The following is a 129,836-nucleotide window of genomic DNA, read 5'->3' as shown; positions in this document are numbered from 1 at the left end:
AACTTAAATAAGATTGCATTTTATAAATGGATTTTGAATTTGCAGATGAAACTGATTGTTTGTTGGGTCAAGGTGGTTAGAAGCCAACGAACTATGCATCGGGTCAGATTAAGACCAAAATTAAGCTAAGAGTAAGATAAACAACGGCGACTTCTGCAAGTCCTTTAACACATTAGCAACGGACAGGAAAAAATGCGCTCCTTGCGTATTCCCGAAAAACATTAGCAACGGACAGGAACTAGGATTGAAGTCTGAATGTTTGGCAGCTTGTAAATGCAAAAGGAAGCAGTGCATTTCGTCATGCATGCATATTCAATTATTCATCATTATATGTTGCGCAGTTCACAACTTTGCATGTATCTAGCCATGTAGTGAATCATGGAAATCCGAAGATTTGAGAGGAAGTGTACATATCGAGAATCCCAGTATATGTCACGCTTGATATAACGTCTCTAAATGACTGAACCTACACTGGAAGCTTTTGTCTCTGAGACTGAAAATGACTTGGAAAAAAGAATTAATGGACCCTGAATCTGAAAAAGAACGAGCTGGAAAACCCCTACCGTGTAGTCGCCGTAGCGTATGTGGACGTAGTATTCCCAAATCCTGATTTTTGTATACACGCATATGATTCCGTCTCTTTAACTGTGTGTTAGGGACACATTCGTGGATGTTTGAACGTGATATACGTGTGCGGTGATGTGTACGCGTGTGCGTCTTTTGTGTAATCGGAAAGAGAAAAAATACAGTATACTTACGTACACTCGATGTACAGTAAGCACCGGTGTCTGCATATGTTTACACGCACGCGTAGCCCTGACCCAGAAGATCGGTTGACACAGCCACATCAACCTGCAGGTCCAGCGCTCGATCGGACGAGCAACAATGGATCCCCTCGCCTCGCCCGCACAGTGCGCGCGGTGCCGGTGAGTCGCTGAGCCGTCGCCGTCCTCTCGTGGATGCGAGCAGCCGAAGCAGGCAAACGAAACGAGCAGCATCTGCCCTGCACTGCACAAGATCGAAGCTTTCGTACATGGCTCTGCCTGCGTGCAGCGACTCTGCTCTTTATCGTTTGAAGAGGTTAAAATTTCAAGAAGCAACTAATTAGTACTACATCCGTTTTACATTCGTTTTAAATTAGTGGTCGTTTTAATTTTTTCTTACAACGTTTGACCATTCATCTTATTTAAAAAATTAGTGCAAATATAAAAAATTGATAAGTCGCACTTAAGATACTTTTGATAATAAAGCAAGTCATAAATAAAAAAAATAAAAATTCTATATTTTTTAATAAGACGAATGATCAAAAGTTACAAATAAAAACTCAAAGCAACAAGTATTTTAGGATGGAGATAGTAGCTAGCTTCAGAGATTCTGGAAAAAGTGGGTTTCCTAGATTCTGGCTTCTAGTTTATTTTCAGGATTCTATAACTATAGTTTCTAAGTATCTGTACCAAAAGCTGAACTGTTTGGAAGAGCTTCTAGTTCTGGAAGAAGCTGTATTGGCTAGAAGCTCTTCAAAATATGCCTAGTTGTGTTCGTTGATTTGAATTGGAAACCCATCTCCTGTGCACAGAAAACGGAGCGACCCATTATCGCGTAATTAGTTAAGTATTAGCCTTTTTTTTAAAAAAATAGATCAATATGATTTTTTAAGCAATTTTTGTATAGAAACTTTTTACAAAAAATGTACCATTTAGCAGTTAAAAAAGCGTGCGTGTGAAAAATGAGAGAGGTGAGTTGGAAAAACTGGGGAAAGAACTCGGCCTAATCCATTCCGGCTTGCTAGTGGTAGCAGCGAATAGTGTAGTCCCATGTACTATTTGGCTCCTGGCGGATGCTTGCAGCTGATCGCGACTCTGACTTTGGAACGGAATGTCTTGGATGTATAGCCGCCGGCCTGTCGCCGGTCGGACCGTTAGTGCGTTTGCGTCAACACTGCTGGCTGCTACGCTCGCTAGCTAGCACTGATCCAACAATTAGCACAATCAAAATGTGACTCGTGACAGTGCAGAGACCACGCAATTCTGTATTCGCAGCGACTGCAGGGGAGAATTTCAGGACATATAGCTAGTATTTTTTAAAAATGTCAGTATAGCTAGCGGAATGGATTCTAATCCCTCCAGAAATTATCCTCTCGTAACCCTTTATATACTTTTTTTCTCTAAATTTAATGTAAATAATTGTAAAAGATGACAATATAAAGTATGATGGCATCTACCTCTCTGCTAAAAAAAATCAAGTTCAAATTCAACCTACACATGGAGAGAAAAAAAAGATAAATCTGGTGTGTACCGCTGTTATACATGTTGAATTTATGATTTTTATATCCCGATGGGTGGGTTAATTTTCAACTTAAGATTCTATAAAACAATTATAAATATTGTTAATTTTTTAAAGAATTTTCTAAAACTATTTGAATGGTGTTTTAATAAATAAGGAACACTTTCGCGAAAAATAAATAGGAGACACCCCTCGAGGATCAAAATGGTTCCCCTTCTATCGGTGTAGTGGTTCGCATGTCCTTGATCGATCCTATAGACTTCCACGAGATCTCATCCATGTATGGACGATGGACCATATGCATAGAGATCTGGATGATTCAGAGATCAGTTCAGACTTCAGACTTCAAAGTCTTGAGATCGACAACTGTGCATACTTGTAGGATGGATGTATACGTACGTACCAACCGGCCGTCGTATTCAGTTCAGCATGCGTGTTGATGTCTTATACTAGTATTTATACGGTGTCCTGGACGGTATACCAAATACGTCTGGTTTTATTATGCTTGCATTGCATGCTCTGAGAGATGAATTTGAATACCTACATTATAATCTCGTTTTCTTTTTTCAGAGGATAACGCAAGCTCTTGTTGTTTTTATGAAGTTCTGATACTACTCCCCAACAACCAGGCTAGCTACCAAGTGTATTTTTGTAAGTATGTATCATGTTGATTACATCATTTTTTTTAATCTGGTAATTGTTGAGACTGAACGTGAATTAACTGTTTATTACTGATGTGTAAGCGGAACTGCTGGTGACCAAAGAATGATGCATTAATTATTGTTTATACTCCAGAAGATAGCAATGTATTTAAGTTCTCTCAATGGTTCCAACAGACATGCAACGGCTGTTAATTATTTTGATGTTGAATTAATAAACATATAAAAATGTTTGCTGTACACAAGTATATTAGTATTTTTTTTTGAAGTGACTTTATTTAGAGTTGTAATGAAGTCAAATGTGCCAAGTAGTACATGGCAACTTGTATTGCACAAACTTATAATCTTTCGTAGTGGAGTAATCCTTCCGTTTCACAATGTAAGCCATTCTAGTATTTTCCACATTCATATTAACAATGTTAATAAATATGAAAAATGCTAAAATGACTTACATTGTAAAACGGAGAAAGTAGTATATAACACAAACGTACGAAGCATTTCACTTAATTAGACAATACACCAATTAATTAGCACTACTTATCAAGCCACTTTTCATAGGACATTAGGACACAAACATATACTATTACGGTGGCATGCAGCAATCGACTGTTGCAGATGATACATCAAGAGAGTTATTGCACTGGATTGTTCTGAGGTGCCAAGACAACGCCGTGAGTCTAATTGTTTTTGGATATCACACTCACATGTTTAGTCTTTTTCTTTCATTTCATCTCTCGGGGACAGCTTAACAACCTTCATCGCCTCTGTCTAATATAAGAGGAAAAAGCTGACTTCTATCTATAGGGAGTTAGGAGTTAGGACCAACAACATCACTGCAGCAATAGAACGCCCAATGCAAGGAGAAAAATGAAGTAACTGACTAAAAATAATTCATGACTAAAAACATTTATATTTGTATTATTACTTATTAGTGATTTAAAACTCAAAACTGTACACTATTCCCTTCGTTCTTAAAATACCTTGTTTTTAAGCTAATCTTGACATATTAGTATGAATGTGAAAAGACAAACATACCCTACATTAAGACATACTTTTTATAGGCTTAGTGGCTTTTTCTAGACTTTAAAGTCGGTTTTGGCTGAGAAGCCACCAAGCAGACGATCACAATGAGATAATTCATGAGCTGACATTGATGGACATGTGTAGCAGTGGAGGAGGCAGTGAGGACCCAAAAAGGATTGCCAAAATGCTCGGTATATACCATCCGTTTTAAAATATAAGGTATTTTGGATGAATGTGACAAATATATTTTGAGATGGAGGAAGTAATACATAAGAGCACGATGTTAATTACTCCATTGAATCATAAATCATTCGATGGAGAAAGCTTGAATCATATAACTAAAATCTCCATGACATCTTAGAGTACTCCATTGATCATTCGATCCATTTTCTTCATTCGTTTGGTTTATGCCGCTGCCCGTTTGTTCTGTTGAACTGTCACCTAGTATGAGACTGTCAGAACCCTTATCGTCAAATTCCTGGCTCCATCACTGGCCTATGCATGTCCAGGCCAGTAATTGCAGACCTTAAATCTGAACATTAAGTTAGCTGCTGCAAGTGTGCAGTCGTATTCAGTTAAATTAAACGAAATCAGTGGGCACGGAGCAAAAGGAAATCAATCTGAATAAAGAGCAACGGCCGGTCGGCCGGCTCGTCGATCATATCTGAACCTGACGTTCGTACTATCTCAGTCTTCAGAGTTCAGAGTTCAGAGTTCAGACAGGATCGTGAACTTAACAAGCAGCAGAGCACACACACACGTCTGGTCCATCCATTGCATATACTCCTATTTGCATTGCCTCCTGTGATCCTGTCTCGCTCGCCGTCGCCGTCGACTGACAGACGACGTCGAATCCGATCGACATATCGTCGGATGGATATGCATGCGTGCCGATCGAATTCCCCGGCGAGCGTGATGCCTGACTGACCAACAAGCACGCATGCTGCATTGCTGCTCATGTACAGTTGAACAGTACAGAGGGCGATGCTGACACCATCTTCAGAAGAGAAGAGAAGAAGATGTAAAGCGAGTATAGTTAACGATCGATAGTACACTGTATGCTGGAACACTCGCGGTTCGTACGTGCGCATCAACAGACAACGGCAGGCGACTTGCAGTTCATCCGTGGCCCTCTTGACGAGCTAGAGATTCAGAGAATTAGTACACGATGACTAGCTAGTAAGAACTTAGGAAATTTGGGTTTCTTGGTTTCTTGCTGTTAGTTCATTTTCTAAATTACTAATTTTTAAAATATAGGTAAGAATTTGAATTGCTCAGAGAACTTATAGCTGCCAGAAGCTTTCATAAACAAGGGCTTATTTCTCGCTCTTGATCTCGATGGATGTAGCTCTGAACTTCGAACAGCTATGAACTCTGATGAAGAGGAAGGAGCAGTGAGGCTGAGCAATCAACCGGGCTGGGCCGGTGAACGCAACGATAAGCCCAACCAACTAACCACCTGGGCTTAAGACTCCCAATGTGAATTAGGATTGGGCCATCGATTATGACGGGCCGTGTCGGCCCAACGCTGCACCACAAGTCCATCGTAGTATGCATGAAAAGTGGGCCGGTCCAGTTGAGCTTAAAGACAGTATGGCCCATTTTCCAATCAGAGCCAGCCACGTGTTGGCCGGCCTTAATAAATCCTAGCCGGTAAAACGGGTCGCCGCACTGTCCGAGGGATCATCCGCGCCGTACAAGTACAAGTACAGCTACAGTCACAAAGGGAATGAAGGATACAGTAATTATACTCCAGTAAGGCATTCAGGGAAAAAAAAAGGCAATAACTAAGACTGTCTTTTTCTTAATTTTCTTATAGAAGTCGAATAGAAGATACCCTACTACGTCTTTTTTTTTTGTCAAAAGTAAAGATTTTTTTTTTAAAACGGCCAAACAGATTGTTTGGCGTTATATTGGTAGAAGGGGTTTAAGTACAAAACAAGAGCTGAAAGAAAAGGAAAAACAATACATTTCTGGTTGCAAACATGCTTGCACTCTCAGCCCACCTTATTTCTCATGGCAACTATCTCGCTATGTGATTTACGCCAATCAAGCTCTAACAACCCAACTCGTCCTGAATTCGATTGATTATTCGATGGGTTGTCGCTTATTTTCCTCTGAAGATTCTCGCATTTCTTTCTTTCCAGATTTCCTAAGCAATTAGCAAGAAGACTGGTTTGAGTCATTTGTATGTTGTTGCTTCTGAATTGCTTATACCTGTGTCCATCAGTCTAGCAGATTCTATGGGTGCTCTCAGGATGATATGCCCTTGCCGTAGCCATTGAAGCACACCAAGTTAGATTTGCTTTGAGATTGGGCATTCAAACAACGAGTGGTCGATGGTTTTTCAAGATTTCCGAAGGCTAAAATAGTTGTTTGGCCACCCCCTGGTTTGCGACCTATTTGCTGTCCATGCTCGATTTTATATTGCAAGTCAACTGAAGATCCTCGAATTGGAAATGGTAGACAGGCTTTGCACTATATTCTCCACTTACCGTCCATCTCCAAGTGATAAAAAAAAGTAAGAACACTAAGACAGTCTTTATAGATGGTTGAACATATTAGGTCTCTCCTAGCCTCGTCTGCTTATTTTCCTTATCAATTGTAGCTAACTTAAATTTTAAAACTTGATTTATAGAGTTGATTTAAAAAAATCATCATGATTTATTTTCCAAAGAACATATGTATATAAAATTGCCCATAAATTATTTTTGGTGCCATAGATCAAGCGAACAGAGCTTATGAACAATTGCTTATAGGGTTGAACTAAATATTGTATATTATAGAATAATAAATACGGAGTAGTTTAGAACAAGTTCTCTAGTAATTTAGAAAATGTGATAAGAAGAAATTGTAGCTTATGAACTGTGATGCACATGATCCATAGACAGAACGGTAACTAGACTCTAGCTAGAGTTGATATACCGGTATGCAGGAGTATCGATTAATTTACCACGTACACACGTAATGATATAGAAGTACCCAGTACAGAACATAAAATACGGCCTTAATAATAATTAAGATCGACGATACGGAGTAACTAATTTACTACCAGTGGTTGAAATGAGACATGCATGTACTCCATCTACTAATTAACTTCAACAGTTAATGATTCATGGCTACCTACCTAACTTGGCACCATTACTGTATATGGCTGCAACAGTTAACTGCAGCCTACCACTCCAGCTAGCTACAGTATTATCCAAATAACATTCCCCTAATGGTAGGTAGTGTAATTACACGATATTATGCATATATACACCACGTTAGTTAACCTCATTATACAAGCATATACATAGTAGAGTAGTAGGGCGGCATGGCATGGATTATCACTGGAAACAGCTCTCCAAGTGCATCCTAATTAGCATTAATTTAACAGTGCTAGACAAACTTAATGCGTGCTTCATTGCTGCCTGCATTAAGACATACTCCATTAGTCCATAGGCCAACTGTATCAGTACTGTCTATAGCTTGTCTATAAAGAGTAGTGTGGCCATGATTAAGATATATCAGTTCCCATTAATTCCCCAACATCACTGTCATCAGAGCATTATATGTACATTAGGGATCTCGTGAGACAGTGACACCCTATCAACCTCGACTTAGTTGCATTTGGAGAGTGTAGTATCCATCATCAAATGATTAATTTGCCGTGGTTGGATCGCCCTGAAGATGACATGTATTAAGAACAAAAGCATCGATCGAGAAGCATCGCTGTAGCCATCATATCTGCAGATCCCCATCAACAGCAAAGCGCATTGATTAGAGTCGCATGAGATCAAATACACTCCAAGCTAGAGCTCCACCTTGTTCTCTTGATTAAAAACAGCGGAGTTCGTTTGCGTATCAAGGAGAAAGATGACTTCAGACACCTCTTCATGAAAAATATGGCATCAATTCGTCAGTCGAATCATGTTAGTACATGCAAAAAAATGGAGTTTTGAAAATGCATTCATGTTACTACACATAAGTGTTCATAAATATCAATGTGTACTAGAACAGTAAATAATGGAGATTTGATGAGCAGGTGCAAGATACTGCCTATCTGCAGGTTTTATCAGCAGTAAAAACCAGGACAGGTAGATTGACTGCAAGAATCACAGTCACTGTACTTTGCTTAACCGGTTCACTCCAGCAACCGAAGCATGTGAAGTCAAAATTTCTGTACTTTAACTAGCCTCCTAGCTTAGATCTCATCCTACTGGCTTTTGCCCCATGTCAATCTGTTTTCATCCTCCTGTCCAGGGAACATCAGAATTCAATGGCCTCCAGAAGGAGGTGAGTCTGGTTATGTTATTATGCAGCCAGGTCATTCCTAATGTTAGAGTAGTTCTATGTCTCCCACTTGTTAAAACAAGGGAACAACAATGACCACACCACATTTTCTTTTGTTTGTTTTTCCGATGTTTAAATCAAACGGTAGAGACATTTTCTTTTGTTTGTTTTTCAGAACCTACAGTGTTTGTAACTTGGCAGTTTTCACCAATGCAAACATATTTTACATGTATGTATTTTCCCACGTATTCTTTTTTTATTTTCCTGAACCAACAGTGCTTGTAGCTTACCCCTCTCCAAAAAAAAAATCCAATCTTAGCAATGAACCTGGACAGGATCGGTTTTTTTTTGGACGGAGTATTGACGGAGTATTTCCAGACACTATAGTTACTAGCTGAGTACTTCATCTGAACTATGAGAAAGGCAAACTATAAGTAGTGAATCTTCATGATGGTACCATCTAGATTTTACCATGCGCAATCACAGGAAAGAAGATGCTCGATCATGTACCTGAATTCAGAAATAAATGCGGCCCGCGGTTGAGGGTTGGCAAGGGTCCCCTCTTACTGCTTGGGCAGATCCAATTTCATTTCATTCTGGATTATATTTTCCTTTACTGTTTACTGAAGATGGTACAGATCCTGAGATAGATATTCAGCAGAAATTGCCAGGTTAAACTGTACATAGAGTATATTCAATAGGTAGAGAATGTACACATGGATGCTGGAGTGTAAACATGAAAAAGTATCCATAAACAGAATATAATTGCAGCTTGTTAGTAGTAGCTTATCTGAACAAAGGTGGTAGGCAGCAGCAGTACGGCTAAAACAAAGAGGACACATAATATATGTAATAGCTTTTTTTTTAAAAAAAAATGCAGGAACAGCATAAGCTTTGTGTATATCTATCTATTATATTATTAAAACAGCTTTGAAAGGAGACACCACGTTCGCTGTGGGTGCTAGAAATTCCCACGTTAATCGGAGAAAAAAGAAAAATCTAGACCGTTAGATTATACTGGGACTAGAATTTGATGGTGTAGATTAACTTTGATAATAGAAGTCTGAATAGAAAACAACTGCTAGATCAAACGGACGACACTGAGCAAGTACTAGAATACAAGTCCAAATAGGTGGACGTACTCCTGCTTTGATTCTTTCCTTATCCTAGATGGATACTAAGGATCAATCAACAAATCAGGTGATTAGGATTCAAACACAGTGCGTGCATATATATTTTGGAGCCGGTATAATTAGAATTAAAATGTGATTTTTTTTACCTATGGATGAAAAAAAGAGTAAATAGACCAGAAAACTTATGCATTGGTAGAGATACATCTCTCCGTCCAACTCGCTAAGGCGTGTTCAAATTTAGTACGGTCTTAAAAACTAAACTTTAACTTTAAATTTTTCATTGTAGCAACAAAATCATAATCATATAAAATTAAATTTAAATGAATATCCAATGATATTATTTTTAACAACTAAAATTTAATTTATAATAAAATACAGCTTTGAAAGAAGGCACCACGTTCGCTGTAGAGGCTAGAAATTCCCACATTAATTGGAGAAAAAGAAAAAAAAAGAAAAAAAAGAGTCCAAGTAGAAATACAATCTAAAAATAGCTGAAATTCGGAATTAAAAATAAGCAATATTGAAAGAAGTTTCCATATAAGAACCCAATACAAGATTAATCAAAATTCAAAATAAAAATAAAATAAAATCCAAAATTAGAAAGAAAAAAAGAGACCCAATAGAAATACAATTTTAAAATAGCTGACATTCGAAATTAAAAATAAGCAATATTGAAAGAAGTTTCCATATAATAACCCAATACGAGATTAATCAAAATTCAAAATAAAAATAAAATAAAATAAAATTAGAAAATAAAAGGATAGTCCAAGTAGGAATACAATTTTAAAATAGCTGAAAATCGGAATTAAAATAAGGAATATTAAAAAAAGAGTCCATATAAGAACCCAATTACGAGATTAATTAAAATTAGGAATAAAAAAATAAAGTCCGAAATTAGCAAAAAAAAAAAGAAGAGTTCAAGTAGGAATACAATTTAAAATTAGCTAAAATTTGGAATTAAAAATAAGCAATATTGAAATAAGAATCCATATAAGAACCCAATACGAGATTAATTAAAATTCAGAATAAAAAATAAAATAATATTCAAAATTAGAAAAACTAAAAGAGAGTTCAAGTAGGAATACAATTTTGAAACAACTGAAATTGAAAATAAAAAATAAAAATACTAAAATAACACAATACGATATTAATTAAAATTTGAAAAAAATAAATTCTGAAATTAGAAAAAGAAAAATAAGATTTCAATTAGGAATACAATTTATAAATAACTAAAATTTGTGATAAAAATAAAGACTATTGAAAGAAAGACCATCTAAAACACATGACGAGATAAATTAAGTAAGAGACCTATAAAGGAGTAGAGTGGTGGCGGTTGATACGACATATAAAAACTGTTAATAAAACACCAAATAGAATCGTAATGACGATTAAAAGGAGGGACGATAGGCAGGCCGTGAAGCAAACGAGCAATGTGATTGCCGGGACTACTAGAAAGTAAAAAAAAAAACCCCATTGATAATCATATTCAATTTTTAAAATCTCAATGACAATAAAAAGGAGAAGCAGTGGGCGGGGTGTATAGTAGTATAGTTTCAGAGCCGGTGATGTTTGACGTGACTTCTAGAAAATAAAAAATGGATTGCAACGATAGTTGTGCTCAATTTTTAGAATCACAATGATAATAAAGAAAGAGTAGGCGGCGGACGGGCCATAAAGGAGCATAGTGGCATTGTTTGACGAGACTTCTAAAAATTATAAAAAATGAAACCCAACAAGACAATAAACTCTAAAAACTACAAGGTTCAATTTTTAAAGGTTCCGAACTTCGAAAAAGTAAAAAAAAACAATGATAATCATGTTCGATTTTAAAATCTCAATGACAATAAAGAAGGGACTCAGCGGGCGAGCCGTAAAGAAGTACAATGGCAAAGCCGCTGACGGTTTGGCGGGATTTCTAGAAAGTAAAAATGAACCGAAACGATAATTATGTTCGATTTTTAAAATCTTAATGACAATAAAGAAAAGAGACAGTGGACGGGCCATAGAGGAGTATAATGGCAACGTTTGACGGGACGTCTAGAAATTATAAAAATGAAACCCAACGTGACAATAAACTCTAAAAACTATAAGATCCAATTTTTAAAGGTTTCAAGGAGAATGAATAGAAATAGTAGTATATCAAGCAAGCAAATAAAGAAGGAGATGTCATAAGGGTAGCAACTGGTGTGACTTTTAAAAAAAATATAATTAGAAACACGGGGATGATAAGGTTTAATCTTTCAAACTCTTAAGACATGAGATAGCTATTAAATAAATTTTAAGTAAAATCATACTAAAAATATATGATTTTATTTGGGTGTTAGCCGCGTAATTGCGCGGGCTACCCAGCTAGTTTGTATTATGCAAAGGGTATGTAGCGACTTGTATCAGGTCATAAAAATGAGAGCTGAAAATAAAGAAGAAAGGTTAAAGGATACAGTTTTTCTGCAATGAATAAACTCACTTGCTGTCAGAGGTGGTCTATTGTAATGTGCTACACTACACACTTGCATCTTTTTTGAGGTGGCACTGAATCACTGATTGAATTGTACGTATGATCACACTGCAGGGAAAAGAAAACAGCTGCAGTGGGTTGCTGATGCATACTACTCAAACCCCAGATCTTGTTACTGCTGACCGTCAATGTTAGAGCTAGTTATGTACTACAGCTCATCTAAATCCAGGCATCGTTGCATAGATGATAGATCCAGCTGCCCTCTTGAATACAATGTACTAATCACTGTGGCAAAGCATTACCATCGAGTAAGAACTGTCAAGTTAAAAAAAACATCATGGTCAAATCCAGTCAAGGGAACAGATTGACCAATCGTTCACACCAGTGCAGTTAACCACCTAACTGATCAAACTCATTCATGTCACTCGCCAACGAAGCAAGAACACCAGAAGCTGCAAAAAGAAATCCAAATGTACACATCTCAATAGAGATTAATCCGAGTGAAAGAAACAAAATTTACCAGAGAAATGCAACACACGGACAGTAGTACGGGCGATCCATAAACGCTAATCACCCCCAGCGACGCGAGCACGCGCTATAAAAGGCAGCAGCAGCATGGCGAGGAGCAAATCAGTGAGAGAGCAACAGGCGTTTATTGAGTCTCACGTACTTACGTAGTGTATAGTGATAGCAGTAGTAGCATTCATGGCGTCGTCGTCGTCGTCATGGCTCGTGCTGCTCTCAGCCGCGCTCTGCATCGGCGCGCTCCCGGAGTCGCACGCCGCCCGCGCCTTCTTCGTCTTCGGCGACTCCCTCGTCGACAACGGCAACAACAACTACCTCATCACGTCGGCCCGCGCCGACTCGCCGCCGTACGGCATTGACACCCCCGACCACCGCGCCACCGGGAGGTTCTCCAATGGCAAGAACATGCCTGATATTATCAGTTAAGCAGCATGCAGCCAATATATAAACTCTAGTACTAATCAACTAAGCTAATTCACAATTAGAACAAGATTGTTAGCTATAATGTGGATGGATTCATGGATGCAGGTGAGAACCTGGGAGCTGAGCCGGTGTTGCCGTACCTGAGCCCGGAGCTGGACGGCGACAGGCTGCTCGTCGGCGCGAACTTCGCGTCGGCCGGCATCGGCATCCTGAACGACACCGGCGTGCAGTTCGCGAACATCATCCACATCGAGAAGCAGATCAGGTACTTCGAGCAGTACCAGGACCGGCTGCGCGCGGTGGTCGGCGACGAGCAGGCGAAGAAGGTGGTCGCCGGGTCGCTGGTGCTCATCACGCTGGGCGGCAACGACTTCGTGAACAACTACTACCTCATCCCGTACTCGCCGCGGTCGCGGGAGTTCTCGCTGCCGGACTACATCCGGTACATCCTCTCGGAGTACAAGCAGGTGCTCCGGCACATCCACGCGCTGGGGGCGCGGCGGGTGCTGGTCACCGGCGTCGGGCCGATCGGGTGCGTGCCGGCGGAGCTCGCGCTGCACAGCCTCGACGGCGGGTGCGACGCCGAGCTGCAGCGCGCGGCGGACGCGTACAACCCGCAGCTGGTGGCGATGCTGAAGGAGCTCAACGCGGAGGTCGGCGGGGACGTGTTCGTCGGCGTGAACACCAAGCGCGCCCACGACGACTTCATCGAGGACCCCAGGGCGCACGGGTTCGAGACCTCCACGGAGGCGTGCTGCGGGCAGGGCAGGTTCAACGGCATGGGCCTCTGCACCCTCGTCTCCAACCTCTGCGCCGACCGCGACTCGTACGTCTTCTGGGACGCCTTCCACCCCACCGAGCGCGCCAACCGCCTCATCGTACAGCAGTTCATGCACGGCTCGCTCGACTACATCACCCCCATGAACCTCAGCACCATCCTCAAGCTCGACCAACAAGCTCAACTCCGCAACTGATCAATATCTCGCCACCATGATTACAACCTGCATGCATTATTGCAATCAATCAGAATGATCGTCAGATCGATGGATTGATCTCTCTCCGTAATTTACTGTCATCTGCCCGTGCTGTCCATTTGGATTTTTCAAGTGTTCGACGTACGTACTCTACGTACGTCCGTGATTAGTTTTAGTTTTTGCTAGATATATAGCGTCCACATAAACCATATTTGAGCTTAGCTCGATCATCATCCGGTCAGATCGATTGCTCATCAGCTAGTGTGTTTAATTACTCCTACATATGTACTGTGTTGTGTATGTACGTGGTGTTCTTGTTTTGAATCACATATCATTATTGATAGGCTTTTAATTAATCTTTCAGAATTAAGGCATTTTTTTCTGCTTAACTGTCAGTCGCAGAAATGCAAAATTCACACATACATTTCCTATTACTGATACTGAATTTACTAGCATATTGAGACAGACCGAATTAATTAAAAACAGTACATGCCATGCTGAAGAATTCATTCAGTAGCCTCCGAAAAGAGGTATAGTAAAATGAAACCAACCCCAATCACTCATGCAGTACTCATCTCCTTCATTATGCAGTAAAAAAGAACAGAGGAGCGAATTAAATGTCCTTCATTATGCAGTAAAAAAGAACAGAGGAGCGAATTAAATGAACTGTAAGTCTGCAACCAACCAGTTCTTCAGAACCAACCGAAAATGAATCCGCGGCGTTGTTAGCATTTGCAATGCAGGTACAGAGTTGGCACTGGAAATTAATCATCGGCTTGTTCATCTCCACTGATGATTTTACACTTGTGTACTCGATAAACAGCATGCATGAATTGGACCCCATGGATCTGAAAGCCAGAGAGTTGCAGTGAGCCAGTGACGATGTATATATGTACCTTCGTTACAGTAGCAGAGGATGCAGTTCTAGTTCAGCAAGCTCGTCCTCAGTAACCAACAAATTCCATGAGGTAGATAATTAGGTCTTGAAATGGATCGGCAGCGGTAGAGAAGACGCCGGCAGAGGCGGATCGTACGGCCGCCGCCGTTGGCCCGCCGGGAAGATTAGTGCTGGAGAGCGCCGGAGTTGGAGGAGAGGTGCAGGGATAGGATCTACTTGGAGAATCGGAGACTTGGAGAGGAAGGATTCGAGCTTCGCGTTGTCGGATGCGGCGGCCGCCATGGCCGCGCGAGAGGGAGAGCTTCGCATCGCGTCTGCACTTTTTGCAGGAACAACCCTGTTCGCAACGGTTTTAGTATATAACCCCTCATAGGGTCTTACCGCAAAAAGTCATCATCAGAATATTCCCAATATTTTGCAAATAGGCCCTTATATTTTGCAAATTAGCCCCCTAAGAGGCGGACTGGGCTCGAGTCCCCAACCACCACCACCACACACACGGGCCACACACCGCGGAGGAATCCAATCCAGCGGCTGAGATCGCGCCACGTATGCTCCCCCGCTTGCTCCTCGCCCACCGCCTCCTCGCCGGCGCCGCCGCTCCTCTCCCCCGCCGCCGGACGGCCGCCGCCATGTCCGCCGCGGCGCCGGGGACGCGGCTGCTGCGCGGCGTGGTGTTCGACATGGACGGGACCCTGACGGTGCCCGTCATCGACTTCCCGGCCATGTACCGCGAGGTGCTCGGCGGGGACGAGGCCTACGCGGCGGCGCGCGCGGCGGGCGGGGGCTCCGTCGACATACTCCACTGCATCGAGGGCTGGGCGCCCGACGAGCAGCGCCGCGCCTACGAGGTCATCGCGCGGTTCGAGCAGGATGGCCTCGACTGCCTCCAGATCATGCCCGGTAAGCCTCTTGGCATGCGTTCGATGGCGATTTCTAATGCCAAGGCTGTGCAGTGCTATCTTGGTTTCTCAACCTACTGAGGACTACTGAGGTCGCAATTTGGGTGGATGTTGCAGGTGCCTCTGAGCTCTGCGGGTTCCTGGACGCAAAGCAGATCAGGTGAGCGTTCTTGGCTTATTGGGCCCCGTCTGGTAGAGCCACCGGTTCTGATACTTTGGTTCAGAAATGTAGCTCAATGTGCTTCTTTATCTTCGTCAAGATGCTTAGTTCAAATGAATTGATCTTGCTTAGTAAGAATGATTTTTTGCAAGAAGCTAGTTCTGGATAAACTACAAACTGTACAATTGCTGATGCACTTGCCTGTATCATCTGGTAGTCGGTAGAGCTCCCAGTTTTTATTCCCAGTTCTTATTCTTAAATGGCTAAATGTATCTATGCACTATACACTCCATCCAGTTTGAGCTGAATTAATCTTGCTTCTTAAGATTGATTTTGTGCAAGAAACCAATTCTGGAGACCGGACAAACTATACAAATTGTACATTTGCTGCTGCACCTGGTAGATAAGTTGTTTGAATTAAAGCGGTGCTTCCTGAAATTTGAAGAGATGATAAATATGCAAGCTATATGTCAGAATAATTGACAAATAGTTATGGAGCTATTGGTCATTGGTTGACTGCAGTGTAGGTGGGAAACTGTATGGCTGTAAAGTTCAATATACTACTGCCCTCTGTTTTTTTGCTGTTTAATTGATACACAGTTTATCTCTGTTCATCATCTTCCTTTTCTCTTGCAATAAGGGAATTTTCTTGTTCTCACAATGCTGAGCTCATGTGCTCTATCAACCTCAAATATGCATACATCGCAATTTAATGACTTCTAGGATCAATAAATATCAATACACCATGTATCAAAATGTTGTGTTTTGATTTGTGACTAGGTTTTAACTAGATCATAAATCATGTGGCTATTTTTGTTGTGCCTCTATTCTTGGATTGATCTGAAACAGCCTCCTTGTAGTGCCTATGCATGCTTGTTTAGTATGCGCTGTTATCATCCTGTAAAACAGCGGAATTATTTATGCACCACACATAAATAACAACAATAATTAACTGTATTCTCTGTTATTACCTCATTATATTAGCAACCCTTATGATATCAGTGCGGCACTGAGACCTACCCTCTATATTTTTCAGAAGAGGTTTAATCACCCGCAATGTGAAGACCGCAGTTGATTTGTTTCACCAAAGGTTTGGTGTAAGTTGCTGCACTTGTATTATTCTGATCTTCTATTGTTCATGCATGTCTGATAGTTTCCACTGCTCTGACCTATTGAATATTGTTTATACTTGGGTACACATTACGGAATGCATGTTTTTTTATTGGATATGTTTGTCAAGCCTTCCCTGTGTTTTGCTGAATTCAAGAGATTATATAATGTTCTGAGTTGAATTTTCTGGATAACTGTCTTCTAATGTTCTCATACACTCAATCGACCTGGTTCATTGCTAGTTATCAGCCAAAGGTTGCAGTTATGCATTTATCTTCAATATGCTAACTATGGACATCTGAACTCTTCTGCAGATGATGTTTTCTCCAGCCTTAAGTAGAGAATTCCGCCCCTATAAGCCAGATCCAGCTCCCCTGCTTCATATTTGCTCCACTTGGAATATTCCACCAAATGAGGTGGTCATGGTTGGTGATAGCCTCAAGGATGATGTAAGAATTCTTTATAAATTGTTTCTAAATAGTTTGCTTTGTCCCATGGTTTTAATTTCAGTCTGCAGTTGAGCTAAATTGTTCTAGTGTTGTTTTTTTATATGCCCCTTAACTGTAATACTTGCATAAGCTAAGTTACTAGGGTATTGGACAATGCCCTTTTAGCTCACAATTCACAGTTTTCTGAACTCAGAAAGATGCTTCAGTAGCTTATGGACGCTAATATGTTGTTTCTGAAATAGTTTTCACTGAAAACATGTGCAGGTCGTTTGTGGTAAGAGAGCAGGAGCTTTTACTTGCTTGCTTGACGAAACAGGACGATACGGTCCCCATGATTCTTTGCCTGAAGATGTTCGACCTGACTTCAAGGTTTCTTCGCTTTCCGAAGTATTCTCTGTGCTGGAAGAGCATTTTGATTTGGCACCGGTGGTTTCAGAGAGTAGAATCTGACAGGAAAGTATTAGTTATCTGTGATCTAACATGGAACCCAGCTCCTGTGTCTTAATACTATGAACCTCCATCAGTGGTGTTTCAAGTACCAGAAACCCTTACGGCCTATCAAGATTATGCTCTCCACCAAAGTGGATTGTAGTTTGATTTTGCCACTTGCCCTCAAAATGATTCATCGTTCATTGTCAGCCGGTTTGATGTATATCACTATGTCCACTATACCTGTTAGTATTCTGTGGCACGGACAGTGCGTTCTGTTATAGACAAAAATCAACCCTCGCGATGACTGGCAGAATTTGCCGTAGTATTTGGGTGATTCAGAATCTTTTATCTGTGGCCATCTTTCATATTCATTCATTTGTTCATCTCTGTGAATTCGTGTTCGCTCACCTAGCACAATGGTTTGATCAAATTTCAGAATGTGCCCTGCTCTTACGTTACGTGTGCATATATGAACCAATTAGATATGAGCCATCCATCATCACTAAAAAATCTAACTCTCATCAAAATTCATCCTGACTAAACAAGAAATTGAGGATGGGGATAAAAATCAAAGAGAGAAAACTCCCACGACTAATTAGACCCTGGTTTAGATGATAGAGTTTTCCCTATATCTAAACCAGGGTTTCCCTTACCGTCGGAGAATGCAGGTCACCGCACGTTGACGATAAGCACGGTAACCGTAACAAACCGTATAAAATTTATCAAAAATTTAAATTATTTTATAAATTTATTTAAATTTAACTGGGTACCACGGTTTTATCTTTATCGTACCCGGCAGTAAGCACGATAACCACACAGTTACCCCTGGTTTTGTGAACCCTGAACTAAACTCGTAGTCCCGTTCTCCAAAGTTGCCCAACGTGTTGGGGAGCAAACCCATTGTTTTACTTATGATTATATTTATAAGTCAAATTTAAATTTTAAAACTTAAATTTGAAGTTAATTTTGTGAACTTTTTATCGTTTTATTTATTTTACAGCATTTACTTTTTACCAGATTGTTATTTTTTTTTACTAATAAACCGTACGTGTAAACGTAGTGAAATGATAGGACGGCTTGTAAAACTTACAAATTATGGGCTGCCGCCGAGAGCAAGCTGCCCCCGAATCACTCGGCCCAGCCCAACAAATGATGAAAGCCCTAGCTAGTCCTCTTCGTTTCCTCGCCGGCGACCGCTCGACCGGATGAACGGTGTTCTCCGGCATTGAGATGCGGCGGTGTGGGGATGAACTGCGCGTGGGGAAGCACACGTCCGAGCAGTACAAACTCCCCCATAAACTGATGACTCTAGTACTCTTTCTTCATCTGTTCATCTATGGTGAATTCGGGCTTGATCAAAATTTTTGTTTTGATGTTATAAAATTTTGATAGGGTAACAAACTAAACAAACTCTTGCCATTGCCATTTTACCAAATTTGATACAAACACTACTACCAAATTTTGATAATGCAACAAACTGAATACATCCAATGTTATCAAAATTTGGCAATGCTAAAATATGTTTTTTAAGTTTAGCATTGTCAAGTTTTGATAATGTTAATTTCAGCAAGAAACTGAACAAGCCCTCAGTTCGTTCACTTAGCACAAATGACTCAATACATTTTTTTTTCAGATTGTGCCCTGCTTCTACATGAGCCAAACAGGAGAAAACAAATTGGATCTTTGTTGTTTCATGGCATGCAGCATGCCTACCCACTCCAGGTCAGACAGAAGCCAAGCCGTTTGAACGCAGGTAGCCGTCTGCCAACCATGGTCGCGGGTCGCCTCTTGCTGTGGTCCTCATCTTCAGTCAGAAGAGCACGCAGCTCCATCTTCCAATGGTACAAAGTGAAACCAAACCAAACATGTGGCACATCCAAGACAAGAAGAAACTTTGAACAAAAAAGGTACTAGCAGAACTAGACATTCTCCTAACCTTTTTTCCTTTGCTTTAATCGCTTCAAAAGACGAAATGAACATAAAATTATTCAGTATGCAGACAAGCAGTAGAAGCAACGGCCCACGAGCGTGCTCATTCTTGCATCATGCAGCAGCTCACTGCACAACGTCGATTGAACCAATCAGACAAATAACAAAAACACTTGTTTAGACTTGAAACCGGGAACAATCCCTTCTTCCAATATTTTGAGCCCTGCAGCCACATGGGAACAGAATGGAGACAAAACAAAAACAAAAGGAACAAGAGCTTTGGTCTGAACTCTAACCACAAAAGCCACACGCACATCGGCACATGTGAGAAGCACCACCACCATCATAGAGTTGTTTAAGAACACAAGTACTAATAGTAAAACCAATTAAACATCTACTACTGGTACTAGTACTGAGCCACAATGCACTCCTGACAGTTGCATCCCAGAACATGATACAGAGGTAAATAGCCTCCTGACAAGTTCAAATATCAACTTGATTAATTCATCATCACCACATTACACATTACCATCACAACTAGCCTTTTTGCACAGCTGGAACTGAAAGGCACAAGAACAAGTCTGCAACTGCTATAAGTTGCATCATAGAGAAGCATACATTACCTAAAAGCATTAAACTAAGCAAGCAAGCAACCTGAACCTACTGCAAGTTTGTTTCTTCCTAGATTCCTTTGAAGCATCTCCTTCGGGCCAAAATCACCTATCAGACCACAAGGTTAGCTACCTTGTCAACAACAGCTGCACAACAATGAGGATCAGAGAAGGCTGTCAGCCTTGGATGGCAGCCTCCTGAAGAAGTTCATCAGCGGAGATGGCATCCTGCTGCGGAATCTTGGCGGACGCATAGCATACAGGCCCCAGAGCCCAACCAGCACCTTCATCGGAATGGTATATGCAATGACCGCAGCAAGGACACAGGCGATTGAGAAAAGCACTGTTGCCCTCGGGTCACGCCAGCTGAGAAGGGCCTGCATTCGCTCACCCTGTGTTGCTATGTCGCCAACCACTGTCTGCACCCTCCCAGCAACGCTGCGAAGGCGGTCATACCTGAAGCGCACAACATCTCCCCTGCTCGAAGGGAATGTGTCAAACTCCTCATCTAGCTCATCCACAGTGGCTGCGTCTGCATGAGACAACCTCATCTCCATGTGGGGCGGGTGCCTTGAGCGGACACGGTACCTCCATAACCCAGTGAATGCCATTGCCAAGAATGCCGTCGGAAGAATCAGCTCCGGCATTGTGACAAACACCAGGAATGTGAATACAGCAAGGCATGAATGCACCGGGCGATTCCAAGAGCGGACAAGTTCAAACCATCTGCCAATAGTGATCGGTCCAGAGAGTACAGTGACAAGGCGGAAAAAGTTTGCTTTGCTGCGTCTCATACTCCATAGATGTGAACGGTGGTCTAGCATGTACTCAACAACCTCTCTGCCAAGTGGTGGCTCAGCACGGCCAAGGCGAGCTGCTACAACATTGGTAGCCTGAAAGCGGAGGCTCTCAACCTGGCGCACAAGCAGTGGCTCAATATAGTGCATCTTTGGAAGAAGCGGACGCACATAGGCATGGAACATGTTGCCAGCATTGCCACAGCAGAAGCGCACAGCTAAGTGAAGCTCTCCCATCTTCTTGACCCCTGATGGATGCAGCATGAGAAGTGGGTAGGCATGTGTATACACCCTATCAGTCTCCAATGTTGAAAGCCGGATACGTACTTTGCCAATGCAATTATCACGGACAGCCAATGTGGTATTCCCAGAAGCTGGCTTGTCAACATGGCAATTGTCAAACACACCAACCGTGATGACAGTGCAAGGGTCAAACACCTCCCATGTGTACTGCTCATTCCACCGAGGGCATACAGAGTCGATGACAGTACGAGTGCGGATCCACTTCTGGCCATACTTCGCAACACAGTATGCATCCGAGGTTGCACCTCTGCCATCACGGGCCTTCATCGGTATCAATCCAGTCGCACCAAGCACACCGAGCTCAAGCACCCCAACATGTGGCTGCCACAGCTGCTTTCCAGTAGGCCGGAGATCGCTGCTGTAAGCAGTAGCCTCATCCAGAACATGGTATCCCCCATCAAGACTTAAGCGGAGATGCACACGGCTCCCAAACCTATTTGTATTGCCACTTGCAACATTGCCACCACCAGTGCCACGATCCAGCCCAAACCACCTGGAGACAACAAGCTTCTCATCCCAGCGCCTCTCAATGGAGGATACTGGAACAACAAGACGGCCAAGCACATCATCCCTTCCTGGTGACACATGATCCTCCAGAGACAACACCAAGAACTCCTCAAATGGCTCAGCAACCACAAACATCAGGTCTTCATTCCAGAACGGGCTTGATGGTCCTCGATTCGCCGCCACTGGCGCAGGCCGTGTGCGCAGCATTTGACTCCCAACCTGCGCACGCACAAAGAGCTCCGGATACCGGCCAATCACCATTGGTCCCTTGTCCATAGGGATCAAGTCCTGCGCCTCAATGACGGACACACGAAGGTACCACAGCTTGGGGGCAACGTACACCTTGGACTTGATGGAGCCCAATGGTCCGTAGCCATGGACGCCGGCCGCCTTAGAATGCCAGGCCTCGGCGAAGGCCTCGTCGGCCTGGGTGCCGAACCAGACGGCGATCATCACCTCCGCGGCGCCGCGCTCGCCCTTGCGGTCCTCCATGATGTGCCACTGCGGCGCGAGCGTGCTGTCCGGTGGAGCTCGGCGCGGCACCTCGGAGAGGTCGAACCAGACGCGGCCGACGTGGTCGTCGCTGCCGCGCGCGCGCACGAACACCTCGACGAACGAGGACTGGATGGTCTCCTTGGAGAAGGCGAACACCTGGTCCCAGTGGTGCGCGGCGGTGGCGGGCGTCACGCCGCGGTAGTTGCCCAGCTTCACCTCCGCGACGGTCTCGCCCACCGCCGCCACGCCGCGCGCGCGCACCACGCGCACGTACAGGTACTGCATCTGCTCGACCAGGTCGTAGGTCGCGCTCGCCTTGTCGGCCGTCGTGCCGCCGCCGAGGCGGGGCCGCGTCTCCTTGAGAGAGAAGTCGCCGGGGCCGGAGAACACGGCCGAGGCGGGGTAGGGGTCGGCGAGCATTACCGGCTTCATGAGCACCGGGGCCGGGGGCGGCAGGATGTCCATGGGCGCCTCCGGCTGCGGAGGCGGCGGCTGCACGGCCACCACCGGCTGCTGCTGCTGCTGCTGCTTCTTGGGCCCGGTGACCGGCGGCGCGGCCACCACCTCCGGGCCCGACACCACCGCCTTCACCGGCTTCTCCGGCTTGGACTTGACGACAACCTCCCCGGAGTTGGTGCGATAAATCTTCAAGGTGATCTCGCCGCGGATGTGGGAGAACAGGCTGCGCTTCTCAAGCGTGAAGAGCTGCGGCACCACCTCCTCCCCGGGGGCCGGCACGCCGGCGGCCGGGACGCGGACCTTGCCGAGGAAGTTGCGGCCGTGCGGCGCCGCCCCGCCGCCGCCGGCGACCCCCCCGGACGCGGCGCGGTCGTTGTAGACGCCGACGTCGATGGCGCGGTAGGGGAGGTCGTCGGGGTCGGCGACGGCGAAGACGAGGCGCTCGTTCCAGACGGGGTTGAGCTCCTTGGGCCTGGCACGCGTCCGCCGCCTCTGGTGCTCGAACTCCACCTCCACGTACGCCGACGAGGACCCCTGCCCGTCCTTGGGCATGAGGTTGTGCGCCGCCACCACCTCCACCACCAGCTTCTCCGCCACCTTCGCCATCCCAATCGATTTTCCTCCCAAAGATTCACAAAAAAACTTGCTCAAGATTTCAAACAGAGGATGGTGGCTTGAGGGGTTTTGGGAAAAGGGTTTATGGGGAGACGAAGAGCTAGGCAGGCGCGCGTGGAGGAATCTCCATCATCGCAATCGATGGGAGGTGAGGTCAGGGAGGAGGAGAGGTGGGCTCGCTGCTCGCAGGCGCAGCAGCGCTCAAGCTCTCAGACGCGGTGGTGGAAATGGCGGTGGCGCTCTGCTGCTTCGCTTCGCGTTGGTTTTGGCTTTGGAGGCTTGGACTGACAGCTCTCTTCCGTTTCCGTTGTGCTGGCTGGTACAGTACAGAACAGAACAGTTGCGCACAGGGCTGTGCATTGGGCGGTCAAACGAACGGAGGGATCGAGCAGTGTATTCCAATGCAGTGAATGCAGTGAGCTGGAGTGGTGATCTTTTTTGCTTGGGATCAATATCCAATTCTCAACAAGGTGTTTAATTAATTAATTACAGGGGAGGGATTAATACAGTGGTAAATGAATGCACAGTGGGGAACGGAAAAACGGCAGCTTCAGAAAACAGCTTTGCTGCCAGGCTGCTCTGCTACTGTGGAAATTTGGCTGCTCTGGAGTAACCGGTTACTACACTACACTTTATCACAGCTAAATGACCGCCTTAAGTTAGATAAGTTTAAAAAAAATACTTCAGACCTCATAATTTCGTTTATACTTATACTTATCAATCAAAATTTGAATTTTCAACTTTAAATTTAAAGTTGTTTTAAGATTATTTTTTCATCGAAATTTATTTTTCAATATTTACTTTTAAATCGCTAAGAACACATATATAAAAGCTTTATTCATAAATTCCTTTTTATTTGCAAATATGACATTTCACTTATTCCGCGAATAAGCAAGACAATGGCTCCCTACAAAGTACCAGCTATAATAGTGACCATAAATCAAACACATATCTAACAAACTACAATAGCCAAAAGTGTGGTGTGATAAACCAAATACATCTGTTTTTCTAGATAATGCCAAATACATCTGATAGCTAACCAAACACATATAGCTAACAAAACTATGATAATCAAAAGTGTGGCGTGATAAAATTTAACAATAAATCAAATATGAGTACTGCTATAGGTACAACTCAGTTGTACTCCCTCCGTCCCAAAATAAGTGTAGTTTTACAATATTCATCTTCAACATTTGACCGTTCGTCTTTTGTGAAAAAAATTTATGATTATTATTTTTATTGTTATTAGATGATAAAATATGAATAGTACTTCATGTGTGACTATTTTTTAAAAAAAAATCATAAAATTTTTAAATAAGACGGACGGTCAAATGTTGGACACGGATTTCCACGGCTACACCTATTTTGAGATGGAGGTATTATAACTCGTAGATAACTAGAGATATGCAATCATACAGTATCATTTAAAGAAGAACATGTTTATATGTAGTTGTTTATATCAGTTGATTAAATTCAGTTTATACGTGATTCGAACGGTTGGAACGTGAATACATTTGAGAAAAGCAAAATGGAAGCTTGGCGCGAAGCGAAAAGCGAGAAGTGGATAAGCCTGCCGGTGTACGGCAAGCATGTCCGGCCGCGAAAAGCGAGAAGGGGCCATTGGAAGCGGGTCCGGCCGCGGAAAGCACGCGACCGTTCGATCGCCGGCGGCCGGCCGGGGCTTCGTGCCGTCGTGCGCCCTCTGTTTACAACAGCGTCGCTACAGCTGCCTGCCTACAATACACAGTGGAGTATATACATCAGTCACACACGCATTGTCACCTCGAGGGCAGTGGGAGAACACGTGTGAGACCCATCTGTCATTTGCTGTGTGTACGGCGTAGGAGTTTTAATCCGCTACCGGCTTGGGATTAGCGGCGTGGTTTCAGTATTTTGCGGTAGGCAAAGCCACCGCGAACCTCGGGCCGACGAATGTTTTTGCGTTATCCACACCCGCAGGCCTTGTTACCTCTACTTCTCACCCACTTCGTGCACTGACACCGGGGCCCCACATTGGTAGGGCCAGCAAGTAAGCGTCTTGGTAGCTACCCAGCCTAGTTGCGAGCCACACGAGGGAGAAGCGGGAGGCGCCGGAAGAACGGTGGGGATAGCGCCGAGATTCGTGCGAGAGTGGGCTGGGGGAAGGGGGAGGTGGGGTCCACGCAACGGTCAAGCTATAGAAAGGCTAGGCGAGGTCGGGCCGGGCGTGAAAAGGTACGTCGTGTCCGGTGCGTTGCGTTGCGGCCTCGTGAGCAGCGAGACGTGCCTCCCTCCCGCATCTGCACGCTGCACCCGCGCCGTGTCCCTGCGACTGCGTGCGTCTCCCGGAGAAGTACTTTGTATTTGTACTTTTTATTTCTTCTACTACTATCGCAGAAGTGCCATATTCTGTTTACAATAGTTTTGTGACTAAACGCGTTTCTGTTAACGGCTGTACTCCCTCCATTTAAAAAAAACAACCTAAATACTGACGGATATATAAATTACATAGTATAACGAATCGACGTGACATGTTTAAATTCGTTGTACTGCATCCATCCACAAAAGTTACATCTATTTCACATTTGAGTTTTTTCAAATAAATTGTTCCTACTTATAGTGTTTATACATTCAAGACTTAAATGAAGAGATAAATTAAATGTTTTATTAGAAGTCATCTAAATACTCATTGGTTGCATGCTTGCATTCACTCATTGATTTTGTAACATCCAAAATGATTTAATTTCTCCTTAATATTGGTGACAAAAGTAATATGTGTAACTTTTTATAGATGGAGGGAGTACTATGTAACATCCCAGTATAGTCAAATATTAGCTCCAATTCATCTATGCCAATATAATAGTTCATTCAGACAATAGTTACATACTACACTATTAATACCTGGTCCTACCTATCATACATACACTGTGTCTTGGAATTCGTGCTACAGCTGACTACAATATGTAGCCCGCTGCTCTTCTCTCTCCTTATTTATCTCCTTAAAATATGTTTACAGCTGTTTTATAGCCTGCTATTAAACCTGCTCTTAGTTTGGTTTTTTTTGATGGGGGAGTATGTTCTAGTCCTACGAAAAAAATATTCCTCTCCTCGACGGATGGCACGGAATCAGTTCATATAAAGATTATATAACCAAACATCGTACAAATGGTGATTTTTATTTGTATCTGTACTCCTTGTTATCGTAGAAATATACTACTACTAGTATTTTGTACTAGTATTTGTACGAAGGGTATAAGCGCCTTTTGCCTGCTGCGAGTTCTGACTCGCAACAAGACTGACGATCCAGCAGGACCAGCAGCAATGCGTCGGAGGGAGGTAACGGATGGCGTGTGGGAAAAAAAGATGGTCTGGTTCCGGGCTTGGCGGCCTGCGACGATTTGATGACCAGCACGAGTACACATACATATGTACACGACACGACACAATATTTGTGTACCACGTTCACAGTACGGCGTAATGAAATGCAATGCGTGCATCTCGTACATAGTACTAGGTGCGTATACGTACCGCGTGTCAGATTGTCCACGCATGCCATTGCCAGGATGGCAGCATCAGATTGTCCATGGCAAACCATCAGACTTATCATCAGAATTCAGAGGCGAGGGTCCCCAGCTTTGGTTGCCTTTTTTTGCTTGCCCTGGGCGTGCCGATGCACACGATCGAGTACACTACACTACACTACCGGGTGGACCTTTTGCGCCGCTGCTGCTTGTCGCCGTCACCCTTGCTACTGCGTCTGACTACAGTTCTGATACTGGCAGCGCTGCACTGCAGCCTGCAGCGCCACGACGAGATTGCCACTCCAAGCACCTTTGGATAGGGAAGGAGGGAGATTTGGACGCTTGTAGTAGGATTAGGAGTACTACACGCTGTCACTTGCCAGTGATCAATTTCTCTGGGCATTTTGGGCCACAGTAGTTGCTGATACTCAAATGCAAGCCCATGTTACTACTACGACTGCCTCTGTCGTTCTGGCCCAAAAAAAATCACATGGGCCTCATTTGTCCTGGGATTTGAAACCTCGAGATAGAAATTTCAAGTGGGCTGGATCTTCTCAAAACGAGAGACACAGAGAGACGCATCCGAACAGCTTCTCTCTCTCTCTCTCTATCTCTGCACGTACGACTGCACTGCATATCTGCATACCGTCATGCCGTGATGACAAGCTAGCCACGCAGGTCTAGTACTACACAGGGCAGAAGAAGACGCTCTGCTTTTGACACAACAAAAGTCGTCAATGTGCATACGCGTTCTGACGCTGCTGCATGCATGCAGGCTCTCTCTACCCGGCCGGACCTTTTCTTGCACGATTCCGCATGTACCCATCTGTCTACTGTACTACTGTTCCACTGCTGAACCGGATAGCCGTCTCACCGTCACCGCCCGGCCTCTTCCGGAAGGCGTCAAGTTCATACAGAAACCAGCTCCAACCTCAAACCGCCGTTCTTTGGTCCTCAAACCTCAGCACGTTGAAAGGTTAATGCTTAAAGCTTTTTTAATGTATAAAAAATATAAGTTATACTTAAAAGATTTTTTAATGATTAAACAAGTCATCAAAAAATAAACGACACTCATATGATTCTTTTAAGTAAAACGAATGATCAAACGTGGTACCAAAAGCTAACGACGTCATATGTTGAAAAATAGAGGGAGTAATCTATAATTTTTGGTCCACCTTAATACAACAAAATAACTCCCATCTCCACTAGGGAAAGGTAACATTTTAATTATTAACACCAAAAAACATATGATACCATTTAAATTTTCCATGGAATACAACTTCATCTATTCTCCAATATTGCTACAACAACCATGGACATCCCTTGCATATACATATCAATATACTTTCCCTAAAAAGTTGACGATAATGTTAAAAATGTCAGGTCTTTATAGCCAGGGCATAACCATATGCACACAGGATTACCCTCGACTTTTGCCTGAAGAACCCCTACCCTCAATATCCCATTGGCTTGCAACAACCCAACACTAAGGTAGCTACCTCGTCCGAGCCATCAAGTCCTTGCATTTCATCGTCGCTCGTTTGTCCTCTTGTTTGTTGCAATAGTCACACGCTAATGCCTTTGTGCAGTCGTTCCACTCATGTGCCCCGCTGGTCAGCCTTCTATCCCTAATCACCCCATCTCCAGTGACCAGTATCGCACTGCCATGTTCTAGACATAGCGATTGGAAGTCAAAGCAGTGAACCACATAGCCATAGGTCACGATGCCGATGAGATTGTAAAGGTCCGAACAAGCTCTCCTAATCCACGATGGGCACCGTCCCTATGTGACTAGGACCTAATTCAGGGGCCCTCACGCTTAGTATAAAATCAAACGCTCCTTTTGCATGTGGTCGTCTATAATTATTATATTGAATTTACTCCATTCGCCATCCAAAGATTTTAGCATTTAGATAGCTAATTAGATTTTGCATGATAATTAAAATATTTATATTGTTTTTAATATATATTTAATCTGATTTATTTATGACTATTATGGTATTATCGCTATGTTTTTATGGTAATTTTAGAAACGTTTATATGCATATATTGGATCAAGTTGTTATAAAACGCCTACCATGAAGTAGCCACGCTTGACAAAAAATTTTGGCCACACCACTTTTTATGGCCAGCCGCAATTACACAATTCTATATTTGTTTTATATGTGCATTGAAAGTATGCTAACAATCTATATTTCAATGGAAAAAGAAACTTGGTAAAAAAAAAGAAACCCTAAGAAAAAAAAAGCATGTCACCAATTAATGCCCTAGGTTTCCCGCTAAAATCCATGCCTCGTCCCTTTGTTAACATCTTCTTTTACGTTGATGAATACCATTCAAGGTAAAGAAACCAAACGCCTTGATTGAAACCATCGATATACATATGTAACTCATCTATTATTAATCTTTTATTGTAGAAGGTCGAAACGAACACCATCATCTTTGGGCTTGTTCGGTAGGAGCGTATGCCGACTTGCTGCGACAGCAGTGACAGCCAGGCAAGGTACAAACACACTCTTGTTAGCTTGCAACCGTAATAAAATAGCTACGAATGTGCTCCATAAACAACCTATGCATATCTAAGTTTCCTAGTTAAACCCAGTTGTAATATAACCTACTCTAATAAATTATAGGAAGAGACACTAAAAAGAACATACCCTCACAACATAGGCCGATCAAAAACCTCACTAGTCACTAGCTAGAAAACCCATACCGAAGAGACCATCCATACCACACACTCCACAGTGAACCAACAACACATCCACTACTGTGGAAGTAGTGTAATGCAGGGGGGGCAGCAAGCGGCAGTGCTGGCAGGAACAGTGAACCCCAGCCAGTGGGCGCTGGCCCCCTACCTGGCTACCTCCCCGTCCTTCCTCCCCTCCCTCGCGCCTCCTCCCACCGGTAAACTTTTTCTTGCGTTGCTTTGCTTTGCTTTTCTTCTTTCTCCGGATTCGAATCATTCCTCTCTATCTATCTCATCCAACCCACCCCCCTTAACCCCGCGATTAGCAGCTCATTAATTCCACTCCAAATTTAATGCATCCATCCATCAATAATCCCCCATCACAAGCCCGAAGCGAAGCGCAGCCACCACAACCAACGCGAGCAGCCGCGGATGCGCTCCAATTTATTGCTGCTATTCCCCCACACATCCCCCCTCCTCCTCTCCTCTTCGCTCCTCCCATCGCGTAGCGTAGAGTAGAGTAGCCCCGCGCCGATCCGCCCGCTTCCAGAAGCTTCCAGATCCGCGCCGCTTCCTGCAATGGTGTAGCGCGGCGTGACGGGGCCGGGCGAGATGGGCGGCGGCGGCGGCGGCGGCGGGGGATTCTTCGTCCTGCTCATGCTCGGCGCGGTCTACACGCTCCATGGTATACCATCTCCCTCCTCGCTCGCTACTACTTTTGGGGAAACACCTCTCGCTTTCTGCTGCCGTTGGTGGGGAGGCGGGGTTGGTGGCTTGCTCTAGGTTCTAGGCGGGCTGGGTTTTCGGGCGAGGGGATTGCGCTGCATTTTGTTAGGAGATCTGTGGCGAAGCCGCGATGTTGCCGTCACGGACTCGGGTCCGCGGAATTCTGCGGTCGCGGTCGTGTGCGAGAGGTGTGAGGGGTGCTGTTTTTGTGCCGTGATGCGGAATTCTGCTGTTAGCGGCACGTTCTCTGGGGAGAAATGGTAGATTTTGGCGTGATCGATGGTTTTGGCCAGAGGATTATCTACTAATGGGCTCTGATGCTTGCCATGGTGTCGGTGAGTTAGGTTTATGCGTCTGGAGATGTGCGTATGGTCTGGGATTCCACCTGCAAGGCTACCCACGTGAGAATCTGGGGTGGGGGGGGGGGGGGTGTGGAGTCTTAGAAGCTGACAGTGAGCCAGCATGCTTGGATTCCACCTGACTATGGGAATGCCGGTTTGCGCCATTCCGCTACGTCATGGGAATTTAATTTGTATTTGCAGCACATGTGCCATCTACGCGACAAAACCAGCCAATAGAGTTCTGCATGAGATCTTAAATTAGGAATGCGGAATAGCGCTAAAGTAGTACAAATCTGACCTTTTAGGTTGTACTTGTACATGAATCGTAACGGTCGTCTGTGTCTTTTCTTAACACATAAATGTAGGACGCCACGTTCCCGCGCATTTCGAATAAAAACAAAAGTGTAAACCTGTCTCCCACTCCTCTAGCATCATTATCGACAATATGCCCTCCCTTGATTGTTTTTTTGGTTGTGAATTGTTAACACCGGTACCTTCTGAAACATGTAATGAATTTGATATCTATTTCTCTGCTCATTTGCTTACCATAAACCAAATGCAGCTCACCATATTGAACGAGGATGTTAGATTTAACAACCAACTTTCTAGTCATCTCTAGACATATGAACTGTCACGTAAACTTCCATATTTTGCAGGGGCACTAATCGTATCAACAATTGAAAAGTAGTAGCATCAAAAGGTTATTTCACGTTTTCTTTCCATTTTAGTGAAAACAGTTCAGTTAATGTCTTGTTTTTGTTATCTCTTTTGAGAGGTAAAAGTAGGATGCACATGACTTGCACACACCCAACCCATGCCACAACACGCACATGCTCGCATACACACCTGTAACATATCTCTGGTGCTCTGGTATGCACAGTCCTACTACAAATACATTTGTATTTGTACCTACATCCTACCAATTTAATTCAAGTAGAAAGGCAAACACCAGTGTCGAACCTAGGGTTTGAGCGCTTGTGGGAATCCTGCACCACCTGAGCTAGTGCTTGATCTCCAGTTAATGTGCTGTGTCGTAGCAAGATAACAAGTGTAACATGCATTATGATAACATATGCAAAACCTCCAGCATTTTCAGAATCTAAACCAATGATCTGATGTTTTATCTTTTCCACTTTATATACTCTTGTTTTAGAAACATAAACTGCCAATGACCAATGCCTATGTAGGTCCCAAGTACAATGGCCTGAGCCTGCTTTAAGTAATATTTTGGAAGTACATATACTGTTACTCTTAACATGATGCTAGCCATATGATGGGTAGAGTATTTTCTCCCATTGCCTCAATTTTTTTCCCCTGAACTTCAAACCTAATACCTTGATTTTCCAGCTACGGCACTGCCTAGTCCAGCTCCACATCCATCAGGTTCCCCTGATACAAGAATTTTAGGGCCCCGAATTTCTCCAGCATTTTCTCCAAGGGCAATGTCTCCAGAATCCACTGGTATGTATCTTTGAGAACTTCTATGCTACAGGATCCATCATATAATGTCCAACTTTATATTTCCCATCAGCTGTTTAATATCTGCTTATTTTTTACAGGCGGTCCGGTGCACCCTCCTTCACACAAGCACCACAGAAGACCATATCATCCTCATTCGCCATCCCCATCTCCCCTTCCACAAGGTTTGTTATGCTCTAATCTTTTCATGAATCCTAGAGGAAGTTTCTTATTCTCTGGGAGCATCTAAATTTGGGTGTTTTCAATGCAATTTAAAACTTTTGAAAAGTTATGATTATTTTTGGCAACATAGTTAATGCTGTCATCTGTCATTCCACACACATGACTTGTGTACAAAGCAGAAAAAAAGTTCAGCAACAGTTTGTTTTTTGTTTCAGAGCAGCAGAATTTGTTTTTTCTTGATGTTTAGATCAGATTTAGATTAGGGTTTTTTTTTGGGTGTGGTTGATGGCACCATTATCTGCGATATCAAACTATTGAATTTTCTTATTGAAAGGTTTAAATTTAGGTGCTCCTGAGGCTCAGGAAACTTCCTCATGCATCCTTGTACTGCTACACCAAAAACTTTGATATTATTCTTTTCGTTAGTTGTATATGTATCGTTGTGCTGTTATCTTCCAATAAGTATAGGTGTCTTATGCAAACCTGTAGCCCTATTGCATATACTTTGCTTGATTGTGATCTAAGGTCCATTTCTTCAACATGGTATTGTGAGCCCATTCTGTGGATAATTCTTTATATGAAGTGTTGCTATTCACAACGAGTATTTTTGGAACTAAATTATGCTTGCATCGTTGCATGCTTTCTCATATTATTTTACTAATAGTTCCTTGTATCTTTGGCAGGTTGTACTGATAACTGCTCTGATCCAATGACTACAACACCGATTGGCTCCCCCTGTGGTTGTGTGCTGCCTATTTGTGTTATTGTTGATCTGGATGTAGCTCCATATTTGCTATTCATGCGCATAGCAGAACTAGAAGTTGAAGTTGCAGCTGGGACGTTTCTTAAACAAAGCCAGGTGAAGATCATGGCTGCAATTCCAAGTATCCAGGATGACCAGAAGACCAGGGTTACCATTTATTTGGTGCCACTAAGAGAACAGTTTGATGGCTATACTGCCTCCCTGATATCTGATAGGTTCTGGAATAATAAGATTCAGATCAATTCATCTATTTTTGGAGATTATGAAGTTATAAATGTTACCTATCCAGGTAAATCCTATACAATGAATATTTGCTTCTTAAGCCTGCCTTTTGTCTGTCTGGGCGCCTCAAGTTATATGTTTCACTAATTCATCATTGTCACTACAGGCTTGCGATCTCCGCCACCATCTCTGCCTGAGACATCTCATGGATCTGATCCAACAGGAACCGGAGAAGATCCAATAACCGCTGATGTGCACCATGGGAAGAACAAGAAATTAGATTCATGGATCATTGTGGTAGTTGCAGGGTCTTCTATCACACTTATAGCAGCATGCATTGGGCTTGGGGTTTTACTATTAAAATGGTATAAACTTAGACAGCTTCAGGAGGCTGTGAGCCCTGCAACTACCCCAGCAGTTAATAGAAGATATGGTATGACAATGTTCCTAATTCCTTCTGTAGTTACTATGCTATTTGTTTAGTATTGCTTCTATTGTTCTTTGCTCCCCCCCCCCCCCCCCCCCCCCCGCCCGCCCGCCCACCCACACACACACCCTCTCAAAAGTATCCCTATTTCTCGTAGTTTTTCCATGCTAATTCAGTTTAATGATGCACCCTATTTCAAAGCCTATTGAAGTATAATGCACTTTTTCAGTGTGTTTGGGCAGAGTGGGAATTTAAACACTAAATTGTTTGTATAGTATTGTCCACCGCAACTGATTCTGTTACCGCTTAATGGATGAAAATCTAAATTGCACCATACAGAAAGTCTGTATGTGTTGCAAGAGGTCTGCATGACAAAATATTCTACTCCGATTTTTTTATCATTAATTGCTGTGCTCATAGACCATGTGTTGCATGTAGGTCTGCATGGGAAGTACCATTTAATGATTTCTCAGAGTCATTTCCTCTTGTAAGAAAAGAATTTCTTGCATGCATGCCAGCTAAATATGATCATGTACATCTAGATTGAGCATTTCCATTGATAAACTAAAATATTTATACTCAGGTTGCAATAAGAAGTATGTTTGACTACACACACTATTTAGAATAATATGAGAAATGGCTTCAGACAGTCTTCTCACGGCCTTTATATGTCTATGTGCTTTTGCTTCACTTTTTGGTCAACAAATTTGAAAATTTTCACTTTTCAGTACACTAAACTGTTGCAATGTAAACTCTCCAGCTATAATAAACAGCTTTTATGTGTAATGTAGGTGGCAGATCAACTTTGTCTGTTAGCAGGGTGAGCTCTGCATCGGCGTCAATGCTCTCAACAGTGGCAACTTGCACAACATCAGTAAAGACATTTTCACTTTCCCAGCTTGAAAAGGCCACTGATGGTTTTGATTCAAAAAGAGTGTTGGGTCAAGGTGGGTTTGGACGCGTCTACCATGGGACCATGGATGGCGGAGACGAGATTGCTGTTAAATTGCTCACAAGAGAAGACAGGAGTGGCGATCGAGAGTTCATTGCGGAGGTTGAAATGCTCAGTCGACTACATCACCGTAATCTTGTCAAATTGATTGGCATTTGCATTGAGCACAACAAAAGGTGTCTTGTTTATGAGCTTATACGCAATGGAAGTGTTGAATCTCACCTTCATGGTATGTTCTAAATATTTGTTACTCTGAGCCATGCCAACAAAGTGCTTTGTGCTAACCGATTCTCTTTTTTTAAAAGGTGCTGATAAGGCTAAGGGCATGCTGAACTGGGATGTTAGGATGAAAATTGCTCTGGGTGCAGCTAGAGGCTTAGCATATCTACATGAAGACTCAAACCCTCATGTTATACATCGTGACTTCAAGGGCAGCAATATATTGTTGGAGGAAGATTTCACTCCTAAGGTTACTGATTTTGGTTTAGCAAGGGAGGCAACTAATGGAATTCAACCCATTTCTACTAGGGTAATGGGTACTTTTGGGTAAGGCACATTTTGCTTATATCCATCTGCTATGATGATGTCATTAATTGTTATTTCAATGGATAAAAGTGATACGCAATCTTCATTCTTTTGTATTTGGTGAAATCATGCCCCTTTTGTGGTTATTACTAATCTTCCTTCCTAATTTCATTCTTTTTTGTTGCTGTTGTAAATAGACTTAGAATTTTGTTGATTATTTCCAAATTCCAAGTATGGTTCTTCATGCTATTTTAATGTCAAAACAATACCAGTCTCTTGCAGAGTTTTTGACAAACCACACCTTTCTAGGATAGACAAAATGTAACTTGCTGCTGAATTTCATTTAATTACTCCCTGTCCCATAGAAGTTAATTTATTATTTGATCGAACAGGTACGTTGCTCCAGAATATGCCATGACCGGGCATCTTCTTGTGAAGAGTGATGTCTACAGTTATGGTGTTGTCTTGCTGGAGCTTTTATCAGGAAGGAAGCCCGTATGCATGTCTGATACCAATGGTCCTCAGAACCTTGTGACTTGGGCTCGTCCTCTGCTATGCCATAAGGAGGGTTTGGAGAGGTTGATCGACCCTTCTCTGAATGGCAATTTCAACTTTGATGATGTAGCTAAAGTAGCATCCATCGCTTCCATGTGTGTTCACAATGATCCGTCACAGAGGCCATTCATGGGTGAAGTAGTGCAGGCACTGAAGCTTATTTACAATGATGCGGAGGCGGCTTGCGATGATTCTTACAGCCACAGGGACTCATCGTGTGACCAGTACGATGACTACCATGGGGCCCTGGCCCTTGACAGCGGTAGTGGTAGCTGGTGGAATAGAAGCTCAAATCCTTCTGGGTTTTTTGACAACCGGAACCCCCTACCAGTTATTACCATGGAATACAGCTCTGGCAGGATCGAAGGAGCGCGTGACCCCCGCTTTGCATTGTCAACAGGTGGTCATGCACAATCACCAGCCCTGCAGAATAGATCAGGACCCATCCGGATGAAGAAAAAGCTTGCCTCATTTTACCGGTCTAGAGGTAGCTTCAGCGAGCATGGCCAGCTGCCTCGCCATTGATTAATAATCTAGTGTTAGACTGTTAGCTTCAGTTGACTTGGGATTGAGGCTGTGGGGGGATTTCTTTTACCTCTCGTTGATTCTTGCCTCCGGTTAGTGTACAGTTTTCCCGACAATCCCGGTGACCGCCAGTATAGATGATGTTTTCATTTGCCTTAATTTCTGCCTCCCCAAAGAAGCAAATGAGGATATGGGGTTGGCAGGTGCTCTCTAATTTTGCGATTTGCGGTTCATTCCTCATGCATCTCTGATTTGTGTAATCTGGGTAGGAAAATTTCTTGCCAGAATTCTGGGCATCATGTTGTAATGGGTTGTTAAAGAATTCGATTATTTGACCCTCCCCTCGTTGCCGAGGCTGTACATGTCAGGTGTTACCGTGTTAGCATTCCTTCCGAGTAATTGCTTGCGTATTGGAGATTCTATGATCTCTCCCATGCTTGGGATTTGTGTTTGTGCTTGAGCCCATGGCACAAACTCCATTCATTCATCCTTATATTCACAATCACTTTTTCTTTTGTCACATCTTTATAATATTGCCCATGGCACATACTCCATTCATTCATCCTAAAATATAAGTCACAATCATTTTTTTTCATATCTTATTATATTTTTTTATATCTTATAATATATAAGGTGTGCATACATGCATACATTAGTTAACATCTTTTTCTCCTTAAAATTGGTTTTGTTTTAAATCCTCTACCATCAAATCTCTAATCATATTACTTGCATGCATCGAGGTGATATAACTGAGGAGGTGATTATATTTTTCTCTCGGTCTTTACATTATTGGTGATTGTCTTATATTTTGGGATAGATGAGATATTTATTTCTCTCTCCAAAAGCCAGGTAAGAGAAATTAAAATTATTGGGATTTTGGATTTAATCTTGTCTTTTCACCCCATGAGCTCCTTTGAATCCCATGAATTTTATACAGAGTTTCACACAAAGGGGGTGTTTAGATCCAGGGGTGTAAAGTTTTGGCGTGTTACATCGGGTATCATATATGGTGTCGTATGGAGTGTTCGGGTATTAATAAAAAAACTAGTTACATAATCCGTAAGTAAACCGTAAGACGAATTTATTAAGCCTAATTAATCCGTTACTAGTAAATGTTTAATGTAGCACCACATTGTCAAATCATGGAGCAATTAGGCTTAAAAGATTCGTATCGCAAATTAGTCGCAATCTGTGTAATTAGTTATTTTTTTAAACCTATATTTAATATTTTATACAGATGTTCAAACGTTTGATGTGATAGGATAAAAAATTTTGAGATGAGATCTAATCAGGGCCAAATTTGTTCAGTTCCCGTGAAATTTTCGCAAATTTTGTCATTACGAAGACAACATACAAGGCCCGTGGTTCAAAAGGCTTTTAGGCCCAATTTTCTGATCGAATCCCAAGCCGAAACCCTCCTCTCCTCTCCTCTTCCCCCGCTTCTCCCCTCTTCCCCCAACCAAATTCCAATGGCGGCCACGGCGATGGACCACGACGGCGGCGAGGTGGTCACTCCTGGGGAGCTCCTCGGCAACTCGTCCCTCCTAGCGGGGCTCGGCGCCTACGCCGACGGCCGCTGCGTGCGCGCGTCCATCACTGGCCATCGCCGCCTCGTGCCGCCTCCTCCCGGCTCCACCGATCAGGTAGGGTTCAGCTAGGGTTTTGGATTTGGTGGCGCCTCGGATTCCTCTTCTGATGGTCTGCGTGGTTGGTTGGTTCGATTTTGGCTGCAGAGGTCCACGGTGGAGGTGGTCGGGCACAAGGCCCATGGAGCTGTGCCGCAGCCGGGAAGCGTCGTCATTGCGCGTGTAAGATCTATCTCTGAGCAAACCGTTGGTTTGACTCGTGTGACCTGTGAAATTGTTAGCTTATTGTTGTATACCCTGTTGATTTTGTGTGGATGCGACGATGCGTGTAGCCATCAAATGCCATGATTTTTGAAACCGAGCCAGCAAATAGCTAGTCAAATGCCATGATTGCAATAATGTGGATTCTGGCATCCTTGTGGCATAGGTGGTATGCGGTTCACTTGATTTTTTCAAAACCCAGCACGCTGCATGTCACAGCCATCCTTTGTGTGAGTGTACCAACACCCAGATGGACCACACACCTTGTGGTGATGTATATATTTGGGGTCACAGTGTAGGTTTCATAATGTCATTTCAGTGTAGGTTTCGTAATGTCATCTTGAACTTGAGACGCCATATTGACTTCAAATTGTCTTACAGGTTTGTGATGTCCAGCTTATCCTCAAGATGTATTGAGCACTTTCCTTCATTTTATAAGTTGAGCTAGACAACATCTAGTATTGTTTCATGGATTGGTCATAACATTCTGCTTGTAACATCTCTTTATTGACCTTTTCTACAAACTAAATGCGTGAGAGATCTTGCAGAAGCACGCTTCAAGCACCTCCACTTTTTTCTTGTTGAGTTGAGGATCTATGATGATGTTAGTGTCACATTTTCCCTATCATTGTTTTCTTAGCGTATACACTGTTTTGGTTAGTGGCACTGGTCAATTGTCTGCTGTTTAGGGATTATCTGAGATACTTTTGCATGTAACTGCTCATAATTTTGCATGTGCTGGCTGACATTGCAGGTGACGAAGGTTATGGCTAGGATGGCTTCTGCAGATATAATGTGTGTTGACGCAAAGGCTGTCAAGGAAAAGTTCACTGGCATGATAAGGTACGGGTTCTGTTTTCTTTGCTGATATGCTTCCATTTAAACCTTTTTCAGGGATCTCTTGTATTGCTTCGCTTTGAGTCAGTTACCAAACACATTTACAATCCAATGCTCCTGCTTGCCATATGTTCCTTTTAGACTATCACAACAAAGTTCTTCATGGTTCAGCTATGCTCCTCTGTTTGTAGGCAGCAAGATGTTCGTGCAACTGAAATCGACAAGGTGGATATGTTTCAGTCATACCGACCTGGTGATATTGTCAGAGCCCTGGTTGTATCCTTAAGGGGAAAATATGGTGCCCCTATTTGATTAATCTTGGTTATGAACTGATGTACATTTGTATGTTTTAAGCCACTTTATTTTATAAGTATTTTGTCTGCATGTGATTATTTACATATCAACTTCTAGTCTTGACAAGCTACTTGATAATTTTGATTGGCTTGGCATCCTTAAATCATCTTAAAGCTCTCTCTTGGTGATGCAAGGGCATATTACCTTTCCACTGCCCAGAATGAACTCGGAGTTGTTTCTGCACAAAGTATAACTGGTAGGTGTTTTCTAATATTGGAGTGCCAAATTACTCACTATTGATTTTTAGCTGAAGGATACATCATGCAATGTGTGTGTGTGAAATAGTTTCAATTGTTCCCAGTAGTGTTCTGTAATGTGGCTGCTTTGTGTTGCTCCAGGTGGTACACTAGTCCCGATCAGTTGGACTGAGATGCAATGCGAATTGACGGGCCAAATAGAGCAAAGGAAAGTTGCAAAAGTGGAATAGATTTGGTGACTTTGCTAACAGAAAAGGTAAAATTACTGAGTTTTCTCCCCTGGGTCCAAACAAGGATATCTTACGCACATTGTCTAATATCTATAATGGATTGAAATCCTATACAATTAATTTATTGGAACTTGTAAGACAACTAAAACTCATACCAGTGTTTGAATAACCTTGGAAGTAGTTTTGAATTCACTCTTTTTCTTCGCATGCTGATGAAACCATTTGATTTGCGTACCACCTCTCTATTGATCGGCTGTACTAGTTTGCTGTGTTGTCTATTTTGTCAATCCTCTATACATTTATCTGCATCATTTTGTTACAGTGATTCATGACTGTTGTTCTAATCACAATTATCTTACGATCTATAGGTTCATGATGGCCTACAATGTGTTGACCAACAAAGATGGTCCTCATGCGTGTATCAAAAGCTTGCGACGCTCAAGCTCACGTCGCCACTGGATTTAGAGTTTTGGGTTAGCGATGGTCCATTAGGATTCTAAATGATGTAGGTCAAGGTTTTGCTCTGTGTTGCTGAGGCTTCGGTACAACTGAAGGTTTTGGACTGCATTGTTGGGATCGTTGTTGTTCTTACATATGGGGGGTTCAGAATTTTCTCGATCAATACTGTAAAATTCCCAGTGTATCTGTGTTCCCAAGTGTTAAGCGGGGGAAAAAATGATTTACAGTTAAACATGATTTACAGTGACATTTAACTGCATGATTCCACCAGGAAGCTACAATTGGGATTCTAGATAAACGTTAAACAAAACAAATAAACAATTAACATGGTTTGATGGAACTCGGTCAGTCCAAACTGCGAAAAATTTTTTTGGCCAAATTGAGCCTTTCTCTAGCCCTGGCGTCGTCATCTTGTGAACAGCTGAGCAGCGTTAAGATTGCAGGCAGAGTTGGAGTCCCTGAGGCAGCTGCAGAAGCCGTCTTCATCCGTGGGGAATGACGCCGGCAGCGGGCGGTCCGGGATCACGCCGACCTACAAAAGTAAAGCGTTTACAGGATCAAGCAACTGGAGTTAAAAAAGGGTTCGTTTTCCTTGATCACACTTGCCTTCCTGACGAAAATTTTCGCCATTGACATGCTGCTATTGCGCAATGCTCACCTTGTCTATGTCAGTATGCGCGGGAGTTTCATAGCGCGCAACGGTCACAGCTAAGCCAGAGCCATCAGATAACGCAAACACCGATTGGATCTTCCTGGAGATTGGCAAGCAAGTAGAGTGAGATACCGAGACAGACAGAGAAAACTACAGAGATACTATATCAGAAGTTCAAAACAAAAGAAGGGCAGTACCCTTTGCCGTATGTTGGTTCCCCATATATCACTGCCCTTTTATTGTCTTTCAGTGCTCCAGCAAGGATCTCACTTGCGCTTGCGGTCCCTTTATTTACCTAACGTATTCAGAAGGTGACATCCTAATGTCATGTAAGGTATGTTATATATATTCATCCCTGATCGTATTGTGGGGAATAGTAAAGGTACAACACAGGAATAAGTAACAGACAAGACCATCACCTCAGATAAATTAGTTAAACTCATCTCCCATTGTCTAATTGAGCAGTAACAGAACATACCAGCACGACCAAAGGTTCCGATGCAGCAACCGTACTAATTCCATCTGCCTCGTAAATGTCACGAACACCCTGGCTATCACATATGTATACAATAACACCCTTGTCCATCCTGACAAACCACGAGCAACATATTGATGCTTCAATATAACTAGGAAAATCAGGAACCAAAAAAAGAAGTGTAGGAAGACAGCTTATGGATGAAAATACGAGGTGAACAAGCTTACCAAATCTTTGCAATTTCGATTCCTTCAGGAAAAAGGCCACCGCTGCGTGAAACATAACAATGTTGAGATTTCCATAAAACGAGGTGTAACACAGTCCTGTTTCTGCAAGTCCGAACCTGTTATTCCGCAGATCCAACACAAAAGACTTCACATTGTTCTCCCTTAATTTCTGAAGTGCTTCCTTAACAGATCCTGGGAGAAGACAATCAATTAATATGATCAGCAGGACATAACATCTGGAAATATATGGTGTTTTATAAAGGCATTAGAACCACTCAAAGTCACTAACCTGCGGCGTTTTGGTTGAAAGTTGTCAATTTAATGTAACCAACCTTTGAATTGTCTTTTGCACCTGGAATCTCACACATCCTCGACCTTACCGGATTTAAAGTGACAGTTTGTCGCCTATGATAAATCAAACAATGCAATGACCAATGAAGTAAAAGTAACTGTTTGCTTTCAAGATCTACAAGGGGATCATGGGAAGGAACTTACTTCAGAACAACATGCCTGGTATTGGACCCACTACGAATATCCAAATCCACTGAGCTTCCTTCAGGACCCCTAGCAAAGATGTAAGGGAATAACTTACTCAAGTAGCACTGGAATGCAAAAAAAAAAAAGAAAAAAAAAGAAGGAAAATCTAAGACAGACAACTTCGCACTTCAGATGCAGTTCAGACACTGATCATGATAGTTAGTAGTTGGTCTTACTGTAAGCGTTGTGCTGCATCATATATATCCATATCTTCCGTGCTTCTGTTGTCAATTGCCAATATTACATCTCCAGGAAGAATACCAGAATTTTCTGCAGGACCTCCTGGGGTTGCTGACATAACAGAAAGCCCTGAAGGAGATCCATTTAGCGCCATTGGGTAGCTAATTGATAAACCTACACCTGTGAGTGTTCCTTGCGAGCCAGACTTCCTTCAAAAAAGATAATGGTATGAATTAAAAAGCGGTTTATGACACACAGCTATGATTTCTCTGACAATCAAAGACTGAGTTTCATACCCGCAAACTCTTGAATTTCTCGGGTTCCAAGAAACGAGTGAATGGGTCATCCAATGTTGAAAGCATTTTCTTTATTGCAGCATCTGAAATGCAGTTGTGCTCAAGTAAACTGACTGAACGGCATCAAAATTCAAACAAGTTCTCATTTCTCACATATTTATGACATATTTAAGTTAGATTTTCTGATCTCTGAAATTAGTTTTAACCTAAAGTGCTACCTACTCCCTAGCCCATTTTGATGCTGGACCCCTCCAGCCTTGGCCCACCTAACTCGACCAGCCTAGTGTCTGTCAGAACTCAACACCATATAATATGTAAACTTGGAGCCTTATAGAAAAAAGCCTCTGGAAGAACTCTTTATATCCTCACTGACAGGCGCACTTTGAATCGTTACTTAATAACTGTTTGACATGTTTATACTTTTTCCACAAAATAAAATGATCTATGATGTATCAGAAGTACCCTAAAGCTTCAGCTTGGCACATAAAAGTAATTTTTGTCACAGAGATTATTGAAGGGCAATAGAAAATGTTAACCAAGAAAGAGAAAGAAAAGCATTAAAAAAATCATACATGTTTCTTCCCGTGTATTCATTGGTTCATTGCGGAGAGCATTTTCACGGTATCTAAACCAACTCTGCCCATTGAAAGATTTGTCGTAATATGCACGATCAACTGCACGCCAAGCCTCCAGAAAAAGCAAATTTTCCTCCGTGAGTGCCGATGCTTGGATATCCAACAACAAATTTTAGACACAAGTGTCAGTAGAAGTAGGACATAGAGCAAGAATGAAAGCTACATATTGAACCAAAGCTGAGAACTCACATGAAGGTGCTGTATAGGTGGCTGCAGATACAGACATGACGAGCACCATCCCCAAAACCACACGGCCAAAGCCAATTGACAGGAAGGGCTTGGCTGCCTTGTAGCCTCGAGCAAGATTACCACCCAGGCTGGTGAGCAGGGAGGGATAACTTGACAGTATTCTCTTTATTGCCCGCGGCAATGCGGAGATAGGATGTCCAGTAGTTAAACCACCACTGGACCTCCTCGTTGCCTTACAGCAGAGGCTCATGTGAGCACGCAGATGACGACGAGGTTCCCATATCGAGACAATTGCCACCTAAAGTTCAGGAACGAAAAAAGAATGGCTTAAATTGCTGATGACTGGTACAATGAATAAACATAAACAGAAGCAAAAGGTGCAGAGCTTATAGGTTGATTGGGGAGTGAAGCAGAAGCACATCATATCCATCTGAAGCAAGCAAATAGTTGATGATTATATATGACATTAGTTGATTAATTTGTCTGAAGCGTCTTGTATTTGTGACTAGAGGTAGTACTAATTAGGAGCCACTTATGGAAGAATCGCCTATTGCTCCATGAATCACTCACTGAAAATGACTGCAACCTAACGAGATATGCATCTAGATGGCATAATTTGACCAGCAGCAATTGCAGGCTGCAACCTCCACACACCCGCTCATACTACAAGCTAGGTAATCAATCAAAAAACAGCGGAAGCACGAAACAACCAGTTCCTTCCCACGTCGCACACTCGCACCCATCCACATAAAAACACTACACGGATCGGCAATTCCGCGTCCAAATGTTTACGAACAAAAAGAAAAAAAAAAGTAGCAGCGGCCATAGCAGGAGCGACAGAGATGGAGGATGGGCGAGAGCGAGCAGTTACCGCGTGCAGGCGTACGAGAGGAGCGCCCCGACGGCTTGCGGCCGGCGACGGCGAGGCGGCGGCGGCGGAAGCGGGGACGAAGAGTGGGCGGGAGCACGTCGCCATCGATCTCCCCTTCTCCGCACCCGATGAGCTCTCCTCTCCAATGGCGATGAAGCAAACTGGAGGCCTCCGTTTTTCTCCCGGCTCACAAGTCGACTAGAAATTGTAAAATCAAATTAAAATTCTTTTTTGGAAAATTTTGAGAAATTTTGGGGCTGAGAGATGAATGGATAATGGCCGCGGAGTTGGCCTCCCTTCCACGTGGCCTGCACTTTTTTCGGCTGAGTGGATGTGTGGTTAGCCACGCAACTTTCCCTGGATCGAAAGCGATGGGCCGTTGGATTGGGCCCCAGCGCGAAGCGGACGGCGATCGCGGACCGCGTGGGCTTTTTGCCTTCCTGGGCTTTCTGCCCACGTGTCCGGCCCAATTAATTTCGTGAACCTTTGATACCCTCTCTTCTCTCCTTCTGGAGAAGCAAACCCTCGCGCCGCCGCCGCCGCCGCCGCCGCCGCCATGGACGCCGGCGAGACCTCCACCTCGGACTCGCTGGTACTTGCCACGGGCGCCGCGCAGGGACCAAAGAGGAAGCCGCCCCCGAAGCGCTTCGTCCACACGCCCATCCCGCCCTCCATCCTCTCCGACCCAACCCTCGCCGCCGCCGCCACCGGCCTCCTCCCGGCGGCGTACAACTTCGAGCTCCCCAAGACGGCGCACCGCATCCGCTCCTCCGGCGCCCGCCGCGCCGCGCTGCAGCTTCCGGAGGGTTTGCTCCTCTTCTCCCTCCCGCTTTCCCACCTCCTCGCGCCCTTCCTCGAGCCGGACCCCTCCAACGACGTCCTCATCCTCGCCGATCCCACCTACGGCGCGTGCTGCCTCGCCGACCGCCCCGCCAAGGCGCTCGCCGCCGACGTGCTCGTCCACTACGGCCATTCCTGCCTCGTCCCCGTCACCTCCTCCCTCCTCCCCGTGCTCTACGTCTTCGTCGAGATCCGTGTCGACGCCCAACGCCTCGCCGACGCTGTCCGCGCCGCCTTCCCGGACCCCGCCGATGCGCCCCGCCTCGCCATCGCCGGCACCGTGCAGTTCATTTCGGCAGTTCACGCGGCGCGTGAGATCCTCAGTCACGATGGTTACCAGGGCATCGTCGTGCCACAGGCAAAGCCGCTGTCCGCCGGTGAGGTTCTTGGGTGCACAGCACCTGCCCTGAAAAGGTCCGAGGGGGTCGGAGCGGTGGTGTTCGTCGCAGACGGGAGATTCCACCTCGAGGCATTCATGATTGCCAATCCCGGGGTCAAGGCCTACCGCTTTGATCCATTCCTGGGTGTGCTTGTGCTGGAGGAGTATGACCATGTCGGGATGAAGCAAGCGAGGAAGGAGGCGGTGCTGGCAGCAAGGAAGGCCAAGAGTTGGGGAGTTATACTAGGCACCCTTGGGCGGCAGGGAAGCGTAAAAGTTCTCGACAGGGTGGTGGAGCATTTGGAGGAGAAAGGGCTGGAACACACAGTAGTGCTCATGTCGGAGCTGTCCCCGGCAAGGATGGAGCTGTTTGGGGATTCGGTGGATGCGTGGGTGCAGATTGCATGCCCACGTTTGTCGATTGACTGGGGTGAAGGATTCAAGAAGCCAATGCTGACGACATTCGAGTTTGATGTTGCACTGGGCTATGTTCCTGGATGGTGGGAGAAGGGGAGTAGGGAATGTGGCAGTGGAGATGCCACCGGTTGTTGTTCAGGATCAGGAACTTCCACAGATTGTGGTTGCAGCAATGGTGGTTGTGCTGACAAGGACTTTGGGGGGGAGTACCCAATGGATTACTATTCTCAGGATGGAGGTGATTGGAACAGCTGCTACATGAAGAAGAAGCCCTCTACTGGAGAGAGAAAGCTGCGAGTTCGGATTGGTAATTATTCAAATTCATAGTAGTTTACATGTGGCCTTTTTGTCTGTCCTTTTTCCCCTGTATACTGGGGCGAAATGCTTGTGTAACTCTTACATTCTGAATTTTTCAATATTACCGGCATATCTATATGTTTTGTCAATCATTTTAAATCAACAAGGAAATCCTTGTTATGTTAGTGGGTGTTATAATTCTCTGCTTAATTGCAACATGGTGATTTTTTTTTTCAATGTGAAATGTCCTTAGCATAAAGGCAGAATCAATTCTTTTTTTTTTCAGAACTATTATAGAACTTCAGGATATATTCTTTGATGACCAAGATTGGAGTGATTTTTTTTTTACGATAGAGCATACCTTAATGCAAGAAAGTTATCTATTGAATTTGTTAATTTATTGCACTTGGTAATTTACTATAGACTAGAGAGATAAGAAAGGACTATTAGTTAAGCTCTGAATAATACACCTGAACTATGTGGATTTGGACATAGTGAGCATCTTTCTTGTGACAATCGGTAGTGCAAGAGTTATCCACTGGTGGCTATCTACTGTGTTTGTAAACTCCTGCCATCATGGTCAATGTGTATGGTTTGGTCAAAATCGCACTCGTCAGTTAATTTGATTGATACTCCATAGCAACTATTGCATGGTAATGTGCTATTCACCTTTTTTTTTTTGGCTGCCATTTGTTAGATTTTGACGTGATTTATGTTTACCATTATGTGAGCAGGCAGCAAAGTTCAAGTTGAGGATAAGCAACAAAGCTAATATCGTTGAAACGAGATATCAAGAGCAGCTTCATGTTTCTTCAGAAGTTTTGACACCAGAGTTGAATAGTATTTTTGATCTTAGCACTGCCGTTACGAGTGCTGTGAAATCTGTATCTGTACACAGATGTAAACTACTCGATCCTGCGCCACACTGTAATGCTGTGATGTTGTCTTCCCATAAAGGTGAAATGATTCTAAGTTTATGGAGCACAATTTTGCATTCTCGATTTTGCCTACTGAATCTTGATTATCTTATTGCCGGCTCTACTGTTTTAGATAAATCCTAGGATTTGAACTTGAGATATAAAAGGGAACAACGTCCATGGCTCTACTAGGCGTACATAATCATGTAATGTGAATCGTCTAGACGTCAACCTTTGGCTAGTGTTGTTGTGCTGTTCTTCCTCGGTCCTAACATTTGAATCTGGACACTATAGAGCTCCATCGTTTGGCCGGTATATTTGTAAACAAAAAATAATTTGTTAATAAATTTTTTATATACATGTTCTTAGCGATTTAAAAGCAAAGACTGAAAAATAAACTTCGTGTGGCTGATAAGCATAAGCATAAACTCTAAATTTAAGGTTGAAAATTTAAATTGTAGCTGATAAGTATAAGCATAAGCGAAAAACTGATGTGTACAAAAATATAACGGTGGGAGTAGGTCTAATGGTAATAGTGCAGAACTTCTACTGTAGAAAACATGACAAAGAGGCGCTTATTCAACAAAATCACGGCAATGTTCTAACAGCAATCATCCCCAAAGATCCAAACAGCACATATATTATTATAGCAGAGTGGTGTCACAGTTCAAAGTGCTTCTAAGCGAAACGAGCAGAATAATTCAATTTCCAAGGCTGGTAGATCTGGATTACAATTTGGCGTGACACAGCTCAGAAGCACAGCCAAAAGCAGATGAACCATCATCGGTTCATTTATCAGTTGCCAGAACACACCGCAGGCAGCCGCCTTCATGCAGCAGGTCAAACGCCTTGTTGATGTCAGTCAGGTTCATGCTGTGAGTAACGTACTCGTCCACCTTGATTTCCTGTGCGGATTACATGAGAATTCTGGTCAGATGAATCACTACAGATTGACGAAACTTCTGCAGGTTTAGAGTTTAGACTCTGATGATTTGTTACCTTGTTCAAGTACTTCTCAACGAGCCATGGAACTTGGCTTCGGCTCTTGAAACCGCCGAAAGCTGTTCCCTTCCAGACACGGCCAGTGACGAGCTGGAATGGTCGTGTAGAGATTTCTTGCCCAGAAGCAGCTACACCAACGATGACAGAGGTTCCCCAGCCCTACAGTAATACCCGCAGAAATTTAACAGTTGAAAGCGAAAATATTTTACTTTGTGATGGGTGGAAAACAGTATGATTGATCTATAAATGGAAATATAAAAACAGATACGCTGTATTTCAAATAAAAGCAGTTTATCCAAATGACAATGCAACACAGTTAAGATATGATTCAGATCAAATGTCATTAATTCATTTAGAAATAGACATTACCACACCAAATGATTCAACTCAATTTATTAATTCTTTTGAAGTTTGTCATTAATTTGTACCAGGCGACAAAATTCACAAAGATGTCAGAATAAAAGCTGCAGCCGTAGCTTACCTTGTGGCAGCACTCCAATGCAGACCTCATAACAGAAACATTTCCAATGCATTCAAAGCTGTAGTCCACACCACCGTCTGTAAGGTCAACTATGACCTGTTGGATTGGTTTGTCATGGTCCTTTGGGTTCACAAATTCTGTAACCCCAAAGTTCTTTGCTGCAAACAATAACAGCAGAAAAAGAGTTGGAAAATAAGCTATGTTTGATTTGCAGACAATTTTTATGAAATAACTCATGCAATGTAATACATTCTTTATCATTCAATAACACATACAAAGCATCCAATTTGTAAGAACACATTTGTGGTGCATATGGGCGGAAATAAACAAATAATAATAAGTTTGATCTCTGGACCTGATGCCGAAAAGCAATGTGATGATTAATAAGAGCAAGGTGCATGCAAGCAAAAGAGGATAAATGGTAATAACAAGTTAACAATGGATCACAGATCAAAATCTTCCTATCACAACTCAGACAAATACAATGGTGGCAAATTCAGGAATTGTTGATGGTGCTTCACTGCCTTTGCAAGTCAAAAACGAATTACTATAAAGGGATAGTAAGCCTTTGGAATTTATTCTAGTATTTGTTGATAATCAAACAATACGTAGATTTGCACTTTCAGGTTCGATTCAAGATAGAAAGGTCTATTAGCAAGTTGCACCACCAGACATGGATTGCCTGCTTTCACCAGATATACTTAAGAGAGTGGAATATGCCCTTTACTCTACCAACCAAAAGGTGCAATAAACAGAAAAATGGAAATTATGAAACATACCGACATCAAACTTTTTGCTATCAATGTCGATGCCAATAATCCGAGAAGCACCAGCTGATTTTGCCCCCTCAGCAACCTAAAATGAAAATCTTAGATGTCAAAGCTCTCTTTCCAGACTAACATGTTAAATGTGCATGGACATATTTTGACTTACTGCAAGTCCAACTGTGCCAAGTCCAAAAATAGCAACGATGGAACCTGCTTCAACCTTTGCGGTATTCCATACTGCTCCGAGGCCTAACAATAGTAATTTGTGAGATACACATACGAATATATCATAATTATCTAGAAGAGAATAACAAGAATGTGCGAGGCAATGGTATGTAATATTGTATCCAGTGTACCAAAAGAAAAGTAAGAATTGGAAATTTGGAGGTATCATTGACACAGATATAGTGAGGCTTTCCATATTTATGAAATATGGTAAAAAAAATCAAGCACAATGCATTCAAACAACCCAACGAGCTCTGCATGTAAGGTTTGTAAAGCTACAAAATGATAGTAGGTACAAAAGGAACTATAATTGGTGAATAAAAGTTTGGCCTCCAATGAAGAACCTACCAGTAGAAACACCGCAGCCAAGCAGGCAAACTTTGTCTAGAGGTGCCTGTGGGTTTATCTTTGCGACACTGACATCGTGCACAACAGTATACTGGCTGAATGTAGATGTTCCCATGAAATGATAAATGGGTTTTCCATTTATTGAGAAACGGCTCTTGCGATCATTCATCATGACACCGACCCCTGTGGCAGCACGAACTTTGCCACAGAGGTTGGTCTTTCCACTCTTGCAAAACTTGCATTCTCTGCATTCTGCTTGGTAACAAGGAATGACATGGTCCCCAGGCTGCACCTCAGTTACTCCTTCCCCAACACTTTCAACAATTCTATAAACATAAACAGAAGAAACATATCGATGCTCAATTATCTTAGCTGTGCATGATCATATATGTAATTAGCACATCTATATGCTTACCCAGCAGCTTCATGACCAAGAATGCAAGGAAATAGACCCTCAGGATCCTGCATGCAACGTAAATCACTTGATAAGGGCCTGTTTGGTTGGTATATAATAATGTTGCCAACATTTGCCACAAGGTACAGTAATCTACTGGCGGTAGAATATTGTATTATACTAGTAGAACTCAAGTCAACGGTTTAGATGCTACTACTGACGAGAATACTGATGGTCTACTGCCTGCCAGTAGAGACCACTGTAGAAATACTCAACACTTCCAGGTTTCTGCCAGTAATTTTGATTTCCTACAGATGATTGCCATCAATCTACACCCATTTTGCAGTCAAGGAAAATAAAAATATAGGACGAACTCATGCAACGCTAGCTAGAAGCCTAGAAGAAACCCAGAGTCCTCTAGTACAAAATTGTTTAATCTTCCCATTCATAATAATCTGAAGAAACACCTAAATCCTTGAAACAATAACATAACGATGTTACTTGACAATTTAATACTAATCCACTAATTAAACAAAAAAATGAATCGGGTTCCATCCAGTGCGGTCACCAACTACCATCACCAGATACGTGGTTGGAAAGAGTATACTACCCTACTACCAGTGTAAATGGCGAGTTCGAGAAATCTAGATTTCGAAGAAACACGGCGAGTAAGAGTCGGTGGGACAGAGAGAGAGAAACCTTGCCGCTCCAGGTGTAGTGGTCGGTGTGGCAGAGCGCGGTGAAGAGGATCTTGACACGGACCTCGCCGGCCTGCGGCGGCGCCACCTGCACGTCCTCGATCGTCATCGGCTTGTTGGCCTCCCATGCCACCGCCGCTGCACCCACCACCACACCGGGGATCCCCCACTCCAGATCAAACCAAGAACACTCCAAGAAACAGCAACCATACATCCAACTCTAGCACACTAGCAAATCTACCACCACGAATCCACGATACTAAGAGAGGGGAACCAAGAGGTTACCTTTGCAGGTGATGACCTGGCCCTGGGTCGAGGAAGCCATTTTCACCCCCCCTCCTTGCACGCTCGGTGGTAGATGCGATGGAGAAGAGAAGGGAAGAGGATGTGATTGCGAGGTGAGAGGAGAGGATAGGGAGGGGGAGAAGAGCAGCCGAGAAGGGGAGAGGAGGTGGGCGTGGGTTTTGGTTGGGTTAATTGGGCCGGGTCCACTTTGGATATTGGAATATTGCATTTCCAAATTATTAGGGCTAGCCAGCTTGGCAGATCAGCATGTGATGCTCGTTTTGTTCCTAGGCCCTGTTTAGATCCCACCCTAAAATTTTTCACCATGTTTGAATATCTGTATGGAATATTAAATATAGGCTAAAAAAATAACTAATTGCACAGATTGCGACTAATTTGCGAGACGAATCTTTTAAGCCTAATTGCTCCATGATTTGATAATGTGGTGCTACAGTAAACATTTGCTAATAACGGATTAATTAGGCTTAAAAAATGTCTCGCAGTTTACTGACAAATTCTGTAATTAATTTTTTTTTATTAGTGCCTGAACACCCCATACGACACCCTATATAATACCCGATGTGACACAAAAAACTTTACACCCCTGGATTTAAACACCCCCTTAACCATGTAGTAGTAGCAGGGCTGTTTGGCAGAGCTCCAACTCCTAAATTTAGTTCTAGGAGTCGGGTCTAGAATGTAGTTGTGAAGCAGCCTAAATCCAGCTCCACCTCTCTAGTTCATTTTGTAAGAGAGTTCCACCCAACTTCGCTCTCATTTTAGGTGGAGTTGAAACTGTTTGGCTGAGCTTCAGCTCCAGGAGAGGTGAGTTGTGCCAAACAAGCCCGCAGTAGTAACAAATTTAAGCTTTTCAGCATGTATAAATATTAATCAATTTGTTCTTAATAATCTAGTTGATGTGATATTTTTAGGATCTCATCCCAAAACCACTGAAGAACTAACTGTTAGTGCCCAAGAGAAATGAATAATTCACATCCTCTGAAGTTGTAACTGTAAGTCTGTAGTCAGTCAGTCCTGAGCTGCTTCAACCTTTCAATTCAAGATCTTGAGAAGTCACTGACGAACAATGTGAACTTAAAATTCTTGTACAGAAACATTCCGTAATTTATACACAGATTATCCAGTTGCGTTGCTAATTACACTGGTACAACAGAACGCTATGAATGTGTCATGAAATCATGATCCACTGATTAGAGCACACACAATGGCACATCGACAGTTTCAGACAACTGGTAGGCAGCTACTCCGTTTTGTCATCAGAGTTGATCTGCTGCGCCAGCAACAGCAGCCCGATTGATGCGAAAACAGAGAGGGCAGTAGATGTGTAGCCAAGAACAAGCAGTGAGACCTTGAGTGACTGCATTGGATGGAAGAGCATAGCAGGGGTTAGCAGGATGCAGAAATCACATGGAACTTACTACACAATCTTCAGGTGTTTATGATGCTTTGTTACCTTGGCCATCTGCAACGCGTTGCCGTTTGCGTACTGCATTGAGCCGTCTGGAATGTTTTGTATACCACGTGCTAGTTGCCATGAGAGAAATCTGTTTTACAAGAAGAATTTGAGATGCTGTAAGTCTTGAATTCACCTCCAAATATATATGGTAGATGTACTGAACCTCAGGAGACATATGATAAACCAGCTACTGCCTCCATCTTTTTATATTTGACGACATCATCTAATTAAAAATGGAGGGAGTATTTGACTATTCGAGTGCAGCACTTTCTTCAGAGAGAACCAATAAAGAATTAACTTAGTATGGAATGGGTATGTCTGAACTATTAAATATGACCATCCATCTGTTGGTATAAACTAACAGCCCCCAGGGTGTTTGACGCTGGGAAAACAAATCTGTCAGCATGGAACCGTATCACTGACATCAGATTTGTCCCCCCTAGTAAGTATCATAGGGTGAATTCTTTAACATATATGCATGGGCAAGCGTTGACGATATCAAATCCACAGACCTGTGGATGATATTTCACAGTTTCAATAGAAGGAATGCCAAGTGAGTCAGCTCTTACCCGAAAACAAGTCCAACTGCAGCTCCAATATTTGCCTTTTCTGCTGTCAACTCAAACTCAAGTTCTAAAAACTGGCAAAGTAGGGGAATGAGAACTATATCATTCAGAATAATTCCCTTAACCATTATTTAACTGCAGAGAGGCTCTTACCTTCAATTTCCTTTTTACTTTCATAGCCTCTACTTCAGATTGAACTACTGGACGTTTTGATAGCAGCTTACCGGTTTTGCTCATTGTTTCAGCAATCTACAGAGATATAACAAAAAGAAGTGTTACATTTGCACACATACCTATGTGGTCATACCTTTTGACAATTCAGTAAATCAATGCAGAGGGGATTTTCCGATAGTGACTACAGAGTTGTAACGTAATTTAGCGATGAGAGAACCATGACACAATGAATTTCACAGGTTTTCTTCTGCCTCCATAGGTAGGATTTTTGCCATTAATTCACCCACATTACAGATGTTTCCATCGAACTGGAACCAGTTTTACCTACATATCGAACTGGAACCAGTTTTACCTACATGCTCAATGGAAGCAACATTCCTACTGCCCTGAATCGCAACATACTAACCTCTACATGATTTATGTTTGAACATATGATCAAATGATTAGTGACCAATAAGCAAATGTACCGAAACAAATTCAACAAAACAACAGCATGGATAGAATGTGGATAGGGTCAGTGCCTAAACCTTCTTCAGCTCTCCCTTGCCGTATTGTCCCATGGACGTAAACCTCCTTCCAGCTGACATCAGCCGCTTGCCAAATGCTACACTATGTAATGCAAACAGCAAGGGACACATCCTTCAATCAAGAAACTATGCTACATAAAACACAACTGTTGAAGAAATATGAATCCAATCCATGCCTGATTTGGCACTGCCGGTCAAGTAGGGTTCCATTGAAGGAAGTTGCTTGACAAGGTTGTTTGATGTCGATGTGTCAGCCATCTCCCATGCCTTTGCAAGGTTGAGCAGCAGATCACCTACCTCTTGGCCACACTATCTCTCCACAGAGAAAAACGAAAACTTCTTGATACAAAGAATAGGCCTTCATAGATCTAATAATCATCGAGTTCTTGCTTGAAAAGGACATCGAATTCATTAGTACCTACGGACCTACCTCGTCAAGAACAGGCCCATTGGAGAGATCAAATGCCGCATCATTGAGCTTCAACAAACAACGACATAAACCTTTGTTAACCCAAAATAGAATTTCTCGTGTTCACAAGTTACACTTTAAACTTTGTATCACTGCATCATTGCTGCTATTCGAGAGTGCTAAGTTTGAAATAAAAAAGTAGCCAAATCGTATCACTAGAAAACATAGGCATGAATTCAACGGAGATAGGGCAATCGCTGCTTACATCGAGGCGAAGGTCGCGGGGAAGCTGGGACAGGAATTTGGGCGGGAGAACCAAGCAATCCTACAAAGAGAAAACGCCCGCGAATTCAAAACTTTCGAATCCAAACATAGATTTGGGCCACTAGAGTGCTCACCGCGAGTTCTTGCAAGAGGGGAAGGACAGGCTCCTCGTCGGGGTTGTCACCGCCGGTAGAAGAGGAGGTAACCGGCTTTGGGGAGTCGGAGGAGACGGCGAATACAGGGGGTGGGTATCTACATCGCCGGAGATGGAAGCGGGAGGGGCGGAAGGAGGAGGAGGTGGAGGAGGCGGCGGCGGCGGCGGCGAGGAGTGGGCGGCGGAGGACGGCCGTGGCCATTCGAAAACGCTCTGCTTTTTTTTCACCTCTTTTTTTCCCCTCAATTTTCGTTCTAATTTTACATGTTGAGATTTTTGTTTTGGAAACCGAAACATCTGGGCTTGGAGTGGTGGAAGGGCCCACGCTATCTCTTTGCTTCCAATGGAATTTGTCCAAAATCAAATTTCTCATCTTTTTTTCTAAAATGAACCAAAGTACTGACAGAAACACGTGTATAGTCTGTACTGTACATCATGCCACCATGATGTGCAAAATTGCAAACAAAATCGGGTTTTCATTTTGAGTGCATCAAAGCCATACAAAGCATGCAGCGATCAGCCATGTAATTTCGCTGAAAAATTCTGTAGAATTTATCTGAAGTAATAGTACATTTCAAGCAGTTTGACTGGTCGAGTCTCTTGTGTTCAAAATACAATAAAATCTTATTTATCTGGAGTAATACATAGCATTTCCCAGTGTAAATGTACATCACAAAACGTAGGGAATTTCGATATGAACTGCAATACAGTTTCGCCATTACAAATTTGCAAGGCCAGTTCCCCGCAAAAAAATAAAAATAAAAAAATAAAAATTGCAAGGCCAGTTTAAACATGAACACCACCATGATCCATCACTCTATGACAATTAATTTACACCCACAGAGTCATCAGCAGATAATCACATCCAGTTAAGCTCTTCACTGAAAGTCTGAAACCATCCATGGCCTAAACTACAGAGCACTACGCATGCAGCAGCAGAGTGATCTCTCTCTCTCTAGGATTCAGGCCTCAGGATGCCATTGACGACGGAGAGGCCCACCACGACGCCGAGCGCCTCGGTGGCGGCGACCGCCCCGGCCTGCACGAGCCCGTCTCCGGCGAGCTCCGCGCCGGCCACCAGCTGCACCCCTTCCCCGGCGACCTCCGCTGCCTCCTTCTCCGCTGCCTTCACCGCCTCCCCACCCACCTCCGCGGCCTCCACCGCCGCCTCCTCCACCTCCCGCACCGCCTCCGCCGCCGCCTCCTCCGCCCGCTCCAGCTTCTTCCTGATGCCGAAGAGCCCGATGCCAGCGGCGTTGGCGGGGGAGGGGGACGCCACCGTCGGCGCCGCACCCGCCGCCGCGGACAGGAGCAGGAGCGCCGCGGAGCGCCGGTCGAACCGCACGGCGGAGGCGGCCACGCGGCGGCGGCGGGTGGTGGTGGTGGATGGCGCGGCGCGGAGGACGAGGTTGGAGGCGGTGGTGGAGACGGCCATGGTGGTGGGTGGCGTTTTGCTCAGCTCAGCTCGGCTCGTCTGCTCGGAGCCTCGGACTCGGAGTGGTGAGTGGCGCGGAGGGAGGCGTCAAGTGTGGCCGAAGATGTGGTGGACCGGGAAGACGGTTGCCCCGGAGCCAATCGTTTGGTGACATGTGGCATGATTATTCTCATTTCTTTTTTTTTCTTTTTCCAAAAATCTTGAGATTTGGAGTATATTGATTTGTTCTGTCCAAGTGTCAATGATTGAAGGCCAACCTTAGCCCACGTTCCGACTTCCAAATTGGCCACACTTCTGTCAAGGTTATGGCCCAACATATATTACCTCTGATTTTTTTGAAGGATTTAGACTGTTGACTCATAAAATAACATTTGGTCATTTAACTCATTAAAAGTTAATAAAAATATGCTAAATTATAAATTATACCTAATTTTTTTAACGATAAAACATAAAAAAATGATAAATGATAGTAAGACGAATGATAAAATACTATGTCAAATTTCAATGACGCCATCTGTTAAAACAGAACGGAGTATATATGGATCTTTTTTATGGCTGAATGCATGGCCCAGTATTAAGATTTTCGTGAACTGAAAAGGTTACATTTTTCGTAAATGTGTTCAGGGATATCAATTAGAACCAATGCAATTTCTGCTGGAGTTCAGATAATCAAACAGATAAAACAGACTGAAAAAATGCAGCTCCAAGAGAATGGAACTGACTGATAACCCCAGCAGACTAAAACTGTTCAATGTTCAGTCAAGCTTCTATCAGATAAACGACTGATAGAAACTAATAAATTTCCCATGCATACAAAAGATACATCTGATTCGTTTAAAAAAAAAAAGATACATCTGCTGTAACTCAGAACAATACATTCTTCCTGTGCCTGCTCTTGCCGTCTTGCGATGCGCTCAAACAAGTAATCGCTGCATCCATGGTTGCCTGAAAATCGCATCTGAAGGCAGCATTGCATTGTATTGCAAGTTTCTCCTGTGCATGTGAAGTAAATCTATTACTCTTTGATTATTTCTTTCCAAGGGCGAGGTTGACCCGGATCTCCCTGCCTTCTAGTTCCTGCAAAATACGTTGTCGTTCAGTTAACTTTGTAAGGATGTCAACAACCATCTTAATAAAACTTGATTTAAGGCTTTTCTTCAGATACATGAGAAGACAGGTTAAGCAAATCTCCTTTTCAAGCCTAGGACTGCATTCAAGGTTCATTCCAAGAATTCTTTTGCGAAGTTATTAGTGATGTGAACCACTTAACCTCTACACATTTAACTGGAATTCATCCATCCGTTTATTTGGCATTTGGAAGCTTAACAAATCTACTCTCACTGTCATGCCAAGCTAAGCAAGCTTTTGGGTGTAGAGTATCAAGGAGGAAAGAAAACGGTGGAATGAAGGTGCATTTACCGTTCCATTGAGCGAGGAAAGAGCTTCATCCATCTCCTCCTTGGTGGAGTAGCAGACGAAGCCGTAGCCACGGGACCGGCCGGTCTCGCCGTCGTAGAGCACCCGGGCGCCGACCACGTTGCCGCACTTCTGGAACATCTCCGTCAGCATCTCCGAGGTGACCGTCCACGACAGGTTGCCGACGAACAGCTTGTGCTCAGTCTCCGGGTACAGCGGCAGCTTCGGCTTGGGCTTGTCCGCGAAGTTCACCCTCATCGTGCGCCCACTGTACAGCTGAAACGAATCGAATCGAATCCTTCAGGAACAGAACTGAATAATTGATCGATTGAGGATGGTTGGATTGATCATGAGAGATTGAGAGTGCTCACGCTGCCGTCGAGGTTCTTGATCACTTGCTCGCAGTCTTCGATGGTGCTCATCGTCACGAACGCGAAGCCTCGGCTCCTCCCTGTCGCCCGATCGTACAACACCTGAAGTCAAATTGCAGATGTTGAGATAAAGTTTAATTTGTCTAATATATTGATATGCAAAGCTTTTGCATGTTCGTGAAAATAAAAGAGATAAAGTTTAATCTGCCGATGTAGGTTCTGGTGCATGTCTCAAAAATAAGCAATTAGTCTGATGAGCCATGATCATTTACTTACGTGTCAGGTGCTCGGGTATGTATCTTACTCTTACGCTAGGAACAGACATAGAACGGTGCTTGTGTTTGTTAATTAGCATTGAGTTGGATTGTTGGCTTGTTGCTGCAACAAAATTTCAATTTCTCTGAACCCCAACATTGGGAATTACTATTGAGTTCATGTCGGTAACAAAAACAAAAACAAACAAATAAATAAACACCATTTTTTTTCGTTCACCAACTGAGGAACGAATTAAGCACAAGCAAGCATGTGTCTACTGCATATAAGTTCACTTAAGCATTTAATCAAGCAGAAGACGGTGACGGTGTACGATACCTCCACCATCTCCGGGGTGGCGTAGTCCTGCACAATGCCGGCGAGCTGCGCGCTGTCGCAGTTGTACGGCAGGTTCCCGAAGTAGAGCTTGGTGGTGATGCCCGCTGCCTCCGCCTCGCCGCAGCCCGAGCTGCCCTCCAGGACGCCGCCCTGCTCCTCCTCCTGCACAGCTGCTCCGTCTTCCTCTTGCAACTGCTCCTCTTCGACCTCCTCCTCCTGTTGCTCCTCCACAGCCGTGGCCGCGGCCTCCTCCTGCGAGACCATCGCCGTCGCCGCGCGCATGCGCATCCTCCCCACCGGCACGGCGACGGGCTTGGCGGCGACGTGGTCGGAGACCGCGAGCAGGAGGCGTCGCTGGTGGTGGTGGTGGTGGTGCGCGCGCGCCGCGGGCGGGCGGGGGAACAGGGGCGCGTGCTGGAGCTGGAGCTGGAGCTGCATGATCATGGCGGAGTCCGGGAGCTTGGGGCGCGCGAGGCGTAGCGCGGCGGGAGAGGTGGAGAGGCAGCTGGAGTTGGCCATGGCGATGGCGTCGTGTGTGTGATGTGGAGGGGCGCGAGGCCGGTGGGAAGAGATGGAGGACGAGAGGGGATAAGAGGTGGTTTACTATGGGCCATTGACATGTGGGCCCTTGGTTCTGCTTCTTGTTCATCACCTCCACTTATCATGCGTTTTCTGTTGAGATTTTTTTTCCCTTTTTTTCCCTTCTACTGTGTTTAGCTTAGCAAAGGATCCCTTGTTTAGATATTAAAAAGTAGGACTGGATATAGTATATAATCTTTTTTTCTGTTTTGTACTCTGTATATTGAGTAACTATTATTATCCATCTACGCCATTATTACTATATCGCACCTGTCAGTTGTTGTAACGTTGGTGCAATTTACTCTTTTTTTTAACTACTACCTCTATATTTTAATGTATGACGCCGTTAACTTTTTGTCAAACGTTTGACCATTCGTCTTATTCAAAAAATTTATGTAATTGTCATTTATTTTACCGTGACTTGATTCATCGTCAAATGTTCTTTAAGCACGATATAAATATTTTCATATTTACACAAAAAATTTGAATAAAACAAAGGATCAAACGTTGGTCAAAAAGTCAACGGTGTCATATACATTAAAATACGGATGGAGTATTTCTAATTTTATCAATTTTTACGTGTCCTAAGGCGTACATTCAAAATAATACATTCAGGAAAAAACTCACTCCATTACCATGGTGTTTTTTCTTTTTGCATAATTCAGTTTATTGAAAAGTAAGCATAAAACAGCTCGAAAACAGCAATTTTTACAAAATGAAAATAATAAGGCTGTAGTTAATCTATACCCAAATGCCGCTAGTAAACCTGCTTATTTATTTGTCCATCGAAAGAATATAGAGCTTGATTTGGACACATTTTACATAACCTTTTTTTTCCACTACAGAACTGCCTGAGCAGCATTTTATTCTGCCCTTGCTGCTTAATGTCCTGCAAGTTCTTTCTTCTTCTTCTTCTTCTTCTTTTTTTATAAAAAGAAACAGAGAATGAACATCTCTGGCAAAAATAAAAAATAAATAACTGCTAAAAAAAACCCTAAACAGATGGGCATTCGCAGCATGCAGTCTTGCGATCAGACGATCAGTACACGTGAAGCACGGGTGATGATCACCTCTCCCACTCCGCGCTGCCGCCGCCGAAGCAGGAGCTCCTCCGGCGATGCCGCCGCGGCCCACTGCTCCGGCGGCTGTTGGCCTTCTCCTTCTGCTGGTCCGGCGACAGATCCGCCTTCCACTTCTCCAGCAGCAGCTCCAGCTTCCTCTGCTCCACGGCGGAGCCCCTCGTGTCCATCGCCCCGGAGTGCTCGACGACCGCCGCCGCCGCCGGCGGCGGCTCGTCGTCGGCCTCCTCCGTCTCGCTCACCTCCACGATCCTCGCCAGCGACCCGGGCCTCCTCACCAGGAGGTCCTTCACGGAGAACGCGTCCGGGGAGTCCGGCGAGCTGCAGAGCGGCACGGCGCGCGCGTCGGTGGCGTCGAGCACCGCCACCGCCACGTTCACGATGCCCTGCGGCCGCAGCGACCGCGGCCGCCGGAGCTGCAGCGCCGCCACCTGCCGGCCGGTGGTGCCTCGCGCGGAGGACGACGCCGACCCGACGAACGTGCTGACCACGATCCGCGTGACGCCGAGGACGGCGTCACCGCCGAACCTCCGCGGCGCGCGCACCTCGACGGTGACGGCGGCCGTGTCGGACCGGAGGAAGGCTTCGTCGACGCGGAACAGGAACCGGTCGTTCCACGTCGGGTCGGCGCCGCCGGCGAGGTCGACGCCGGTGCGGAGCTTGTGGGCGGCGTCGGCCCAGGCCACGGCGTAGGCGGCGCGCACGCGGCGGCCGAGGCGGCGGTGCAGGTCCTGCGCGGAGATGACGGTGACCTCGAGCAACTGGAGGAGCGTGGAGGGCGGCGGCGACGGCGACGGCGGCGGCGACGCGGAGCAGTCGTCGCGGTGCCGGCCGCCCGCCGACATTGTGCAGATCGAACGAAGCAACGACACGAGGGAGATCAGGCTGAGACGCCGCGTGGCTTTTAAAAGGAGAGGCAAATTTGGAGGGAACCAAGTTTGGCGCGTACGAGTTGGCTCTACAGCTCGATCTTGCAGATGCTGCCTGCCTATTTGGAGCGGTTTCAATTCAGGTACGATTCGTTATTGTTTGAAATCTATGTTTGTGAGCTGTGACAATGATCCGATTTATACACCCGTAGCAATTGTCAATTTCATTTATTTCCTTTTATTTTGCACTCTTTTTCTAAATCTCAGACAGGAGTATTTTGGTGTGCTTTGAATTATTGGAATTAAACGATAGAAGAAACGGGAGGAGTTCAAACCATGCTGTTTGGCAGTACTAAGTGCTATCTGTGTATGGTGAACATATTACTGTAGCGCAAATTTAGCCTTGCACGTGACATACAAGAAACATGAGCACATGAGCAATAGAACACAAGAATGTGCGATACATGTTGGACTAGGGAAAAATGTCATGAAGGCGAGCAAACAGCTAAGCTCTGTGCCTGTGCAGAGACAGGGAGTAGCCAACTAGCCTGATGGACCATGCACAATCCCCACTTCTGAATACTGATTCTAGTATTTCACGCATCACCAAAATTGCAAACCGATGCAGCGAGTTGCACATAGACAACAGCAGCGATAAATGCGTATGAGAGCGATGATAACGGATAAAACGATCTAACATTCAAAACTCAAGGATTAACATCCAGGATGCAAAATAACAGAAAACCAGACATCGTTTGCCTCATTTAGGAACATAGAGTTACGATAAATTACGCAACAAAAAGGCACTGGTCTCCCAGCTTAGCGCAACAAGTGCAGTCTAGTTGCTAACAGCAGCCCCCTTCTTCCTTGGTGCAGCCTCAGTCCCTGGACAACATTTGCAATAATCAATTAACAAGTGCTACAGCATTTGCAATATACTTCCTCAGTTTCATAATATAAGTCATTCTAGCATTTCCCACATTTATATTGATGTTAATGAATCTAGATAGATATATATGTCTAGATTCATTAACATCAATATGAATGTGAGAAATGCTAGAATGACTTACATTGTGAAACAGATGGAGTAGTAAATAATCAGTGAACAAGTGATAGAACATAGCAAGAAGAGATATAAGCATACCCTCTCTGAAGTTACTCTTGAACCTCTTGGGCACGTGGCGAAGGTACCTCATCCTCCCAGTTCCAGTGGTCTTCCTCCTGATGGCCTTCACACTCCAGTTGTCTGTGTTTCAAATTTCGAGAAAGAATCAAAGTAGTCAGAACTACATATCAGAGGAGCTGAGCAGATTCTATCAAACTTCATCAATGAAAACAGCAAGAGACCTGCTGCATCAAGCAGCAGCAGCAGCAGTCTGCAGCCAGGAGCCGAGCAGGCTTAGGGCTTGTTTTTGGGGAGCTTCTAGCAGCTGCAGCTTCTCACAGAATCTCTAGCTCCCCCAAACAGTCCAGATTAAATGCAAACACACTATGATAATCTACCTAACCACAACTTCGTAATTGGACACAAGGGATTGGCCAAAAGATGTCAACTCGAGTAAGTTGATTGAAACAAACAAGAATCTGAAAGCACATATCCCCACACAAACTGCTTCCTTTCAATCAGAACAGATTGCAAGTCACAAAGAATCTGCCACAATTATCAACAGTAGATGTAACAAATACTTTGACAATGCAAAGTAACATATAGGAACAACAACTATGTACACCGGACAATAGTAACATAACAGAATGAAGTAATTCGATAATGACAAACACTACCAGTTAACCAGTACAGTTTTGCATTTCACGTCTTTACAAAATCTCTCGCATGTTCAGAACCTACTAGTATTATCGCAAATGCGACACAATATAAGCAAACGTATAATGATAAATCTCCTAACCCACATCAAAAAACAAAATAACTCGGACGTGATATACCACAAGCATAGCCTAGGCACAGGAACAGCGCAATCAACATGCCTGAACTGATGGGAGCGCGAAAAACTCATCAACATCGCAACAAGCTAGCAAAGAGCTAATTAAAGGAGAGGGTGGGCATGGGAAAAAAAGAGAGAGGAGGATCTCGTCTTACACTTGCGGATGCGGGCCGCGGGGTAGCCGCAGGAGGAGCAGGTGCTCTTCTGCAGGTGGAAGCTGCGGCGGCCGCAGCGCACGCAGAGCGTGTGCGTCTTGTTCCGGCGCTTCCCGAAGCTCCCCGTGCCCTTGCCCTGCGCAAAGAAGAACAAAACACAAAGCAACCAGATCAATCCCTGTCAGATCCACGCGAGGAGAGGCGCTACAAGATGCATCGATCGCCGCTCGCCGCGATTCTCCTCACCATTTTCGCCTTCTCCTTCGCTTGCCGCCGCCGCCGCCGCCGAGGGAGATGAGGAAGAAGGAGAGAGCGCAACTGCTCGAGGTTAGGTTTAGTAAGGAGGTCAAGCCCAACTAACATATAGGCCTTCGAATGAAAAAGCATGTAGGCCTTTTGGCCCACTAAGTAGATGCGGCCCATTAAGCAGACAAGGCCCACCTAGGCTATTCCCAACTTAGGCCCATGAAGCGACGAGCTCGCTCTTTCCTCTTCCGCCCTATCGCCGGCGGCGCGGCTCCAGCAAGCTCGGCGGCGTGCTCCGGCGACCAAGGAGGCCACGGAATACTGAGAGGATCAGTGGAAGTGAGGGCCGGACCTCCTTAGGGCGGAGTCGAAATTTCGTAGCAGTTGAGAATCTTCGCAGGTACTGGAGGGCGGCCATGGAGGAGCTGGAGTTGCCTCTCCCCACGGAGAAGCTCGCCGTGGATCCGGGCAGGTAGCGAGATCCGATCTTGGCTTGTTGTTGGTTGCTTGATGGGTGGTCTCATCCTTCCATGTATCTCTTGATTCGATCTTGATGTGGTAGGGAGGGAGGAAAGCGAGGTGTGGCTGTGCTCGTGGCCACCGGGAGCTTCAATCCTCCCACCTACATGCACCTGCGCATGTTTGGTAAGCCTCTAAATTTTGTTTGATTTTTTATGCCTATAAGCTTGTTTTGTCCCATGAACAGCTTGATAATTACAGCAAGAAAGTTTTTTTTTAATTATTTTTTCCCGTCTGATATGTTTCATTTAGAACTGGCAAAGGATGAATTGCAGCAGCGAGGGTATTCTGTCTTGGGTGGTTACATGTCTCCGGTGAACGATGCTTACAAGAAGAAGGTAATGTGTGGCATCACCACTGTTCTCCTTGTGGTGTAGAGGCCGGATTCTTAATCCATTATCTAAAAAATATCACCACTGTTCTCTTGATTGAGTTTAAGATTTGGAACGGATTAGGGCCTTTTATCTGCAGCCCACCGAATTTGCTTATGCGAACTAGCATGTGAAAGCTCATCTTTTGTGATGGTTGATCGATGGGAGGTAACTTTGTTTCATTCAGCTTATACGTCCTGGTGGATTCTGTAGCATTTCTTGTACAGAATGTTGTGTGTCCTTGGTGTAGGCAATGCAGAAAGGTTTCCAACGCACCTTGACTGTTCTCTCGAGAATTCGGAATGCTTTGTCCAAGGATGGTTTAGCTGATGGAGGTATCTAGCAACCAGTTTTTTTAGAAGATAACAAATTCTTTTTCAACATACTGTTGGATAATGTGAACCAGTGCATCTTTGTCTTGGATACAATCAATTATGTCCAAGTCCAACATGTACTGACATAAAAAATGACACAGGTAGTCCCAATGTAATGCTTTTATGTGGTTCCGACCTGCTCGAATCATTCAGCACCCCAGGAGTTTGGATTCCTGATCAGGTGTAAACGTCGAACTCTGGTGTCAATATAGAGAACTTATGTGCTCATTTTAACTCTTAGTGTTATATCTAGTTTCTGTGTGATTCTTATTCACAGAAGAGCTTGCTTTGATGACACCCTCTTCTGTATCTAGGTCAGGACCATATGTAAGGACTTTGGTGTTATTTGCATACGTAGAGAAGGAAAAGATGTTGAAAAAATAATATCCAGCAGTGAGATACTGAACGAATGCAGGGTAAGAATGACTAGCTTATGGAGCTTATACTACTACAGTAGATTAGTCTTCTTTTCTGATGACGTTTGCATTATCCCTTTATGGAGTATTTTCAGGATAATATTATTTCAGTTGATGAGATTGTTCCAAATCAAATAAGTTCGTCTAGAGTAAGGTATTGTTCTTTCATGCATTTGTTTGAGGTTTATCATACGGCATTCTAATATCCCCAACATCCTCTGTTGGATACTGACATGTGAGTCATGTGTTTATGCACAATCAAATTGCAGAGAATGCATAAAAAAATGCCTATCAATAAAGTATCTTGTATGTGATGAAGTCATCCAGTATATTGGAGAACACAAACTCTACAAGGAAGCTGACGGCAGTGATACAAGAAAATGACAATAAAGGGTCCAGTGCAGGCAATCTGAATATAGACCTTAATATATTCACGGTTAAATGTTAGGTGCCTGTTTTATAGCTAATAGGCAAATGTTGTACCCTGGGCATCTGTTTTGGGATATACAACTGAATTGGATGATGAGAAGCATTTGTTTTATTTACAAAAATGAAACATTTTGAAATAAAAAGAGCACCTGCTAATTGCATGTTGACTGGAAGTTGTATCATAATACAGATAGATGAGATACTTGTCAGCAGTTGTACTCCAACATGTAATGCTGGACATATTTCCTACAAAGCTTCATTGTGTCCATGTTAGTATGGTTGCTGATCACAATATTTCAGAAATAACGGCTACTTGTATGCGTATTTGACCTTGTACCTGGTTGTGCAACAGACTGTGGTTAAACTTTTACTAACATGTGTTCAGGGATATCACTTTTCGAACAAATGCAAATGCAATTTCTGCTGGATTTCTGCTAGATTAGTTAAGAGGAGCAACCATAGTATTTGCAAACATATTAGACGGACTGCAGTTCCAAGAGGATATGAACTATGGAACTGATTGATAAACAAACAATTGTAAGGTGAATAATAGAGATCAAGTTGTCTTTCCTGTTCCTCAACAATCAGTATATACATACATGGAAGGATGTATAGTATAATAGAGATCAAATCGTCTTTCCTGTTCCTCAACAATCAGTATATATACATTTTAGGATGGATAGTATGATGATCCTCATGCAGCAGCAGCAATTTTAGTTGATTTACAAAATCTTACACTAGAGTCGTAATAACAAAGAAGCACACGAAAATTTACTGACGAAATGTTGCACTTGCACAACTACTGTCTACTGCCACTAGTTGGAAGCACTCGTTGCTTCGAGCTGCCTGCCATTGCCGCCACCACCAGCATCAGCAGCAGCAGAAGAAGACAGCGCCTCCCTGCCATGTGGCTCCAGGAGCGCCTCCGGGCTGCAGCTCGCCGGCACGAGGGGCAGGATGCCGCCGGGGTTGAGAGGGAAGAGGGCGCCGAAGTAGCCCTCGGCGATGGCGGCCATGTCGCAGGTGCCGGCGACCCCGGGCATCTGGTAGATGTCGCGCGTGTAGGCGTGGAGGCTCGCGTACTCCACCAGCTTCCGCCTCGTGCACCGGAACAGCGAGTGGTAGACGAGGTCGAAGCGTACCAGCGTCGTGAAGAGGCACACGTCGGCCAGCGTCAGCGTGTCGCCGCACAGGTAGCGGGACCCCGACAGGTGATCCTCCAGCCGGTCCAGCGCGGCGAACAGCTCGCCGGCGGCGGCGTCGTACGCCTCCTGGCTCTGCGCGAACCCGCACCTGCAATTTGATCGTAGCAATGCTGCGTTAGATTCTTGCTGCAATTTTCAGGAATTGTGTTGGAATATAAAGTGAATTGCCCGACTATTCTTATCAGCTTAAGTTTTTGGTTAAACTAGTCGGTGCATATGTGGTATTAGAGCTAGAGCTCTCGAGTTCGAATACTGGAATATAGAGTGAATCGCCCATTTTTTCTCATCGGCTTAAACTTTTGAGTTAAACTTGTCGGCACATACAACTCAATAAATTGTGTGATTTTTTTGGTTGTACCTGTAGACGCCATTGTTGACGCTGGGGTAGATGAAGGAGTACCAGCGGTCGATGTCTTGGCGGAGCTCCGGCGGCCAGAGGTCGAGGCCACCGGCGCTGCCGTCGGCGGCGGCGAGGTCGCAGAGGAACTTGGCGATCTCGATGCTCTCGTTGCACACCACCTCCCGCCGCTCCGCGTCCCACAGCAAGGGCACCGACGCCCTCCCCTCGAACCCGCCGCGGCGTGCGGAAGCGTACACCTCGCGGAGCTTGCGCTTGCCGTAGAGCGCGTCGGGGCTGTCCGGCGTGAAGGACCACGCGCCGTCGTCCCCCGGGACGGCGACGGAGAGCGGGAGGCGGCGCTCGAGGCCGAGCAGCGCGCGGACGAGGAGGGCGCGGTGAGCCCAGGGGCACGGGAGGCCGACGTAGAGGTGGAGGCGCGCGCTGGGGGTCCCCACGACGGCGGGGAAGCGGGACGGGGTGCGGGTGAAGGCGCCGGTGGCCGGGTCGGAGGGGGCGAGCTGCCGCATGAGGAGGCCCCACGCGGCGGTCCAGCCATGGCGGACGGCGAGGACGAGCTGGGAGGGAGGCAGCGCGCGGCCCCACAGGAGGCGAGAGAGGGCGGTCAGCGGGTCCTGCGAGGCGGCGATGGGGCTGAGCCGGCTGCGGAGGCGGCGGGGACGGTGGGGCAAGGGAGGCGGCGGCCGCCGCAGCTGGAGGGAAGACGGCGGCGGCGGTGGCTGAGACCACATCGGCATGGTTCGGCGGTTTCGCCGGTGGAGCGGGGAGCTGCCTGCTTCGGGAGGGACGCACATTCAGTGACATTACCCCATGACTTAATGTCACCGAGAATGTCACTGAATCCCAATCCCTTGGGGACGAGTGGAGGAGGGTGGAGAGCGATGGGGCCCACGTGTCAGTGACTCAGAGGTGGTGTGTGATAGACAGATAAGGAAGTCCAATCAGGACCAGGCCCGATAAGCCACAAGCACGTACACGGCCCAAATTGTTAGCGCAACCCGTACGAGCCAATTAAAGAGAACTTGGTAGAAATTTAGACGATTCGATTCGAAAATTTGACCAAATGTAAACGTAAATTCACGCATACTACTGTTGTAAGTACTACTGATTAGCAATTTGCATCTGTATATAACCAAAAAAGACACTTTGCAGGAAAAATGGCACGCGTCATCGAAATTCCAAGACAGCTTTAAGTTTTAAACTAGGACCAAATGTCAGGCTAGGCATCCGTGCCATATCATATTGCTCAAATGTGTTTAAAGAAGCTAACGGGGCATAATCCAGCGGCACAAACATAATCCTGGGAAACTATTTTTAAGGTCGATACAAAACTAGCAGCTCTTTTAACTCTTTCAAGAAGAGAAAACGCTAATGGAACTTCCAATGGCTGCTTCGATTAGACGATCGCATTTGCTGCACTTGCAATCCTGGGCCAGAGATCAGCGCACTCCTTTCCGATAGGTCCAGTGATGGCAGAACCTGCATCATGGAAGTGCATATTTATAAGGTCAGGCTAATCGTGAAGCTATGCATTATTAGTTTTGTAGTACAAGATTTCAAGAAAGGAAATAGCTGGTCATGTATAAGTGCAACAAAATATGGCTCGATGCTTCAATAAAAAAATTCAGCATGCTTTTCGACTACATATTTGTTGTGACGTGTAGAATTATAGAATTTGCAGGATAATACCTTTCATCTCTCCCTTGGGGTTCACAATGACTCCAGCATTGTCTGCAAATGTGACACCAAAGGAACATTAGAATTGAACCATAACCCATAAACCTGTGATTAGGTAATTCTGTAGACAAAGGATCAAGAGAACAGCAGGTAACACAGAAAAGTATAGACATCCTACGAATTAAGCAATTTACAAATAATTCACATATTATTTACAAATGAAAGAGCTGTACACTTCATTCACATATTACTTATACAAATGAAAGAGCTTCACAATTCACTCGGACATTACATACAGTTGAAAGAGCAAAAGAAGACCACAAAGTTTGTAAGTTCCTTCATGAAACACATGCCTAATGATAAATGTGGCATAATGCAAGATAATAACATACTATGATGTCTATTTCAGGTCAAATTGCATTCCAGCTCTATGCTAACTAATGACAATGCAGAAACACAATCTAATTTATCCATCAGGAGGTTCTCTCTAAATTGAACAATGACACTAAAACTGAATCCTATCTTGGTAGACAGAATTACAGAAACTGAAAAAAAAAAAGTCTGGCCAACTATCATGTAACATGCTCAAAGTCGTGTGCAAATGCCTTCCACTTAGGCCTTGTTCGGTTTGGAGGGGATTGAGGGGGAATAATTCCACACCACAATAGGTGTGCAATAAATCCCCTCCAATCCCTCCCTCATGAGGATCAACCGAACAAGGCCTTAAGCAAGCAATTTCAGTTATAATTCAACAGTATATGAATTAAAAAGAAGCATGCAGCTAGTTGACTGACTAAATAACTAACACAAGATGAAGCGCCCCAAAACATGGAAACAGAAAGTACCTTCAAAGTACATGTAGACACCATCCTTTCGGCGCCACGGCTTGCGCTGCCTCACGATGACAGCTGGCATGACCTTCTTCCTCAGGTCAGGCTTCCCTTTTTTCACAGTAGCCATAACCATGTCCCCAACACAAGCAGAAGGAAGCCTGTTAAGGCGTCCCTTGATTCCCTTCACAGAAATGATGTAAAGGTTCTTTGCTCCAGTGTTGTCAGCACAGTTCACAGTGGCTGCCACTGGCAGACCCAGTGACATCCGGAACTTGTTACCAGCACTACCTCCACGCCCTGCGGTCAAAGAAAGAGCAATAGCAGCCAGGTAAGTTAGGTCCAAAACATCTAAATCATTGATGCAAAATAGTGGTCATTCAAAGGGTATATGCTTCGCCTCATTCTCATTTGATAATAACAACACAGGGAAAATTTAAAATGGTTTAGCTTGAGAAATGTGACTAGCCACACTATTTGAATAGGAAGTAGAAGAATCAATAGCAACTGAACTAGTAAAGATCTATAAAGATGCAGCTTCACAAACATCTAAAAGAATTCGTGCATAAACTTGAAGGATGTTCATTTCCGAAGGTCCTTAAAGAATTTAACACATACAGGGATCTAACAAACCTAAGTCAACAAACAGCTAAACAAAAATCTTCTCCACATCTAACTACAGATAACCAGACTAAATCATTCCTTGTAACACTAAAAGCAACACATCTCCAAATTATACAACGCATCACTGCCTTCAAAATATACAACGGGTCACCACCCTTGAAGCGACAAGCAGACTAAATCATGCTACTCGAACACTTGCACAAGATCCTAGCGACACAGCAATTGACGCATCGAACAACCGCTTCTGCATCTTAGAAACGGTAATCCACAGCAGATGTCTGCGCATCCAAATCGAAGCATCACGCCGCGCAAACTAAACTAGCATACGAGACCAGAATCGAGGATCATGTGGGAGAAGAAATCATCGGGAGGGAGCAAGAGATTTTACCTCGCTTCGACATCTTGGAAACGGAAGGGGTGACGAGCGGCGGCGGCGGCGGCGGCCGAGGGGGACGGCTTCTCTTTCTTATATAGTCGGGGTTTCTAGGGCTTTGCTGCTATTATTCACTTTACCCCCTTGACACACTATTATTTACTTAACTTACTATACTAACATGAACAAAACAGCACGGGTGAGAATATGTGAAACAAAATAAATTAAGGGGCTTAAGTAGAAATAACCAACTTTGTACTTATTGCTTACTAGTCCCTCCAAAAGTTGGAATTGTGAGGAAGGGGATCGCAAAGGGGGTGGGCGCACGAGACGGTGGCCATGGAGGAGTTGCTCGGCTTGGTGCGGGGCTTCGTCGACGTCCTCGTCCTCGCCGGCGGCCGCACCTCGTCTGGCGCCGCCGCCACCTGGCGCTCCGGTGACGTCAAGAAGGCCCTCCAATGGGCCCTCTTCTTCGAGGAGGTATGGTTGATCTCTGTTGATGAAATTGCACTGGGGTTTAGGTTTGCGTCGTGCCCCCTCCGACGCCATGATTCTCTCAGCATCTCGGGGGAAGGCCGTGTAGATTGGAAGTTCATCGTTCTCAATGCTGCTTAGGAGGGGGGTTTTCCTACTTTAATGGACAGACACTGACCACATGAAGAATTTCTGTTGTTGTGAAGAACTGAAATGTTAACACATGTTCCTGCATTGTGTTCAGGTTTTCAAGAACCTGCGTGACGATGGTCAGTACGATGAGTCTGCAAGTGAGCTCGATGCTGCACTCGTTCAACTCGCTTCAAGCCCGAATTTCCCCAAGGTGCTTCTGAAAAGATGCTTCTTGGCTGCATCCATTCTGATTTTGCATGTAGTGATGTTCTACCCTGTGTCATGCAGGGTATTGAGGATATCCAATCAAAAACACTTGCGATGGCAAGAGAGTTGGTTGTGAAGCATTTTCTGAAAACAACGAATGCGGAGAATTTAGGTGCTGTACTTCAAGCAGTTGTTGAGATGGATATGGATGGCATTTCTGCTAGTGGTGAATGCAATGTGTGCCAAGAGTATGTGCAATCGATTTTAGATATGAATTTACCTAGTTTGATGCGAACCAAGAATGCCCGTGATGTTGGACATTCCACTAGCTCTGATGAATTTTGTGAAGAATCCTTGTTTACGGGTAATTCACAGATTCTACTTAAAGAACTACAGAAGAAGCTGGATTCAAGATCGTGTATTTCTTTGGCTGAGAGAGAACTGAACACACTTCTAAAAAGCATGAAAAAGGACAGCTTTGATAGTGCAGGAAGTACATTGTGCACCTCAGCAACTGCTCAGTATGTAATCCCTTAATCCCCCAAATTTCTATATTGTTACAATTGTTAATCCATATATATCTGTGTCCTTTTTTTGAGACCATAGCAGGCTCCAGTTTGAACTCACTCAAAACTATTATTAACACAGGAAAACACAAATCATCGACAAGTTTATCCTGTGGAAGCAATGGAAAGCAAAGTGTTTGTCGTACTTGCTTGATGAGCGTACCATTCGGATCATGTCAGGAACTAATATGATCTTTAATGCTCCCAAGGAGCAGTGGATGGGATTGTTTGAACCATTAAAAGTTTCTGCAGATTCTAGTCAAAGTGGCATCGTTGAAGTCATGGTATGTATTAGTCTTTGCTCGTAGACTCTGTCAGTACTTTCATTATCTATGTTATAATACCAATATGTTGTGTTGCATTATAGGAGCTATGCTTGTTGGGATTGGTTGCAAGGCAATGGAACTCATTAATAGAGAGCATCATGTCACATACTTTTAGTTCCTTTCCTATATCAAAACAATATGCTGATCTGCACCAGTTGCTTCAAGGAACAACTCAGGATGAATGCCAAGACAAGCTTCTTGGTTTCAAGGTCTTTTTATTTTTATTTTATGTCTTGTTGATGGATTTTGTTGATTCTTCCATCTGTTGGGAACATTACTTTCTGCGGGAACCTTTTGAAATGAAGTGATCATGACCATGTAAACCAAACGAATACCTATACAAACTTGGGAACAGCTTCTAAAAGCTACTTCCCCTGTTCCAAAATATATGCATTTCTAGTTTTTTTTAGTAGAGATTAAGGTTGAGGAGAAAAGACTTTGGTGCCCCTCAATAAAGGAGGGATAGTGGTTGAGGGTAGAACGGAAAGAAATTTGAACGGAAAGTGATTGATGGGACAAGTAGTGTAAATGGTGGTAGACATGCTTGTGTTGTGGTACAGGATATGAATCCTAGAAATGCTTATATTTTGGAACGGTGGTAGTACACTTGAACTGTCAGTACTATCAAAGCGTCATTATGTCAATTATTGAGGGCACTACTCTGATGTTGCAATAATTGTGAAAAACTACTTTTAGAAGTTAGCAATCGCCTATTGGTTTTGTTGGTTACGATCAAGCAGCCTTTCTGAGATACCTGAGGAAACAAAAAAAATATTTAGCGGGCATAATGTTGGCCAGATCAAGTCCTTTCATGTGTGGTCATTATTTACCTCTTATTTTTTCAGTGGGCAAGAATTGTTTAAGTTCTTTATTTCTCAAAGCTGTTAATCGCTGTTCTTTAAAGAAAGTAATATTTTAACTGAACCTTTGAACTCCAATAGGAGATGGATATTTGTGAGTATGCAAGGCAATCATTAGAGAGCGAACCGTACATATTATGGCTTCTACCTCCAGTTCTTACTGCTGCAGCAATGCCACCACGGTGAGCTGCTTGCTTTTCACCTTATGCTATGGCCTGTTCTGTGGCATCATTATTATGGTAATTTAGCCTGTAATGGATCCTATAGGTCAAGCTTGTTTAAGATATACCTTGTTGAAATAGATAAGCAACTCGGTGAAGCTGCTTCCAAAGACCGGTATGTTACCAACAGCTGAGTCTATGCAGGCTATGTTACATTTGCAAATTGTGATATCAGCTCTTATCCTTCATTTCACAGAAAATGCAATTGCGGAGGAGATGGAATAGACCAGCATCAAAACTGTAAGTAAATCTGTGTTTTTTTAATGAAAGAACTGTAAGTTATTTGATAGCCATAACTTAAAACTACCCTCTTTCTCAAACTTCAAATTGTTCGTATGTTTCCAAGCATGCTTATTTTTTTTTCATTCTAGGTGAGATTTCTGAAAGGATTCAATGTCTCTACACATTCCATGTTCAAAGAACTCAACTGACAATTCAGTAGTGGCAGTAGCCATGGGCCACAGTTCAAGACAGTGCAGGAGATTTGCAGTATGCACTGATATTTCAGAGTAATTTATTTTCCAAACTGACCGCTGTAGTTATTTCCATGTATGATATACATTTTTGCGTGATGGAAAATTTAGCCAGATGACACATTGACTGACAGTTCATGCAGATTGTCAAACTGGATATTGAATAGATTTTGCCTCTTCTCTGTTTGCCTTTTAAGTTGAGAAGCTATGATGAATACACCCATCAGATTGCTTCCTGTCCAGGCCATGTTGATTTTTGGTGATCTATCAGTGCCATATTTGTCCTCCTTTTTGTTTGTTTTCTGAACAATGAAACTGAAACCTTATGAGTGACTTGTTCAACAGTTGTGGTTTTACTGACAATAAGCTTAAGGCATTAGCTTCCTCCCTATTTGGGTTTTCATCCCATCTCTCTCTTTCTATTGTAGCCCTACTAAAGTTGTAAAGCATCTATAATCCAAGGGAGACCAACAACAGCAGGATAAGGCATCAACCAGAGTTTTCTTTTTTCCTATGATAACTTGCTGGAATCCAAACAATGCTTTGATTGACTTTTTTTTGGTCAATTCTTTTTTTTCCCTCTTAGTGCTTCTGGATTCCACCTGCACCAGATCAGAACTCCAAAACTCAATTAATAGAATTTTGTGCAAACTTCCAGTTTTCTATTCCTGCTATTCTTTATTTATAGGTTTGGATGATGGCAAACATAATTATTAATTTAGAACAAGACGTTGCCAGGTCAGCTTTTCAATGAAAGCTTCCGTTACATGCCAAATTGAGTTTGTCAACTCCAAGGCGCCTAGTAGCCATAAAAATACTCCTAGATTGCAAGCTTGTTATTTGGATTCTTTTATGATTATTGCTTCATCCACACAGTTAGTTCACCAAGAATAAAAGCCTTGTCAAGGTAGAGGTACCATGTGCAGATACTGCTAGCGAAGAGTTCACTGTATTGGAATTTTTATTACAGCTCTATAACTAATCAACCTTATAGTTCGGTTTACGAAATACATGTTTTGGTTGGACCATGCAAGCAGAAGTGAACATATCTGAGGCCATAGGTCCGTGCACTGTGCTACTAATCTAGCATTTATATCTCTTTTGATACTTTCAAAGCTTGTAAAAACTGAAGGAATCTGGCATTGGTTGCTTCTGGGGATGGTTGGTGCATGTAATAGCTGGTAGGTTTAATATTTACATTACAGAGGAGTGGTCCTTGTGGTCCCATTTACAAAATAAAATGGAGATAATTTTTTAAGTAGTAACAGATCATTACGTTTAGTGGTTATAAAAAAATTGGATACTTTAGCAGATTAAGTACTTCTCTAGAACCATAACCCCACCCACCAAGATACACACAACAAACTAAACTTCTTAGCCCCCAAGAGGATCATAGACTCTTAGTTTCAGACCTTTGTTTCATCTTTCATTTCATTCTGGGAATAGGCTGGTAAGTAGCTTCACAAAGTTCAATTAACCATTTAGATTTAGCAACACAGAATTCAAATCAAATTACTCATTTCTGTAATCTTTTGTCTGATTTCTCTCTAAGATTTTCTTTTTTGTTGTTCTGTTTCCTTCTATCCTTCAGTGTGTTTCTTTGGGAATCACTGTAATAGGCGGGACTTGTTCTATTCAAGTCTTTAATGCATTCATTTTCTTTGTTTCTGTTTGAGCAGTGGTTTAATTCTGCAAAATTATGTTCCATTCATGCCTCAATCGTGCCCCTCCCCGCCCCTCTTTTTTTTTGCTTCTTCAAATATACTTCTCTTTACCCTCTATTCACTCTTCACATCAGTATATTTTGGTCCAATTACAATTTTCTTTGCTAAGATGTATAGCAGCATACTTGATGTTCACCCTTCTAAGTGCTCACCAAATCACTATTTGGGAGTCATAGAAATATATCTAGCTGTTGGGTTACGAATTGTTGTAAGACAAATCTTTGCTCTATGTGGAAAAAAAACACTTTTAATATCTGAACAAGACCAGGGAAAACTTATTTCGTTTTCAAGTTTGATGTAATAGACTTCTGCATTTGGCTGATGATATGACCAGAGCTCCACTTTAACAGATTGAAGTGAATCATCTTAGGGGTACATGAAACAGGCCTACATCAACTATGAATCAGCTTCGCAATGGAAAAGTTCCCCAATATCTTTCGCCAGCTATAACTGTAGTACCAGCACTCTCTGAAGTTACATTTCCTAGTTTTTCAGAGCATAGACCATCCTATATCGAAAGGGAGCAGTGTGGTAGTTCTATCAACTCATTTGATGCTTCTACTCCAATGTGTATGTTAGCTTCCAACTTTACATCAGATCTTTATATCAACAAAAGTGAATCACCTAACGGCAAGCTTTCTTCTGAATCATATGCTATTGATACCTCTGGATGTGATTCTTCCTTGCCGCCAACACAGTCATTATACAAGGGTAATCCAAGTTCTTTAAGGATGGTTTATCCTAAAGTATCTGAACAGAATAGTTGGAGTCAAGAACCACTGCCTGGACCATTTGTTTGTCCAACTAGTGTTGATTTCTTCGATCAACAAGATATGACTATTTTTGACCAACAAATACAAGATAACATTGCAGCAAGTCCTAGCACCAACCTTGCAAAGCAAAATGAGTGGTTCTCATCTGGCACTTCCTTGCAGTATTTGGAAAGTTCGGTGTCTGCTGGTTCTGTGCTGAAGGTATCTGATTTGACCCTTTTGGATGGTGCACTAACTATTTCATGATTTCTTATCCTCTCTCACAGCCTGTACGGCAATTTAGACCAGCTCTTCATTGGTCTACTTAAAATTTTAGGTAACATTTCCCCTCATTTCCAGGCTGTTGATGCGACAAGTACAACACCTTCAAATTATTTGCATTGTCATGCACAGAGAAATACATCAAATCCTCCCAACTTCAATGAAATTTGTTCTGGTAATATCGCTTCTTCAAACATTGCTCCAACCAAACCAAGGATGCGATGGACACCTGAGCTCCATGAGCGGTTTGTTGATGCTGTTAACAAGCTTGGTGGAAGTGAAAGTTGGTCCCTGATCCTCTGTTTTTCTTATCATATTTTCATCTTGAACTTTTACGGAACAGTTCTGTTTTCACAAGAAGAAACAAGTACAAGTCTCTGTTTTCCTAGATCTATTTTCATTTCTGTTTACTTTTCTCTTGCAGAAGCAACTCCAAAAGCTGTCCAGAAAGTTATGAAGGTTGACGGCTTAACTATATACCATGTAAAAAGCCATTTACAGGTCTGCATTTGTTGCTTCTGAATTTTCAATGCTTTTTATACGACTTTCTTGATTTTTCCTGATGGCCATGGGTTATTCTTGTGCAGAAGTATCGCACAGTTCATCATCGACCTCAACTATCTGATGGTCGGTGTGTTTCAATGTTTCAATTTTGGTTTAATTTCACCATAACAAGATACGTGGTGCACTATGCCGGTCATTGTACTAAATTAGAATGTTGCAGTGACCGTACTATGTTGTTGATGCTATTAGAGTTTATATATTGATCTTTAAGAGACTGAATTTTATCATGCGCTGTGCCTATTTAAATTTGAAGTAAATTTGAACGATCTGGAGCTTTACACAATTTTCTTTATTTTTTTCTCATAGGTGAATCTGCGAAAAGTGGCCAAACGGATGAAGTTTCTTCTCAGCCCTTGAAGTGAGATGATTTTTATGTGATATATATCTGAGTCCTAGAAATTTTATAAATATCATGTGTTGGCCTAGATGAGTAGTGGAGCATAATATCACATCTATGCTCCGACCTGGATGAATTTGCATTTTCTTCCTAACTTATCTCTGGATGAATTTAAGTTCAAATATATGTCGTGTGCCAGTGTTTTCTAAAGTCTTGACTGTGTACCTACTACAGAGGCATGGAAACCACCTGTGAAGGATTAAGGGTCCAGATTGGCTTGCAGAAACAACTTCACGAACAACTTGAGGTGCCCTTATTCTTTCAATAATAAGATACTTGATTTTTGTTTTGAACTGCAAAAGGGAATGAACACGCCAGATTTTGTGCGTTTGACTAATGTATAGGGTCCCTTGTATTTTCCTCTCCACAGATCCAAAGAAAGCTGCAGCTGCAAGTAGAAGAACACAGCAAGTACCTCGCCATGATAATCGAGAAGCAGAGCGAGAGCCTAAGACAACTGGGAGCATTACCAAGATCTCTAGATGCACCCACTCAGGTTTTGGATAACAGGGAAACGTGCGAGGGACAAACAGGAGATGCTGATTCAGCAGAGCAAAAACCTGAGAAATGAATGCATAATCTGGAAATTTCAGAAGAGACGCCTTATGCTGAATCATTGGCTGCAGGAAGTGAGAATCAGGGCCAATTTTATTCAGACATGATTTGCTCATTGGCTGTAGAAGATGAGAATCATATTCATATCCCAAATACTGGGAGTATGAGCTGTCCACTTGATCCCAAATACTTCGGTACACAAGTTTTCGTTCAGGGAGATCCAAAGCTGCTGCTTTTTTGTGAAAAAGTATGACTATGCTGTAGTGTAACCAGTGTCAGATTGTAGTTGTAGTTCAGGAACAAACTCACAATAAGTCAGTGCCAGGCATGGTTAGCTTATCCATCTCTCGATGGTGTACACTTGTAACATAGCACGAGTACCTTTTTAGAAGTTCCAGACTAAAGACACCACTCATTTACATGTAAATGCTGCATACAAAACTATATCATTTCCCCCAATTTATTTTGTATCTTCATGTTATTATTGTTACAGCAGGATACAGTGAGCAAAACACAAGATGCAATACGTGGTGATATATCCATTATCCATACGAGTGGAGTGATTTATTTCAGTGCCAGAAGCTACAAGCAGAAGCAGTGCTGTAACTGCTGATGCCATTAGTGCACTGCTTGCTAGCTTCATGGAGCAAGCAGAAACTACAGCCAAACGGGGCCAGCCATTGCCCGCTTCTTCAGCTCCTGGCACGCTGCGGCGGCGCCGGCCAACATCCTCGGCGCCGCGGTGGCGTAGAGGTTGCCGCGCAGCCCCTGCTGGATCAGATCATCGGCAAAACTATCGAACAGTAAGCTAAAATAGGCAAAACGATCGAACAGTATGCTAAAATAGCTATTAGGCTCTGTTTAAATCTCCTGGCAAAATTATTCACCCTGTCACATTGAATGTTTGGACACATGTATAGAGTATTAAATATAAACGAAAAAATAATTAATTACACAGATTGCGTGTAAATTGTGAGACAAATCTTTTAAACCTAATTGCTCCATGATTTGACAATGTGGTGCTATAGTAAACATTTGCTAATGACGAATTAATTAGGCTTAATAAATTCGTCTCGCAGTTTACAGGCGGATTTTATAATTTGTTTTGTTATTAGTCTACGTTTAATATTTCAAATGTGTGTCCGTATATCCGATGTGACACGCCAAAACTTTACACCTTTTTGATCTAAACACAGCCTTAGCAGGGTTGGAAATTTCAGACCAAAATTTCGGTCCCCTCCGATACGATATTAATTCGGCCGAAATTTTTAAATTTTTCAATTTTTTCATGAATTTGGGTAATATTTATTCAAATTCAACTAAATTTTGTTCAAAATTTCGGAAATTTGGGATTTCGGTGATCCCCGATCAAAAACCTTCAACCGATAGAGTGAACCCTGAGCCTCAGTACTTAGTGACTAAATAAAGCTTCCATTATCTGAAAAGCTACCTTGGTGATGAGGGTGAGGTCCGGAGAGTTCGCACCGCCGTTGACGGTCTCCGCCGCCGGCGGCCGCGCCTCCTCCACGACGACGATCTCCGCCGCCTTGGGCTCCACAGCCGCTGCCCGCGCGCGCGCGCCGTCGTCGCTGAGGCCGGCGTAGGGGAGCGAGGTGTGGCACGCGGCGCAGTCGCTCTGCATGAACACCTTGCGCCCTCGCTGCGCTCTGCATACATATGCTCACAAAAAGCTCCACCAGATTAGCGCCCCGAAATGCGGTGGCCAACGGCCGGAAGCGAGAACGAACTCGCCGGCGTCCACGCGGTGCTCACCCGTCGTTCGGCCACGGGTAGGCCGGGCAGGCGGCGGCGGCGGCGGCGCCGTCGCCGGAAGTCGCAGCCATTGATTCCGACGAGAGAGCTGCAGCAAGCAAGCTAGCTACCTGGTCGAGTGGGCGCGTGTGATCGACTGTGAAGCAGCGCAGCGGACCGACGCCTCTCTCTGCAGATAACGAGGAGCTCCGATTATGGATGGCGTCGTGCTGACGTGGATGGTAGCGGATCCACGGGCCACGGCCAGCTATGCGAATGCGACATGGTATGGTGGCAAAGCCGTTTTCTCCCTTGCAAAGCGTATTAGAGCCACCAGAAATGCTATTCGGTGCACGCGCGCTAGAAACACGAGTAGAGCTCACCCTAACCATTTATATCGCATCGCATCGTCTCCTCCTTTCGTTTGTTTATGTTATTGAAAGAGCATCTATGTTTTTTTTAAATAGAAATGGATTATATTTTCGGTCTCTGCCGGTAGGCACACGGCCAGGAAGTCTAAGTAAACAGAAAGGAATTTAAAAATGACAGCCGACGAACTAGACGACTGATAGGCGGCGATGTATCCATATGAGCGGAGTAATTAATTTTATTTGAGCTCCAATGGAGGAAGCTACTGCTACAAGAGATCATCGATCGATGGGGACATTATTTGCAGAAGCAGCGCTCAACTGCTGATTATGCAGGCTGCATTATTCAGAGTTGAGATCTAGTCAGATCGAAGAAACTAGAGCCAGACGGGGCTAGCCAGTGCCCGCTTCTTCAGCTCCTGGCACGCCGCGGCGGCGTCGGCCAGCATCCTCGCCGCCTCGCTGGCGCCGCCGCCGGAGTAGAGGTTATTGCCTCGCAGGCCCTGCACACGGGATCAGACATAATTTGGCAAAACGAACAGCAATTGAAGGTAACTAGCTAATGCCTTAATGCGTGTGTGCTTGATTAATTACCTTTGCAATGAAGGTGAGGTCCGGCGCCGGGTAGTACGCGCCGCCGCGGAGTGTCGCCGCTGCCGCCACCGGCTGATGAGCCTCCTCCACGACGACGATCTCCGCCACCTTGGGCTCCCACGCCGCGTCGTCGTCGCTGATGAGGCCGGCGTTGGAGGAGAACATGCCGTGGCACGCCGTGCAGTCGCTCTGCATGAACACCTTGCGCCCGCGCTGGGCTCTGCTCACATCACATCAGAAAATTAGCTCCACCGGGTTAATTAATTAGCGCGCGCGACGTGGTTAATTTCATGCAAAATTAATGTGATCAAGCGAAAGCAATCGACATGCATTCATGCTCTCACCCGTCGCTCGGCCATGGGTAGGCAGGGCAGGCGGCGGCGGCGGCGTCGCCGGCGGTCGCGGCCATTAATTCCGACGCGAGCTAGGTAGGCAGCTTGGTCGAGCTAGCAAGCTCCCGATCTACCTGCAATGGCTATAGCTTGGTCTAGTTGATCTGTGAACAGCCTGGCTCTGAAGATCTCGAGGAACACGTTGCCTCGTTTATGGCGCACAGATTCTCGTTCACGTGGGGCTGAAGTGGAAGCTTCGGCCGTGGAGACGGCGGTATCTCATCCTTCGGGTATAGTTCCAATTTGGGCCTCAGCATTGTGGCCCAAATAAAAATAGACCTAGATAAGCCTGGCCCAAAATACATGTAGTCGTCGGCCATCTTCTTGCTACTACTTTCGGCCCGAAGTATCCCGCTCTTTTTTTTTCCGATCCGGCCTATGGTAAATTTACGTGTGACATGGGCGGCCCAAAGGGGGCCCATCAAATCAACTAGTCAAGTCAGCTTAGAAAACCAGCTGCGCCAACCGCGGAAATTAGGGAGTGTTTTTGATGTATGTGTAAAGTTTTGGTATATTACATCACGTATTATATAGGGCGTCGTATAGGGTGTTCGAGCACTAATTAAAAAACTACTACCTCTGTCCTAGAATATAGCAACCTAGCATGGGATGAGACCCATCCTAGGACGATGTATCTGGATATGCCTTATGTTTACATAATCCGTCAGTAAACCAAGAGACAAATTTATTAAGTCTAATTAATTTATTATTAGTAAATATTTATTATAGCACCACATTGTCAAATCATGGAGCAATTAGATTTAAAAGATTAGTCTCGTAAATTAGTTGTAATTTGTGCAATTAGTTTTTTTCGTGGCTGGGGTGCAGTGGGGCTCACCGGCGACTAGAGCCAGACGACTCGATCATCAGATGATGAGATACAGGAGGAGGAGGAGAAACCGCGCGCAGGGAGTCCACCGTACGTACAATGGGCGCCGCAGGGATCGGAGTCGCGGTCCCGCGGCGCCCGCAGCAGAAACGCGCATTCGCCGCCGGCAGCCGTTCTCGCCTACCACCCACCCACCTACCCACGCCGCAGTTATGTTGCTGCGCGCATTCACGTGCAGTCACTTGCAGCCAGGAGCAGGACTCGTCCGGCGCACTACCCGCCGTGGGCTCTCACGCTGCACGGCTGTACCGGACGGACGGCCAGTGAGAGCAGTAGAGCACGACCTGGATTCGACGTTTCGATCGCCATGAACAGTCTCAGCATTGCAACATCGCTCACTCAACTCTCAACTCCATCAGCACTAGGAGACCACCAATGGCGTCGTTCGTATGCAGCAGCTAGCGCGTTTAGATATTTGAGAGAGTTTCTCGCAGCTAGTTTTTCCTAAACAATCTGCTTGTCTCGTTCAGATTATAGGGAACTGTAGCTGTAAAATCAAGAAAATGAACTGTAAGCCTCTAAAACTCAGCTTTTTCTCCATATTCTTAAAAGTTCACTACCAACCAACTATTTTTTAGAATCTTAGGATTTCTCAAATAATAGCCCCTTAATTTCCTGCTTGTCCCGGCGATTGCCGACGACGTCAACGATCCATTATTCCATGGTCCGTCGCCCTGACGCCCTGTGCCATCGACGGGAGACCGGCGTCCGTGCAGGGTACCCACATGTGTCGTCCCCCCCGGGTGCTCGATCGAGGCTTCCGCGCAGCTCTGTGTTCTAATAACTGGCCTTGGCCTGAATCTGAATTTACTCTGGACGCGAACCCGAGCAATATCGCATCGCCAACAAGGAAATCTGTCAGTAATTAGCTTCAGAGGCAATCAGACCTGCCTGCGCCATCCTCTTCGATCTTCTTCGTCTCGCTAGCTTCATCGAGCCTACAACCAGTAACTGCTACTGTGTGGTACGTAAGGGTGAGTTATTTGGGGGTGGGAGGGAGTAGGCGTGATGTAGCTAGCTGATGTTAATTATAATCGACAGTGCATAAGCCGATGTGTACTGCTAATAGGTTGTGTTTAGTTCACGTCAAAATTGAAAGTTTGGTTGAAATTAGAACGGAAAAGTTGAAAGTTTATGTCTGTAGAAAAGTTTTTATATGATGAAAAAGTTGGAAGTTTGAAGAAATATTTTAGAACTAAATACGGCATGTGTGTGTATATAGAGAGAGAGAGGAATGTACTACTATATTCATTTTGCAAACTGCAGCTAGCTACTCCATCTTCAACGGCCAGCATCAGTTTGCATCGAGAGAGAAAATTAGCAGTAGCATCAAATAATATCGTTTCAGTTCGTCGCAATTAAGCTAGCTAGCTATTTGAGGAGTCAGCTCGATCGTCGGCGTTGAAGAGGGACCAAGATTAGGCGATCGATTCCATTTGAGTATCTGACTCATCGGCTGAATCATAGGAGAGCAACGCTAATAATACAGTCGATCTGTTGGCTATAAAATTTTTTGTAGTTTTCTCTTAGCCTATCTATATAAGAGCATGTAAACTATAAACCAGCTACAAACATATTTTAAAGAGATAAATGAAGAGAGATAAGAGTAGCGGGCTGCAGATCTGTAGCTAGCTGCAGCACGAACTCCAAGACGTAATGTGTATATGACAGATGGGACCAGGTATTAATAGTATAGTAAGCAACTATTGTATGAATTGGCTATTACATTGGCTATAGATGATTTGGAGTTAGTAGTGGGCTATACTATTAAACTTACTCTAATAGTTAGCTCTTTACGATTAGTACAGGGCCCACTTGTTTCTCTCACAGAGTTTCTTGGTTCTTGTGTCCAAGCCGGCTGTAAGTTTATAGCCCACTTCTCCTCTCTCTCTCTCCTTTCTTCTCTCCTCCACCTCAGCATTTAGTCGGCTTATAGCCTACCATTATACTTTGCTCTGAGTACTCGTACTAAGTTCGCGTGTAAATGCCACTGACTACACGAGAGAAACTGTGCACATCCTGCGCTTACACAGTGTACTACGGCCTAGGCATGATCTAGATGATGAATGCACGGGAGTAATTTACAGAGTTTATACACTATTGCATTACAACTTGCGAAAAACACAGTGCTACACTCTTGAGAATTAATGCTGGCCATCCGCAGCTAGTGATGATCTGTGAGTAATTAGCATCCAATTAAACAAAGGATATGTCACCGAGAGCCAAGTGATGCATTGATCTGATTTCTCAGTGGCAGACTGGCAGTTGGTTGTTGTAATTTCCCTCAAACAAGTTGGTACGTTGTAGTAACAGAGTGGTATACAGTGCTACTATTCATTCAGAAGTTGATCGTTACTGACGGGAGGTGAGTAGGTAAAGGCATTATTAGCAAGAACTGCATCGGAATATAATGCATCTAGGAATACTTTTGTGTGTGGGGGGTGGGTGTCTGAAATTAAGGAGAACTATGTGCAAGAGCGTGTATACACTATACATTAGTCCACCCTTTCCTGGATTATAACGAGATATGTAGAGCTAGCTGAGCTGCATATTTTCAGCTTTTAGCGGCAGCAACTGTTGCTACCTCAGTTCTGTGGTGACTGGTATGATTTTTCACTTGCAAAGGCAAAGCCAAACGAATTGAAGCAAGTAATAGTATTACGCATGCAGTTTATAGCGTGCTTAGTAGTAACAGATCGATGATCATTCGAACGATGTGTTTCTTTCAACGTATGCTTTAATTTGGGCCGTTAGACCAGGAAAGGAAGGTAGCAGGCAAGCAGCTGGTCTGGTGACCCACATTTTGCACTGCTCCTTGAATGTGTGCACGCAAAAGGGTCACAAAAATATCCTCCCAGCCTCCCAGGGGCATATAAATTACCACGACAAAGTTGAAATGGATTTTAAACTCTCCAGCGCATGCATCTGTCTTCATTTCCTACGTTCGGTCTGAATAAGAAGATATTCTTTTCAAAAAATATATTACTACTACTTCCTCTGTTCCCATTTACACAGCTGACTGCAGCATTATTTACCATCACAGTTTTAACTCTGAACAGTATTTTTTTTACTAAATTGCTCGATTATGATTAAAAAAATTGTATCATTTTATTAACTTATCTTGCATGTACTTTAATAATACAGTGCATGTTGCATTTGCAATGTGTATTAATAAAAAAAATGTTAGTGGCCAAAGTCTGAAAGTGAGCACTCATTGGTGCAAAAAGTGGGAACAAAGGGAGACATATAAGATTAAATGGGACCAACATAAAGAAGAAGAAAAAAAAGAAAGTAGCCTGATTTCATTCCTCTATATTTTAATCGAATTTGACTGTGCCTTACTTTCTTTTTTGAGAATATATGGCACAATCTCACTCTTTCCGGTCATGAATAAGTGATGTTTTGGGACTTGTTTTATTACTATGTTACTATATTATACTAACTCTATATTTTAATATATGACGCTGTTGATTTTTTATCCAACGTTTAACCATTCGTCTTATTCAAAAATTTTATGTAATTATCATTTATTTTATTATATGACTTGATTCGTCATTAATGTTCTTTAAGAATGACATAAAATTTTTTATATTTACATAAAACTAGTTTTGAATAAAACGAATGGTCAAACGTTGGTCGAAAAGTTAACGACGTTATACATTAAAATACGGAGGGAGTATATATTTGTTTTGAAAATTTTCTTTACGATTAAATGTAAAACGCACATGCACACAACTACTACTCCCACGCGACCACGCGCCCGCCTACTCGTGAGCACGGATACAACTCGGGAATTTCATGTTAATGGTGTGGAGATACAATCAGTGTATGCGTAAACATGTGTGTTGAGGCCAGCTGGTACGAATCGTTATTCTTTAGGGTTTCATCTTCATATATATATCTTTTGTAAGTCGCTGTTCGGCGTTATAACCTCACCTCAATATAGTGAAGATATTTTGCTGACTGGTGCCCTTGGTTTTTTTCTCTTCTGTTTTAGGAGGGTTTTCCACGTTAAATCTCATGTCTTTGTGATTGATCTAGTGGTTTTTATCGTTTATTTGCTTATCGTTTCTTAAGAATATGCGTGTGCTCAAGATTATTTAAACTCTTAAATGGTTTTTCGCTTTTATTATGAGCTTACAATTATCGATATGTTTTAGCTATCAAAAATGGGAGAGAAAAGTGTCTACGTACCAGTCACACAAATACGCCAAACGGATTTGTTGGTGGAGCAATGGTCCTAGGCATGGATGCTCGCAATCAAGTCTGCTGGCAGGAGGCAGAGAGAGCAACTCTCAGCCACAGGTAGGAGTAGCTCTCATCGCTAGCAGACACGTACAGAAAAGCACTGTAATTCCAGCTCGAATTCCCTTCAATGCGCTCAAGATGTGTACCGGCCGTCCGCAGAATAGACCGGAGCATGCATGCTGTAGCTTTCATCATCCCAACCACCTTCAACCTACTACGACTGCTATGTACACCCGACCACTACGTACAAATATACTCCCTACTTCCCTAAATATTTGACGCCGTTGACTTTTTAAAAAATGTTTGACCGTTCGTCTTATTCAAAAACTTTTGTGAAATATGTAAAACTATATGTATAAATAAAAGTATATTTAACAATAAATCAAATGATAGGAAAAGAATTAACAATTACTTAAATTTTTTTAATAAGACGAACGGTCAAACATTTTTAAAAAAATCAACGGCGTTAAACATTTTGAGATGGAGGTAGTATTAGTTAGCATCAAAAAGGGAACGTCGTGGTCTCTCAGGGTACATCGATTTGCCCTTTCAATACGATAACCATGCATGTTGTTATCGCCTCATCCGTGAGTATGGGACTACTCCTAACGGCTAATACAAACTTAGGGTGTGTTTGGTTCACGATCATATATGGATGAGATATGCTCATCCATATTTTGTTGAATATAGTGATTTAATATTTTTTTTTTTCATTTGGTTTGTACGCATATGATGATTCAACTTTTTGTTTGGGTGGAACAATGTAGCATGGATAGGAGAAGCCAAAATTTAGTAGGACCCATTTATTATATATACTCTCTATGTTTCATGTTATAAGATGTTTGACTTTTTTTTTAGACAAATTTTGTTAAGTTTGATAAAGTTTATAGAAAAATATAGCAACATCTAAAAATATTAAATTAGTTTTATTAAATCTAACATTGAATATATTTTGATAATATGTTTTAGATAATATTAAATTAGTTAAGAGTTCTCTTCTGCAGTCATCTAAAAAGAGTTCTTCTACAGGTAATTAATTTGGTCTATAGTTCTATATACGCATGTAGGCAATATGGGAGAACAAAATGGCAATGTATAACAATATATGAGAATAGAATATAAAACACTTAATTTTTATTTTTATCTTCATCTCCAGAGGATTCAAACACCACCTAACTGATACTGTTATAGTAAGAGATTTTAGATGGACCCGCATGCGGACTCCTATTTTAAGCTCATGATTTTCTAAAAAAGAAAATATCCAATCAAATTCTCACAATCAATTTCATCTTAGCTAAACCGTATAACAATAATAAAATTAAAATAACCTTTACCTGTTGTAACGTATGAGTATTTTTTTCTAGTTAATCTCTCTTATATATTAGGGTAAGGAGGGAGTAAATATCAACCAGCGTCGCTGGGTTGGACGACAGGAGTAAAAGCTAGCTATCGTCTTTTGATCCGGCCCTGATCAATGGATTGCCACTCTCTCAGCTGGGCCTATATAAAGCTAACGAGTACACTCCACTCCCACAGCCATCTCCTCTCTACTGTCAATCTCAAGTGCGTGCCCGGTATCAGCTCGACCGGTCTCGCACCTGCAACCAAACCACACACAGCTAGCTATCATGGCCTCTAAGCCAGGGCCTCTCACTCAGTGGCCGTGGCATAACCTTGGGAACTACAAGGTACTAAATTATGTTTTATCGTCATCATCAGATTTGATTTGATGCCATACGTTGTTTGTAAGCTGATTGCAACAATGTGAGTAATTAACGACTGTTGCGTACGTGGAAATCTACAGTACGCGCTGGTGGCGCCGTCGGCGGCGTACAGCACGTACAGGTTCGTGACGGCGAGCAGCGCGGCGGAGCGAGACCTCCTCAACTTCATGGTGTTCCCCATGCTGCTCCTCCGTCTGCTCTACGGCCAGCTCTGGATCACCGTCTCCCGCCACCAGACTGCCCGGAGCAAGCACAAGATCGTCAACAAGAGCCTCGACTTCGAACAAATCGACAGGGAAAGAAACTGGTAATTAATCGATCAAATTGAGTGTACGTCTAAGGGACTGTTTAGTCGGTGAAATAAAAATTTCGGGTGTCACATCTTTTGAGATTTTGCTTCAGTCTAGCGAAAAGTACCTTAAGGTAACGGTATATCACGGTACTAAATCGTTTTTGTTCGTTGAATCAAACTGGACAGGATGGACAATATTAGATCCAACCATCAGAAACAACACCTCGAGATACTTTTCGTTAGACTGGAGCATATCTCTAAGTTTTTTGGGTTTTCATATTTACATATATGGATGCAGGGATGACCAGATAATCCTGACGGCGCTGGTGTTCTACTTGGTGAGCGCGACGATGCCGCAGGCGCATGTGGCACCGTGGTGGAGCACAAAGGGGATGGTGGTGACGGCGGTGCTGCACGCGGGGCCAGTGGAGTTCCTCTACTACTGGCTGCACAGGGCGCTGCACCACCACTGGCTGTACGCGCGGTACCACTCGCACCACCACGCCTCCATCGTCACCGAGCCCATCACCTCCGTCATCCACCCCTTCGCCGAGGAGGTCGTCTACTTCGTCCTCCTCGCCATCCCCATCCTCAGCACCGTCGCCACCGGCACCGTCTCTGTCGTCACGGCCAACGGCTACCTCGTCTACATCGACTTCATGAACTACCTCGGCCACTGCAACTTCGAGCTCGTCCCCAAGTGCCTCTTCCACGTCTTCCCCCCTCTCAAATACCTCCTCTACACCCCATCGTACGTATAAATTTACCCGTTTAAAAATATACCATTACAATTTAACGGGATTGCTATTTAGCGCAATGTTGGTTATTTTAGTACACCTTTTTTTCTTTCTGAAAACTTTCATTCAAAAAACTTATATTGGAGAACTTTTACATGAAAATACTTTTATATGAAAAAGTGTACAGTGAGAAATATGAGTAATAATTAATTATACTAATTAACTGCTAATAGAGATCATTAATTAGTGTATGTATGTATGTAGGTTTCATTCGTTGCACCACACGCAGTTCAGGACGAACTACTCGCTGTTCATGCCGGTGTACGACTACATCTACGGGACGACGGACAAGTCAAGCGACGAGCTGTACGAGAGGACGCTGCAGGGGAGGGACGAGGCGGCGTGGCGGCCGGACGTGGTGCACCTCACGCACCTCACTGCGCCGGAGTCCGTCTTCCACAACCGCCTCGGCTTCGCCGCCGTCGCGTCCAACCCGCTTGGCGCCGCAGCCTCCGGCCACCTCCTCCGTGCCGCCTCCGCCGTCGCCTCCCCTCTCCTCTCCCTCTTCGCCTCCACCTTCAGGTCGGAGGCCAACCGCCTCGACAAGCTCAACATCGAGACCTGGGTCATCCCAAGGTTCACCTCCCACGTACGTAATTTTGACTAATTTTTAAATACAAAATATACTCATACAAAATCTCCATTTCTTTAAGTATTTTTTTCTCGTACAAAATATACGTATAGTTTGGAATGTTTGTTTTTGTGTATGAGGAAATAGTGAATTAATTGCGTGCATTGATGGAATCGCAGTATACGTCGAAGAGTGATGGGTACAAGGTCAGCCGTTTGATAGAGAAAGCGGTGTCAGACGCAGAAGCAAGTGGCGCGAGAGTCCTCACGCTCGGCCTCCTCAACCAGGTAAATGCATTCGCTGACCCACCTGACAGATCCAATTCATTGCATGCCTTCTCACTGTTCGCCGGCTTTAATGTAACAGTACCAGCAGTAGGTGCAACTTCGTAGCATCACTCTTTCCTCTCTGCACTAACTCCCCAAGTAGTTACATTGGACCGAATTCACCTACCAAGATTTACAAAATTTATTAGGCTACGTTTAGATCCAAACTTTCAACTTTTTCCATTACATCAACCTGTCGTACACACATAACTTTTCAGTCACATCGTACCAATTTTAACCCAAACTTTCAACTTTGGAAGGAACTAAACACAGCCTTACTAGCATCAGACAGTATAAGAATTTTTTTTTCATGTTTCTCAAAATATATCTGGACATCAGTTGAAAACGTGCATAAATGCTTATACACCATTTTGGAATGGATGGAGTAATAAATTTCAGCAGCCAGAGGTTCATATGACAGTGGCACTTTTTACTTCAAGAGAAAAAGGAACAGTGTTTAGCAAATGTTCGCCCCATAAATCTGCTTTGGTCCTGCACGGGTATATGTCAGGCGATGCTAATTAAATCGATCCAATTGTACGTGCAGGGGTACGATCTGAACAGGAACGGGGAGTTATATGTCGTCAGGAAGCCAAGCCTGAAGACGAAGATCGTCGATGGAACAAGCCTCGCTGTTGCTGCCGTTCTCAACATGATCCCTCAGGACACCAAAGATGTGCTCCTCCTGGGAAACGCGAACAAGATCTCTCTCGTTCTTACCCTGTCCCTCTGCAAGCGGGAGATCCAGGTATAATACCAAAATGACAGTACTCGACCAGTTAATATTCTTAACAGTATCGATCACGGTGATTAAAAAGGTTACTGGCTGTAACTAATTTCGAACAAAAAAAACAGGTGAGGATGGTAAATAAGGAGCTGTATGAATGCCTGAAGCAGCAGCTGCAGCCTGAAATGCAGGAGCATCTGGTTTTGTCATGCAGTTACAGCAGCAAGGTAATTGAAAATTGGTCCTGTTTGGATCCAAAGGGCTATTAAATAGCCCTCCAGGATTTTGCTATTTAAGAGTATTAAACGTAGATTACTGACAAAATCTATTTCATAACCCCTAGGCTATTTTGCGAGACGAATCTAACGAATCTAACGAGGTATATTAATCCATGATTTGCTACAGTAATGCTACAGTAATCAGCCGCTAATTATGGATTGATATACATCATTAGATTCGTCTCACAAAATAGCCTAAGGGTTATAGAATCGGTTTTGTCGATAATCTATGTTTAATAATCTTAAATAGCAAGATTCTAGAGCGCTATTTAATAGTCCGAAGGATCCAAACAAGATCATTGTGGGTAACTGGACGTTGTGGCGTGGATGAAATAAATCGAAACTGCGTGCGTATGCAGGTGTGGCTCGTGGGCGACGGGGTGACGGATGAGGAGCAGATGAAAGCCCAGAAAGGATCCCATTTCGTGCCGTACTCGCAGTTCCCTCCCAACAAGGCCCGCAACGACTGCGTCTACCACTGCACCCCGGCTCTACTCGTCCCTGAATCCTTCGAAAACCTTCACGTTTGCGAGGTACTCCCTCTTTACCACTTACTTCGTCCATCTCAGAATATAGTTATCTTTAGCTATGAATCTGAACACATATGCACGCAGAATTGGTTGCCGAGGAGGGTGATGAGCGCGTGGCGGGCGGCGGGGATCGTTCACGCGCTGGAGAAGTGGGACGGGCACGAGTGCGGCGGCAGGGTCACCGGCGTGCAGAAGGCGTGGAGCGCGGCGCTGGCACGGGGATTCCGGCCATACGACTACCACCACCACCCCGGCATCACCCATGATGGCCGTGGCGGGCTGTGACCGGCCGGTGGCCGGATCGAAGCAACCTGGCCTGATTGTGTGATCTTGTGTGTGCTTCTTCGCTCGGTTGATATATAGGAGTATCTCCGTGTGTGTTATGATGGGGCCAGATTAATATCCAGCTATAAAATCCCAAGCTGTATTGTAAATTCTCTGCCGGTGTCATAATCTATTGTTTGAGCATAACTTAAATTTGAGCATGATTAATTTGGAGATACTCTCTGTTTCCCACTTGCTACTGTAATGAGTACTTTCCTACAGTTTTATCGCTACGATTGTACTTGTAGCGGGGTAGCGGCTGATTATCGATGTATATATCCACCATTCATCGTCACAAGCACGGTTGATTATAGAGCTTCTAGCTCCATTCAAGAGAAGCGGTCCTTTTCCTAATATCCGGCGAAGCTTCCTTAAGATGTGGCTGATGTGGTTGAACCTAGTCGAGATGATCTCAACCTCCCTTGCAAGGAGGCCCCTTTTGGGTATGGTCGCTGGTTTTCTTTGCAGTTCACAATGTTTATTCTCTCTTTCATTAGTGGTTTGGATCTAACCGTTTTTCTTGCAATGGTTGTTGTTGGGTTGATCTTGTGAAAGAAATTTGGCGAAAATCTTCGGTGGTGTGGCCGAGGATCAAATTGTTTGCTAGTGCCTCAACCTTCGCATACGAGAGGTCCCTTCAGGGTTCATGAATAGGCTCTACCTGTTGCAGCTCGCCTTGTTTTAAGCCCCGCCAGAATCAAAGATCAAAGCATTTATCATCAGCGTCGTAGGCAAACAAAGGAGAATGACCCGATTACCTTTTTATTCTCTTTGTAGATATTTTCTGCAGAATGTTGATCTAAAGTATAACTTGCCTATTCTAGATGGGCTTCTGTGCAAAACTGGATATACCCTACTGAATTATGCTCGACGCACTACTGCAACTCATGTATCTTGTTCTTCTCCCTCTGTTGTACAATGAATTCTGTTCTGAATTTGAATCTGAACATACACTATTTGTTTAAAATCTAAAACCTTAATGATTAAATCATGCTCAGTGCTCAATCCTATCAATTTCATTGTATAATATGACTTATATATAGAGAGAAAAAGAAATATCGTTAGGAAGTATGGTGATCCGTTTTCAATAGTTAATGTGTAAAATGAACCAATAAAATATTTTAAAGGAGTAAAATGAACCTTTTTTTAAGAAAAAAAAATGGAACCGATAGACAGACAGCGTCTCGGCCTCGACTCCCGTTCCTCCCGTCAACTGCTTCCCTTCGGTCGGAGTTGAACGACACGACCTCCACCTTAGGGAGGGGAGCACACGCGGCCGATTTCCGACCGTCCGTTTGCAAGAGATCTGACCTGTCCCGTGCGACACGGACGGTCCAGATCGATCCACGACCTCCCCCTTGGAAGCACGCGCTGGACACATCCAGCTCCTACCTCTCCTGAATCGCTCGTCAGATCGCGTCAGTTCTTCGCGATGCCTCGGCGGCGGCTCCGGCGCGGGGACCTCGCCTGCTCGGTGGCGGTGGCGGTGGCGGCGGCGGCGGTGGCGGTGGCGGCCGTGGGGGCGGTGGGCGGAGGCGATGGCGGCGCGGATTTCGACTACCGGAAGCTCTCGGGGATAATAATCCCCGGGTTCGCGTCGACGCAGCTGCGCGCGTGGTCTGTGCTGGATTGCCCCTACTCGCCCTTCGACTTCAACCCCCTCGACTCCGTCTGGCTCGACACCGCCAAGGTCAGAACCACCCCTCGTTCCGTACTGTCCTCCTGATATTCAGAAAGCTACTTTTGCTAGTAACTGTTGTTGTTCTGGATAATATATGTGCTTTTGTTCTTTTATTAGGATTCGTTGGTCTGTTCTTGTGAGGCATTGATGGATTAAAGTAATTTTGCAATGGCCCATCAGGCAGATGCGTGTGTGCGACTGCACATCTGCTTGATTTGAGTGACCATCTAGTTATAGGTTTTGGAAGTGTTTTTAGGACTAAATCGGTTGTGTGTACTACGTAACCATGCTAAAACTAGTGACACGTTCAGTTAGAAGAGGTTTGTCATTACTTCACTGGAAAAGGGATATTTGTTAATTGTGTGATGGTTGGGACTGTTTCCTGTAAGGCGTCATACGGCTTAATTGGGTGAGGTTGTTACAGAAGCATTCAATCTGTGCAATGAACAGGCTGTAACGATTATATTTGTTACATGTAGGGGGTCATATTTAAGTATTATCTTTCATTTTCATACTTGCGACTTAATCGGGTTCATGGTGCAGCTCTTATCTGCTGTCAATTGCTGGCTCAAATGCATGCTGCTCGACCCTTACAACCAGACGGATCATCCAGAGTGCAAGTCAAGGCCTGACAGTGGTCTTTCTGCAATTACAGAGTTAGACCCTGGTTATATAACTGGTAAATTATATGCCTCGCTTAATTCTCCTTGGTATTGATTGGATTATTGAATTTTGAGTACAAATATGCTGCACGATTCATCAGCAATGTGATAGATTGTGATTTATGCTTCAACTCCCATGCAATGGAAAAAAAAAACCATCGATGGCAAGTGAGAGTGATGAAATTTGACATCAAGCTTTTGTGAGTTAATAATGGATATTGCCATGAGAATAATAGCATTAGCTAGTTTACATTGCAAATTCATGTTCATCGGTAAGCTGTAGAATTCCCCATCTCGTTCCTCAAAGAATAAAAAAATGATTAGCCATAAAAAAATCTTTCTTACTAATTTGGTTTTATTGGCCAAGTTTTCAGGTCCTCTTTCTTCAGTGTGGAAAGAATGGGTCAAATGGTGTGTAGAATTTGGTATTGAAGCTAATGCCATTATCGCGGTTCCATACGATTGGAGGCTGCCCCCTTCGATGCTTGAGGAGAGGGATCTGTACTTCCATAAATTAAAGTTTGTAACACTTCACTTCATATCACATAGCAATCAATTTACTCACTGCCCATTGGCTTTCGATAGTATTTGATGTTATTACTAATAATTGGTGTAAAAACACTTCTAAATTGTATCAACCAGAATATACTCGCTTTGTTTACCTTCCATACCCTCAAAAAATCACGCATAACTAAGTAGTACTAGTATCAGAAATACAAAGGTTTGGTTGCCTTTGGTGTGCATGCAAGCTGAAATTGATAATTTTTTTTGCGGGGGAAATTGATAAGCTTTTACTTGCTTCTTTTCATTTTATTATGACATCCTTTTCACTTGAATTAAAAGTTGTTTTCTTCAAGTTTATACAATACTTGATAATGACACGGCGATATGTCGGAAATTCATTGTTGCATGCGGAAAGATAGTATTTTGGTGCTCATAGTCCTTTTAACTGCAGGTTAACTTTTGAAACTGCATTGAAACTTCGAGGAGGGCCTTCTTTAGTGTTTGCTCATTCCATGGGTAATAATGTGTTTCGCTACTTTCTGGAATGGTTGAAACTAGAAATCGCTCCCAAGCACTACATCCGATGGCTTGACGAACATATACATGCATACTTTGCAGTTGGTATGTAAACCAGAAGGAATTTTAATTCATCACCATCGTTATTTGTTAGTGTCATGCCATTTTTCCTTGCTTTCAGGTGCACCTCTTCTTGGTTCTACTGAAGCAGTTAAAGCTGCTCTTTCTGGAGCAACATTTGGTCTTCCAGTCAGCGAGGTCAGCCTTTATGAATTATATATTTTTCAATAATGTGTCCTCTGCCCTCAGGAGGCTATATTTCTGATATTTATACATTTTTCCTCCAACATTGTTAGTGTTGAATTTAAGTATGTTGTCGGTTGTCCAATACTGAATAGTTTTTATTTCCTTTTTGGATCACTAGGTTTTGTGGTGATTCTTTTGCCCCTTGTTCTTTGTTCCTGCCCTTTCTGAGAGTACTGTTCTGGTAACCTCTCAGCCCTTCTACACGTGCAAGGGAACCTTTTAGTACTGTTGGAGTCTTGGAGACAACAATGCCTTACTTCTCATAGCCGATTCGCACGGCCAGGTTGTATGCCACAACCATGCTAGTTTTAGAGTCAGTTAGGGAGGTTGTTTTGGTGCATGTATAAATTCTCTACCTTCGACTGATACACATGTGTTGAATCTGTACTTAGCTATATATTGCCAAAATTGTTACATTATATGCCATCTTATAATTATATTGTCTCTTATGCATCTAAAATTGCTTTTATTGTTTTCAGGGAACAGCACGATTGATGTTTAATGCATTTGGTTCATCTTTATGGCTCATGCCCTTCTCAGAATATTGCAAAGCTGATAATATATACTGGAAGCATTTCTTTGAGGGAAAGGGAGGTTGCCACCACAGACAGCAATGTGATGAAATGGAATATAAGTCTGAATACTCAGGATGGCCCACAAACCTTGTCAGCATCGAGGTTCCTACAGTTCGAGGTTCTTTGTTGAAATTTCTTCCCAGCTTTAATCTATGATTAAGATTTTGCTTCCACTGAGCAGGTCTACCTTTTCTTTTCTTTCATTTTCTGTTTTCCTATGGCAGATACGGAAGCATACCCATCCATTATGGATACAACTGAGAACATAACATCCAGCATGGAGTGTGGAAAGCCAACTCTATTGTCATTTTCTGCTAGGGAGGTTTCAGATGGTACTCTGTTTAAAACCATAAAGGATTGGGACCCTCAGAGCATAGGGCTTATCCATCAGCTTGAGAAGTGAGTTTGCAATTTTGTATGCGCCAGTGCTGCTACTTTGTAAATTGTAATTCTCAGTTTCACATACATATTTATCTTCAAAGTAAACCACCAACTTACATGTTTTTATATGCTTATGGAAGTAAATATGTGTGATTTTGATTAAATTGTATCTAATACCCCACATTTGATCTTTGTTGATCTCAGGTACTACCAGGGTGATCCAGTTCTTAATCCCCTCACACCCTGGGAGAGACCCCCAATAAAGAATGTGTTCTGCATATATGGGCTTGATTCAAAGACTGAGGTATGATTGGGATTTTTCTTTGATTGTTAAAGTTTCTACTTTAGCCTGCTTTGAACCACATTACCATTCACCGATTTATGGCCTTTTTTGTTAAGCAGGTAGGCTATTATTTTGCACCGAGTGGAAAACCATATCCAGATAACTGGATAATAACTGATATTATTTATGAATTTGAAGGGTCTCTACTATCAAGGCAGGTATCATGCATCTTGTGTTGGAAAGTCTCGTGTCCAATTCTTTCAAATTATCCATTATCTGTCTTTATGTATGTCTGCTTCTAGTGTAGTTTCCTGGAACAGTATTTTTTTTTTTTTGCTTTAATATGAAAAGATATTTGTAGTTCGCAGACTCATTTTTCATGGCTAATTTGATTGAATGAAGATCCTAGTAAGTTGCACTGGTTTCTAATGGTAATTACCACAGATAATAGCTTTTCGTGCATTTGTTTTCTTGAAAAATACTGACCTTTGAACCTTTGGCTTTTGATGAGTTCAATTCTGGTTTGGACAACTGTTTATCTGGCCACATTTTTATGTCTTTTGTTTTAGAATAAAATAGTAACACAATTTATTCTTTCCAGATCAGGTAATTCTGTTACTGGAAAGCCCAACAATTCCAGCGGAGACGGAACGGTATATTCTACTGTAGTATCTTTATAGGTCAATTCAATGTCTTGAGTTGAACAAACAAGACTTTGTGGCAGGTATCCTACAATTCTCTCTCATGGTGCAAGAACTGGCTTGGGCCAAAAGTGAACATAACTAGGGCTCCGCAGGTATTTTACCATGTGCCTAGTGATATGATCCTCAGCAGAGGAGTTTGAGGCCTGTTTATTAATTTGTTTTGTTGTGGCTAATAGAATTATTGACTGTTTCCTTGTAGCATATCACAATGTTAATGTGCCTTTCCTGCTTTGTACATCCTACTGTTTTTGCAGGCAGAACATGATGGATCCGATTTACAAACAAAGATGAATGTCGACCACCATGTAGGCCAGGGCATACTCCCAAACATGACGAGGACTCCACATGTGAAGTACATAACCTACTTTGAAGATGCTGAAAGCATTCCGGGATGGAGAACAGCCGTCTGGGAGCTTGATAAAGGTGGGTGCAAATCTTTTAGTTGTTTTTTCTCCATTTTTTTCATATTTATGTCGTAATGTTTGTCCTTATGCCAGCTTTATGCATTTCTTTGCTACAAGGGAATAAGAAATCCATGTAGAAGTTTATGCTTAGAATATATATATATTTACAGTGATTCAGGCGGAGTACTTGTGCGTGTGCCCACATACTCCAGATTTAACATGCAACCCCCTCTAAAGTTTAATCATTCCTTTGCTATACAACACTCATTTTGAAAATTATTATTTTAACAGCAAATCACAGGAACATTGTTAGGATGCCAGTACTGATGCGTGAGTTGTGGCTTGAAATGTGGCATGACATGCACCCTGATGCGAAATCAAAATTTGTGACGAAAGGTGTGCTCAGTTTCAACTCCTATTACCAGATATATGAATCCCCCTGCATCTGATTTGACTTTCAAAGCCACTAACAGAGGTGCATGAACAGCTTTCCGAGGTCCATTGAGAAATGACGATTGTCACTGGGACTATGCAAAAGCTCGATGTGGCTTTCCAGAACACTGTGAATACAGGTCTGCAACTCATCTTTCATTCCCTTTTTCTTGCTATTATCCTTTTTCATTAACATTGAATTTTATGGTGACCATATGCCAGGTACACTTTTGGTGATGTCCATCTAGGAATGAGTTGCAAGCTGAAAAATTCGTCAACTAACCTCCTGCAACAATATCTCTGAAGTATGTGCCCTTCAATTTAATGACGTTTGGTGTTTTACGGTATTCTAAGGCTCTAACTTGTACTGCTGTATTGTGGTGCAGAATTCTTTTGGATCATTTTTATGGTTATGATATTATTCAGTTGGACTGAACCAAGGACAAAGAAAGGGTCCAGTCAGAAACAGGTGAGCATGTATTGTTGCTCTTATAGTCATCATGATTATCATCTTGGCTAGTAGTTGATATATTCTGTTTTCTTTTTCTCTTTTTGAAGATAAGCTGATGGATACTGATTGAAGCTATACATTGTTTTTAATCTGATTTATTTTTGGGTTGAAGATGGAGATTACGATATTTTTAGGACTGTATAGTTTGTGTTTCTAACAGATCCATAGTGGATGTCAGTTGTAGAAGTATCTTTCCAATATTGTGAAGGCCCCATGACCATGAACCGCAAAGATGTATATATATTACGAGTAAATGTTAATGTTTGGACAAATAAAGTTCTCTTGATTCACGGTCTGGGGAAAGTCTACCAATGCTGATTAAAAGAAAACTTCTTACCTGATTTCGTTTCCCCTTAAAGATGCATACTGCTCTCCTATACTGATGCATGGCGATTCATTGGTGACATGCCTGCCTGAGTGATCGATAAACTTCACTACGTACTCACGGTTGTTATGGATTTTAAATCAGTGAACTTCAGTGCATGGGGTAAACTATATTTTCTTTTCCTCTTCACGATTTACACCGTTATTTCGATAAAAATCATTTAACAGTTGCTTTTTGGAGCGCATGTGTTCCCTCTTCCCTGAGAGGCTGAGATTGTTTTTAAGTAGCCGGAGAAGAGTGGAGTATATCTGTTTGGCTAAGTTGTGTGAATGTAGGAAGCAGGTTTGTTCATACCAAAATTAACATTAACAAATTTTGATAATTCTAAAATTTGGCAAAATTCGATAATGGGCTTGATCGGTTGTGCTGGCTGCTGCAGCTCTTTGGTTTGGATTGGGGCTGACTGGCTGCAGCTGCTGCAACCAGCACTTCTGATCAGGGCCAATGCTAAATTTTGGTAAGATAGAAGTATATGGATGTTGTTTATAGTTTGTTATCATACCAAATATCCAATATATATATATATATATATATATATATATATATATATATATATATACCGTTGTGTGAAGAAGTTTTCAGAAAATCACCGAATTTTGACATGGTAAGATATTGTGGAGTATTTGAGATGTGTTTAGATTGCTTCACAATCCTAAAGTTTGGTGTGGTTGAAAATGGTAGTAAACTGAACCGCCTCTAAGTAAGCAATCTTAGGGCCTCATCTTTTCATTTATTCTTATGCTTATCAACCAAAATTTGATTTTTTTAACCTTAAATTTGAAGCTGATTTTGAGGTTTGTTTTCATCGAAATTTATTTTCTAGCCTTTATTTTTAGATCACTAAGAACACATATATAAAAGTTTTATTCGTAAATTACTTTTCGTTTGTAAATATGTTGTTTCGCTTATTCCACGAATATGATGGCTCCCTCACTACTCACATAAATTCTGCTTGAGCTTATTTCTAATATACATTTTAGAAGAAAAACAAAACAGAAGTGGGATAAAACGGCTTAAAAAAATTCCGCATGTCTGCAGAAGTCCAGAGAGAGCCAGAGACGAGAGGACGCCATCATGCATTCATGCTGATGCTAGAACAAATTCGAAAGTCGTATAAAAAAAGCACGTTTATTCGGAAGTCGAAGCTGCCTCAAACACTCGAGGACCCAGCTGCCAGCTGAGCCGGACGCAACCGATTCCCAACCAACCACGCGTCCGGTACCCGAGCCACTCCCCTTCTAGAAGATTCCCGTCACTCCGCGACGCGCTTGGAATCTTCAACGAAAGCGGCCTCGCACCTGCCTCCATCCGTCGCCACGTCACCCCCTATCCCCCGATCGGACGGCCACGAAAACCCGCACGCCTCCGTTTCCGTCTCCCTTCTCCCCACCCGGAGGAGCACACGGCTCCAGAAGCTTCCTCCATTAATTCTTTTTGATTACTCATATAATCACCTTGTTATTTCTTTATATTTCTCCCTCGTCTCGCCCGCCTCCGTTCCGCCTTTGGTCCAGATCCACGCGTGTTGCGGACTTGCGGTTGCTTTTGTTCGTCTTCTCCCGGAGATTCGGCGTGTTCGTGCTGCGAAATCCGAACTACTTCTGCTGCTAAGATTTCTGCCGCGTGCTAATGGCGGAGGTAAGGCTCGTCGGTCCCCTACCTGAACTCGTCCTCTTCATTGGCTGCTGCTCCTGTAACAATCGCTAATGGCGGAGAGGGATTTGGGTGTTGATGGTGTGGCAGGAAGGGTACAAGGTTGTTCTTAACGTGTACGACCTCAGCAACGGCCTCGCGCGGCAGCTCTCCACCTCCTTCCTCGGCAAGCCAATCGAGGCCATCTGGTGAGTGAATCAGATCTGGCGGCTTAATCTGGTGGATTTTTGGATTTGGGTTTGGGCTAAATTAAATCGGATTTGATTTGTTGGGTAGGCATACGGGCGTGGTGGTGTACGGGAACGAGTACTTCTTCGGCGGCGGGATCCAGTCGCTGGCGGCGGGGAGGACGCCGTACGGGCGGCCGGTGCGGGTGGTGGAGATGGGCGAGACGCACATCCCGCGGGAGGTGTTCGAGGACTACCTCCGCGACATCTCGCCGCGGTACACGGCGGAGACGTACCGGCTGCTCAGCCACAACTGCAACAACTTCAGCAACGAGGTGGCGCAATTCCTCGTCGGCGCCGGCATCCCCGACTACATCCTCAACCTCCCCGCCGAGGTCATGTCCAGCCCCATGGGCCCCCTCATCATGCCCATGATTCAGAACCTCGAGTCCACGCTCCGGACCAACGCCGCGCCGCAGGCCACGCAGTTCGTCCCCACGTCCGTGCCGCCGCCGCCGCCGCCGCAGAACAAGCCCGGCGAGGGCTCGTCTTCCTCGAAGCAAGAAGACAAGGCGGCCAAAGCGAAGCAGGGCTCGGCGGCTGACCCGCTCGGCGGCGCGAGGGGGAAGGTGCAGGAGGAGGTGATGCGGGAGTTCGCGGCGATCATGGCGAGCGGGACGCTGCGGGCGAGCGAGGCGGCGGCGCTGGCGATGCGGCGGGTCATGGAGCGGCACGGCGACGCCACCATGCAGCAGAGCTAGACGAGAGAGACACACACACCACCATACATTCGACGCGATGATGCGTGTCGCAATCGCAATTACCGAGTTTTTACGGAGTAGTTAACTTCTTTATGAATGAGAAGGTGATTTCTGTAGCGTATTGATTGTTTGTTACTGTGTGTGAACCTGGACTGTTCTGCTTAAATTCGATAATCTTTCTCTTGTCTACTATCCGATGGATGGATAACGATAACCCATTCTCCATTATTGAATAGACAAAGCATGTTTGTGGTGTCTGGTGATCAGACTGTTAACTGTGATACTACTATTGTTGATTTCATTCATCGAGTCTTTTGTTTGTCGATGTTTAGGGCCTTGTAGCCAACATAATCAATTTTTGCGATGTCAAATTTTTGATAATCTGATAATATTGCTAAGTTTTGATATGATTTCTTATGTATTTATAGTGTGTTTGGGACCTTTTTTAGCATCGGCTGCGGCTGAAGCAGTTCAAAGTGGCTGCAATTTGCACAATTTGCAGCAATTTTGCTCATTTTGGTCACAATTTGCAGCAATTTTGCTCATTTTGGTCAGAAGTGTAAAAAGAAATCATATACTTACAATCCATCATCCTACAATCCAAGAAAATAAGTGGTTAACACATACAACGAAGGACATAGCTATTTATTTGAATTATTTAAAAGGATGCGACTACACCGAGAGTGCTAGCTAGATAGTGCTAAAAAGAGACACCATTATTTCCAAAAAAAAGCTACTACACTCAATATCTATATATTTTTTCCTTCTTAGAGAAGTTCCTTTTAAATTACTTATCCGATTTATAATCCGATTACGCCGTTGTGTTCATTGCAATTAAATCTTTATAACAAGATCTCACATGATTATATTTTGATGAAAAATCACAAATTACTTTTATGATATGTATAAATTACTTTTAGATTTCACTAAGTTACTTCTTAAACTATAAAAGTAAGTTCAGTAAGTCTAAAAGTAATTTATATATATTATAGAAGTAACTTACAACAAAACGAAGGTAACTTTGGCATTTCATTTGAAGTAAATCCGTTGTAGAGATAAAAACATGACTCTATCTAGAAATTAAATTAATCAGCACAAATTATGGAATTAACTAAACGAATTTACTTCTAATGTCGTGACAAAGTTACTTCCGTTTTGTTTTAAGTTACTTTTAAAATATATGTAAATTAATTTTGGACTTTATTGAATTTACTTTTATATGTCTAAGAAGTAATTTAGTCAAATCTAAAAGTAACTTATGTATATAATAAAAGTAATTTACAAATATAAATATTTTTTCATCGTAACATAATCATGTAAGATCTTGTTGTGAAGATTTAATTGTAACGAACACAATGTTGTAATCGGATTGTAGATTGAATAAGTAATTTGAGAGGAAACTTTATTTGAATAGGAAAAAGATACCCACGTGAACTTCATTTGAAAGGAAAAAGACACCCATGTGGATGGACATCATGACGACGTGCACAATTAGATGGCTCTGATATGCGTCACGCTATAGAGCTAAACCGAGAACACTCTCGAAATAGATTTCGCGTATTTAAAAGCATGCATGCCATAAGAACCTCATCACTCTCTGGTCATAATTTGAATTATTTAAAAGCATACATGCCATAAGAACCTCATCACTCTCTGGTCATAAGGGAGGAACAACCAAAGATGATATATATGCATATAGTTAGCCTCATTGGTGGTTATATAACATGAGCTTCAGGGTAAGGAAATCATCTCAACTCCACACCAATTACGCTCAATAGAAACAGTGCTAATGCTAAGAGTAAGACCATTGCGGTGGCTCTGCTCCTCGCCACCCTTGTGGCGGTGGTTGCGGTTGAAGGAGCCATTGTAGGGGAGGATTTCTTTCGACCTTTTTGTGCAAAGGATTGTAAGAAGAAGGAACAAAAGGACCCCATCGACAACAAGCATTGTGTAGACATCTGCATCATCTTAAACAAGCAACTTCTTGGGCCTCTGAGGGAGAAAAAAAATCCCACTATGGAAAAATTCAGCCTTGTGTGCAATGAAGGGCGTAGCAAAGAATTTAAGGAGGATCCTGCCACCAACAACAAGCATTGTGTAGACATTTGCATCATTTTAAACAAGCAACTTCTTGGGCCTCTGAGGGAGAAAAAAAAATCCCACTATGGAAAAATTCAGCGTTGTGTGCAATGAAGGGCGTAGCAAAGAATTTAAGGAGGATCCTGCCACCAACAAGAAGTGTGTAGACAGCTGCATCGCCGAGGCTAAGGAAATCAATGGATTCTTAGCGAAAGGTGACGCTTCCGGTGTTCCTGCGCGTGCATGACTTTGTAGAGTTGCACATCTGTTCCGTCATCCATGGTCGAGTGACAATCCCCATTAATGGTTCTCACCCATTGTCATGTTGTTCCTTTTGCGTCTTCAGTGGTTTCACTATTTGGTGTTTATAAATTCTATGTGATTGATCTGATATGTTGTTCTTCCCAATGTTACCGGATGCATTAGTTATCTTTAATTGATTAAATAAATCCAGTTGTTCTTTGGCTTTTAACACTCATTAATCTACGGTTTCGTATTCCACATTGTGTACATGTAATGTTAATATATAGAAATAGTAAGAACACAGAAAAGAGGGTGGCGATATGCAGAGAGTAGTTGTATTGATCGAGGGATAATTTATAATGATCCTAGGTGTACATATTTATATCCATTGGTAAATACTAGTCCCGATCGAACACGATATAAGTTTCGTAAAGATAACAAAAAAGATACAAGTCCTGATCGGACACTAAACACACTTTTCTAAAATCAAAAGGAAACTAACTAACTCTGTCTAGTTAATAGATAGATTGCCACGCCGCATCTTCTTTGAACTCGACATCTTTTGGATAAGCTTTCTTTAATTGATTATTTTTCTAACTGAATCCGTTGAGAATCCAGCTGTTGGCGACTAGTAATTCTCATCGGCCAATTTCAGGACTCTAAAACTGATACTGACTCTAGGCTAACGACGACTTCGAGGCTTATCAAATTTTAGCGTTAACAAATACCCCCATCATATTTTAGGTTGGTTTATTTTAAGACGAATGAAGTATTTTGAAATTTGTATGCTAAATTATAGCTGTCTAAACTTTTAAATTTTATTTAGAATGAAAAAAATAATTTATTCAAATATTATCAATGTAATGGCATAACTAAATTTATGGATTTGTAGAGATATGAATACCCAGCTAAAAAAAAAATCTTAAATCCAGAGTTGTGCCAAAAGAGGGATTTATTAGCAACAACCTGATAATCAAAATTTGAACTTTAGTTTCTTCGGTATTGACTTTTAAACTACTTTGCATTACATATATAAATTTTACCCATAAATTATTTATTATTTATATTTCTTTTCACTCGTCATCTCCACACGTTTGCATCAGTTCACACAGCCACACGTTGTGACGCAGCCAAGGCAACCTCAGAGGAACCCAAGTGTCAGAGACATCGTCACTGTGTAAAATCACCACCTCACCCTCTGACCTCTGTCTTTCAGGAATCCCCTCACACACAGCAGCGGCTCCGGGATGCAATGGCTTAGCGCCACGTCAGCGAGTCCCTATACCGGATTGGTCACTTCCCCTGTTTGGTGTTTGGCACGGGGTAGCGCAAGGACCATGGTAATCCGGACCTAATCAAGTGCTCCAATCCCCGCGCCTCCGACCCTACACCTCCGGCTCCGAACCTGATGGATGGATGTTAGAGCAAGTTTGATAGTATAGCCCACTACTAGCTTTAATTTATTTATAACTAATCTAATAGCTAATTTATATAATAGTTGCTTACTATGGGCCTGTTCAACTGCAATGTGCAGCAGCTGCAACACAGTGGTGCTGCTGCAGCTGCTTACACAAAGCACTGTTCCGGCCGGCTGCACCACAGCCATATGAGTGCAGTCGAACATGCCCTATACTATTAATATATGGTCCCACCCGTTATACACACATTGCGTCTTGAAGTCCATGCTGTAGCTGGCTACAGATTTGTAGCCCGCTGCTCTTCTCTCTCATTTTTTATCTCATTAAAATATGTTTACAGCTGGCTATAGACTGCTATTGCACCTGCTCTTAGAGCAAGGCTAATAATATAGCCGACTTATTGGCTATAAGGTTTTTTTTCAGTCTGCTCTTAGCCCACACATATAATAATTAGCTATTTACAATTAATATATGGTTGGTTTGGTTTGTGGCCTAAATAGGCCTTACCAAATTTTGTCAATGCCAAAATTTGGCAAATTTTGGCATGACTAATTTTGGTAAGGCAAAGTTGTATTTGGATTGAAGCCAAAACAGCCTAAGTTCACTATTGAAATGGCTTATTTTCTTAGACATGCCAAAATTTGGCTTCAAACCAAATAGACACTAAACACTATTGAAATTGCCAAATATTGGTAAGCCTAATTTAGGCCTCAAACTAAACCAGCCCATAGGGCCCACTTGTCTCTCTCACATAATTTCTTGGTTTTTGTGTCCAAACCGGCTATAAGTTTACAGCCCACTTCTCCTCTCTCTCCTCTCTTCTCTCCTCCACCTCAATATTTAGCCGACTTACAGCCTTCTATTATACTTGCTCTCAGAGCAGCTATAATAGCAAGCTATAAGCCAGCTATAAATACATTTCAAGAAGATAAAAAGGAGAGAGAATAGCAGCGGGCTACAGATCCGTAGCCAGCTACGTACATCACGAGCTCTAAGATACATGTGTATATGATAAGTGAGACCAAGTATTAACTGTGTACTATATGTTATAAGTATTTTCTCTATCCCACAATACTTATCTTTCTAGGTTGTTTAACACAAATTAAGGTTTGAGAAGTAAAGACTATATTGCCCCTTATTTGAATAGAAGCACGAGAGTGGTGAGGATAGAATGGGTAAAAAATTGAATTGGAGGTGACTGATATGACAAGTAATACTAACAAGTGACAAGTATTATGGGACAAAATTTGAACTCCAAAGCGACAACTATTTTGAGGCGGATGCAGTAACTATTTTATAAATTGGCTATTAAATAGACTATTAAGTTAGTATACGAGTTTTTTTAAAGAGATTTCTTATACAACTTTTATTTTATTTCTAAAAGCGATCAAACTTACAAATCAACTCATACACAAATGACGTACCAAAGTGCTGACAAAAATATATTCAATTTTTATAATAATAGAGATAGAGAAGAGATAGAGATAGAGATAGAGATAGAGATACAGAAATCCATATTATAGTATGATATCACGAATTAGAGTGAAAGTCATGGATTGTTTGAATGCTAGTATTTGAGAGTAGTAGCCGATAGCACGGAGAATCCACATTAGAATGATCTAGTATACGGCGATGCTTATTCTAGGTTATACTTATTGGTTATACCTTTTAAATTAGTTTTTAAACTTTGGTAGTCTATGAACATATGGTTTTTTAGTCACATATGTTAAAGGATAGAGTCATGCCATTAAGATACAAACACTTCAAAAGTACCTTCGTCGTAAAAAAAGTTTTTTAATCTAGCTTTAGCTATTAGTTATTAGTGTTAGATTGGCTTTATGGCTTTAAAAGAACTATTTAAAACTAGGAAACTTTGAGTTTGTAGCTAATAAGGCTAAAATAAACTTCCATAAAGTGATAGATTGAACATGGCAATATTTATAGTAGCAAAAGAAAGGCGTGATCATATGTTTCATGGAAAGATATATAATGTTTTCCGGAACCTATAAATACTACTCCTGTACATTATGGACATTTTCCTTCTAATCTTAGCTGGTAACGGGGGTCTCATAGATGATTCGTAGGCAACATTTAACGAGAATAATTAAGGGTGTGAACCGCAGATAACCAAACTTGTTTCAATTAAAAAAACAACTAAAAGTTGTTAAATACAACATCCATTCTAAAATATAGAATAGGTTCATAGCTAAAAACTGCATATATTTTAAGGCAGGAAACGCAATACTATAATGTAAGCATAACTTTGGCCATATTAAGATATGACTAACATTGAAGTTCATTAATCCATTGTTGAGCCATTAAAGTCATAGTTCTCTCCGTCTCAAAATAATAAATGCATCCATATAATTCAAATTTGAACTACACGTCTACTACAATTATTTTGGAATGGAGGAAGTACTCCCTCCATCTACTTTTGATAGTCATATTTCATCTTGGCACACAGATCAAGAATAATTAATTCTACTTATCATCTATTTAAACATGCTACTAATATTTCCTCGTAAACAAGTGATTCATTAATATTTACATTTCTCGATGCCCATGTAGCCAATCTTGTGTGGAAGAATGGAGAGTCACACATTAAATTCAAGAAAGTCATTAAGATGATAGGTTGTTGGATTGAAATATGCCTATTAAAAATAAAATTTTCAGATTTAAAAATACGCCTATCAAAACTAGATGGAGGGAGTAGTATTTAGAAGTTGTTCGGATTGATACCATTTCGAACTATACCAGTAAAGTTGCTAAATATGTGTATCTATTTAGTTTTTTTACCAAACTCTAGTAAATACAAAAGAAATCCTGTCAAAACTTGGTAATATTGCTAAATTGCTAAAATTTTGGTAAGGTTTATTTTAGCTACAATCTAAACAGACCTTTAGATATAAACCAGTGCGAGATATAGGGGTTATTCATATTATAATGGTAAGTTGGCAATATTACCAAAATTTTGACATGATTTCTTATGTATTTATCAAAGTTTAGAAAAAAACTAAATGCATATATATTTTTGACAACTTTATAAAAAAATAATATGATTTAAAATGACATCAATCTGAACAGCCATGTAAACGGGTGCGAATGATAATTGGCATATTATTGTCCATGAACCATTGCGCAAAAATGCGTGCGGCCGTCTGCCATCCGAACTTTCCCGAACCGGGTTCACCACTGTAAGAACCAAGCCGCACTCAAAACCCACGTACACCCCATGCCTTGCCTCATCTGGCTCCCTCTCTTCCTCTCCCTCCCTCCCTCCCTTCGCTCGCTTTCTCTCTCCTCCCCTTCCCTTTCCTTCCCTTCCATCTCTCTCTCTCTCTCTCATCTCCTCCTCGCTTCTTCTCAAGCAAAGCTAGCGGCGAGCTCGGAGTAGCGGCGCGCTCTCTCGTACGCCAACCGCCTGGCTCCTCCTCCTCCTCCCCTTCGGGACCCCGTGCCCGAGCTCGCCGCCGCCGATCGGGCATTGGATCCTTCCACCACCGGTGTTCGTTCGTAGCGGATTTTATTTTTGCGGGGTTTCTCGGCACCCCCTGAGTCGCGGGATCGCGCCCAATCGGTAATGTGGGCTCTGATCCCTTCGTTTCACGCGAATTTGGGGCTCGATTCGTTGCTGATTTCTGCCGCGTTTGGTTCTGGTCGGTTTAATCTGTTTTTGCTTGCAGATGGCGCAGAGCAACTGGGAAGCAGATAAGATGTAAGCTACTACTTGGATGCGTTTTTTGGGTGACTGTTTTTGTTGTTTGGGATTAATTCCTTCCTTCCCGTGCTGGTTGTGCAGGCTTGATGTGTATATCTATGACTATCTGCTGAAGAGGAACTTGCAGTCGACGGCCAAGGCTTTCATGGCGGAGGGAAAGGTCGCCGCTGATCCAGTCGGTAATCATCTCATATCCGCTGCTTCTCTAGTTGCTGCCCCTTTTGTTTGTTTGCCGGGTTTTTCTCTCGTTTCAATCTCCAAAGTAAGTTTGTGGTTACGGTGATTTGAGGTTTTATGTGGAGTGTCAGAGTTTTGAGATTAACCACGGCGAATTCTGGGTTTCGAACTGGAAGGGGAGGGCCTTCTAGTGCTAAAATGATGAAGGAAATTTGAATTTTATTTTATTCAGGGAGTAATTTTCAGCCAAATTAGAACAGAGAACTCGGAAAATTGGAAGAGGTTTGCAGATTTTGGGGCAAAATTTAGGTACGGAAGCTGAGGATAGGCAGAGATTCAAGCTAAAATAGGAGGATATTTTGAAATTTGTTGACAGTAACTTGGAGAGGCTCGTTTATTTATTTATTTATTTATCCTGAGATGGCAGACTTGAGGCTACTTGTGTACATGGTATAATTTCCACTGTATGTATTCTGCTAGCTATGTAAATCGACCTATTGTTATCAAGTGGATGAGAGGATGGCGTGATTGTGTTGATCGCTTTTTTCATGCTCTCAAGCATGCTGGGTTTTGAGGAAGGTGGCAATTATTTGTTTTTGCCGTGCATTGTGTAACTATTTCTATTTTTGCAGTGATTTCATTTGTTGAGATTATTTAGTTGAATTGAAGCATAATCAATTCGATATCCTGAATGCAATGTTACATTGACCGATAATGGTAGCATTTGTAGTGGATAAGTACATGGGTGCTATATATGGATTTGCAGTACATGCAAAGGAGAAGGCTTTGCTTATTTGGTTGCGGTTGTGTTCATATATCTAGCACAATGTATCTTGACATTTATAGCCACTAATGAACCATTAATGTGGAATTGAACTAAACTTAGTATATTCAGTGCAAAACCGTGCTGTTGCAATTTGTGTGTTGTGGGGCCTGTCTAGATTCGTAGTACTAAGATATGTCTAATCCGGCTTTAGGTTGCTATATTTTGGGACGGAGGGAGTTCCTTTATAGTTCTGCGTATCGCAGTAGGTACTATTAGTGATACCAGCAAACTGGACTGGAACACATTGTCAAACACAGGAATTGAACTAAACTTGGTAAATGGAATGCAAAACTGTGGCATTGCCCTTTTTAACTTTGAAATGAATTTCTTCCTTGCTAAAACCTGTCATATGAGAAACGGCTAATTGGTAACCTTCTGTCTTTGTGGGCATTATCCGAGTGATAATGTGTCATGTCTCATCCTTCCATAATGTTTGACTCTAATTGGTTTTCCCGTCCTAAATGGTTCTTCAGCTCTTCTATGTGGATGACATATTGCGACCGCTAAGATCCCTAACACTTTGAGAAATGATACCATCACTTTTAAGTCCCAAATCAACTTCTTGATTACTGAAACCTGGCAAGTTAGAAAGGGGTAGGTCGACGGTGTGTAAGCGAGGCAGCCCTGTGGGCGGAAATTCTAAACGCTGAAGATAGAACTGTAGTTTCCTTGTGGAAAGGAATTTTCTCTTCCCCTCTACGAACTCTAAATATTATGTAATTCTCTGTGTAAACCTTCTAAATGTTTGCAATGACAAAATTCAGGTGGGGAAGCTCTCCCCCTGGTGATTTAGTCAAAAAAAAGAAAGAAAGGGGTAGGTGAGTTTTTTTGCCTTGCTGGGCAGAGTATATCTCCAAAGATTCCAAATACCCTTCCTTACAGAAGATCTTTAACGTTAATGCAAAAATAACTAGACGTATATCCACTCCAAGAAGTTCTGCATGTGGTTTCTTGGTAGAGACCCTTCCTTTTACCTGTTCAAGAATCATGATTGTAAATTCTTCTCATGCAGCAATTGATGCTCCTGGAGGGTTTCTCTTTGAGTGGTGGTCTGTTTTTTGGGATATATTTATTGCAAGAACAAATGAGAAGCATTCTGAGGTTGCAGCGGCATACCTAGAGGTATCCTGGGAATTTTTTAAGTCGCCATGCATCTATTACTCTTGATCTCATCCACGTGTATTTCTGTCGGAAACATAGGCACAGCAAATCAAAGCGAGAGAGCACCAACAGCAGATGCAGATGCAGCAGTTGCAACTAATACAACACAGACATGCTCAACTGCAGCGAACTAATGCAAGTCATCCTTCACTTAATGGTCCAATAAACACCCTAAATTCTGATGGCATTCTGGGGCATTCAACAGCTAGTGTTTTGGCTGCCAAGATGTATGAAGAGCGCTTGAAGCACCCTCAATCCTTGGACTCTGAGGGATCACAGCTTCTTGATGCTAGTAGGATGGCTCTTCTCAAGTCAGCTGCAACAAATCATGCAGGGTGATTCTCTTTTAGTTTTTGATAAGCTTTTATATAAGAGAGAGATGGGAGAAATTGAATTTTGATATGTTACTGGCATGATCACTAATCATATATCTTAATCTCATAGGCAATTAGTTCCCGGAACTCCCGGAAATGTGTCTACAACGCTGCAACAAATCCAGGCTAGGAATCAACAAACTATGGTGAGTTGTTGCTTCTTGTGCTCATCTTGTGTCATTTTGTTTGCTCCATTAAAATGTAAAAGTAAAAAGATAGATGTTCTTTCCAACAGGATATAAAAAGTGAAGGTAATATGGGTGTTGCCCAAAGATCTTTGCCCATGGACCCATCATCCTTATATGGACAGGGTATTATTCAGCCAAAACCTGGATTGGGCGGTGCAGGTTAGTCCTTTCCTATGTATATTGTGAGGTCACTTTTGTTGCTAAAGTGAAACTGCAATAATGTGGAGTTACTTGCCTTCTCTAACAACCATCGATTTACTAGTCTGTCATTCTTGTAATAACAGTAACATCTAAGGTTGCGAATAGTAAATATAAACTGCCAAAACAAATGGATATTAAACAAGTACTGAATTAATTATTATGCTGTTTCTGGTTGGCTTTTGTGGTGAATATTGCATGTATATATTTCTAGTCTAAAAAGCAAATGTTGTTGTTCTCAATGTAGAAAACCATCCTGTTCTCGTTTTGTTTGTTCTGATTTTTTGGATGTCCTTTTTGTTTGTCAATTGTTGAAATTTCTTCTTCTGCTGTTAACAGGACTAAACCAAGGAGTAAGCGGTCTACCATTGAAAGGGTGGCCATTAACTGTAAGTTCATCTATCTATTGTCCCCTTTCTTCATGTTTTTATTACTATCTAATCACCAATTAATGCCAGTGCTGCCATCCTACAGGGAATTGACCAAATGCGACCAAATTTAGGTGCTCAAATGCAGAAGCCATTTCTTTCAACACAGTCACAGTTTCAACTTATGTCACCACAGCAGCAGCAACAATTCTTAGCACAGGCCCAAGCACAAGGCAATCTTAGCAACTCAAGTAACTATGGGGATTTGGATCCCCGGAGATATACAGCACTAACCAGGGGTGGCTTGAATGGTAAGGATGGACAGCCTGCTGGAACTGATGGGTGTATTAGTTCCCCAATGCAATCCAGTTCACCCAAAGTTAGGTCAGACCAAGAGTATCTCATAAAGGTTGGTTTATTTTTGGAAGCGCACTTCTGTTTGTGTTTTCATTGTCTCTAGTGTTCAACCATCTGACTGTACCTGCAAGTTATTCAGGTACAACAGACATCTTCCCAGCAACCGCAGGAACAGCAGCAGCAGCAGAGCCAGCAACAACAGCAGCAGCAAAGCCAGCAACAGCAAATGCAACAGGTACTGACAATTCGCCCAGGCTTAACCTCTGGATTTGTTTTCTTTTCTTGAAAGTTAGCAGATGTGTGCATATATTGCTGCAAAGTTCAAACTTTAAATCTGCTCAACAAAACATCACTTTGTGCCTCTACAATTGCACTTTTGCAAGCAAATTAAGCATAGTAGTTTATTATGAGTGAGTTAGATGTACTGATTGTTCATAGCTGAATAAAAAAAATGATGTTTGAGGCTCCGTTGGGCACTGCATTGGCTTTTCTCAATTGGATCGAAGGAGTTAGTTAGAGGTGTTTAAATTAGAGACGTGAAAGAAAATGTTACTGGGATCAGCAAAGATTCTCCTAACCGACTAGATCCCTAAGCACAGGAATAGCAACCACAAACTAACTATAAAGCCCAAAGACTATTTTCTGTTGGCGATGTCCTGCAGCTTTCTGATTCTTTTCTATAGATCTTGTGAATTATAGTTTAGTTAGATGTATTGTGTGTAATAGGAATCATATTGTTAATCTTGGGGTGATAAGACTAGATTTTGTGTTGATCATTCGCTGCAGCCTTTGTATTGTTTTCTATGATTTTTTTGGTCAATGGGTTTCTTTAAAAACAATTCCAAGGGTAAGATCGCGTAAAGGCAATATTGAGGACAGCAGAATGACTGGGATATAAAATTGGTATGCCAGATTATTGTAGTTACACACATCCAATATTAATTACAGTTTCATGGCTTTTTTTTTTTTGTGAACATGCAATAGCTTTGCATGTCAATATATTAGACGAAGATTAATACAACTGTGGTGCGCCTCAATGGCTACTGGGGTGGCAGGGAGAGGAGCTAGGGAAATACACTAACAACAAAGGAGAGCTAAACTAAGAGCTGAACTCCAAAGCAGAAGGTAGGCAAGGAAAACAAAACGGGCTAAGCTATGTGCTGAACAAAGCTCCCACAGGGTTAGCGGTCGCTGCCACCCACTGTCATCCTATTTGCTATGGATGACGTCTTTTTTTTTCTTTTTACCTGTCTACTAAAAGTCAACAGATTTTGCTCCTGTTTTCTCTTTGGCATATACAAGAGACCAATTTGTCATACAGCCTACATATCTATTTATCTACTATATTATTAAAACAACCTTGAAATAAGGCACCATGTCCGTTGTAGGGGCTAGAAATTCCCACATTAATCGGAGAAAAAGAAAAGAAGAGTCCAAATAGAAATACAATTTAAAAATAGCTGAAATTCGGAATTAAAAATAAGTAATATTGAAAGAAGAATCCATATAATAACCCAATAGGAGATTAATCAAAATTCGGAATAAAAATAAAATAAAATGCGAAATTAGAAAAGAAAGAAGAGTCCAAGTAGGAATACAATTTAAAAATAACAGAAATTCGGAATTAAAAATAAGGAATATTGAAAGAAGAGTCCATATAAGAACCCAATACGAGATTAATTAAAATTCTGAATAAAAATAAAATTAATCCTAAATTAGCAAAAAAAAGAAGAGTTCATGTAGGGATACAATTTGAAAATAACTAAAATTCGAAATTAAAAATAAACAATATTGAAATAAGAGTCCATATAAGAAACCAATACTATATTAATTAAAATTGAAAATAAAAATCAAATAAAATCCAAAATTGGAAAAAAAAGAGAGTTCAAGTAGGAATACAATTTTGAAACAATTGAATTTGGAAATAAAAAATAATAAATATTAAAAGAATAGTCTATATAGAACACAATACGAGATTAATTAAAATTCGAAATAAAAAATAAAATAAATTCAGAAAATAGAAATAGAAAAATAATAGCTCAACTAGAATACAATTTATAAATAATTAAAATTTGTAATAAAAAAATAAAGACTATTGAAATAAGAGATAATCTAGAACACATGACGAGATTAATTAAAGTTTGGAATAACAAATAAAATAAATTTCAAAAATAGAAAAATAATTATAAGAGTTCAAGTAGGAATATAATTTATGAATAAAAATTATCGGTTGATGGGATATCTAAAAACTATAAACAAAACCCCAAATAGAATCCCAATGACGTTTAAGAGGAGCGACGATGGGCATGCCGTTAAGTAGCGTGGTCACGACAGTTGGCGGGACTTATGGAGAGTAAAAATAAACCCAAAGGATAATCATGTTCGATTTTTAAAATCTCAATGACAATAAGGAGGGGAGGCAGCGAGCGGGCTATAGTCTGTAGAGGAGTATAGGGGCGAAGCCACTAACGATCTGGTGAGACTTATAGAAAGTAAGAAAGAACATAAACAATAATTATGTTCGACTTTTAAAATCCCAATGACAATAAAGAGAGGTGGCAGCGGACGGGCCATAGAGTAGTAAATTGGCGATGTTTGACAATACTTCTAAAAATTATGAAAACGAGACCTAACAAGACAATGAACTCTAAAAACTATAAGGCCTAAATTTTAAAGTTCTAAAGATGATGAATAGAAGTAGTGGTAGATCGAGTAAGCAAATAAAAAGGTGTCAAAGGAGTAAGAGGTAGCGACTGATGTGACTTTTAAGAACTATGAAATTATTAGAATCACGGGAATGATAGTTTTAAATAAAATCATGTGTAAAAATAGATTATTTTAAATTGATGCTAGCCGCGCAATTGCGCGGGTTGCCCAACTAGTTTTTTGAAAGTAGAACACCATCACATAAATTTGGATGCTTTAATACACGTTTCTATATTTTTAGGAGCTACATGTGAATTTTTCAGGGGATACATATGAAACGGTCACAGGGAAAACTAATTTAAGTTTTGAACCATGGCTAACTGGCTGCGTGTATGTTTTCCAAATTTTCATTTTGCTTATTTTCACATACTTATCCCTTACCATATATCCATTTTTTTGTTCTACAATTATTGTTATTTATCTCCAGAGCAATAGAAAAAGAAAGCAACCTACATCTTCAGGAGCAGCAAATAGTACTGGAACAGGGAATACAGTTGGCCCTTCAACCAATTCTCCACCATCTACTCCATCCACGCATACCCCAGGAGATGGACTTGGGATGCCTGGCAATATGCGCCACGTCCCGAAAAATTTAGTGATGTATGGTGCTGACGGAACAGGACTAGCATCCTCTTCAAACCAAATGGTTACAGGCTTACAACTTTTCTCATTTCATTCAAGATGTATAGTTGGATGTATGTAACGATTATTTGTGTCAGATGATAAGCATCGTATTTTCTGTACTTAACAGGATGATCTCGAGCCATTTGGTGATGTTGGCTCTTTGGAAGATAATGTTGAATCATTCTTAGCCAATGATGATGGAGATGCAAGGGATATTTTTGCTGCACTTAAAAGAAGTCCTGCAGAGCCTAATCCAGCGGCTTCAAAAGGTAATACCCTGATGTTTTCCGTATTCTGTAAACATGAAATAACACACCTTTTGGTTTTAGGTTTTACCTTCAATGAGGTTAATTGTTTGCGCACGAACAATAGCAAAGTTGTCTGTTGCCATTTTTCTTCAGATGGCAAGATATTGGCTAGCGCTGGACATGAAAAGAAGGTATCAGTAAATGGACTTCATTTTACACTGCTGGTTTTTGTGGGTTTAGTATGGTAACTTGTTTGTTGTCTCTTAGGCTGTACTTTGGAACATGGACACCTTCCAGAGCCAGTATACATCAGAAGAACACAGCCTCATAATTACTGATGTCCGTTTCCGGCCTAATTCTTCTCAGCTGGCAACATCATCCTTTGATAGAACTATTAAGCTGTGGAATGCTGCAGATGTAAGTTATGTTTTTGTATATGTATATGAAAGTGGCATAGGAGATTATTCTTCCTGGAGCAATGGTACCCACAATTAGTGACATGCACTTTCTTTTAATGCACTGGTCATTGCAATAAAATTTTCACAAATATACCATATCACTAATATCTGACAGCACAAAGTATATATTTGTGGTCATGATTATTAGTTGGCATTGAGAGTTGAGTATGTCCAACCTATTAATCTGAAGTTCCGTATATGTACTTGCATTTAATTTTATTATGAAAATTGTTGTTTTGCAGCCTGGATTCTGTTTGCATACGTTTGTTGGGCATAATGTCCAAGTCACATCTTTAGATTTTCATCCAAAGAAGACGGACCTTTTGTGCTCTTGTGATGGCAATGGTGAAATCCGGTACTGGAATCTGACCCAGCTTAGCTGCATGCGTGCCATGAAGGTTTGCCATCTTCTTTTTGTTTGGTTAAGACGTTTTTGGCACCTTTTGTCTTATGAAGAATTCATGGTTTGTATGGTCTAGGTTCATCCATCTGATTCTGTTTTTGTTGGACAGGGAGGTACTGCCCAAGTTCGATTCCAACCTAACACTGGACAGTTTCTCGCAGCTGCTGCGGAGACTATGGTTGCCATTTTTGATGTTGAAACGCACAGCAAAAAATACACACTACAGGTTCTGTTCTTGAAAATCAATAACACATCTATGATTCAGCACTGTTTGTTGTGTAACCCGCAGTGGATGTTTTCAGTTATTTTTGTCTTTTCCTGTAGCTGAACTAGCTTTTTCTTAATGGAAAGGGGAGGAGCTATTGCTCTTCTGTTTTTTTTTAAAAAAAATAAAAAATCTATGATTCAAAACATGCACATCTTTATTTCCATGTTTTGTAGTATACCTCTTGTTTCAGAAGGGGTGGGAACCTGTTGTTTATCCTTTTTTGCCTGTGATCTTGTATCTGAAGTCTTTATTATCACAGGGCCATAACACAGATGTGCAATCAGTGTGTTGGGACAGCAGTGGGGAGTACCTTGCCTCTGTCAGTCAGGACTTGGTTAAGGTCTGGTCAATATCATCAGGAGAGTGCATTCATGAGGTTAGCTCCAATGGAAACAAGTTCCACTCTTGTGTGTTCCACCCAAGCTATGCCAATCTCCTTGTTATTGGAGGCTACCAGGTAACTACTGATTTTCTTTCAGTTTAGCCATATGTATGTGAAATTTACCCTTTTTTCCCCTGAAAGATAGGGAGAGACATGTTTCTAACAATCAATTTTAGACATGATTCCTATTTTTTTTTTTCATCTTGCAACATCCCATGGTCATTTTTAACAACGCTGCTGGTTTACCAATGCCACAAAAAACTATCCTAGTGCCAGACCTGCCAGTGACGCAATTTCTTGCCATATCCCACGTTATGCAGTGGCATTTCATTTTTTGGCATTGAGTTCTCCGCCACAAGAACTGTGGCATGGCTCTCATCAGAATGCTGTAATATCCAAGCCAAGGCATAGTCTGATATTTGGGTTGGAATCTGAGAATCGTTACTTCTGATGAACACTCTGTACCTTGTTTGCTGTAAATTTCTCATGGACACTGTAACAATGCAGTCCCTGGAGCTATGGAACATGGTAAAGAACCAGAGCATGACGATACAAGCCCATGAAGGTCTAATTGCGGCCTTGGCGCAATCGCCAGTGAACGGGATGGTGGCTTCTGCGAGCCACGACAACTCTGTCAAGTTGTGGAAGTAACAACAATAACGTACCTAGAGATAAGAATAGCTGTTCCAGGTAATTGATACTGGATTTCTTCAGCCTAGGCTAGTCATAGAATGGAGGTGAGTTTGATGTACTGGTTGAGTTGTGTTACTATCTCAGAGGCAAATAAGGAAGAGTAGGAGCCGGGCGATTGTCGCGGTTGAGCTGTTCAGTGCGTATTGCAGTGAATTTGTGGGAGGGGCTGTTTCTTTTTTTTTTTTTACCTTGATGATAGATGTTGATGTAGCATAAAAGGAAGATAAGGAACGAAGGCCTAAAGTTGGCTCTCTGTTTCATGTTGTTAATGTTCTAGTATGAGATGTAAAATGTAACAATATTCGGTGTTTTAATGGGAACTCGCTGCAATTTGTCCGGCGGTTGATAGATGATATATAAGCCCCCGAGTCTTGAGATTATGTTGTACAGTGATGTTAACAACAAGGGACTATCGCAGGCAGTTGTAAGTTCCTGCAGGCAGCTATGTACGCTGATGTTTAACAGTCTGTACGTTTGTTCTGTAAAGTCCAGCAGATAGTGTGACGGATGATCGTTATCAGAACGCTTCCATGTGCATTCAATCCGACTCTATTTTTAGCAGACGTGTGAAAGACAGCCTGTGTGATGGACAGCAAGGGAAACAATTGAAGAAGCAAATCTTGGCATTTAAGCAGATGTCAGGAGCGTTGATGCCGCTAGCATGCGGCTAAATATAATATCAGTATGTATACAAGGCAGACTAAGAAGGCAGGAGCAAGTGAAAAATCAAGGGCATCAAAGAGAGCAAGAGGATCAGGTTCAGGAGCAATGGCCATGTTGAGAGCGCCGTTTGGCCTGGCTCTTGTTGCTGTAGCGGCTGCTCTTCTTCTTCTTGTTGTTTCCTCCTGCCATGCATCCAGAGAACACCCAGGTAATCGCTTAATTTGTGTCTGATTAACCAACCGTGGGTGCAGTTAACAAGTAAAATTAATCAATGGGCAGATATACGTAATACTATGGCAGTGGAGAGCAGCAAGACGGTGGTGATATTGGATGATCCAAAGTGCGAGGTGATGGAGAAGTGCGACCCCAAGGGCTGTACGGATTACTGCATCGGCATTGGCCTGGGACAAAATAATGGCTTCTGCACCTTCCATGATCTTCAGTTCTACTGCTGCTGCCCCATCGACTAAATTATTTTTTCTAATTGTTTTCTTCATTCCAGGAGAAATATAGATATACGTACACATGCATCATCGTGTACTGTACTAAATTCACAATACACAAGGAATAAGCAGGCAATCTAATACTCTCTCTGTTTCAAAATGTTTGACAGCATTGACTTTTTAAATACATGATTGACCATTCGTCTTATTCAAAAAATTTAAAAATTTAAGTAATTATTTATTCTTTTCATATCATTTGATTCATTGTTAAATATACTTTCATATACACATATAGTTTTACATATTTCATAAATTTTTTTAATAAGACGAACGGTCAAACACGTGCTAAAAAGTCAACAGTGTCAAACATTTTGAAACGGAGGGAGTATATACTATCTCTATCACACCAACCGTATAAGGCATAACAAAACTTGACATGATATCCAAACTAATCTTTAAATTTTAATTTTTTCGTATACGACAATATACGAAATCATAACAATAAGAAAGTATATTCAAATGCTAAAAAATACTCCCTCTGTTTCACAATATAAGTCATTCTAGCATTTCTCACATTTATATTGATGTCAATGAATCTAGACATATATATCTACCTAGATTCATTAATATCAATATGAATATGGAAAATGCTAAAATGACTTACATTGTGAAACGGAGGAAGTAATATTTTTGTCAAATAAAATTTAATTTATATTAGATTAGTGGTCAGCTAAATATTTTAAGAACCGAATCTTAAAATATGTACATATCTCTGCTAAAAAAATATGTACATATCGTGCATTATGGGGCGGGGAGGGTACCGCTCATTTTCATTTTTTTTTCTCGTGGCATAGCCTGTGCCGGCGTCACGATCATGGCCAGGCCAGCCAGTAGTTTGATTTTAACCGAATAATGTCGAGGACAACCCGTGCGATTCAATGCAACCATAATTATCGCGCTTGCATTTGCATTGGCAGAGATTTGGCTGATTTTATTATTGCCGCATGTATCGTGAAAATGGTCGGAATCGGTAGCATTTCTTCAAAAACTATGCTTGATCGACCGGTAATTAACCATATTTATCATTTAAACTATTTAATATCAACATTAATATAATATAGAAAGAAATTAGAAAAAATAAAATTTTAAAAATAGTTAAAAATGTTATGATACTTAAACGGAAACGACGCCCGGTAGATCGGAATCTCCGTGACCGTTTTCAACCAAACCCCCCCCCCCCCCCCCCCCATACAATCGATCTGCTACTGAATGTACGTGTACGCCGAAATTTCCATTCCTTTTTTGCCTTTTTATTAGCCAGCTGTCCACGTTCATGTGTCCCTCCGCCATGGCACAGATCCAACAACTACGCGTACCACTGTACTATACCACTACGCACAAGCCACACTTTTCCTCTACTTCGATTTCGCCACGTACGTACGTACGCTAGCTTTGCATCCATCTACATGTAGCCGGGGGATCCCAACAACTATAGGCTAGCTACAGATCATATTTTAGATGATACTTCCTCATATTTTTATAGATGACGTTATTCACTTTTTCTCACATATTTGACCATTCGTCTTATTCAAAAATTTTATATAAATGTATAAGATATAAATCACACTTAAAATACTATGAGCGATAAAACAACTCATAACAAAATAAATTATAATAACATAAATTTTTTGAATAAGACGAATAGTCAAACATACGAGAAAAAGTCAACGGCGTCTTCTATTAAAAAACAGAGGTAGTATGATCTGCTGCATGCATATGCGGATATATATGTACCACACAGTTGAGTTATTGACTATCGACAAGCACAACGTACATCGATATCACCGACGCTGGAATATCATTTCATCCATCATCACCAGTAGATTTGTTCGTTAGATGAGTTTGAAGGATTTTCTTTGCACACGAAACAACAATAAACTCATTAACACATAATTAATTAAATATTAACTATTATAAATTTAAAAAATAAATTGTTAAACAACTTTTATGTAGAATTTTTTTATTAAAAAATATATCATTTAACCGTTTGAAAAACGTGTTAACAGAAAACTTGAAGTTTGGAGTAGATGAAAAAAATTAGGCCTAGTTGAGGAAAAAAAAAGGTAATAGCTTTCTTCACCATATGTCCCTTTTTCGTTAGGATTTTTGTGTGTCAGGACAAAAGCTGGAAGACCAATCCTTCAGTTATCTCGTGATCATATAGAGATCCGATTGCCATGCCGTCATGCACACGGCCATATATATGACGTACGTAGTACCCAGATGATTTTGATTGATGATGAGAGGACGAACCAGTCCATCATACTACCTCCGTTTTTTAATAGATAACATCGTTGACTTTTTCTCAAATGTTTGACCATTCGTCTTATTCAAAAAATTTTATGTAAATGTATAAACTATAAATTACACTTAAAGTACTATGAGTAATAAAACAACTCATAACAAAATAAATTATAATTACGTAAATTTTTTAAATAAGACGAATGATCAAACATGTAAGAAAAAGTCAACGGCGTCATCTATTGGAAAATGGAGGGAGTACATCAGTATTTGCATGCCCTTGATGACAATCGGATGGTCCAGTTAAGTTCATCACCATCATCGATCTATTGTTCATCCTCCGTCGTACTCTTATTTAGTTTATTCTAGATCGATGTCGTCCTCTGCTGCCTCTTAACCACTCGGTTTCATCAATAGGTTCCCACTAATTCGGAAACTGTCTCCTAATAGAATACACAGCCCAGTGTCCTCATCTCATCCCCATATATATATATATATATATATATATATATATATATATATATATATATATATATATATATATATATATATATATATATATATATATATATATATATATATATTTTATAGCTTTATTGTACATCCTCCCTTAGAATAACTATTCTACACCCCCCTCCACTCAACTCCCCCAGTCCGGCCCAGCCCACCCCACGCGCGTGGCTCCCTCTTCAGCCCCCACGCGCGTCTCTCCCTCTTTTTTTTCTTCTCTTCCTCCGCGCGCCGATCTCTCTCGATCTCTCCCTCCCTTCTCCTTTTTTTTTCTCTTCTTCCTCCCCACCGATCTCTCTCGATCTCTCCCTCCCCTTTTTTTCTCTTCTCCCTCCCTGTCGATCTCTCTCGATCTCTCCCTCCCCTCCTCCCGATCTCTCCCTCCCTTCTCCTTTTTTTCTCTTTAAATTGGTAAATTCAAGACTATAACACATGATCTCATGGTTCATAACAAACTCTCCTAACCAATTCACCCTATAACACTATGTGATTTGGGATCATTGTTTGCTTTCTCTATATATCTATTCAGATTTTGTGAACATAAACCTGTTATGTTACTGTAGGAATCATACCTTATTACTGTGATTCGGTAGTAACATTATCGCAGAAGTGCAGTAACACGATACGTTACTGCGAAATTTATAGGTCATTACTGTGAAATTTATAAGTCGTTACTGCACTTTTTCAGTAACATTATGATGAAATTGCAGTAACAGAGAGCATATGATAGTAACGGTACTACTACAGTACCACCACTTGTGCATAGCAAAAGTTTTAAATCTCAATCTTGTGCAAAATACAAGTGCTAAAAAAGTGCATGTGCATGGTCACAAGTTAACACAAGTGCTAAAGTACTTCTCTTTGTCCATACAAAGATACATACATAGTAGCAAGCTTAGTACGAGTAAACTTTTATAATTCTAATCTTTAAACAATAATATCTCTTACATCGCATTTTATTTTTTAGAATCGTTTCACCATAATGCTTTAAAACGACGTTACAGCGAGACAATAGTCATGTTACTACACGATGATCGAGACAAAAATGCTTTTATAACATTGTTACTGCGGAAAGTAGTCGTGCTACTGCACAATGATCATCGCGTTACTATGTCGTTCCAGCGAGACGAGAACTTTAAAAAAGTAAATCTCAATCTTTAGAGAGCAATATCTCTCACGTTATATAGTATTTTTCTAATCCATCTACACCATGATGTTCGTAAAAAAGTGATTAACAAAACTAGATCCATCATGACTATTTTTCGATGTTGTTACTGCGAGAAAGTTGTCCTGTTACTGCACGATGACCATTATGTTACTGCGGTATTCCTGCGAGACGTGAACAGTAAAGTGGTGGGCGGGGAAGGAAGTCAATAGGCGGTTTGACTCAGGTTTAACCGGCGGGAGGAGGCTTTGACCAGCCTTTGACTGAGGTGGGAGGGGGGATTTGGGCCCTAGGAAAGGTGGGATTGGCCCATGGGAGGGAGGGGGGTGTAGAATAGATTATAGATATAGATATATATATATATATATATATATATATATATATATATATATATATATATATATATATATATATATATATATATATATGTATGTATATGTATGTATCTGTGTGTATATATGTGTGTGTGTATATATATATATGATACTCATATGTATATATGTATGTGTGTGTATGAAAATCGCTAGTCTATAATAGTAGCTGATATTGATCGACGCAATATCATGACTAGCTACGAAAAATTACGTTCTCTTTGTTCTAAACCATTGGAAGAACGTCATTAATTTACGACCGAAGAGCAGGGATAGATATCCATGGATGAACAGAGGAACTCTTTTGATCCTTTGAATGGATTTCACCTCGTTTGATCAAACACCATCTAACTAGTTACTCCATATTAAAAAAATATATTTTAATGAACAGTCTACCAATTACTTCAGCTTGCGCATTCAAAACACACACAGACACAAAAAAAATTGAAACACCATTACTTAGCTTAGCTGTGTATGCATGTACCATGTACCATAGTTGTCCTTGTTACCTGGCAAAAGTCCTTGCAGAGTGCCATTGTTATTGCACACCAACTCAAAGCAGCAAGAGAGCCATGCATATTAATGGACCATCATATATAAAATCCCAGAAAGAAAATCAATAGATACAAGCTGCTGGGGTAAGCTGTAGTACACATGCATGCAGATACAGTACCACTTCAATGTCCTTTAAAAAGATATGTTTTTTTTAAAAAGAGAGACAATTTTCTCAAATTTCTTGTATACATTTAAAATCTACCTGTAAAAGTGGAAGGCCACATGCATGCATGCACATCCAAATACCAGATCCTCTTCCTTTTTCTTTTGGAGGTTACACAAAGTACACACTTGCTGTAACTTGTCATATATATGTACACCCTGAGCAGTATTCCTTCTTTCTGCTGCAGTGTGCCATATACATATATGCATGCATGTGGCCTAAACATGTACAGGTAAGTTAATACATATCCACAGGCAAAAATATATACCAAAGGGATAAGAGATACACAAAAAAAAAAGAAATTGTAATAACACATAAAACCACAAAAAAATACCGTATAAACACCGTACATACAGTCCCTTGTACACAGCCTGTGTGACGATTGTTTTCAAGTTTTAACAGTTGAGTCAATTCTGACTGTAGTTTCTTAATTTTGACGGCTTAATTAACTAAGAAACCACAGTCAGAACTGCTATATGTATTATACGGATTCATGGTAGTAATAATAAATTGAGTATAAATTAATCAGTACTACCAGTAATAGTAATAATTAATTAAAAGAAGGGAAATGCGCCTCCCTGACCCTGGCTGGGAAGGTCGTTGACCCAGCCGAACTTCTCCATGTAAGGGTTGACCAAGTTCGCCGGCGGGTAGTCGTGGATGCAATCTTCCCAGGCGCCGGCGTCGGCGAGGTCCTTGGTCACCACCCAGTAGCTGCTGTTGCACTTGAACCCCGACCCGAAGGTCACCATGAGCACCCGGTCGCCGGCGTTGAGCCGCCGCTTCGCCTCCATGTAGGACAGCACGTACCAGAGGCTGCTCGCCGACGTGTTCCCCCACCGGTGCAACGTCATCCTCGCCGGCTCCACGTCGTAGCTGTCCAGCCCGAGGCTCTTCCTCACCGCCTCGATCACCGCCGTCCCGCCGGGGTGGAGGCAGAAGTGGTCGACCCCGGTCTTGAAGTTGATCTTGGCGGCGGCGCCGCCGGCGGCCTTGCGGCGGAGGAGCTTGCGGAGGAGGAGGCGGGCGGCGAAGCGGGCGAGCTCGCCGGCGGGGAGGATGCGCGGCGCCAGGCGCTGGAGGTTCTCGGTGAAGGCGCGCACGGCGGCCTTCGGGAGCGCCTTGCTGAGGCTGACCCCGAGGCGGCCGTCGGCGTCCTCGCGGTGCACGGCGGCGGCGTGGGCGTCGTCGTGGGCGCCGATGTGCGCGCGCACGAGGCAGCGGAGCTCCATCTTGGCGCGCGACCGGAACGCCGGGTCGTTGGTGAGCAGCGCGGCGGCGCCGCCGCACCGGAAGAGGCAGTTGCCCAGCATCATGGACTTGTCGGTCCCCGTGTACCAGTTGGGGGCGCACGACTCGGAGGTGAGGACGAGTGCCATGGTGCGCGGGCGCGTGAGCATGACGTTGCGGGCGAGGTCGACGGAGACGAGCCCGGCGCTGCACCCCATCCCGGAGAGGTTGTACGCCATGACGTCGTCCCGCAACCCGAACCGCCTGACGACCCTGTCGGCGAGCGACGGCGAGGGCGAGAAGGAGCCGACGTTGATGACGAGCAGGTCGACGTCGCGCGGCGAGACGGCGGCCCTGGCGAGGACGGCGGCGACGGCGTCGTCGAAGAAGTCGTCCATCTCGTCGAGGGCGTCGCGCAGGGTGGGGCAGTCCTCGCGGGCGTCGAGGACGTTGCGGGGGGAGTAGGTGTGCTCGCCGATGCCGGAGTTGACGATGACCTTGAGGAGGAAGCGGTACTCGGGGAGGCCGAGGCGCTTGTTGCGCTCGATGATGGCGCCGGCGAGCTCCGTCGTGACCTTGCGGTCGTCGGAGGGCTTGTGGCACGCGTAGTCGAGGAGGTAGCAGGTCGCCCGCCGCCGCCGCGCCGCCGCCTGCCACGCCACCCACGCCGCCGCGTGCGCCAGCAGCAGCAGCGTCACCAGCGGCAGCAAATCCATTACGTACTACTGATACCGTGATACTCCACGTACGTGCAATTGTGGAAGAAAATGCGTTGGATCGTGGTGGTGTGTGGCGGGGGGTGGAGGAGGTATATATAGAGTGGTCAGTGGTGGGGTTGGGGTTGGCACGCGAGAGGCGCGACACAACGGCTACGTATTCTTCTGGGGGGCGGACGGGGAGTTTTGGAGAAAAAAGCGCGTGACGATGCATGGATGGATGGGCGCGGATCTGTACGGGCGGTGACCCCTGGATTTCTCATGTGTTTTGCTCTCTGGTCGATCTGGTCGTATGGCGGCCAACGCCCAACCAGATTGGTCGCTCGCTGCAGCCTGCAGGCAGGCGCAGGCAGCCAATAGTTACGATAGCAGGGCTATAAGACAAACTGCAAACATATTTTAAAAAGATAAATAAGGAGAGAGAATAGCAGCGAGTTACAGATTTGTAGCCAGCTGTAGCACGGACTACCAGACATAATGTGTGTATGACAGGTGGGACCAGGTATTAATAGTGTAGTATATAACTATTGTATGAATGAGCTATTAGACTGGTTATAGATGAATTAGAGTTAATAGTTGGCTATACTAGAGTATTTAACTTGCTCTCACGGAGTATTAGCCATTGTTGGAGAATCGAGAGGACATTATTGGAGAAAATTGATAAAGATGCAAAACTAGCTGAACCATTAACTTAGGATTAATCTAGTATTAGTTATTTTAAACTTAGAAAATAAATTAATATATTTTTTAAAACATATTTTTTTTAAAAAAAATCATACTCCACTATTTAACTGTTCGAGAAACTTTCACGTTAAAAACGAAAGGGACTGCCTAATATTTGTCGACAAATTTTCTCTTAAAACTTTATCAAATGTAAATATAATATAATTGTATTATAATTACACTGTAAATTTGTTTTTTTTCACTCAATCTACTTCTGCCCATCACAGCCTAATTATTTAAGTTTTTTGCCTTTTTGTCGTAGTTAAGCTGCATGCCCCGTGCGAGCCGTGCACAGATCGAAATGAACCGAAGTACACACCTCTGCTCCATCTCCGTCCGTCCGTAATCCAAACGGCACCAATCCGGCCGCAGATTTCTACACCTTGATGATTGATACGACGCTAATGATTTCTATATTCCCAGTTTTCACCTTCAACTTTTACCGGACACACACGTGACGTACCTGATCGATGTACTTGTGCTTAATTTTTCTGCTTTTCACCGTGCACTCACCTGCTGACTGATGCACACAGCTCACACGAGATTAGAGAGACGACTTTCCCGCTAACTCTACGTTCACTCATATTTAAATTTTTTCCAAAGTTAAATTTTAGAAAATTAAACACTAAATTAGTTTTATTGTATCTAACATTAAATATATTTTGATAATTCATTTGTTTTATATTGAAACTATTATTATTATTATATTTTATAAATTTGATAAAAGATTGACTAAGAAAAAAAAATTCAAAACGACTCTATGGAACGGTGGGAGTATGACACTGTTGCTCTCAATTATATATATGCTCTCTTTGTCCCTAAATTAACATACAGTACGTTAATTAACACCGCTCATGCTAGCTAGCTAGCTAGTTGCGCTTCTTCAATGGATCAACGGGACAACAATTCTACGTGCGCATGCATATATATTGGCAGAACTTAATTGATCTCTGGCTGGTTATCACGCTACTATATGTTTGGGTATCGGTAGTTTTTTTGGTACCGGTTTAAAAACCGTTACTTCTTTTTCACAGCCCTGATGAGGACATTAATTTCTTTCTTGGCACTAATGAGGGAGCTCACTAGTGTCTGAAATAAAATTGCAAGAGTAAGAAAAAAAAAACAACGTCTCAATCAATCGGTTTTGAATTCATTAAGTCAATGCTTAGAGCGGCCCCAAGAGAAGACTCACATACATATGCCAGGAATAGATCAAGAATTCTTCAACAGAACAATAATTTCAATATCAAACAGATTAATACTCCCTCCATTTTTTAATAGATAACGCCGTTGACTTTTAAACATATGTTTAACCATTCGTCTTATTCAAAAATTTTATACAAATGTATAAGATATAAATCATGCTTAAAATACTTTGAGTGATAAAACAACTCACACCATGATAAATTTTAATTACGTAAATTTTTTGAATAAGACGAATAATTAAACGCAAAATAAAAAGTCAACGGCGTCATCTATTTAAAAAAACGGAGGTAGTAACAATTCATCCAACACGTTATATTGCAGTTGACGTTTCCGTACGTTCCTCTTGCTGTGAGCTGATCTCCGCACAAGTACACAACGATACCGGCTTCACCACATGCAGGCTCGCCGGGTTTTACTGTTGCCACTCCACTCCACAGCAGTTTACCATCGTGCCCTCCTTTTCCCCTTCTCCTTTCAAACGCAGGGTCGTCGTGGCTCCAAAGCTCCTTCCATTGGATCCGAGCAGATGGAGCTCAGGAGCCACCGGATCTACTGGCCCCTATATATGTTAGAGATGAAATGGAGAGGCGTGCGAGTGCGAACGAGAGGTAGGTACGAATGTTATAAAAGTTAGTCGATATAGCGGAAAGACGACTAACCCTCCCGATCGCTTCAGTCATTGATCACCCAAGACATGCTAGATGACGACACAGGAACACACGATATTTGTTAACGAGGTTCAGCCGAAGCCTACATCCCCAGGGCTCTGATTATGGGCGCTCCTCCCCAACCAATATAGCTCCTAGCCGCTACGAGTCCATGGCTACGCCGCCATCCTCTCCCTGCGTGTCTATGCTACATTGTAGTCGCCATCCTTACATTGTGGT

The 129,836-nt window shown here is 42.7% G+C and overlaps 24 protein-coding genes across 35 annotated transcripts; 12 read left to right on the top strand and 12 right to left on the bottom strand.

Moving 5' to 3' along the window:
- Positions 1–12,448: 12,448 nt before the first annotated feature.
- LOC127763807 (GDSL esterase/lipase At5g33370-like) lies at positions 12,449–14,106 on the top strand. The gene is made up of 2 exons (XM_052288600.1): positions 12,449–12,774; positions 12,882–14,106. The coding sequence occupies exons 1-2, from the start codon at positions 12,534–12,536 to the stop codon at positions 13,748–13,750; spliced, it is 1,110 nt and encodes a 369-aa protein (XP_052144560.1). The 5' UTR covers positions 12,449–12,533; the 3' UTR covers positions 13,751–14,106.
- Positions 14,107–14,869: 763 nt separating this feature from the next.
- LOC127763808 (haloacid dehalogenase-like hydrolase domain-containing protein At2g33255) lies at positions 14,870–18,102 on the top strand. Its single transcript, XM_052288601.1, has 5 exons — positions 14,870–15,551; positions 15,668–15,710; positions 16,747–16,807; positions 17,135–17,269; positions 17,534–18,102. Exons 1-5 carry the CDS (start codon positions 15,200–15,202, stop codon positions 17,717–17,719), a joined length of 777 nt encoding a protein of 258 aa, XP_052144561.1. The 5' UTR covers positions 14,870–15,199; the 3' UTR covers positions 17,720–18,102.
- A 1,826-nt stretch (positions 18,103–19,928) lies between these two features.
- On the bottom strand, positions 19,929–23,715 carry LOC127764194 (FT-interacting protein 3). The gene has a single exon (XM_052289033.1). The coding sequence runs from the start codon at positions 23,406–23,408 to the stop codon at positions 20,406–20,408; it is 3,003 nt and encodes a 1,000-aa protein (XP_052144993.1). The 5' UTR covers positions 23,409–23,715; the 3' UTR covers positions 19,929–20,405.
- Positions 23,716–29,665: 5,950 nt separating this feature from the next.
- LOC127763027 (receptor-like serine/threonine-protein kinase ALE2) lies at positions 29,666–36,640 on the top strand. 2 transcript variants are annotated; one of them, XM_052287598.1, is made up of 8 exons: positions 29,666–29,821; positions 32,018–32,131; positions 32,230–32,313; positions 32,995–33,363; positions 33,463–33,729; positions 34,515–34,904; positions 34,981–35,221; positions 35,593–36,640. In XM_052287598.1, exons 1-8 carry the CDS (start codon positions 29,701–29,703, stop codon positions 36,278–36,280), a joined length of 2,274 nt encoding a protein of 757 aa, XP_052143558.1. In that variant the 5' UTR covers positions 29,666–29,700; the 3' UTR covers positions 36,281–36,640. The 2 variants fall into 2 exon arrangements, with proteins under 2 accessions (XP_052143558.1, XP_052143559.1); XM_052287599.1 differs by lacking the exon at positions 29,666–29,821 and adding an exon at positions 29,841–30,288.
- Positions 36,641–37,664: 1,024 nt separating this feature from the next.
- On the top strand, positions 37,665–40,436 carry LOC127764708 (exosome complex component csl4). The gene is made up of 7 exons (XM_052289621.1): positions 37,665–37,923; positions 38,014–38,088; positions 38,882–38,970; positions 39,156–39,240; positions 39,433–39,514; positions 39,657–39,771; positions 40,114–40,436. The coding sequence occupies exons 1-6, from the start codon at positions 37,750–37,752 to the stop codon at positions 39,743–39,745; spliced, it is 594 nt and encodes a 197-aa protein (XP_052145581.1). The 5' UTR covers positions 37,665–37,749; the 3' UTR covers positions 39,746–39,771; positions 40,114–40,436.
- LOC127764704 (carboxyl-terminal-processing peptidase 2, chloroplastic) lies at positions 40,391–44,572 on the bottom strand. Of its 3 annotated transcripts, XM_052289616.1 has the most exons (13): positions 44,267–44,493; positions 43,396–43,693; positions 43,144–43,296; positions 42,572–42,654; positions 42,272–42,480; positions 42,054–42,122; positions 41,848–41,963; positions 41,675–41,750; positions 41,559–41,600; positions 41,335–41,443; positions 41,054–41,151; positions 40,863–40,956; positions 40,391–40,736 (listed from the first exon to the last, which is right to left on the bottom strand). In XM_052289616.1, the coding sequence occupies exons 1-13, from the start codon at positions 44,369–44,371 to the stop codon at positions 40,611–40,613; spliced, it is 1,578 nt and encodes a 525-aa protein (XP_052145576.1). In that variant the 5' UTR covers positions 44,372–44,493; the 3' UTR covers positions 40,391–40,610. The 3 variants fall into 3 exon arrangements, with proteins under 3 accessions (XP_052145576.1, XP_052145578.1, XP_052145577.1); XM_052289618.1 differs by lacking the exons at positions 40,391–40,736; positions 40,863–40,956 and having other exon boundaries at positions 41,053–41,175; positions 44,267–44,513; XM_052289617.1 differs by lacking the exons at positions 40,391–40,736; positions 40,863–40,956 and having other exon boundaries at positions 41,276–41,443; positions 44,267–44,572.
- Positions 44,573–44,760: 188 nt separating this feature from the next.
- On the top strand, positions 44,761–47,788 carry LOC127764705 (uncharacterized). Its single transcript, XM_052289619.1, has 2 exons — positions 44,761–46,209; positions 46,934–47,788. The coding sequence occupies exons 1-2, from the start codon at positions 44,823–44,825 to the stop codon at positions 46,969–46,971; spliced, it is 1,425 nt and encodes a 474-aa protein (XP_052145579.1). The 5' UTR covers positions 44,761–44,822; the 3' UTR covers positions 46,972–47,788.
- On the bottom strand, positions 47,731–51,480 carry LOC127764706 (alcohol dehydrogenase class-3). Its single transcript, XM_052289620.1, has 9 exons — positions 51,317–51,480; positions 51,033–51,169; positions 50,355–50,401; positions 49,940–50,265; positions 49,533–49,615; positions 49,379–49,454; positions 48,600–48,757; positions 48,116–48,277; positions 47,731–48,021 (listed from the first exon to the last, which is right to left on the bottom strand). The coding sequence occupies exons 1-9, from the start codon at positions 51,354–51,356 to the stop codon at positions 47,905–47,907; spliced, it is 1,146 nt and encodes a 381-aa protein (XP_052145580.1). The 5' UTR covers positions 51,357–51,480; the 3' UTR covers positions 47,731–47,904.
- A 902-nt stretch (positions 51,481–52,382) lies between these two features.
- On the bottom strand, positions 52,383–55,146 carry LOC127761396 (uncharacterized). The gene is made up of 9 exons (XM_052285683.1): positions 54,868–55,146; positions 54,735–54,794; positions 54,491–54,538; positions 54,237–54,369; positions 54,061–54,137; positions 53,513–53,608; positions 53,363–53,433; positions 52,791–52,881; positions 52,383–52,694 (listed from the first exon to the last, which is right to left on the bottom strand). Exons 1-9 carry the CDS (start codon positions 55,087–55,089, stop codon positions 52,578–52,580), a joined length of 915 nt encoding a protein of 304 aa, XP_052141643.1. The 5' UTR covers positions 55,090–55,146; the 3' UTR covers positions 52,383–52,577.
- Positions 55,147–57,010: 1,864 nt separating this feature from the next.
- On the bottom strand, positions 57,011–59,296 carry LOC127761049 (28 kDa ribonucleoprotein, chloroplastic). The gene is made up of 4 exons (XM_052285255.1): positions 58,701–59,296; positions 58,110–58,211; positions 57,742–58,014; positions 57,011–57,399 (listed from the first exon to the last, which is right to left on the bottom strand). The coding sequence occupies exons 1-4, from the start codon at positions 59,217–59,219 to the stop codon at positions 57,349–57,351; spliced, it is 945 nt and encodes a 314-aa protein (XP_052141215.1). The 5' UTR covers positions 59,220–59,296; the 3' UTR covers positions 57,011–57,348.
- A 725-nt stretch (positions 59,297–60,021) lies between these two features.
- LOC127763557 (uncharacterized) lies at positions 60,022–61,769 on the bottom strand. The gene has a single exon (XM_052288293.1). The coding sequence runs from the start codon at positions 61,201–61,203 to the stop codon at positions 60,346–60,348; it is 858 nt and encodes a 285-aa protein (XP_052144253.1). The 5' UTR covers positions 61,204–61,769; the 3' UTR covers positions 60,022–60,345.
- A 135-nt stretch (positions 61,770–61,904) lies between these two features.
- LOC127763558 (60S ribosomal protein L37-3-like) lies at positions 61,905–63,760 on the bottom strand. The gene is made up of 4 exons (XM_052288294.1): positions 63,569–63,760; positions 63,323–63,458; positions 62,372–62,473; positions 61,905–62,112 (listed from the first exon to the last, which is right to left on the bottom strand). The coding sequence occupies exons 1-4, from the start codon at positions 63,743–63,745 to the stop codon at positions 62,066–62,068; spliced, it is 462 nt and encodes a 153-aa protein (XP_052144254.1). The 5' UTR covers positions 63,746–63,760; the 3' UTR covers positions 61,905–62,065.
- Positions 63,761–63,772: 12 nt separating this feature from the next.
- LOC127763554 (nicotinamide/nicotinic acid mononucleotide adenylyltransferase-like) lies at positions 63,773–66,132 on the top strand. The gene is given in 10 exon segments (XM_052288292.1): positions 63,773–63,842; positions 63,845–64,040; positions 64,131–64,213; positions 64,340–64,425; positions 64,543–64,626; positions 64,709–64,793; positions 64,934–65,013; positions 65,147–65,248; positions 65,344–65,402; positions 65,518–66,132. Coding segments are annotated over 10 exon segments (945 nt in total). The 5' UTR covers positions 63,773–63,787; the 3' UTR covers positions 65,633–66,132.
- An 88-nt stretch (positions 66,133–66,220) lies between these two features.
- LOC127763374 (uncharacterized) lies at positions 66,221–68,132 on the bottom strand. Its single transcript, XM_052288054.1, has 2 exons — positions 67,241–68,132; positions 66,221–66,970 (listed from the first exon to the last, which is right to left on the bottom strand). Exons 1-2 carry the CDS (start codon positions 68,032–68,034, stop codon positions 66,493–66,495), a joined length of 1,272 nt encoding a protein of 423 aa, XP_052144014.1. The 5' UTR covers positions 68,035–68,132; the 3' UTR covers positions 66,221–66,492.
- Positions 68,133–68,412: 280 nt separating this feature from the next.
- Positions 68,413–70,858, bottom strand: LOC127763375 (60S ribosomal protein L23). Its single transcript, XM_052288055.1, has 4 exons — positions 70,760–70,858; positions 69,763–70,047; positions 68,930–68,971; positions 68,413–68,719 (listed from the first exon to the last, which is right to left on the bottom strand). Exons 1-4 carry the CDS (start codon positions 70,770–70,772, stop codon positions 68,637–68,639), a joined length of 423 nt encoding a protein of 140 aa, XP_052144015.1. The 5' UTR covers positions 70,773–70,858; the 3' UTR covers positions 68,413–68,636.
- Positions 70,859–71,052: 194 nt separating this feature from the next.
- LOC127762816 (protein PHOSPHATE STARVATION RESPONSE 1) lies at positions 71,053–78,539 on the top strand. Of its 7 annotated transcripts, none has more exons than XM_052287319.1 (11): positions 71,053–71,224; positions 71,463–71,561; positions 71,639–72,078; positions 72,206–72,407; positions 72,491–72,658; positions 73,391–73,491; positions 73,577–73,645; positions 73,727–73,770; positions 73,902–74,019; positions 76,078–76,701; positions 76,840–77,044. In XM_052287319.1, the coding sequence occupies exons 1-9, from the start codon at positions 71,084–71,086 to the stop codon at positions 73,970–73,972; spliced, it is 1,335 nt and encodes a 444-aa protein (XP_052143279.1). In that variant the 5' UTR covers positions 71,053–71,083; the 3' UTR covers positions 73,973–74,019; positions 76,078–76,701; positions 76,840–77,044. The 7 variants fall into 7 exon arrangements, with proteins under 7 accessions (XP_052143279.1, XP_052143276.1, XP_052143277.1 ...); XM_052287316.1 differs by having other exon boundaries at positions 73,902–74,039; XM_052287317.1 differs by having other exon boundaries at positions 73,902–75,453.
- A 153-nt stretch (positions 78,540–78,692) lies between these two features.
- Positions 78,693–80,232, bottom strand: LOC127762819 (cytochrome c1 2, heme protein, mitochondrial-like). Of its 2 annotated transcripts, none has more exons than XM_052287324.1 (3): positions 80,051–80,232; positions 79,728–79,944; positions 78,693–79,048 (listed from the first exon to the last, which is right to left on the bottom strand). In XM_052287324.1, the coding sequence occupies exons 1-3, from the start codon at positions 80,119–80,121 to the stop codon at positions 78,935–78,937; spliced, it is 402 nt and encodes a 133-aa protein (XP_052143284.1). In that variant the 5' UTR covers positions 80,122–80,232; the 3' UTR covers positions 78,693–78,934. The 2 variants fall into 2 exon arrangements, with proteins under 2 accessions (XP_052143284.1, XP_052143285.1); XM_052287325.1 differs by having other exon boundaries at positions 78,693–79,045.
- Positions 80,233–80,583: 351 nt separating this feature from the next.
- Positions 80,584–81,519, bottom strand: LOC127762818 (uncharacterized). Its single transcript, XM_052287322.1, has 3 exons — positions 81,336–81,519; positions 80,992–81,211; positions 80,584–80,900 (listed from the first exon to the last, which is right to left on the bottom strand). The coding sequence occupies exons 1-3, from the start codon at positions 81,398–81,400 to the stop codon at positions 80,775–80,777; spliced, it is 411 nt and encodes a 136-aa protein (XP_052143282.1). The 5' UTR covers positions 81,401–81,519; the 3' UTR covers positions 80,584–80,774.
- Positions 81,520–88,041: 6,522 nt separating this feature from the next.
- LOC127761011 (very-long-chain aldehyde decarbonylase GL1-6) lies at positions 88,042–92,297 on the top strand. The gene is made up of 9 exons (XM_052285216.1): positions 88,042–88,208; positions 88,325–88,551; positions 88,835–89,287; positions 89,538–89,922; positions 90,084–90,191; positions 90,778–90,978; positions 91,086–91,184; positions 91,595–91,768; positions 91,850–92,297. Exons 1-9 carry the CDS (start codon positions 88,149–88,151, stop codon positions 92,048–92,050), a joined length of 1,908 nt encoding a protein of 635 aa, XP_052141176.1. The 5' UTR covers positions 88,042–88,148; the 3' UTR covers positions 92,051–92,297.
- Positions 92,298–93,513: 1,216 nt separating this feature from the next.
- LOC127764778 (phospholipid--sterol O-acyltransferase) lies at positions 93,514–99,341 on the top strand. Of its 2 annotated transcripts, XM_052289693.1 has the most exons (17): positions 93,514–93,779; positions 94,314–94,449; positions 94,807–94,951; positions 95,388–95,557; positions 95,634–95,710; positions 96,238–96,451; positions 96,558–96,732; positions 96,919–97,018; positions 97,117–97,211; positions 97,599–97,650; positions 97,722–97,793; positions 97,956–98,124; positions 98,397–98,501; positions 98,593–98,677; positions 98,760–98,842; positions 98,924–99,006; positions 99,096–99,341. In XM_052289693.1, exons 1-15 carry the CDS (start codon positions 93,522–93,524, stop codon positions 98,839–98,841), a joined length of 1,935 nt encoding a protein of 644 aa, XP_052145653.1. In that variant the 5' UTR covers positions 93,514–93,521; the 3' UTR covers position 98,842; positions 98,924–99,006; positions 99,096–99,341. The 2 variants fall into 2 exon arrangements, with proteins under 2 accessions (XP_052145653.1, XP_052145654.1); XM_052289694.1 differs by lacking the exons at positions 98,924–99,006; positions 99,096–99,341 and having other exon boundaries at positions 98,579–98,677.
- A 1,504-nt stretch (positions 99,342–100,845) lies between these two features.
- On the top strand, positions 100,846–102,269 carry LOC127761146 (uncharacterized). The gene is made up of 3 exons (XM_052285385.1): positions 100,846–101,071; positions 101,177–101,274; positions 101,363–102,269. The coding sequence occupies exons 1-3, from the start codon at positions 101,063–101,065 to the stop codon at positions 102,012–102,014; spliced, it is 759 nt and encodes a 252-aa protein (XP_052141345.1). The 5' UTR covers positions 100,846–101,062; the 3' UTR covers positions 102,015–102,269.
- A 6,732-nt stretch (positions 102,270–109,001) lies between these two features.
- Positions 109,002–119,253, top strand: LOC127762925 (transcriptional corepressor LEUNIG_HOMOLOG-like). Its single transcript, XM_052287469.1, has 18 exons — positions 109,002–109,331; positions 109,438–109,469; positions 109,554–109,651; positions 111,488–111,597; positions 111,676–111,971; positions 112,081–112,156; positions 112,246–112,357; positions 112,736–112,785; positions 112,871–113,173; positions 113,261–113,356; positions 116,255–116,473; positions 116,579–116,720; positions 116,781–116,890; positions 116,967–117,116; positions 117,400–117,555; positions 117,670–117,786; positions 118,088–118,285; positions 118,718–119,253. The coding sequence occupies exons 2-18, from the start codon at positions 109,438–109,440 to the stop codon at positions 118,859–118,861; spliced, it is 2,409 nt and encodes an 802-aa protein (XP_052143429.1). The 5' UTR covers positions 109,002–109,331; the 3' UTR covers positions 118,862–119,253.
- Positions 119,254–119,381: 128 nt separating this feature from the next.
- Positions 119,382–120,137, top strand: LOC127762926 (uncharacterized). Its single transcript, XM_052287470.1, has 2 exons — positions 119,382–119,774; positions 119,846–120,137. The coding sequence occupies exons 1-2, from the start codon at positions 119,588–119,590 to the stop codon at positions 120,034–120,036; spliced, it is 378 nt and encodes a 125-aa protein (XP_052143430.1). The 5' UTR covers positions 119,382–119,587; the 3' UTR covers positions 120,037–120,137.
- Positions 120,138–124,757: 4,620 nt separating this feature from the next.
- LOC127761784 (3-ketoacyl-CoA synthase 12-like) lies at positions 124,758–127,069 on the bottom strand. Its single transcript, XM_052286112.1, has one exon. It carries the CDS (start codon positions 127,018–127,020, stop codon positions 125,629–125,631), a length of 1,392 nt encoding a protein of 463 aa, XP_052142072.1. The 5' UTR covers positions 127,021–127,069; the 3' UTR covers positions 124,758–125,628.
- Positions 127,070–129,836: the final 2,767 nt, after the last annotated feature.

Source organism: Oryza glaberrima, chromosome 2 (assembly GCF_000147395.1).
Source record: "Oryza glaberrima chromosome 2, OglaRS2, whole genome shotgun sequence".
NCBI lineage: Eukaryota > Viridiplantae > Streptophyta > Magnoliopsida > Poales > Poaceae > Oryza > Oryza glaberrima.
Note: the sequence above shows the minus strand (reverse complement) of the source record. Positions and strands in the feature narration are given on the sequence as shown.

What these genes read in the sequence shown, in the direction of transcription:
- LOC127763807 (XM_052288600.1), top strand. Translation starts at nt 12,534, where the DNA reads ATGGCGTCGTCGTCGTCGTCATGGCTCGTGCTGCTCTCAGCCGCGCTC. An exon ending in GAACATGCCTGATATTATCA is followed by an intron (nt 12,775 to 12,881) that starts GTTAAGCAGCAT and finishes TCATGGATGCAG; the next exon opens with GTGAGAACCTGGGAGCTGAG.
- LOC127764708 (XM_052289621.1), top strand. Translation starts at nt 37,750, where the DNA reads ATGGCGGCCACGGCGATGGACCACGACGGCGGCGAGGTGGTCACTCCT. An exon ending in CTCCCGGCTCCACCGATCAG is followed by an intron (nt 37,924 to 38,013) that starts GTAGGGTTCAGC and finishes TTTTGGCTGCAG; the next exon opens with AGGTCCACGGTGGAGGTGGT. An exon ending in GAAGCGTCGTCATTGCGCGT is followed by an intron (nt 38,089 to 38,881) that starts GTAAGATCTATC and finishes CTGACATTGCAG; the next exon opens with GTGACGAAGGTTATGGCTAG.
- LOC127763375 (XM_052288055.1), bottom strand. An exon ending in TGTCTACATGTACTTTGAAG is followed by an intron (nt 68,972 to 69,762) that starts GTACTTTCTGTT and finishes TCACATTTGCAG; the next exon opens with ACAATGCTGGAGTCATTGTG. An exon ending in CCCCAAGGGAGAGATGAAAG is followed by an intron (nt 68,720 to 68,929) that starts GTATTATCCTGC and finishes TCCATGATGCAG; the next exon opens with GTTCTGCCATCACTGGACCT.
- LOC127761049 (XM_052285255.1), bottom strand. Translation starts at nt 59,219, where the DNA reads ATGGCCAACTCCAGCTGCCTCTCCACCTCTCCCGCCGCGCTACGCCTC. An exon ending in CCACCCCGGAGATGGTGGAG is followed by an intron (nt 58,212 to 58,700) that starts GTATCGTACACC and finishes ATTTGACTTCAG; the next exon opens with GTGTTGTACGATCGGGCGAC. An exon ending in TTTCCTCGCTCAATGGAACG is followed by an intron (nt 57,400 to 57,741) that starts GTAAATGCACCT and finishes CGTATTTTGCAG; the next exon opens with GAACTAGAAGGCAGGGAGAT.
- LOC127763374 (XM_052288054.1), bottom strand. Translation starts at nt 68,034, where the DNA reads ATGTGCGTCCCTCCCGAAGCAGGCAGCTCCCCGCTCCACCGGCGAAAC. An exon ending in GTCAACAATGGCGTCTACAG is followed by an intron (nt 66,971 to 67,240) that starts GTACAACCAAAA and finishes ATCAAATTGCAG; the next exon opens with GTGCGGGTTCGCGCAGAGCC.
- LOC127764194 (XM_052289033.1), bottom strand. Translation starts at nt 23,408, where the DNA reads ATGGCGAAGGTGGCGGAGAAGCTGGTGGTGGAGGTGGTGGCGGCGCAC.
- LOC127764706 (XM_052289620.1), bottom strand. Translation starts at nt 51,356, where the DNA reads ATGGCTTCCTCGACCCAGGGCCAGGTCATCACCTGCAAAG. An exon ending in CCAGGTCATCACCTGCAAAG is followed by an intron (nt 51,170 to 51,316) that starts GTAACCTCTTGG and finishes TGGTGGGTGCAG; the next exon opens with CGGCGGTGGCATGGGAGGCC. An exon ending in CATTGGAGTGCTGCCACAAG is followed by an intron (nt 48,278 to 48,599) that starts GTAAGCTACGGC and finishes GTATTACTGTAG; the next exon opens with GGCTGGGGAACCTCTGTCAT.
- LOC127763558 (XM_052288294.1), bottom strand. Translation starts at nt 63,745, where the DNA reads ATGGGCCGCATCTACTTAGTGGGCCAAAAGGCCTACATGCTTTTTCAT. An exon ending in CGAAGGAGAAGGCGAAAATG is followed by an intron (nt 63,459 to 63,568) that starts GTGAGGAGAATC and finishes TTCTTTGCGCAG; the next exon opens with GGCAAGGGCACGGGGAGCTT. An exon ending in CAAGAGTAACTTCAGAGAGG is followed by an intron (nt 62,113 to 62,371) that starts GTATGCTTATAT and finishes AATGTTGTCCAG; the next exon opens with GGACTGAGGCTGCACCAAGG.
- LOC127763808 (XM_052288601.1), top strand. Translation starts at nt 15,200, where the DNA reads ATGCTCCCCCGCTTGCTCCTCGCCCACCGCCTCCTCGCCGGCGCCGCC. An exon ending in CTGGACGCAAAGCAGATCAG is followed by an intron (nt 15,711 to 16,746) that starts GTGAGCGTTCTT and finishes TATATTTTTCAG; the next exon opens with AAGAGGTTTAATCACCCGCA. An exon ending in GTGATAGCCTCAAGGATGAT is followed by an intron (nt 17,270 to 17,533) that starts GTAAGAATTCTT and finishes AAACATGTGCAG; the next exon opens with GTCGTTTGTGGTAAGAGAGC.
- LOC127763027 (XM_052287598.1), top strand. Translation starts at nt 29,701, where the DNA reads ATGCAGGGGGGGCAGCAAGCGGCAGTGCTGGCAGGAACAGTGAACCCC. An exon ending in TGTTGAATCTCACCTTCATG is followed by an intron (nt 34,905 to 34,980) that starts GTATGTTCTAAA and finishes TTTTTTTAAAAG; the next exon opens with GTGCTGATAAGGCTAAGGGC. An exon ending in AGGGTAATGGGTACTTTTGG is followed by an intron (nt 35,222 to 35,592) that starts GTAAGGCACATT and finishes TTGATCGAACAG; the next exon opens with GTACGTTGCTCCAGAATATG.
- LOC127762818 (XM_052287322.1), bottom strand. Translation starts at nt 81,400, where the DNA reads ATGGCCGCGACCGCCGGCGACGCCGCCGCCGCCGCCTGCCCTGCCTAC. An exon ending in TACCCATGGCCGAGCGACGG is followed by an intron (nt 81,212 to 81,335) that starts GTGAGAGCATGA and finishes TGATGTGAGCAG; the next exon opens with AGCCCAGCGCGGGCGCAAGG. An exon ending in ACCTCACCTTCATTGCAAAG is followed by an intron (nt 80,901 to 80,991) that starts GTAATTAATCAA and finishes TCCCGTGTGCAG; the next exon opens with GGCCTGCGAGGCAATAACCT.
- LOC127762925 (XM_052287469.1), top strand. Translation starts at nt 109,438, where the DNA reads ATGGCGCAGAGCAACTGGGAAGCAGATAAGAT. An exon ending in ACCTGGATTGGGCGGTGCAG is followed by an intron (nt 112,358 to 112,735) that starts GTTAGTCCTTTC and finishes TGCTGTTAACAG; the next exon opens with GACTAAACCAAGGAGTAAGC. An exon ending in ACCAAGAGTATCTCATAAAG is followed by an intron (nt 113,174 to 113,260) that starts GTTGGTTTATTT and finishes CAAGTTATTCAG; the next exon opens with GTACAACAGACATCTTCCCA.
- LOC127761011 (XM_052285216.1), top strand. Translation starts at nt 88,149, where the DNA reads ATGGCCTCTAAGCCAGGGCCTCTCACTCAGTGGCCGTGGCATAACCTT. An exon ending in TCTGCAAGCGGGAGATCCAG is followed by an intron (nt 90,979 to 91,085) that starts GTATAATACCAA and finishes CAAAAAAAACAG; the next exon opens with GTGAGGATGGTAAATAAGGA. An exon ending in CATGCAGTTACAGCAGCAAG is followed by an intron (nt 91,185 to 91,594) that starts GTAATTGAAAAT and finishes GTGCGTATGCAG; the next exon opens with GTGTGGCTCGTGGGCGACGG.
- LOC127762819 (XM_052287324.1), bottom strand. Translation starts at nt 80,121, where the DNA reads ATGGCTGCGACTTCCGGCGACGGCGCCGCCGCCGCCGCCGCCTGCCCG. An exon ending in TACCCGTGGCCGAACGACGG is followed by an intron (nt 79,945 to 80,050) that starts GTGAGCACCGCG and finishes ATATGTATGCAG; the next exon opens with AGCGCAGCGAGGGCGCAAGG. An exon ending in ACCTCACCCTCATCACCAAG is followed by an intron (nt 79,049 to 79,727) that starts GTAGCTTTTCAG and finishes GATCTGATCCAG; the next exon opens with CAGGGGCTGCGCGGCAACCT.
- LOC127764778 (XM_052289693.1), top strand. Translation starts at nt 93,522, where the DNA reads ATGCCTCGGCGGCGGCTCCGGCGCGGGGACCTCGCCTGCTCGGTGGCG. An exon ending in CGTCTGGGAGCTTGATAAAG is followed by an intron (nt 98,125 to 98,396) that starts GTGGGTGCAAAT and finishes TTATTTTAACAG; the next exon opens with CAAATCACAGGAACATTGTT. An exon ending in ATCAAAATTTGTGACGAAAG is followed by an intron (nt 98,502 to 98,592) that starts GTGTGCTCAGTT and finishes GTGCATGAACAG; the next exon opens with CTTTCCGAGGTCCATTGAGA.
- LOC127764704 (XM_052289616.1), bottom strand. Translation starts at nt 44,371, where the DNA reads ATGGCGACGTGCTCCCGCCCACTCTTCGTCCCCGCTTCCGCCGCCGCC. An exon ending in GATGCAGCACAACGCTTACA is followed by an intron (nt 42,123 to 42,271) that starts GTAAGACCAACT and finishes CATCTTTGCTAG; the next exon opens with GGGTCCTGAAGGAAGCTCAG. An exon ending in CGCATACTGACATAGACAAG is followed by an intron (nt 40,737 to 40,862) that starts GTGAGCATTGCG and finishes TTACTTTTGTAG; the next exon opens with GTCGGCGTGATCCCGGACCG.
- LOC127761784 (XM_052286112.1), bottom strand. Translation starts at nt 127,020, where the DNA reads ATGGATTTGCTGCCGCTGGTGACGCTGCTGCTGCTGGCGCACGCGGCG.
- LOC127762926 (XM_052287470.1), top strand. Translation starts at nt 119,588, where the DNA reads ATGTATACAAGGCAGACTAAGAAGGCAGGAGCAAGTGAAAAATCAAGG. An exon ending in TGCATCCAGAGAACACCCAG is followed by an intron (nt 119,775 to 119,845) that starts GTAATCGCTTAA and finishes ATCAATGGGCAG; the next exon opens with ATATACGTAATACTATGGCA.
- LOC127764705 (XM_052289619.1), top strand. Translation starts at nt 44,823, where the DNA reads ATGGACGCCGGCGAGACCTCCACCTCGGACTCGCTGGTACTTGCCACG. An exon ending in AAAGCTGCGAGTTCGGATTG is followed by an intron (nt 46,210 to 46,933) that starts GTAATTATTCAA and finishes TTATGTGAGCAG; the next exon opens with GCAGCAAAGTTCAAGTTGAG.
- LOC127762816 (XM_052287319.1), top strand. Translation starts at nt 71,084, where the DNA reads ATGGAGGAGTTGCTCGGCTTGGTGCGGGGCTTCGTCGACGTCCTCGTC. An exon ending in GGGCCCTCTTCTTCGAGGAG is followed by an intron (nt 71,225 to 71,462) that starts GTATGGTTGATC and finishes CATTGTGTTCAG; the next exon opens with GTTTTCAAGAACCTGCGTGA. An exon ending in GTGGCATCGTTGAAGTCATG is followed by an intron (nt 72,408 to 72,490) that starts GTATGTATTAGT and finishes GTTGCATTATAG; the next exon opens with GAGCTATGCTTGTTGGGATT.
- LOC127761396 (XM_052285683.1), bottom strand. Translation starts at nt 55,089, where the DNA reads ATGGCCACGGCCGTCCTCCGCCGCCCACTCCTCGCCGCCGCCGCCGCC. An exon ending in CCCTCTTGCAAGAACTCGCG is followed by an intron (nt 54,795 to 54,867) that starts GTGAGCACTCTA and finishes TTCTCTTTGTAG; the next exon opens with GATTGCTTGGTTCTCCCGCC. An exon ending in CCCGCGACCTTCGCCTCGAT is followed by an intron (nt 54,539 to 54,734) that starts GTAAGCAGCGAT and finishes TGTTTGTTGAAG; the next exon opens with CTCAATGATGCGGCATTTGA.
- LOC127763557 (XM_052288293.1), bottom strand. Translation starts at nt 61,203, where the DNA reads ATGTCGGCGGGCGGCCGGCACCGCGACGACTGCTCCGCGTCGCCGCCG.
- LOC127761146 (XM_052285385.1), top strand. An exon ending in AAGCCAATCGAGGCCATCTG is followed by an intron (nt 101,275 to 101,362) that starts GTGAGTGAATCA and finishes TTTGTTGGGTAG; the next exon opens with GCATACGGGCGTGGTGGTGT.